The 119,772-nt window shown below is 41.7% G+C and overlaps 1 protein-coding gene across 1 annotated transcript; it reads right to left on the reverse strand.

The window, feature by feature from the left end:
• Nucleotides 1-5,748: 5,748 nt before the first annotated feature.
• rxfp2l (relaxin family peptide receptor 2, like) lies at nt 5,749-100,561 on the reverse strand. The gene is made up of 18 exons (XM_073057891.1): nt 100,452-100,561; nt 62,402-62,548; nt 60,448-60,528; nt 59,726-59,831; nt 51,624-51,695; nt 45,833-45,904; nt 44,479-44,550; nt 43,053-43,124; nt 41,761-41,829; nt 35,946-36,017; nt 33,795-33,866; nt 31,554-31,625; nt 30,331-30,402; nt 25,565-25,636; nt 18,303-18,532; nt 14,793-15,203; nt 13,487-13,702; nt 5,749-10,281 (listed from the first exon to the last, which is right to left on the reverse strand). The coding sequence occupies exons 1-18, from the start codon at nt 100,495-100,497 to the stop codon at nt 10,103-10,105; spliced, it is 2,133 nt and encodes a 710-aa protein (XP_072913992.1). The 5' UTR covers nt 100,498-100,561; the 3' UTR covers nt 5,749-10,102.
• Between the last annotated feature and the right edge of the window lie 19,211 nt (nt 100,562-119,772).

A 119,772-nucleotide genomic window follows, 5' to 3' on the forward strand; every position in this document is an offset into this window, starting at 1 on the left:
GTGTAAAAGAATGAGGGGGATCTCACTTAAACCTATGGAATATTGAAAGGTTTGGATAGAGTGGATTGGGGAGGATGTTTCCTATAGTGGCTGATTCTAAGACTAGATGACACAGCCACAGAATGGAGGTGAGGAACTTCTTAAACCAGAGGGTAGGGAATTTGTGGAATTCATTGCCACAGACAGCTGTGTAGACCAAGTCACTGACTATATTTAAAGTGGAGGATGATAGGCTCTTGACTAGTCAGGGTGTCAAATGTTGCAGGGTGAAGGCCAGAGAATGGGATTGAGAGGGATAATAAATCAGTCATGATGGAATGGTGGAGCGGACTCAGTAGGCCAATAGCCCAAATCTGCTCCCATGTCTTATGGTCTTGGTTAAAGCTGCTGTCTTGAAGTGAGAAGCAAGATAACTAGTGAAAAAGACAATAGCAATGAGATAGTCAGATAGGAGGCAATCATCAAAAAGAATTCAGTCTGGAGAAGTGTAAAGTAATGCATTGGGAAGAACAAGCATAACAAGGCACACAATAAATGGAAGAGGACTGAGACATGCAAAGTAACAGACGGAGCTTGGAGTGTATTTTCACCACTTCCTGAAGGTTGCTAGGCAGATACAACTCTATAAAAACAGACAGGTCATTTTACTTTACTGGCCAAGCACAAAATTTAAGAACATAAAAATCACACTGGTAATGTATAGAATTCTAACCCGACCACAGCACAGCATTGCCTCAGGATTTGATAAGGAAGAGAATTCAGGGGAAATTCGTGACCATGTTGCAAGGGCTGGGGAAGTGTTCTTTTGAGTAAATCAAGTAAATAAATAAATATGGATTATAAAGGTAATCTCACTAACTGTGGCCATGAAGTTATTACATCGTTGTTAAAAACCCAGTTCATTTGTGTGGTTCAAGAACACAGCTCAGCACCACCTTTGTATGGGTAATGATAGACAGGCAAATAAATGCTGGCTCAATCTGCAAAGCCCACATCTCTTGAGTGAATAAATGAAACATAGTTTGGGTGGACTCATGTTGTTCTCTTCAAAACCTGTTACAACTCATCTTGTCAGTATTATTTTTTTATTTGTCTTCTTTTGCAAACGTCTTGCTTGCCAATCTTGTTTATGTATAGTTTTAAAGTAAATTCTATTGTTTTTCTTTATTTTCCTGTAAATGTCTGCAAAAAATGAATGTCTCGGTATTATATGGTAGCATACACTCAGTGGCCACTTTATTCGGTACAGGAGTGGAACTTGGTGTGGTCTTTGCTGCTGTAGCTCATCCACATCATGGTTCAATGTTCAGAGATGCTCTTCTGCACACCACTGTTGTTTGAGTTATTGTCACCTTCCTGTCAGCTTGAACCAGTCTGGTTATTATCCTCTGACTATTCTCATTAACAAAGCTTTTTCACCCATGTAACTGCGACTCATTGGATGTTTTTATTTGTTTCCATTCTCTGTAAACTCTAGAGACTTTTGTGGATGAAAATCCCAGATCAGCAGTTTCTGAGATACTCAAACCACTGGCACCAACAATCATTCCACAGTTAAAAGAACATATTTCTCCCCCATTCTGATATTTGGTCTGAACAACAACTGAACCTCTTGGCCATGTCTGTCACCACAGTTCGGATAAGGCCTAAGTGAGAGACACTGAAGCAGGTCGATAGTTCACAGACTTTAATACAAACAGTGTTAAAGGGAAAATAGAACAATAAACGCTAGGCCAAACAGGGCCGTTAACTAAAACTCTCAAAGGAAAACAAAGCCTACACTGCGGATGAAAAGAACATCAAAATATTAAACAAATACCGCTAGTCTTCAGAGCCAGTCGATTTGAAAGTCCAGTATCTCAGAGATGGCCGAATACAAAACAGCAGCAAAGCATTGCTATGCTCTGTCCAACTCTCAACAAGTATGGAGTTAAATACTATCACAATTAAATAATAATTACCTGACACGTACAAATTCACGAGCGCAATTGCCGTATCTACTGCGCTGCTGAATCCGTGGGTGTGACCGTGTCTGTATGCTTTTATGCGTTGAATTGCTGCCATATGATTGCCCGATTACATATTTGCTTTAATGAACAGGCCCTAATTAAGGGTCTCAGCCCAAAACGTCAACTGTTCATTCCCATCCATAGATGCTGCCTGACCTGCTGAGCACCTCCAGCTCATTGTGTGAATTGCTGTAGATTTCCAGCTTCTGCAACACCTCTTGTGTCCACAGTGTACACTTCATTAGCAACCATTCCTGTATCTAACAAAGCAGCCACTGAGTGTATATGTACTTCAATAATAGATTTGACTTTGAAGGGAGATTTATTAGCTGTATTAAATCATGAGGCAATTATGTAAACAGATGAAGAACAATGCAGACACTCTCTACGTTTAGATAATACTGTATTGTGTTGTGAAATGTAGCGTTGGCTCTTTTCAGCATCTGGTAACCAGGTTAAATGTCGTCCTGTAGCTCAGTTGATAAATGCATTGTCTGATAAGATTTTACCATGTGCAGATCAGGAGCCTGCCAGGTTTGATTTAGGATCTTGCTGTCAGCAATAGTCATGGTACCACAATCAGCTTGAACTAGAAAAGGATAATTCCATTGCTTACAAATTAAGTGAACTTTGCCATTTGCATTCCATTCCTCCCAACAACATAGGTGGCTTTCCTATTGTGATCACTGGACCGGAAGAACAGTCACAGAGCCACGTTCACGGTCAGTTGCAAGTAGAAAAGCATCACAACATTAAGTAAGTGGGACTAACTGCTGACTATAATAAGCAACGTTGTGCTGACCTTTTAGAATCTGTATATTAATACATTGTTGAACAAAATGAAGCACAATTTTGTTTTATCTGTGTAATTAGCTCTTGTAATCCACAGATTCGATTCCAACCACAGTGATGAATTTTATTCTTAATTGTTCAAATTGCAATTAGGTGTCATGAAAACTGATTGTGCTTCTTTCAGTGTCAGCCCTTGTAAATACACAAAGTTCCAGTTCAAACTGTATCCTCCTGTCTGGTGCTACATCATACACATATCAAGTCACTGTTCACATACTGTATGTACTGGATGAAAAGAACATCTTGTTGTTGGCACCACATGAATCCTGCACTTGGCAGCACAAATACAATGAGTAAGCAACAACAGTACGTACAACCCCGCCATTTCCTGGAATATAACTCACAAATCATCGAATACAACTTAGTCATTGTCACATTTTACAGTGATTTTTAAAAACCATAAGACATAGGAGCAGAATTAGGCCATTCAGCCCATCGAGTATAGTGCATGTACATCTTATACCTATTAATATGATATCACAGAGAATAATTATAAATGATTGGTTAATTAAACTATCTGGTACAAGTGCAAAAGTAGGATCATAGATTAAAAGGAACAATTCACTCCCAACTAGTATAAGTGTCAAAGGTTCTACCTACACAACACACATCAAGTAAAAAAGTCTACTTTTATCTAGTAACGTACAATTCAAGTGCGACTCAATATTACACCACACAATTGTAAGGGGGAAATTCACTTGTGTTTGTAAGTTTCTCAATGTGAGAACCTGTCATATTCACCATTTACAAAGGAATGTCCTCTATCACAGGATGCTCTACAAGTCATCTGCATCTCACCGCCATTTCATCAATATCTCTTCCACACATGGCTGAGCTGAAATGTTAACAGCAGAGGAATTCGCAGGACAAACTGCTATTTTTGAAGTTGTATTTGTGTATCATCAGAGAAATGCACATTTTAACAAATGCATGCAAACCCACATCTGTTAAAAAAAAGTCATTCACTTCTTCCAAAATATTAAGCATATATACAAGGAACGTCCACGATGGCACTGGGTAGACAATGCAAGTGTGTGTGACATATTACTTATTACACTGAGTGTGAAATTGCTATGTTTGGAAACTATCACATCAAAAAATGTTTTCACTCTATTGTTAACATTCAAGATTATTTTATGGTTGGTTTCACTTACAAAAGCAGAGATTTCTTAGTCTCTGTGTCAACATGGATTGATTTGGGGTGAAAAACAGTGGCACAGTTGTGTATGATGATTGTTGAGGGACACCAAGCAATACCATTGCATTGGTGGAGAAGGGCCGCCAATTAATAAATAGAGGGTGGCTCTCCTCCTTTGTGGATACACCAACAGATTAAATAACAACAACACAAACAAAATGCTGGTAGAACACAGCAGGCCAGGCAGCATTGATAGGGAGAAACGCTGTCGACGTTTCGGGCCGAGACCCTTTGTCAGGACTAACTGAAAGGAAAGATAGTAAGAGATTTGAAAGTAGTGGGGGGAGGGGGAAATGCAAAATGGTAGGAGAAGACCGGAGGGGGTGGGATGAAGCTAAGAGCTGGAAAGGTGATTGGCGAAAGTGATACAGAGCTGGAGAAGGGAAAGGATCATGGGACGGGAGGCCTCAGGAGAAAGAAAGGGGGGGGGGGAAGCACCAGAGGGAGATGGAGAACAGGCAAACAACTAAATATGTCAGGGATGGGGTAAGAAGTGGAGGAGGGGCATTAATGGAAGTTAGAGAAGTCAATGTTCATGCCATCAGGTTGGAGGCTACCCAGCCGGTATATAAGGTGTTGTTCCTCATTCACTCAATGCACTCTAAATTGGTGCTATTTACATCATAACTTGTTAGGCAATATGCTAGTAGATCTCCTTCAACAGATGTCCACTAACTTACAAGGAGTGCAATTATTAGGAGAAGAGTTAACAGAAATATCTGTGTAACGCAGTGATTGTTTGTCATCAGTCGCTTTACTAAGTACAGGAATGCAATCCAGTGTGGTCTTCTGCTGCTGTAGCCTATCCACTTCAAGGTTTGACATGCTGTGTGTTCAGAGATGCTCTTCTGCACTGTGCTGTTGAAACGTGTGGTTATTTGAGTCACTGTTGCCTTCCTGTCAGTTTGAAACAGTCTGGCCATTGTCCTATGACTTCTCTCATTAATGAAGCATTTTCACCCACACAACTGCCGTTTATTGGATGTTTTTAGGTTGTGGTCTCTGTTAACACTGGAGACTGTTGTGCTTGAAAATCAGCAGTTTCTGAGATACTCAAACCATCCTGTCTGGCACCAACAATCATTCCACGGTCAAAGTCACTTGCATCACATTTCTTCCCCATTCTGATGTCTGGTTTGAACAACAACTGGGTCTCTTGACCATACTTTTATTCATTAAGTTGCTGCCACATGATGGGCTGATTAGGTATTTACGTTAATGAGCAGGTGTACCTTAGAAAGTGGACACTGAGTGTATATCCCACATTTTGCGAAGGAATGTGGTGCTAATGCTCTCACAAGTAATGTTGTCAGATGTGACTCTATAACACAGTGATGCTTCTGTTGAGAGGTGTGACGGTAATACTCATTCAATGTTATAATGACATTACAGTGTTATAGTTGAATGCTCCTCTTGTGGGACGTGGGAAGTCAGGGAGACCTCCAGTGTCCTTGATGACTACACGTGCAAAAGGTGCATCCAGTTGCAGCTTCTAACAAACCACATTAAGGAGTTGGAGCTGGAACTACCATAGATTCCGGACTACAGAGCGCACCTGATTAAAAGCCGCTGGCTCTAATTTTAGAAAGAAAATCAATTTTTTACTTGTACAGGCCGCACCGGATTTTCGGCCGCAGGTGTCCCACGTTGTAATATGAGATATTTACACAGAAAGATATTACACGTGAGGATTTTTTAACTTTTAATTAAATCCATATGGTAACATAAACAAATACATATTGCAAATGCTTTTTTTCGAACCGTGCCTGTAACGCGGCTACTTTTAAATATACGTTGCGTATACTTTTTTTACTGAACAACATTCCAATATCTCCTAACGACTGGTAAAAAATATATATACTGCAGCCTACCAGGAAAAGTTATTGATCGCCTTTAACTTAAAAGCAGCGTTCGCTCAGATCTAATGCCGCTCGCGTAATGTGCTCGCCCCCTCCTTCCCGTTTATCGCAAACTGGCATTTTTCCCACAAGACGCGGCGAAACCGGGTGTGATGTCATAGCATCCCGCGATGTAGTACAGAAAACAAATATAGTTAAAACACTTCTAACTTTAACTAGAAAATGAATTACTAAGCGAAAATATTATAAACTAAATAACTGCCATAAAGGCAGCACAATGCTTTTCTTCGAGTGTTTTCCATGTTGATGAGGGTGAGTACAAATGACTGATTTACAATAATTTAATTGTGAAAGTGCGCTTGATTTATCGTACAATTTCATTGGACCTCTGTGAACTACTCATCAATTTTATTGGTCTACTGTTACGAGGCAAAATGTTTTTGGCGGCATGAAAAAAATCATGCATTAGCCGCACCGTAGTAAAGGCCGCAGTGTTCAAAGCTGTTCAAAATGTGGGAAAAAAGTAGCGGCTTATAATCCGACATCTACGGTAGATGAACTCCGGATCATTCAGGAGGCTGAAGGGGTGATAGAGTGGATATATAGAGAGGTGCAAGACACAGGAAACTGGGTGACAGTCAGGAAGGGCAAAGGGGTTCAACAGCCAGTGCAGAGTACACCTTTGGCCATCAACAACAGGTATATCACTTTGGATACTGTCGGGGGGTTGGGGGAGGTGGAATGACCTAACAGAGAAAAGTCACAGCGGTCGGGCCCTGGCACTGAGTCTAGCTCTGTGACTCAGAAAGGAAATGGGGAGAACAGGTGAGCTGTAGTGATAGGGATTCATCAGTTAGGGGAACAGGAAGGAGGTTCTGTGGACAAGAACGAGATTCCCAGATGGTATGTTCCTCCTGAGTGCCAGGAGTCCTCAGCATTCTTAAGTGGGAGGGTGAACAGCCAGAAGTTGTGGTCCATGTAGGAAAAGTGATGTGGTTCTGCAAAGTGAGTTCAGGGAGTTGGGTGCTAAGTTAAAGGGCAGGATCTCCAGGGTTGTGGATCTCAGGATTGTTACCCATGTCACGTGCTGGTGAGGCTGGAAATGGGAAGATTTTACATTTTATCACATGGCTAAGTAGTTGGTGTAGCAGTGAGGGCATTAGACTTTTGGATCATTGTGCTTTCTTCCAGGGAAGGTGAGGCCTGTACAGAAGAGATGGTTTGCACCTGAACAGGAAGGGGACTAATATCCTAGCAGGAAGGTTTGCTACTGCTGCATAGTGGGGGGGGGGGGGGGGTTAAACTAGTGTTGCAGGGGCATGGGAATCAGAGTGCCAGAACAGTTAGTAGAGAGATGGTGGAGGCAGATGTTGGTAAGACCTCAGACAACGTCAGGAATCAAAAGGTTTATCGTGTCCTGAGCTGCGTATACTTCAATGCAAGAAATGTCGTAGGAAAGGCAGATGGGAATCAACACATAGGATTATGATATTATAGCAGGAGGGGCAGGACTGGCAGCTGAATATTCTGGGGTTCCGTTGTTTTAGATATGACAGTGTGGAGGGATTAAAGAGGGAGGGGTGGTGTTATTAGAGAAAATGCTCAGTCAGAATAGACTGAAGAACTCATCTAGATGAGTGGAACTGAGGAATAAGAAAGGTATGACCATGTTAATGGGGCTATATTACAGACCACCCAATAGTTTGCGGGATTTAGAGGAACAAATTTGTAGAGATCACAGACACAAGGTTGTTATACTAGTTGATTTTAATTTATTGCATATTGACTGGGAGTCCCATACAGCAAAAGGACTGGATGGGATTGACTTTATCAAATCTGTTCAGGAAAGTTTCCTAATCAGTACGTAGAAGTCCCAATGAGAGAGTTTGTGATATTTGATCTCCATTTAGGGAATGAGACAGGGCAGGTGACGGAAGTTTGTGTAGGGGAACGCTTTGCATCCAGTGATCACAATACCATTAGTTTCATAGTAAGTATGCAAAAAGATAGGTCGAGTTTGTGGTTTGAGATCTTAAACTGGAGAAAGGCCAATTCTGATGGTATCAGAAAGGATCTGGCAAATGTGGATTGGGACAGGCTGCTTTCTGACAAAGGTGTACTTGGTAAGTGGAAGGCTTTCAAAAGTGAAATACTGAGAGTACAAATCTTGTATATTCCTGTCAGAATAAAAGGTAAAGATAACAGCTTTAGGGAACCTCAGTTTTTAAGAGATATTGAGGTCCTGGTATAGGCAGGTTGGAACAAATGAGGTGCTTGTGGACAGAAATCAGGAGAGCTAAAAGAAGGCATGATGTTGCCCGAGCAGACAAGGTGAAGGGAATCCTAAGATGTGTTAAATGCAAAAGGATTGCAAGGGACAAAATCAGTACTCTGGAAGATCAGAATGGTAATTCATGTGTGGAACCAAAAGAGATGGGGAGATCTTAAATATTTTTTGCATCTCTGTTTACTCAAGAGATGGACACAGATTCGATAGAAATGAAGCAAAGCGGTGTCGACTTCATGGACCCTATACAGATTACAAGGGAGGAGGTGTTTGCTGTCTTAAGGCATATTAGAGTGGATAGATCCCCAGGGCTTGACAAGGTGTTCCTTTGACCCTGTGGGAGGCAAGTGCTGTAATTATGGAGGCCCTAGCAGAGATATTTAAATCATCCTTAGCAACAGATAAGGTACCAAAGGATTGGAGGATAGCTAATGGTGTTTCACTGTTTAAGAAAGACTCTAAAATTCAGTCAGGAAACTACAGGCCAGTGAGCCTGATGTCAGTAGTGGGAACGTTATTGGAAGGTATTCTAAGGGACGGGATATGTGAGTAGTTGGATAGACGTGGACTGATTAAGGATAGTCAGCATGGCTTCATGCGTGGTAGGTCATGTCTAACTAAACATCAGTTTTTCAAGGAAGTTGCCAGGAAAATTGATGAAGATAAGGCAGTAGATGTTGTCTACATGAACCTTAGCAAGACATTTGTCAACGTCCCACATGGGAAGTTTATCAAGAAGGTTCAGTTGCATGACATTTAAGATAAGGTAGTAAACTGGACTAGACATTGGCTTTGTGGGAGAAGCCAGAGAGTGGTAATAGTTGGTTGCCTCTCTGACTGGAGCCCTGTGATTAGTGGAGTGCCCCAGGGATTGGTACTGGGTCTGGTGTTGCTTGTCATCTATATCATTGATCTGGATAATAGTGTGGCTAACTGGATCAGCAAATTTGCAGATGACACCAAGATTGTGGGTGTAGTGGACAGTGAGGAAGACCATCAGAGCTTGCGGTGAGATCTGGACCAGCTGGAAAAAGAGGTTGAAAAATGGCAGATGGAAATTAATGCAGACAAGTCTGAGATGTTGTGCTTCAGTAGGACCAACCAGGTCGGTCTTACACAGTGAGGACTGCTGCAGAGCAAAGGGATCTGGGAACATAGGTACATAACTCATTGAAAGTGGCATCAGGGGACTTGTAAGTGAAGCCAAAGTATTGAGTACACGAGATGAGATGTTATGTTAAGGTTCTATAAGACACTGGTGAGGCCTAATTTGAAGCATTGTCTGCAGTTTTGGTCACCTACCTACAGGACAGAAGTAAGTAAGGTTGAAAGAGTGCAAAGGAAATTTACAAGGATACTGTCAGGACTGGAGGATCTGAGTTATAGGGAAAGATTAAATAGGTAAGCACTTTATTCCTTGGAACATAGAAGATAGAGGGGAGATTTGATAGAAATATACAAAATTATGAGGGATATAGATAGGGTAAATACAAGCAGGCTTTTTCCACTGAGGTTGGGTGGGACAACAACGGGAGGTCATGGCTTAAGGGTGAAAGCTAAAAAGTTTAAGGGGAACATGAGGGGAAACTTCTTCACTCAGAGGGTCTTCAGATTATGGAACGAGCTGCTAATGCAAGTGGTGCATGCAAGCTTGATTTCAATGTTTAAGGGAAGTTTAGATACAGTAGGTACATGGATCATAAGGGTATGGAGGGCTACGGTCCTGGTGCAGATTGATGGGAGTAGCCAATTTAAATGGTTCGGCATGGACTAAATGGGCTGAAGGGCCTGTTTTTGTGCTGTACTCTTCTATGACTCTGTTGACTTTGTCAGGAACCACTCATCTAGGGAAGTAAGGTAGTTGCTCTCCTTTGAGTGTCGCTGTCAGAATTGATTGCTATACGTTGCTCGATTGTGTGCTGCTTGTGAGGCTCTTTGTTGGCCCAAGAAAATCCTGGCTCTGCAAACACTGCTTTAGCTTTTCCTGAAAGGACGCAGTTGTAATTGTGTAGAGGATTGGATTCAGGGCACTGTTTATTGGCAGGATGAAGATTACAATCCAGGATGTTACATTACCTGTTTAAAAAAAGTATTAATAAAGAATAAGTGTACATTTCTTTTTAAGAACAAATTCATAGAGCATAATAGATTCTTAACTCCCAAGGCCAGCTATGAAAAGAGGAGAATTATGCATAGCGCTGCAAATCTCATCCCATAAAAACCCAATGCTACAGAAACGCCAACAGAAGCTCCAAAAAACGCATCCCTGGGAGGGGAAGGATCTTCACCTACAAGACATATGTAATTGTGTGGTGAAAGCCCACTAGTCTGTGGACACCATAGAGCCGATCAGTCATGTATCATTTAGGGCTAATACAAGACTCGTCCAGGACAGAGACTCTGGCGAGTTGCTATCGGCTGTCTATGCTCCTGTAGGGATGATGGGCTTAACTAAGTCACTCATAGGATTTCAGATAATTTGAATTTAGAGTTGATTTGCAGCTAGGAATCTAATCAGAACATGACATTAATTGGCGCACTTATTCTGCAATAGCTTAAACCCATTGTTCAGATTATCTGTACTGACATACTCCTTCCACAAAATTACTTTTTAATGAATCATATCGATTATTTAATGCTGTGATTTTATTCAGTTCTTGGGCTCACATTAATTATCCATGTGGACAGTAACAACTATTGCCACTCTGTGAGTGAATGGCAGCATGCATATAGTTATTTAAAAACTATAGTTTTTTTGCCTATTTTTGCATACTTGTTCTAGTTGATTTATCTGCCTTTTGATTAAACTGTTTATGGATTTTTAACCAGAAGAAAAATTGCTATCTAACTTAATTCCAGCAAAGTAGAGCATTTAGAACAGCAAGGGGCAGGATGTTAGCGTAGCAGTTAGTGTAACAATATTACAGTGGCAGCAACAAGAGTTCAATTCCTGCCGCTCCCTGTAAGCAGTTTGTACATTCTCCCCGTGACCATGTGAGTTTCTTCTGGGGGCCTCAGTTTCCTCTCACATTCCAAAGACGTATGGGCTAGTTAGTAGGTTAATTGGTTACATGGGTGTAATTGGGTGCCGTGGGCTCATTGGCCAGAAGGGCCTGTTACCATACTGTGTTTCTAAATAAAATAAACATTGAACAATACAGCATGGTACAGGCCCTTTGGCCCTCAGTGTTGTGCCGACTCTTTAACCTACTCTTAAGATCAACCTAACCCTTCCCTCCCACATATCCCTCCATTTTTCTTTCATCTGTGTACCATTTAGGTGAATATAAATATCACTAGAAAAATATTTAGTGGCTCTAACCTTCTAGTTTTGCACACTTGACTCCCAAGCAGACAGACTAAGGCCCTCCCATCTGTCCCAGCTAAGTGCCAATGTCAGAACACTGTACTATGCCATACCTTTCCAAACTGCCCATCTAATGGCTGACTGAGCCTACCATAGGAACAGATGGCTGGAGAGTCTCTTTGGCTCACTGGTCAGAAGAAGCTCCTCCAATCGTGGTTATGTGATGATTATTATATGCAGAGCTTATTTGATTAGGGAAATACTGTATATCAGGTTTGTTCCTCCACACTGCACCATAAAATTATCTATTCTATTTGAATTCAGTAAATCAAATCATAATGATGGCTCTGCATGTCTGTCCACTGCGAGGTGAAGCAGCAAACCAGTGATATCTCCTCACTCAGAAAGAAGACATAAGCATGCTTAGATTGTAGTTGGAGAGGTTAGCTTTATTTGTCACATGTATGTCGAAACAGCAAAACATACAGTGAAATGCGTTGTTTGCATCCATGATCAACACAGTCCATAGATTGTGCTGGGGGCAGCCCGCAAATTTCGCCACGCTTATGGCGCCAACATAGCTTGCCCACAACTTACTTACCCCAACCCGTACATCTTTGACATACGGGAGGAAACTGCGGCGCCCTGAGGAAACCCATGCAGTCACAGGGAGAACTCTTTACAAACAGCGGCAGGATTTGAACACCTAGAAGTTGGTATAATGCTTTATAATGCCGCGCTACCATGCTGCCAATACTTAGATTGCAGTTATATATCAAGTAGATTTTCAATGCATCCAAACATAACATTCAGATTCCTTAGCATTACTATTTTGCAGAACCTCATGTGGGATAACCATATCTCCTTCATTAACCAAGAGGCTCAGCAGAGAATGTACTTCTTGCAGCAGTTGATAAAATGCCATCTTCCCTAGAACATACTGTTGCAATTCTACACTGCCACAATAGAGAGCATCCTCACATCAGCTATTACCACCTGGTTTGGTTCAGCATCCTCTCACAATATACGAAAACTACAGCGAACCGTCAGGTCAGCAGGAAAGGTCATTGGCTGCAGTCTACCATCTCTGCAGGGTTTGTATGTATCCAAGACAAAGAAGTGGGCGGGAAAAATCATTGCAGCAACTACCCAACAGCAATCTCTCTTCTGGAAAGTGCTACGGAGCTATTAAAACAAACGTTTCACGCCATCTTAAAAAATTCTTCCCCCAGGCAGTTCATCTGATCAACCATTCTAGTTGCTCCCCACACCCCTCTATCTATTATGTAAGTCACTGCACTGCACTATAAACACTTTAAACTACTTTTTACAATGCTGGTTACATTGTAAATGCATGCTGGTATTTATTCCATACCCATACATTAACCTCTAAGTGTTTTATACAAAATAGAACATAGAACACACAACAGTTCAGCACATGAACATATGCCCTTCAATCCACAATGTTGTTCCAAACCAATTAAATTAGTAATCAAATAGCCATCCAAACTAACCCCTTCTGCCTACACCATGTCCACATCCTCCCATTTCCCTCACATTCATGTGCCCATCTAAATGTCTCTTAAAAGTCTCTAATGTATCTGCCTCTACCCCCTGCCCAGGAAACACATTCCAGGCACCCACCACTCTCTGTGTAAAAGACTTGCCTTTCACATCTCCTTTGAAACTACCCCCTCTCACCTTAAATGCATGCCCTCTGGTATTAGACATTACAAACCTGGGAAATAATTCTTTATTCTTATAATTCTTGAATCCTTTTCTTTTGTTTCATGTCGCACCAACAGATCACAATTAGTTCCTAATACATATAAATGTATATGGTAAATAAAGTTGTTCCTTGAGAAGGAAATGCAACCTTTAAACCCACAGGCAAGGGCAATATAGTGACTGGCAGTTGCGGCAACAATCAAATTGCTGGTAGCTGCACAAATTGACCCAATTTTGATTTCTTACCTGCTATTTCAACTCTGAGCAGAGATAGTAGCTTCAATATAAATATGGGGATCCAACACAGGAAATTAGTGAACACGATGAAGAAAAAGCGTTTTGCAATCGTCACCTCTCTGGAAAAAAGGCTCCTCTCTGCTGACTGTGCTCCCGTTTTATGGATTGAATAAAACATGCTGGTGTAGGAGAAGACTATGATGATGAAAGCGAGCAAGTTCAAGCCTACAATAGAAAAAAGGCATATGAGAGATAGGCGTTACACTTTTGCAAGATTAAGGTCCTTTGCTAAACTTCCCTTTGACAATAAAGACTCTTGGTAAGACACTAGAAAATATGGACCACTTCTTATTTCCTAGGAACCACCTCTTCAGAATCATAGTACCTTTATTACAACATGCCTTTCCACCTGTTTTCATCTCATCAACAAAACTGGGAACATAAAATGTCATTTCCCCCAAGTCATTAATGTAAAAAGTAAATAATTAAAGGCCTCCAACTGATATGTGAGTAGTCCACCAATTAAATTGTTCAAGTCTGGGAAGAGAGCCGTTTATTCCAACGCTATGCTTTCAATCCATGCTAAAACACCCCTCTAATACTTTGGACCCTGAATTTTTTGTACCAGAGTCTTCCCTGGCACCTTGTCAAATACACTACATCTGCAGGCTCCTCACAATCAACTCTCCCTGTCAAACCTCAAAGAACATAAAACATAGAACACTACAGCACAGTACAAGCCCGTCAGCCCACCTTTTAACTTATTCTAAGATCAATCAAACCCTACCCTCCTACATGGTGCTCCATTTTTCTTCAATGCATGTGCACATCTAAGAGTCTCTGAATGTCCCTAATAGATCTGCCTCTTCCACCCTGGGAGCACATTCTATGCACCCACCACTCTCTGTTAAAAAAAAGACCTACCTCTGACATTCCCCCCCCCACCAATACTTTACTTCAATCATCTTAAAATTCTGCCCCCGTAAGTAACTCAAATAACCACACGTTACAAAAAGTGATGTGCAGAAGAGCACAACACATTGAACCTTGAAGTTGATGGGCTACAGGAACAGAAGACCACAACATACACTCAATAGACACTTTATTAGGTACAGAAGGTATCTAATAAAGTGGTCACTGAGCATATTTTTGTGGGAGATTACGATGAACAATAATTCTTGACACAGATAATGCTTTAGCATACTAGGAGTTGAACATAATATTTGTTTTGAATAATACACATTTTCTCACTCAGGGGAAAGTATCCACTTCCTAAAAATCCATATCAAAACAATTGAAAACAAAATTGCATTACCCAGAAATATCCCAGTAGAATACCCTCTTGCTCCAAGACTCTCAAATTGATCAGGATAAAGAGGGAAGCAAACTCCATTCTTTCCATAGTAATTGCCAAAGAAGGATATGTTCCACAGGGGTATTACTGCCAGGATGAATCCCGTAATCCAGATGAATATCAACATGGATAAAGTCTGCCGCTTGCCTGGGCTGTAATTGTTGAATGGGAAGACTATGCATATGTATTTCTCTAGAGTCATGTACGTTAGTAGCATGACAGAGACCTCAGTGGAAAGCAAGGCCAGGGCGCCGATGAGCTGACAATTCGTGCTTTCCATCCATTTTTGGGCATGCCTGTTATATTCCCCATGGTACTTAATGTCAAAAGCACCAACGAGGAAGAGGTAGACTCCCATCAGACAATCAGCACCTGAGAAAGTAACACAGAAATAAATTAAGTAACTGCTCTTGCATAAATGATGTATGTTTAAATAATCTCAAAAACTCCTATGAGTTTTGCAACGAAGATGATTGCATTCAAATGGGATAGGACATTTTTGTTATCAAGAAATTCTGCCGATGCTGGAAATCCAGAGTAACATATACAAAATGCTGGAAGAACTCAGCAGGTCAAGCAGCATTTGTGGCAAGGAATAGAGAGTCAACATTTCATCAGGACTGGCTAGCTGACTCTTTATTCCTTTAGAATGCTGCCTGACCTGCTGAGTCCCTCTAGCATTTTGCATGTTACTCCACATTCTTGTCCTTTATTTGATTAAATTTGAATAAGATTGTATATTGATCTCTTGTAGAACCTCCCTGCATCTCATGTGTTAATGCCATGGAAGCAACAATGGTGAGGTCCAGCAGATGCATTGCATCAACACACCTCAAGCCCCAAACCTACCCTCTGTCATTCCCTCTCACCCATTGACATGGACTGGTGATACATCATCCATTTAGCTCATGCTGATTTCTGACTAGTCATAACCCTTTGCCCACAGATCAGATGAATCAACATAAAATGCTGTCTGTAATTGTAGAGGGGAGGAGAGATGGATGGAAGTTGGGGATAGAATTGATAGTTGGGAGGGTGGTGGGAGTTAGTTGTCTGGGGAGGGGGCATTGGTAGAGGACCCATTGATCTGCTCTCCCAGCCAAGTCTTTTCCATCTACTGACCTGTCCAACCATCCCTCCCCAGAAACCTGACCATTATCTTCTTTTCAGCTCTCAAATCCTTTGTCACCTATCAATCTGAACCACAGTGATAACTTCCATACTACCAGCCCCCTTCATTCCCTTTAATCATGCAGCCAACCCCAGACAGAACTCCTCTGCTACCCTTCAACCCCACTCTCTGGCTGTGACTGGCACAATTCCTTTTCTGATCTCAGCATTGTACCTTTAACAACCAGTTGATCCTGACTTCTCTTCTAATGCCCCCAGATATCTAACTCCATCCCACCACTCCTGCCATCTCCCAGCCAGCTCTCTTTGCCTCTTCAATTATAGACTCCTGACTGCCCAACACAACCAAAAGCAGACAATCTGCTTAAAGACCAGAGGCTATAAATCGAAAGGCAATGAAATATTGTCTCTGTTGAGCTTTAGATCACTTGTAGCTACTATGGCTCAATAAGCTGGCACAATTAAAAAAATAATCAGTTTTTTATGTTTTGGTTGAGAGATGAGCATTACTCTAGTCCTCCCCCACTCTTTGAATAAAGTTGTGGAATTATAAACACAAGAGATTCTGCAGATGTTGAAAACCCAGAGCAACACATACAAAATGTTGGAGGAACTCAGTGGGCCAGGCAGCATCTATGGAGGGGAATAAATGGTCGATATTTTGGGTTGAGACCCTTCATCAGGACTGAAAAGTAGAGGGGAAGAAGTGAGAATGAGAATGTGGGGGGAGGGGAAGGATAACAAGCTAGAAGATGATTGGTGAAGCCAGGTGGGAGGGGGAGGGGAATGGCGTAAGAAGCTAGGGGGTGATAGGTGGAAAAGATGAAGGGTTGGAGAAGAAGGAATTTGATAGGATATGAGAGTAGATCATGGGAGAAAGGGTAGGAGAAGGGGCACTGGGGGAGGTGATAGGTGGGTGAGAAGAGAAGAGGAAAATTGGGCAGAATGGGGCACTGAAAAGGGTTAACAACTATCAGACGTTCAAGCTATCAGGTCGGAGGCTACCCAGATGGAATACAAAGTGTTGCCCCTCCACCCTGAGAGTCTCTTCGTGGTGGCAGCAGAGGAGTTGATGGACAGACATGCCTGAATGAATGGGAATGGGGATTACAATTAAAAAAGACCTTAAGAGATTAGAGCAGAATTAGGCCATTTAATCCATCGAGTCTGCTCCGCTATTTCATCATGGCTGAACTATTTTGTAAGCTCAGCCCCAATCTCCTATCTTCTCCCCGTACCCCTTCATGCCCTGGCCAATCATGAATCTTAACATCTCTAAACTCAAAATTTAGCATTCAGTACTCCATTGAGTAGGCCTTCTTTTAAGTAGTTTTATCAATGACTCCAGGTTCTAGATAACCTTTATCAATCCCACTTCCTCCCCAACACATAACTAGCCCTAAAAATTGCAGGCTACTATTTCCAAGACTCCTGACAGTACTAACTGCTTAACTGAAGCTATTAACATCCCTGACACCAACCTTGCACCCCGCCACCCCCCCAATCCTGTATGCCACCACCAATCCTCCAATTCCATGTGATCCTCTAACTACACTTCCTCCTTATTCAGTATCTTATCTGACTTCTTGCACTGGCTGCGGCACAGTTGGTGGCAGCACAGTAGAGTAAGCGGTTAGTGTAATGCTTTACAGTACTAGCAACCCGGGTTCAATTCTTGCCACTGTCCACGTTCTCCCAATGACTGAGTGAGTTTCCTTTGGGTGCTCCAGTTTCCTCCCACATTCCAAAGACATTTGTGTTAGGGTAAGCACGCAATGGTGACACTTGCGGGCTGCCCCCAGTACATCCTCGGACTGCAATGGTTGTTGACACAAACAATGTAATTCACTCTATGTTTCGGTATTTTGATGTACATCTGACAAATAAAGCTCACCTTTATCTTTAATCTCTTTAAATTTAAGGCTTTGCTTTTTTTGCCATCACCAATGATGTCCTGCATCATGAATGTGATAACATGTTGGGGTTCTTGATAGAAAACTGATGCACCCACGTCCTACCACCTCCATCCATTAGCCCACACGGTGTTTTCCAAGAACAATGGAATCTCTGAGCCAATATTTCTTTGGAATTCACATAATCACTTGCAACCTTGGATCTCTTGCATGCTGTATTTCCAACATAGTTTGTTATTGCTTATTGAATCTTAGTGGCATTAAACTACTAATTTTATATTGGCTTTATATTAGAATATATTTACTTATACTTATTAATTATTTCACACAGTCAGGCAGTTTCCAGCTACGTGTGTTGTGCCATTCCAATCACATTGAAATGGTTTATTGTTGTCATTTATAGAACATGTCGATTGGCAGCACTTACAGCAGAGTGACTTAATAGAAAGGGCGTGCACTCTGTTTTCTGTTTTCATGAACGACCTCATGCAGATAACAAAGAGATTCCCAAGGCAAATCATGAATGCCACAAACCACACAAAGATTCGTAGAACAGCGCTGGCTAACAGGTTTTCAAAGGATGAGATTCCATCTGTGTTTGGTTTGCAGCTCCGTACGTGTGGAGAATATTTGCAATATTCAAACTTCTTAAAGTATCTAGCAAAGTTTAAAACGAAGAATTAGAACATTTGTGGTATGATGCAAATGCTTCGTATATTCTCCTTTTGCATAAAAAGTTCAAAGTTCAAAATAAATCTATTATCAAAATACATATTTGTCACCATATACTATACCAAGACTCATTTTCTTGGGGGCAATTTACAGTAGCTACTGAGAAACACAAAAGAATCAATGAAAAACCACACATAAAGACTGACAAACAACTAATGTGCAAAAGAAGGCAAATTGTGCAAGTACAAAAACTAAATAATTAATAAGTAAATGAGGTGTGCTATAAGATCTGGGCCAAGAATAATGTATTCAAACTTTATTAAATCAGACTGTGGAACTTGTTAGAACTTATTTTACACTGAACTTCAGAAAAGGTTATGGTCAAGATGAGCTCATGATGATGCCTACTCCAGACATGAAGACTGCTAAGACTCATTTTTCTTGCTTCTAAAAATATAATGATGATTTGGGTTATTTACTAGAAAGCATTAGCACTGTTAAAGTGCTAAAAGTTAGAAGAATGGAAGAGAAGAAATATTCTTAAAATGCTGGAACCCAATAATAATGGATTAAATTTGTAATGACAACCTGTTGCAAACCTCAGTTAGGACAATTTCTGCAATTTAGCACACTTTAAGTAAGGTATTAATTTATTCTGTGGATTTTACACAATTTTCTCCTTTAAAACATTTTATTTGAAATTTATTTCATATTTCATTGATTTGTTCTTTGCTTCTGTTATATGACATTGTAACTAAACTAACTAGTTCTGATGCTATCAGCTCTGAGAGCATATTATATCTCAAACCCTGCTGGAGCATATGGGACTGCACTTCTCTTAATTTTGTGGTCTGGCAACACGTATTCCCCATCTCTAATTTTGAATGCAGGGATGAGCCACCTTCTTGATCCGATACAGACTGCATAAAGAAACATAGAAAACCTACAGCACAATACAGGTCCTTTGGCCTACAGTTGTGCCGAACACATCGTACCTTAGAAATTACTAGGCTTACCTATAGCCCTCTATTTTTCTAAGCTCCATGTACCTATCCAAAAGTCTCTTAAAAGACCCTATCGTATCCGCCTCAATCACCATTGCCGGCAGCCCATTCCACGCACTCACCACTCTCTGAGTAAAAAACGTACCCCTGCCATCTCCTCTGTACCTACTCCCCAGCACCGTAAACCTGTGTCTTCTTGTGGCACCCACTTCAGCCCTGGGAAAAAGCCTCTGACTATCCACACGATCAATGCCTCTCATCATCTTGTACACCTCTATCAGGTCACCTCTCATCCTCCTTCGCTCCAAGAAGAAAAGGCTGAGTTCACTCAACCTGTTCTCATAAGGCATGCTCCCCAATCCAGGCAACATCCTTATAAATCTCCTCTGCACCCTTTCTATGGCTTCCATATCCTTCCTGTAGTGAGGCGACCAGAACTGAGCACAGTACTCCAAGTGGGGTCTGACCAGGGTCCTATATAGCTGCAACGTTACCTCTCGGCTCCTAAATTAAATTCCACGATTGATGAAGGCCAATACACCATACGCCTTCTTAACCACAGAGTCAACCTGCGCAGCTGCTTTAAGCATCCTATGGACTCGAACCCCAAGATCTCTCTGATCCTCCACACTGCCAAGAGTCTTACCATTATTACTATATTCTGCCATCATATTTGACCTACCAAAATGAACCACTTCACACTTATCTGGAATGAACTCCATCTGCCACTTCTCAGCCTAGTTTTGTATCCTATCAATGTCCCTGCCTCTCAGGATCTTCTCCATCAACTTCCCAACCACTGAGGTAAGACTCACTGGTCAATAATTTCTTGGGCTATCTCTACTCCCTTTCATGAATAAAAGAACAACATCCGCAACCCTCTAATCCTCGGGAACCTCTCCCGTCCCCATTGATGATGCAACGATCATTGCCAGAGGCTCAGCAATCTCCTCCCTTGCCTCCCACTGTAGCCTGGGGTACATTTTGTACGGTCCTGGCAACTTATCCAACTTGATGCTTTCCAAAAGCTCCAGCACATCCATCTTCTTTCTTAATATCTACATGCTCAAGCTTTTCAGTCTGCTGCAAGTCATCACTACAATCACCAAGATCCTTTTCCATAGTGAATACTGAAGTAAAGTATTCATTAAGTACCTCTGCTATTTCCTTCGGTTCCATACACACTTTCCCACTGTCACATTTGATAGGTCCAATTCTTTCAAGTCTTATCCTCTTGTTCTTCACATACATGTAGAATGCCTTGGAGTTTTCCTTAATTCTGCCCGCCAAGGCCTTCTCATTGCCCCTTCTGGCTCTCCTAATTTCCTTCTTAAGCTTCTTCCTTGTAGCCTTATAATCTCTAGATCTCTAACATTTCCTAGCTCTCTGAACCTTTTGTAAGCTTTTCTTTTCTTGACTAAACTTATTACAGCCTTTGTACACTATGGTTCCTGTACCCTACCATAACTTACCTGTCTCATTGGAACGTACCTATACAGAGCTCTATACAAATATCCCCTGAATATTTGCCACATTTCTTCCTGAGAACATCTGTTTCCAATTTAAGCCTCCAATTTCCTGCCTGATAGCCTAATAATTTCCCTTACTCCAATTAAGCGCTTTTCTAACTTGTCTGTTCCTATCTCTCTCCAATACTATTGTAAAGGAGATAGAATTATGATCATTATCTCCAAAATGCTCTCCCACTGAGAGATCTAACACCTGACCAGGTTCATTTCCCAATACCAGATCAAGAACAGCTTCTCCTCTTGTAGGCTTATCTACATACTGTGTCAAGAAACCTTCCTGAACACACCTAACAAACTCTACCCCATCTAAACCCCCTGCTCTAGGGAAATGCCAGTCAATATTTGGGAAATTAAAATCTCCCATCACGACAACTCTGTTATTATTACACCTTTCCAGGATCTGTTTCCCTATCTGCTCTTCGATATCCCGTTACTATTAGGCGTCCTATAAAAAACACCCAGTAAAGTTATTGACCCCTTCCTGTACCTAACCTCCACCCACAGAGACTTCGTAGACAATCCCTCCATGGCGTCCACCTTTTCTGCAGCTGTGAAACTATCTCTGATCAACAGTGCCATACCCCCACCTCTTTTGCCTCCCTCCCTGTTCTTTCTGAAACATCTAAAGCCCAGCACGTGAAGTAACCAATCCTGTCCCTGAGCCATCCAAGTCTCTGTAATGGCCACCACATCATATCTCCAAGTAGTGATCCATGCTCTAAGCTCACCCACTTTGTTCACAACACTCCTTGCGTTAAAATAGACACATCTCAAGCCTTCGGTCTGAGCGTATCCTTTCTCTATCACCGGCCTCAGGAGAAAGAAAGGGGGGGGGGAGCACCAGAGGGAGATGGAGAACAGGCAGAGTGATGGGCAGAGAGAGAGAAAAAAGACAAACAACTAAATATGTCAGGGATGGGGTAAGAAGGGGAGGAGGGGCATTAACGGAAGTTAGAGAAGTCAATGTTCATGCCATCAGGTTGGAGGCTACCCAGCTGGTATATAAGGTGTTGTTCCTCCAACCTGAGTGTGGATTCATCTTGACAGTAGAGGAGGCCATGGATTGACATATCAGAATGGGAATGGGATGTGGAATTAAAATGTGTGGCCACTGGGAGATCCTGCTTTCTCTGGCGGACCGAGCGTAGGTATTCAGCGAAACAGTCTCCCAGTCTGCATTGGGTCTCACCAATATATAAAAGGCCACACCGGGAGCACCGGACACAGTATACCACACCAGCCGACTCACAGGTGAAGTGTCGCCTCACCTGGAAGGACTGTCTGGGGCCTGAATGGTGGTGAGGGAGGAAGTGTAAGGGCAGGTGTAGCACTTGTTTCGCTTACAAGGATAGGTGCCAGGAGGGAGATCGGTGGGAAGGGATGTGCTTGGTAGTGGGATCCCGTTGGAAATCAGCACATCTTTCCCTCCCCCCCCCACTTCTGCTTTCCGCAGGGATCGTTCCCTACGTGACTCCCTTGTCCACTTGTCCCCCCCCATAGGCACATCGATTCCAACAACTTCCCATCCACTGATGCCAGGCTAACAGGTCTATAGTTTACTTTCTGCTATCTCCCACCCTTCTTAAATAGTGGCGTAACATTTGCAATTTCCAGTCATCCGGTAAAATGCCAAAATCGATTGATTCTTTAAAGATCATTGTTAATGGCTCTGCAATCTCTCCAGCCACTTCCTTCAGAACTCGAGGATGCATTCCATCAGGTCCAGGAGATTTATCCACCCTCATTAAGCTTCCTGAGCACCTTTTCAGCCATAATTTTCATTGCATATACTTCACTTCTCTGACTCTCCTGAATGTCCAGTATACTGCAGATGCCTTCCACTGTGAAGACTGATGCAAAATACGCATTCAGTTCCTCTGCCATCTCTGTGTCTCCCATTTCAATATCTCCAGCGTCATTTTCTATTGGTCCTTTATCTACCCTCGACTCTCTTTTACCCTTTATATACTTAAAGCTTTCAGTATCTTCTTTGATATTAGTCACTAGCTTCCTTTCATAATTCATGTTTTCCTTCCTAATGACCTTCTTAGTTTCCTTCTGCAAGTTTTTAAAAGCTTCCCAGTCCTCTATCTTCCCACTAGCTTTGGCTTCCTTGTATGCCCTCTCTTTTGCTTTTACTTTGGCTCTGACTTCACTTGTCAGCAACAGTAGTGTCCTTCTTCCATTCAAAAATTTCTTCTTATTTGGAATGTATTTGTCTTACACTTCCCTTATTTTTCACAGAAACTCCAGCCATTGCTTCTCTGCTGTCCTTCCTGCTAGTGTCCCTTTCCAGTCAACATTGGCCAGTTCCCCTCTCATGCCATTGTAATTTCCTTTATTTCACTGAAATACTGACACATTGGATCTTAGTTTCTCCTTCTCAGTTTTCAAAGTGAATTTGATCATATTGTGATCACTGTTCCTAAGAGTTCCTTAACCTTAAGCTCCCTTATCACCGCTGGATCATTGCACAACACCCAATCCAGCACAGCTGATCCCCTAGTGGCCTCAACAACCACTGTTCTAAAAAGCCATCCCTTAGACATCCTACTCTCTTGAGGTCCCATACTGGCCTGGTCAATAGTGAGTTAGAAATGAAATGGAAGGGCAGCATGGTAGCTTAGCAGTTAGCATAATGCTATTACAGTGCCAGGGACCCGGGTTCAATTCCACACCTTTTTATAAGGAGTTTGTACATTCTCCCCAAAACTGCATCCGCTTCCTTCGGCTGCTCTGGTTTCCTCCCACGTTCCAAAGACGCACGGGTTAGGGTTAGTAAGTTGGGGGCATGCTATGTTGGCACTAGAAGTGAAGTGACACTCATGGGCTGACCTCAGTATATCCTTGGACTGTGTTGGTTGTTGATGCAAATGATGAATTTTACTGTATGTTTCAATGTTCAGATAGACACGTGACAAATAAAGTTAATAAAAATAATGAATGACTATTCTTTCCTATTCATAGAATAGCCCATTTCTACTCCTGTACCTTATGGTCTTAAACTTCATTGTAATTGCAATAAAATGGAAACTGCTGGAAATGCTTAGAAGAAAGTTCACTAAGCTCAAATATTAACTTAGTTTTACTGTCCATAAATGATGCCTAATCTGCTGAGTGTACAGTATCTAATTCCTTTAAATTTTATTTCACTATCTTAGCAGTCTCAGTGCTTAACTGATTTGGAGTAGGAAATTAGTTTCATCTATTGTGCCTTTAAGGGAGTGCATTTATCAGTTTTAAAAACCAAAATTGGATTACAGAACAGACATTAATAAAATATGTCAGTGGCAGAACAATAAAAGAACACAGAGAAAGCGATGCTTGCTTTAGAATCAGAGGCTGGACAAGGTGAACAGCAAAGACATACAGTTCAAACATTAGCTTAGTTACTCTATAATAACATGTACACTCACACAAGCCAAATGCTAAACGCTGATGGATTGTCCCCTGGATAGATTTATGAGCTGGGTTAATGACTAACAGGGCATGTTATACATTTGCAACAGTGATATTTTCATTTAAATAATCCAAAATGTTCAAAAGGAAAGCAAACCTCACTGACGTGTGTTCAGATGATTGCTTCAGCCATAAATATTACACATTCCCAAGACAGACCAGCTTATTTATAACTATGCCCCATCTGGGAGCTAATAGGCACATCTTTTTCAAAGAGTTAGATATACCATATTATGGATCTCTGTGGAAGTGACTGGGTAGTTCCTTAAGGTACACAATTACCTTTAGGAAACATATAGCCTAAAGATTATTAAACCAAATTAAGGTATCTGCTGAGTTGATAGTTTTTGTACTTAAATACTTCATGGAAAGAAATGACTGAGGAAAACTATTCTGTATGAGAATATTCCCTGAAATAGATGCCAATTAATTCAATTATTTCTGAGGGAGTAACTAGGGGACATTGATTAGGGGTCAAGGAAAATGACCTAAAGCAATACAGCATGGATAAAAGCCCTAAGGTCCAATGAGTCCATGCTGACCAGCCAGTACTAATTTCCTGCATTTGGCCCATATCTCTCTGAGCTCCATCCCTCCATTTACCAATGCAGATGCTTCTTCAAAGATCCTATTGTACCTGTCTCAGTCACTTCCTCTGGCAGCTCGTTCCATATACTCACCAGCCTATGCTATTTTATCTATCCATTTAGAAAAAAATATTTTGAAAGAAAGGACATGAAGAGTACAAATACCTGTTGTGGACCATTTAGGCTGAAAGGCTTGTTTCAAAGTTCTCATTCTAATATGCATTCTTAAGACTCTTGAACTTACCAAGTTTAGTGTTACACGGCAGAACCAAAATTTACAAATTGAATTTATACAAGTTATCAGACATGCAAAATAGATTAATAAACTCCAATTGATTAGCAGTAGCATCTGTGACATGTTTTACCAGAGCTACTAAACACTGTTCCTTATTTGTGTTATCTCTCCAGAACTATTTCTATTGCAGAGTCGTTACATACATGTAAGAGAGCTCCTTCAAGTTCACAAACATTCGGGTCTCAATATTCAAAATGTTGATACCATCCAGTACTCTGAAAAATAAAAAGCATGGAACTGTTGATCGTAAAATCTGACATAGATCTTCAAAAGCTTTGATGATTCTCTGTTCCATGATATAACTTAATGTGGATAACAGAAGCATAGTGGTTAGCGTAACACCATTACATGACCAACAACTCGGGTTCAGTTCTGCTGCAATGTGTAATGAGTTTGTACGTTGTCCCTGTGACCATGTGGGTTTCCTCCTGATGATCTGGCTTCCTCCCACATTCCAAAGATGTATGGGTTGGTAGGTTAATTGGTCACATGAGTGTAATTTGGCAGTATGGGCTCATAGAGCCGGAAGGGCCAGTTACCGTATTTTATCTCTGAATAAAATAAACAGTCATGAGGATGGGAGTGAGTGAAGTGCATTAAAAACTTTGAAATGAAATGGTTTAATAAGCTGGAATTACAGAATATATACACAAAGGTTAACATGAAAGTCAATAGAGCAACTCAATATTTGATTAACTAAGATGACAAAACCTATTCTCAGTGGTTAGTCCTGTGGTTCCCAGTTAGTGGTCAGTAATTAATGTCCGTACTGCTGCCCTAAATAATATACCATAATTATTCATTTAGAATTATTTTTTGAAACTTACGATGCAGAACTAGAATTCATTGCTTATTTTGATGTCAAGCATGCAGGGGTAGGCACCTCCCAGTCTCCACCCAGCTAACAGGAGTCACTTGCCACGAGTTTCCCATTCATTACCTGCAGCCTATTTAAACCCAGCTCTCATTCAATCCTTGTTCACTCATGCAAACAAACCAGCCTCAACCAGTTTCTCCTCGTCTTCAGTTACATAGAACAGCACAGTACAGGCCCTTTGGCCCACAATGTTGTGCCGACCCTTAAACCCTGCCTCCCATATAACCCACCACCTTAAATTCCTCCATATACCTGTCTAGAAGTCTCTTAAATTTCACTAGTGTATCTGCCTCCACCACTGACTCAGGCAGTGCATTCCACGCACCAACCACTCTCTGAGTAAAAAACCTTCCTCTAATATCCCCCTTGAACTTCCCGCCCCTTACCTTAAAACCATGTCCTCTTGTATTGAGCAGTGCTGCCCTGGGGAAGAGGCACTGGCTATCCACTCTATCTATTCCTCTTAATATCTTGTATACTGCTTTCATGTCTCCTCTCATCCTCCTTCTCTCCAAAGAGTAAAGCCCTAGCTCCCTTAATCTCTAATCATAATGTATACTCTCTAAACCAGGCAGAATCCTGGTAAATCTCCTCTGTACCCTTTCCAGTGCTTCCACATCCTTCCTATAGTGAGGTGACCAGAACTGGACACAGTACTCCAAGTGTGGCCTAAACAGAATTTTATAGAGCTACATCATTACCCCACGACGCATAAACTCTATCCCTCGACTTATGAAACCTAACACTCCATGAGCTTTCTTAACTACCCTATCTACCTGTGAGGCAACTTTCAGAGATCTGTGGACATGTACCCCCAGATCCCTCTGCTCCTCCACACTACCAAGAATCCTGCCATTTACTTTGTACCCTGCCTTGGAGTTTGTCCTTCCAAAGTGTACCACCTCACACTTCTCTGGGTTGAACTCCATCTGCCACTTCTCAGACCACTTCTGCATCCTATCAATGTCTCTCTGCAATCTTCGACAATCCTCAACACTATCCACAACACCACCAACCTTTGTGTCGTCTGCAAACTTGCCAATCCACCCTTCTACCCCCTTGTTGCTTTGCCTTGTTCTCATTTTGTGTCCCCTTGTTATTTTGCATTTTATTAGTATCATTTACTGCTAAATCATCTCCACTGTCCTGACTTTGCATCATCTCCTCTAAATTTCCCAACATTTGAACAAGTTGAGGTAAAAATAGCTTAAAAGGTAAAAGGGAAGGTAGGAGGGGAGCTGTTGTTGACTCTTTCAGACAGAGGTATATCAGCCCCAATAATCTCCTTCTGTGCTGTGAAGTTCGATGGTCCAAAATTCCTTCTCAGTTTTCAGATGATGTTTAACTTTAAGAAGTCCATTTGATTTTTTTGGAGAAAGAGGCGATGAGGAAATGCCATGCATTTTATTTATATGGACTGACAGATGGCATTTGATCAGATTCCATACAAAAGGCTATTAAATGGAACATAAATATAATCGAGAAAATCAACTAAATAGAGTTATACAGCAAAGAAACAGACCCTTTGGTCCAACTGGTCCATACCAACCAAAATTCCCATCTAAACTAGTCCTATTTGCCCACCTTTGATCCATAATCCCTCTACACCTTTCCTATCTAAGTACCTGCTGTAGTGACTTTTAAATGTTGTTCATATCCCTGCCTCATCCACTTCCTCTGGCAGCTCACACTAGGTGATAAAGTTCCCGCTCAGGTTTCTATTAATTCTTCACATTCTCACCTTAAGCCTATGCCCTCTAGTTCTTGATTCTCCAACCCTGAGAAAAAGGCTGTGTGCATTGACCCTATCTTAGTCCCTTATGATTTTGTACACCTCTGTAAGATCACTCTCATTCCTCAGTGTCCCAATCAAAAAAAGTCCTAGCTCGCTCAGTTTCTCTCCATAATTCAGTCCCTTGAGTCCTGGCAACATTCTTATAAATCTCTTCTGCACTCTTTTCAGCTTGGTGACAGCCTTCCTATAACAGGGTGACCAAAATTGAACACAATATTGCAAATGCAATCTCATCAAGATTCAAGATGGTTTAATGTCATTTCCTATGCATAAGTGTAAAGGAGCACAAAATAATTGTTACTCTGGATCCGATGCAACACAGAAATAAACACAACAAGATAAGGAACATAATAATAAAAATACAATAAATATAAATACTTAAGTAGCTTATATACATTCATAGATTGATTGTATGTCCATAAAATGATGCTGGGCACAGGAGTGTCTGTACATAAGGTGACTCTGACTGGAAATGATAAAATAGTGGTGGTGTGGGATGTGGAGGGGCGGGTTAGTGGGTAAAGGTGTTGATCAGCCTTGCTGCTTGGTGAAAGTAACTGTTTTTGTGTCTGATAGTCCTGGCATGAACACTACATAACCTCCTCCCTGAAGGGAGTGGGACAAACAGTCCATGAACAGGGTGAGTGTGATCCTTCAAGATGTTACTGGCTTTTTTCCAGCGCCTTTCTGTGTATATGTCCTTGATGGTGGGTAGTTGCACTGGGCAGTGTTAACTACCCATTGTTGAGCCCTCCTGTCTGTCTCAGTGCAGTTTCCATACCATGCAGTGATACAGAAGTTAGGATACCCTTTACCGCACATCTGTGAAAGGATGTGAGTATAGATATGCAGAGATCATCTCTTCATCCTCCTCAGAAGGTAGAGACATTGGGGATTGTGTAGGATCTGTTCTGGAACCATGAGAGTTTGTGGGAGATGTGCACTCCCAAGAGTTTGGAACTGCTCGCAGTCTCCACTGCTGCGTCACTGATGTAAAGAGGGGTGTGAGTGGTATGAGTTCTCCTGAAGTCGATAACCATCTCCTTTGTCTTGTTGACATTGAGGATCGGGCCTCAAGCACTTCCTCCTCCTCTGTAGGCCATCTCATCATTGTTGGTGATGAGCCCTGCCCTATTGTGCCATCGGTGAACTTGACAATGTGATTACTCAGGTGTTTGGCCATGCAGTCATGTGTGTGCAGAGTGTACAGCAATGGGCTGGGGAGCACCTGTATTGAGGGTGATGGGGAAGGAGGAGCGGTTGTGTAACTTGACTATCTGAGGTCTGTTCATTAGGAAGTCCGGTACCAGTTGCACTGTGTTGTATGTAGACTGAGGAGTTGTGTACAAAGTTATGTACAAAGGCAACATAATATTCTAACTTCTATACTCAGTCAAAAGCCATTTTCATCACTTTGTCTACCTGAATCGCCACTCTCAGCAAACTAGGTCCTTTCATTCTACAACATTCCTCAGGGTCCTACCATTCACTGTGAAAGTCCTCCAAAACGGAAACACCTCACACGTACCCAACTTGTCATTCCTTGACCAATTTAACCAGTAATTAAGATCCCTTTGTAATTCCTGACAATCATCCTCACTGTCTACAACACCACCTATTTTATTATCTTCTGTGAATTTACTAATCTTGCCTTGTGTATTCTCATCCAAATCCTTGACAGAGCTGACAAATAGCAAATATCCTAGCATCAGCCATTGGGGAACACCAATAATCACAGGCCTTCAGTCTGAAAGACAACCTTCCACCATCATTCTTTGCTTTCTGCCATGAAGCCAATTATGTATCCACCAAACTGCCTGCTTTCACTATTACCCCAGGTAAGTCATTTCAGGTAGTTGTGAAATCTCTTTGGATTCTCCTTAATCTTCTCTGACTAACATATCACATGACCCATTTTCATCTTCTGATTCCTTTTTAAGCCACCGCATAAGAAGAGGGAAGAATTAATTACAGTTGCCACAAGAGAAACATGCGATTTGTTAAAGAGAGTTCATTGCACCTAATTACAGACCACTCACAAGTGGAAAAAGGCTGAGATAAAATCCAACAATACTTATTTATAAACTTGAAGTTCTGACCTCGTTCAGCACCTTTAACGAGTAGGTAATTTTAGCTGCCAGCGGTGAGTTTGGTTTTGGTTGACTACAATGAAAAGAAGACTGAAAGTCTAGAAAACACACATATTTTACCAACAAGGAAAATAAAACTATACTTACAGTGACCTGAGAGATATAAGGTCATCAAACTGATCCACATGAAAATAGTTTATAGGATTATTTGATAAATTCCTGGAAAACACCAGAAAAGATTTGCTAGTTTGCATCAAGTATACAAAGTTTCCAAAATTGTTCTGTAAGTATTTAGCCTTAAAGTTCCAGCAAGTTTCCATTCTATAAACATTTCATTTCATCCTTATTTTTCATTCTGCTAGTATTTTCTTTCATTTTCGCAAATAGCTCTAAGGGTGTAGGCTGCCTTTAGTGACAAGATATTTAGTGTGTTTTTTTCACAGCTGCAACCCATCTTTTCCTTGTCAAGCATCCAATCAGTTAAGAAAGTTTGCATGGGCTCATCCCAACAGTGCTCTTTGATCAAACAGCTTCATACCAAATGGTTTCAACATGAATAATCCACCAGGGCATTAAATGCTGGCCTTGCTGCAGAGTCCTGAATTGTTGGAGGAGCAACATCTCATATCCTGTCTGGGTAGCCTCCAACCTGATGGCATGAACATCAATATCTCTAACAACTGGTAATTCCTCCCCCTCCCCTTCTCTCTTTTTCCATTCCCCATTCTAGCTCCCTTCTTATGCCTTTTCTTCTCCTCACCTGCCCATTAGCTCCCTCAGGTGCTCATCCTCCTTCCATTTTCCTCATGGACCACTCTCTTCTCCCATCAGATTCCTTCTTCTTCATCCCTTTACCTCTTCCACCTATTACTTCCCAGCATCCCACTCCTTCATTCCCCCCCTGCCACCCATGCATCTTCTCCCTCACCTGTCACCTGCCAGTTTGTACTCCTTCCCCTCCCCACAGCTTCTTATTCTGCCTTCTTCCCCCTTCCCTTCCAGTGATAATGAAGGGTCTTGCCTGAAAAATTGACTGTTTATTCCTCTCCGTAGATACTGCCTGATCTGCTGAGTTCCTCCAGCATCTGGTGTGTGTTGCTCTTGCATCTTCAGAATCTCTTGTTACCCTTTCCTTTCACTATACTTCTATTTTATTTTACCTTTTCAATAAGTCTCATAACGTAGGCATCATTATCAAGGTAAAACTCCAAAAATATAGATTACTTAATGAAATAACCAGCCTGTGAATGAAGAGGCTTGATAGGCCAAATGGCCTATCCTTGGTTCAAGCTATCTCACCTCTTTAAGAATGGAAAAGGTCAAAATCTGTCTAAATTTTAGAAAAGGAATTGAGAAATCTGGTAGCTTACATCTGTTTCAGGTTTTTAAGGCCTCTGAACGCTGAACGCGGCAACTCTTTAATCAGATTTGAAGACAGGTCACTTGAAAACAGAAAAGACAATTCTTGTAAATAATTAGGTTTTGTGCTAAATACATGGACACTGAAATGTATGAGATTGCTTCTGCAGTGAAGCAGAATGTTAGCATAAAACTGGAAACCATAAGTATTGGTTCCCTCCCTCACTGGGACACTTGCTTTGAACACCCAGTCAGAGGTGTCCTCAGAGGAGTTACCCATAGCAACAGGTTGAAGAAGCATGCTCTCTTCTTGCTGCTGCCAGTGGGAAAGAGGCAGAGGAGCCTTATGTCCCACATCACCAGGTTCAGGAACTATTATTACCCTTCAACCATCAGGCTCCTGAACCAGCGTGGTTAACTTCACTCGCCTCAACAATAAACTTTGATAATAAATTTACTTTAAACTTCGAAATTACTTTGAACTTTGAAACACACACACACACACACACACACACACACACACACACACACACACACACACACACACACACACACACACACACACACACACACACACACACACACACACACACACACACACACACACACACACACACACACACACACACACACACAGTTACCAATAGGAGACTGAAGTATCAGAGAAATTATCAGGCAATAACCTGAAGTCAGGACGTAGTGCAAGAACCTAAGAAGACTAAACAGTGGAGGGAAGTGAAATTATTACATTGGCATAGCATTGACATAAATCTCAAAAAATTCACGTGAGAAGATTGGATTAAGGATCTCGGCCCAAAATGTCAACGCATATTCCCTCCACAGATGTTGCTGACGTGCTGAGCCGAGTGTGTTGCTCACTATTTCTAGCATCTGCAGAATCCCTTGTGTCTACGGGAGAACAGTTGCTCTTATACCCACTTCCTTATGCACCTAAGACTAAGTATAGACTTTGGAACTGTTGTTTTTATGTACTAATTAAAAAAATAGAAATGAAGTATTTGACTGCTGTCCATTGCTTCTATCATTTGGAACACCAACCATTTCTTCAGAATCATGTTTAATATCACTGGCTTGTGTCATGAACTTTATTGTTTTGTGCCAACAGTACATTGTGATACGTAATAATAAAAACTATATATTACAATAAGAGATATATAATAAAAAATTAAATTAAGAAAGTAGAGCAAAAAGAGAGCAAAAAAAAGTGAAATAATGTTCATGTCCATTCAGAAACCTGATGGCGGAAGGGAAGAAGCTGTCCCTGAAACGTTGAGTGTGTGTCTATACTCATGGATCTCCTCCTCGATGGTAGCGGTGTGAAGAGGGCATGTCCTGAGTCCTTAAAGATGGAAGGACCCTAGTTGAGGCATCGCCTATTGAAGGTGTTCTTGATGCTGGGGAGGCTAATGCCCATGATGAAGCTGGCTGCAGTTTTCTGCAGCTTTTCTTGATCCTGTGCAGTGGCCCCTCCAGTTAAAATGTTCTCCACGTTACATCTGTAGAAATTTGCGAGAATCTTTGGTAACATACCAAGTCCCCTCAAATTCCCAATGCTGCCATGCTTTCTTTGCAATTGCATCAATACGTTGGACCCAGGATAGATCTTCAGAGATATTGACACCAGGAAACTAACTTTACAAAACAACCAAAGTTTAGAAACCAAATTCATGTCTAAACTTCACACCTATTTTTATTCTGCATTTCCGTTTATTTAGGCACTACTTGAAATGGTATGAAGGAATGGTATTTGTTATAAATACAAGAGATTGGGTGATGGTTGGGCTGAGTTGATTTTCAATCTTGGCAATCCATTTGCAAACGTTTTGTCACCATGCGAGGTTACACAACCAATCAACTGATTGATAAGTGCATAACAGCCAAGCATTTGGAGGACAAACCACAAGTGAATAGCGCACTGTTGATGTCTCCTTATATGGTTATGAAACATTTGAAAATGGATTGCCAAGGTTGGAGAATCACTCAACCCAACCACAAGAGATTCTGCAGATGCTAGGAATCCAGAGTAACGCACACGCAAAATGCTAGAGGAACTCCACAGATCAGGCAGCATCTATGGAGACGAATAAACAGTCGACATTTCAGGCCGAAACACTTCATCAGGGCTCCATCAAAACAATTATTTAATTTTATTTGAGTACATGTAAATTGTTAAAATGAAAGAAAAAGCTTGAGAAACTATACTAAACATGTTCGAAGAAAAAGGTTCTTACAGATTTTTCATTCCTGTAGATTCTGTGAACAGATCTGCATTCACATGTCTGATTTCATTGTTGTGGAGAATCCTTTAGAACAAAAAGGTTAATCATACAGACACTCACTTAAGCTGTCATTTTAAATTAAAATATATGCCTAGGATTTCTATTGCCTACCACTGGGACTCAACAGCACTCTTTGCAAATGGGCTTCCTCACCAACAGACCGCTATCAGTAAGGATCAAATCTCAGTTGTTAAAGATCGGCAGTAACACTTCCACCACAATGATCCCCAACTCTGGTGCCCCACAAGGCTGTGTGCCCCTATTCAACTCATGACTATATGGCCGGATTCTGCTCTAACTCCATCCACAAATTTGTAGTTGACACCACCACAGAGGGCTGAATTGAAAAGAACCATCAGTTGGAATACAGGAAGGAAATGGAGAGCCTCGTGGCATGGTCTCACGACAACCACCTTTCCCTCAATATCAGCAAAACAAAAGTGCTGGACAATGACTACAGGAAGGTGAGCAGAGTCCACCTCAATGGCGTTGACGTTCAGACAGTTGAAAGCCTCAAATTCCTAGGTGCGCACAATTGAAAGCACCTATCTGGATGCATCTCAGCTGAATATGGAAACTACTCCACCCATGACCGCAAAAATCAGCACACAACAGAAACAAAGGTCCTCCCCACAGACCCTGTCTATACTTCATGCTGTATCTGTGGTGCACCATCAATAACTCTCTCTGAGACGTAAAGGCGAGATATCGGCTTTTATTGACTGGAAGAAGGAACAAGCAGTGATTGACCACCATACTACATCCTGGAGACTGAGAGGCTGGGCTCAGACTTCAATCGCCTTTATACCGGGGTCTGTAGGAGGAGCCACAGGAGCAGTCAGGAGGGGGCGTGTCCAGACAGGTATATGTAGTTCACCACAATCTGTAAAGCAGCTAACATAATCAGAGACCCCACACACCCCAGACATTCTCTCTTCTCTGCCATTGGACAGTAAAAAAAGCCTGAAACCACGTAAGCATGTACCACCATCATCAAGGGCAGCTTCAATGCTGCTGTATTAAGACTAATGAATATTCCTCTAGTACGATAAGCTGTCTCTTGACCAAACAATCTACCTTGTTATGACTCTACGTCATTGTCTTATTGCACTGCATTTTCTCTGTAACAATTTATTCTTTAACACCATACACTAAAAGCTGGAGGATTTCAGCAGGTCAGACAGCATACATGAAAAGGAACAGACAGTTGACCTTTCAGGCCAAGACTCTTCTTCAGGATTGGAAAGGAAGAGGGAAGCATCAGAATTAAAAGGTGGGGGAGGGGAAGGAGGATAGCAAGAAGGTGGTAGGTGAAGCCAGATGGGTAGGAAAGATAAAGGGCTGGAGAGGAAGGTCTCTGATAGAAGGGGAAAATGGATCATAGGAGAAAGGGAAGGAGGAGGGGCCCGGGGGGGGGGGAGATGAGAAAAGATTCAAGTTCCCGGGAAGAATACGTGGCTGTGGTAGCAAGTCTGGGTGAGTACATGGTTGAAGAGGCAGAGCAGAGAGACAGTCTCATTGAACTCCCATCAAAGAGAAGATTCAAACACTATCTCATTGCAATGAGATGATGAAAAGATCTGAATGGATGGCATGCAATACCTGGGAACATGTGACAGTAATAAACCGATTTACCAGCTGGTCTGGTGGAATATCAAGAATTTCTTTAGGGCTACGCAACAGAGTTGCAAGGAAAAGGATGAGAGGAAAGGGCGTGGAAGAACCAGCTATGGTCTTTTTGCCCCTTTTTTTGGAGAGGTCCCTTTAAGAGCCAATTTTCAGCTCCAAGGTGAAGTGGAAGGTGTAAACTGTGTCCAGCAGAGCATCAAAATTGAGGTAAATTCCTTTACATAACTCAGGATTATGATCTGCCTCTATGATTTTAGGCACTGTTTGGAATGCCTCTTAAAGTAGTTTCTTCTTGCTTCTAGTTCAAGCACATTTTGCTCATTTCCTGGTTCAGAGATGGGGCAATGATAGGGATGGAGAACTAAAGGCTACATAAGGAGCCCAAGACGCATTCCAACCTGAAAACAGGAAATAAATCGCGCCCCCTCCACTCCCCACGGTTGAACATGGGTCTATGAACACAGACATACTCACAGAACTGTTATTTCGAGGCATGTTTGAAGTGTTGCTTTTTCAATCGAGGTAATGTGATTTCCTTCCAGATCCCTGTTTTGAATGAAGCAAAGTATGAAGGTTAGTAGGTATATAGTACAAAAAAATGCCTGCCAACCAAACTTCTTTTATCCTACTTCATTCCCCCTTGTCATTTTTTGATTTGCTTTCCTTCATCTCGTAAAAGCATGAGGACATTCTGTCTATTGAAGGCCTGTGAACCTGGATACTTTGAATATGTTGTACTAAGGTGTAGAGTAGTTATTTTTCATGCATTCTTGCAAGGCTGGAAGTGGGCTGTTATGGATGTGAGGATGGGCAGTTCTCAGAAATACATAAACATTTTAATTTGTTATCATGGTTTACAACTATATTGCATTGAAAGAGGAAATAAAATGTGGTCATATGATAACATTTAATATATAATCGGACTACAATCATATTTTTCCTGCATTGGGCATGTGTTTTATCTCAAAAGATTGAGTAAGGGGCCAGTGCCAGCTTCTCAAGGTCAACATGAAGGTGTAGCAGTTAGTGTAACACTTTACAGAACCAGGGATCATTGATCAGGGTTCAATTCCCACCGGTGTCCGTAAGGAGTTTGTACATTCTCCCTGCAAACACGTGAGTTTCCTTCAGGTACTCCAGTTCCCTTCCACATTCTAGAAGATGTATGGTTTAGGGTTATTAAGTTATGGGCAAGATATGGGAAGCATTGCGACACTTGAGCATCTCACAAACTTCTGATCTCCTGGGATTTTCATGCACAACGGTCTTTAGAGTTTACAGAAATTGGTGCAATTAACAAAAATTATCCAGTGAGTGGCAGTTCTGTGGGTGAAAATGCCTTGTTAATGAGAGGCCAGAGGAGAATGGCCAGACAGGTTCAAGCTAATAGGAAGGCGATAGTAACTCAAGTAATCATGCATTACTACAGTGGTGCGCAGAAGAGCATCTCTGAGTGCACAGCACATTGAACCTTAAAGAGGATGGGAAGCAGCAGCAGAAGACCATGAACATACAGAAAAACACTCAGTGGCCACGTTACTAGGTACCGCCTGCACCTAATAAAGTGAGCCTGAGTATATGTCATAATATTCGTCGTTTTGCGGGAGCAGTACAGTGCAATATATAAAGTACTATAAATTACAATGAGAATTGTATTTTTAAAAATCAAGTAATGCAAGAAGAGAGCAAAAAGATGGTTGGGACTAAAATACTGCCCTAAGGAATTCTTGCTGTGATAGCTTGGGGCTAAGGATATTAACCTCTAATGACCTCAGCTACCTATCTTTCCACTGATAGCAGTATAGTTATTCCCCTCGCCACTCACGAACGTTAATTTTACTTAGGCTCGTTTGTAGGTCAAATTTCCTTGTCATCGTGGGCAGTCACCCTTACCAAAGGAGTTCAGCTTCAGATCGAGGTTTGGATCAGGACTACGATGACATGTTGTGATGAATTCTCTAAATGACATCCAAACAATTGTCGATAAATTGGTGTGAAGGCTTGTTGCTGCTTGCTTGCCAAATAAAAGAGCTGGAGCTACCAAAGAAACTTATTTTTCTGCAGGCTGTCAACTCCCAAATAACATTGATATCTGGTTCAGCAATAAATCAAAAATTATACGCGGTACGCTTAAAGGTAGACAAACCTTCATGTATCCTAAGGAAGTTGGTAAATGATTGCTCCTTGATATCCATCTAGAAAAGATCTGCTTTTCTGACCATTGTCAATAGACTAATGGGGTTAGTTAGTGGGGTTGGATTTGTCCTATTTTTTTTGGATTGGACAATTCTGGGCAATTTTCCATATCAGGTAACGATACGGCTGCACTGGATAAATCTGGCTCGAGGTGGAGCTAGTTCTAGACATTTCTCTGTTTGTTACAATGGGATGTTTCCTGATCCAATAAGCCTTTACTGAATTTATTGTCCTCAGCCATTTCTTGATTTCTCTGTGAAGGCAGAACTTCACCCTCACTGAGGTGGTAAGGTGGTCACTCTTACAAAGACTTCCATGGACGGATATATCCTTAGCATCCATAAATGGTGAAGATAAGGATTTCAGTCTCTCCCTTATAATCCTCTCAGCACTGGCTGCAGGCCAATGGTAGCCATTACCTCCTAGACTGAGGAGAAAATCCTGATTGTTCAAGAGATAAGGGAAACAAGTGGAGGTGTTTTAGAAGATATTTGTATTACCAGAGAGGAGATATTTTCAGTCTTACAGCATGTTAAGGTGGATAAATCCTCAGGGCCTGACAGACTGCATCCTCAGATTTTGTGGGAGGCTTAAGAAGAAATTGTGGAGGCTCTTGCAGAGATATTTGCTTCATTATTAGCTGTTGGTAAAATGCCTGAAGACTGGAAGGTGGCTAATGTTGGTTTGTTTAAAAAGAGGAGTGGGACAAACCAGAGTGGTTAGTCAGGCTGGAGTGGATTCTGAGGGACAGGATCTACCAGCATTTGGGTAAACGTAGACTGATTTGGAGGAGTCAGCATGGCTTTGTGCATGGCAATTTATGCTAAAACTAATCTTTTAGAGTTTTTGGAATAGGGAAACAAGAGATTAAATGAGGGTAGGGATGTGGATGTTGTCTATTTGGACTTTAGCAAAGTTTTTGACAAGGTTCTATATGACAGGCTGGTCTGGAAGGTTAGGTCCCCTGGAATCAAAGGAGAGATGTTTAGGTGGATTCAAGATTTCCCTGGAGGTCGGAAGTACAGGGTGGTGGACCTCCAGGATTCTGATCTCAGGTTTGCTACCCATACCACGTGCTAGTGAAGCCAGAACTAGGAAGATTATACAGTTTAATACACGGCTAAGGAGTTGGTGTAGGAGGGAGGGCATAAGATTTTTAGACCATAGATTTTTAGACTTCCAGGGAAGGTGGGACCTGTACAGAATGGAAGGTTTGCACCTGAACTGGAGGGGGATCTAATATCCTAGTGGGAAGGTATGTTAATGCTGCACGGTGGGGTTTAAACTCGAGTTGCAGGGGAATGGGAACCAGAGTGCCAGAACAGTTAGTGGAGAGGCTGCGAAGGCAGATGTTGGTAAGAGCTCAGACAGAGTTAGGAATCAAAAGGTTGAACATGGTGCAAGTAGTGTCCTGAGCCGCCCATATTTCAATTCAAGAAGTATCATAGGAAAGAACAGTGGTGAAGGTGAGGTAGCCAGTTTACAAACAGAGGTGACGTGTCGTGAGGAGAGACTGTTGATAGGGTAAAATTGCTGTCAACAGGATGAGTTGGAATGTAGAAGGTGAACAAAATCGAAAAGGGTGAATACAGAACTGAAGTTGTTATATTTGAATGTGTGCAGTATACGGAATAAGGTAGATGAACTTGCAGCACAGTTGCAGATTGGCAGGTATGATGTTGTGGGCATCACTGAACCATGACTGAAAGAAGATTACAGCTGGGAGCTTGATGTCTAAGGATACACATTGTATCAAAAGGACAGGAAGGAAAGCAGAGGGGCGGTGTTGCTCTGTTGGTAAAAAATGAAATCAAATAATTAAAAAAAGGTGACATTCGGTCGGAAGGTGTTGATTCACTGTGGATAGAGCAATGTTACAATAGTTATGGGGGACTTCAGTATGCAGGTAGATTGGGGGAAATTAGTTTGATGCTGAATTCCAGGAGTGGGAATTTCCAGAATGCCTACAAGATGGCTTTTTAGAGCAGCTTGTGGTTAAGCCCACCAGGGGATCAGCTATTCTGGATTGGATGTTGTGCAATGAACCAAAATTGAATAGAGAACTTAAAGTAAAAGAGCCCTTAGGGAAAGTGATCCTAATATGATTGAATTTACCCTGCAATTTGAGGAGAAGCTAAAGTCAGATGTATCAGTATTACAGTGGGGTAAAGGGAATTACAGAGGCATGAGAGAGGAGCTGCCCAGAATTGATAGGAAAAAAAACACTGGCAGGGATGACAGCAGAGCAGCAATGGCTGGAACTTCTGGAAGCAATTCAGAAGGTGCAGGATATATACATCATGAAGAGGAAGATGACACAACTGTGGTTAACAAGAGAAATCAAAGCCAACATAAAAGCCAAAGGGGGCATATAATAGAGAAAAAATAGTGGTCAGTTCGAGCATTGGGAAGCATTTAAAAACCAACAGAAGGCAATTAAAAAAGTTATTAAGAAGGAAAAGACTGGATATGAAGGTTAGCTAGCCAATAGCATTAAAGAGAATAGCAAAAGTTTCTTCAGATACATAAAGTGTAAAAGAGGTGAGAGTGGATATTGGACCACTGGAAACTAATCCTGGAGAGGTAGTAATGGGGGACAAGGACACTGCGGACGAACTGAATAGTATTTTGCATCAGTCATCACTGCAGAAGTCCCTAGTGATGGAAGTTCCAGATGTCAGGGGGCATGAAGTGTGTGAAATTCCATAACTAGAGAGAAGGTTGTTGGGAAACTGAAAGGTCTGAAGGTAGATAAGCCACCTGGATCAGATGGTGTACATACCAGGATTCTGAAAGAGGTGGCTGAAGAGATTGTGGAGGCATTAGTAATGATCTTTCAAGAATCACTGGATTCTAGAATGGTTCTGGATGAGGTCTCAGAGTACTTGGAGGCACATGATAAAATAGGCCGTAGTCAGCATGGTTTTCTTAAGGGAAAATCTGGTCTGACAAATCTGTTGGAATTCTTTGAAGAAATAACAAGCAGGATAGACAAAGGAGAATCGCTTGATGATGTGTACTTGGATTTTCAGAAAGCCTTTGACAAGGCGCCGCACACAAAGCTGCTTGTCAAGGTACAAGTCCATGGTAGTACAGGAAAGATTCTAGCATGGATAAAGCAGTGGCTGATTGGCAGGGAGCAAAGAGTGGGAATAAAGGGAGCCTTTTCTGGCTGGCTGCTGATGACTAGTGGTGTTCTACAAAGGTCTGTATTGAGACCAATTCTTTTTATGATATACGTCAATGATTTTGATAATGGAATTGATGGCTTTGTTGCAAAGTTTGCAGATGACATGAAGATAGGTGGAGGGGCAAGTAATTTTGAGGAAGTAGAGATTATGCAGAAGGACTTAGATTTGGAGAATGGGCAAAGAATACAATGTCAGGAAGTGTATGGTCATGCATTTTGGTAGAAGAAATGAAAGTGTTGACTATTTTCTAAATGGAGTGAAATTAGAAAAATCTGAGTTGCCGAGATGCTTGGGAGTCCTTGTGCAGGATTCCTTGAAGGTTAATTTGCAGATTGTGTCTGAAATGAGGAAGGCAAACGTGATGTTAGCATTCATCTCAAGTGTACTAGAATATAAAAGCAAGGCTATAATGTTAAGACTTTATAAAGCATTGGCGAGGCCACACTTGGGAGCATTGTGAGCAGTTTTGAGCCCAGGTTTAGTTTGAGAAGAAGAAATTTTAAAAGGGACCTGAGGGGTAACTTTTCCTTCCAGCAGATGGTGAGTATATGGAATGAGCTACCGAAGGAAGTGGTTGAGGCGAGTATAACGCTATCTTTAAGAAGCACTTGGGTAGGTACATGGAGGGTAGGGTTCAGAGGGATAGACAGATTGCAGGAAATTGGGGTTTGTTGGGTGGGCATGGTGAATGGTATGGACTGGTTAGACCTAAGGGCCTGAGTCTGTGCTGTGTTACTCTATCACTTGTTCAGCTGAGTCAATGGGGTTGCTATCGTGTATGACGATGTACACTGACGCTCCCCATCCAGAGTACATGATCTACCCCATCCGCTACCTGTATGTGTATTGGTTTGCTTTCTGCCAGTGTTTCATTGCACACAGCCATGCTGTTTCATACTTACAACCAATTCAGGCTTGGGAGCACTGCACAAATTTTGGGAATACGATCCAATGAATTATTTAACATATGTCTGAAAAGAAAGAAAAAAAGATTTTTTTCTTAGAGTTATGTACTCTGCAGAACTGAAATCTAATTCCAGTTCTTGATGGAGTGGGCAGTCTAGTGGTGAATACAATTGATTAAATATGATTTGACCATCCATTTTTCTAATTTCCAGTAATTTTTCTCTCCCCCTTCTTCTCTCTTTTTCCATTCTGGTTTTCCTTTTACTCGTTCACTTCTCCTCACCTACCCATCACCTCCTTCTTGTGACCCTCCTTTTCTCCTTTCTCCCGTAGTCCACTCTCCTCTCCTATCAAATTCCTTCTTCTTTAGCCCTTTTACGTCTTCCAACCATCACCTCCCGGCTTCTCATTTGTCCCCCCCCTCCTCCTCACATGATCTCACCAATCACCTGCCAGCTTGTACTCCTTGCCCTCCCCCCACCTTCCTGTGGTGGTTTCTTCTCCTTTGCTTCCTTGTCCTGATGAAGGGTCTCAGCCCGAAATGTCATCTGTTTATTTCTTTCCATTGATGCTGCCAGACCAGCTGAGTTCCTCCAGCACTTTGTGTGTGTCACTCTAGATCTGCAGCATCTGTGGAACCTCTTGTGTTTATGATTAAACTTGCTTCTGCGTGCTTTTGGTTTAAAAAGTCTTGTACCATGACGTTGTGGAAGTGTGAGTTGATAACCACATGCCAATGTGACCAACCTGGTCCTAGGAAGCTTGTCACTTACCTGAATGAGCTGCAACTCTCATACTTCCTTTCCCTTTAATATGGCAGCTAATTGGAGGGGCGGGCAAAGGAAAATGCTTTTCTAGCACCGCCTTTGGACTGGAAAGAACCTATTAACCTGCATGTCTTTGGACTATGGGTGGAAACCAGAGAACCCAGAGGAAACCCACATGGTCACAAGGAGAATGTACAAACTCCTTACAGACAGCAGTGGGAATTGAACCAGAGTCAGTGGTGTTGTGCTAGCCACTGCATTACAGTGCTGCCACCAATGTTTTTCCAATGAAGACTGCTGTTTCCAGAACTCATTTCAGCAAAATTGTTATTGCCTGAGATTATTAAATAAATCCATGTACAATAAAAAATTGAAAGCTACGTAATTTACAAAGATCCTCTTTATTCTGGACAATCGAGCGGCAACAATTCTCTTGTTATTGAATGCGTTACACAATGCTATATTGATTTCTCACTAGTAAAACATTTCAATAAGAAAAGGATCACCCTTCAGTTACGTACAGGAACACGAGAGATGTCAGGCCGACAAAAGACTTCACATTGACACTTCGTAACATGTTATTGTCCAAGACCCTGTAACAGACAGAGAATCTGGATAACACTTAGAACTCTAGAAACATTCCTCAATCTTTACAAATGTACCATTCTGGCGCACACTATGCACAAAACTGTAATTGGAAATTGGCCGCCACGGTGGCGTAGTAGTTAGAACGTTGGAGTTCGGAGTTCAATTCTGACATAATCTGTAAGGCCTCCCGATGGAACTGGGCTTTTTCCAGTTGCTCCAGTTTCCCCCCTCAGTCCAAAGAGATACCGGTTAGTAGGTTAATTTGTTATCGTAAATTATCCCTTGATTATGTTAGGGTTAATCGAGGGGCTTGTCAGGGGCTGTTGGACAGTTTGACTCAAAGGGCCGAAAGGGTCTATTCCACGTTGTATCTCTCAGTAACTAAAAACATTTCCAAAATGAAGTGGCTGTAAGAGGAAAAAAATTGGTGGTTCAGAAGTTAAAAAATAAATATAATGCATATTTAGTATTACTATTATTTTTGAATTAATTTATGCTTTTTGGAATTTTGTTTCGTAACATCTTAGTTTGAAGACTTATGTTACATAGACTGCTGGAAGGATACTGCATTCAAATCTTGATAACTAAGCGACTGGCTGTGCATCTGTATGTCTGGTATATCCTAAGTGGAATACACATACCTTTCACCTGAAGCTAGGTATAATCGTGTTGGGGATCAGAGCAAATCTACAGGATGAAGTATACTTGCCTGGAATCGGAAACTTACAGTCCTGGTTAATATATTCAATCAATATGTATATGTCAGACTGGTTGGAAAGAAATATCTGGAGTATCATGATTGTTAGCCAGCATAATCAAAGTCACTACCCACCCCAGACATTTTCTCTTTTCTCCTCTGCCATCAGGCAGCTCTGTTCATGTACTGGTTCATGTCTTTAATTTCCTTTATTGTTTTTCCTTTTGACAAAATGAAAATGCAGAACATGACTGGGTCTCCTGCAAGTCTCTGCTCTTTTTTAACATAAGCTCCCCAGAGAAATTGTTCAGAAATCTCAAATTGGACATTTGCTTGCCTGAATAGCAAGTATGAGTGATGAGAACATTTAGAAATACTGGGAAGACAGGAAATATCTATCATGCATTGGAGGACAAATGACCTAAATGAAAATTTATTTCACATTTCATTCCCCCGTGCATTTAGTGGATTCACATTTTGTGAATATTTCTCACTTTGAAAGCATCTGCATGTACGAGCAAGTTAGCATTTCATATTTACATGTTCCTCTATGGTCAGGTCTACTGCAGTTTAATGCTGGAAGATCTGCAGTGAGAGATAAGATAGTAGAACTATATTAGGAAAAGGATTTGATGGAACATGAAAGGACTGTTTCGACTTACAGCCACTCAAGTCGATAGAGGTCTTGGAATACTCCAGGTTCCAGGTTAGTAATGCGATTGTGACTCAGAAATCTGCAGAAAAAGGAATAAGGGTTGATACTTATATACCAAAGACTGAAAGAGGCTTCACACAAAATTCTTCCAAAGTATAATTAATGTAGTTAAAAAGTGAAATACTGTAGTCTATTCACATTTAGCCTTATCTCACCAATAGCAAGCTGTTTTGCAGATGTTTACTTATTAGGGGCCAATGGTTGTCTAGGATCCCAGGAGAACTTTGTGCTTATCTTGAAGTATGGGAATTGTGGAGTGTCTCATTTGGAAATGAGCAAACTTAATTGTCTATCACCCCCTCAGTCAAAGGGCCTTCCTGGAACTGATGGCTTTGTGGCAGGAATTTGCAGGCATCAGGAATTCTGGGTTCAGTTGGCCTCAAGGCCCATTCCTCATGGAATGTTTAGATAGATAAGGGACTTCATCCCATTAAATCAAAGTTTGAAAAAAAAATCACAGCTTGCGATACTGGTCAGTGTAACTGTTTGTTTACTGGGATTGGATTAGGATCTGAATCGTCATTTTCCTTAAAGTTTTATTTTCTTAAAGCTTGCGTATGTGTGTGTATAATCACCTGTTTGTAAATGTTCAGTGGATTTTTAGTAATTTGTAGTATAGCAGTACAGAGATACAGCGATACAGGGATACTAATCTGTACATCTTTGAAACATGGGAAGAAAGCTGAGCGCCACACAGTCACAAGGAGAATGTGCAAATTCCACACAGATAGTGGCAAGAATTGAACCTGAGTCACTGGCATTATAATAATGTGCTAACGATTGGGCTACCTTACCATCCTAAATTTTGTAGTTTCTTTGTCTGTATGCTGTATGACTTCATAAATCAAAGCATCTCATTGGCTGTTCTTATCAAGGAATTTCCTTATCCATCTCGTCTGAGCCAGTTAGAAATAAATTTCTGGAGAATTGAATCTTGTGGAATAATATATACTCTGATAAAATCTCAAGCAAAATGCTGGAGAAATTCAGCATGTCAGGCAGCATCTCTGGAGAGGAATAAAGAGAAAATGTTTTGGGCCAAGACACTTCATTAGTTCTGATGAAGGGTCTCGGCTTGAAACATTGTCTCTTTATTCATCTCCATAGATGCTGCCTGACCTTGTTGAATTCCTCCAGCATTTTGTCAGTGTTACTCTGGATTTCCAGCATCTGCAGAATCTCTTGTGTAAATAAAAGCATAATGTCCAGTTATTATATACCAGTGATAATGACGATTTTCACTGAATAGTATAGGATGGAGTGAAATCACTAAGTAAGCTTTCAACCCTTTAAATACTCACAGTTTTCTCAGTTTGGAAAGTCCTGAAAAGGCTTTGCTGGATATGGAACTAATTGAATTAAATTGCAACATCCTGCGGAATGAAAGACAGAAATCTACTTCAAAAATAAGACAAAAAAGACTGACACCATTCCATGCACCCACCACTCTCTGTGTGAAAAACTTACCTTTAACATCCCCCTTGTACCTACTTCTGAGTACCTTAAAACTATGCCTCCTCCCCATGTGTTAGCCATTTCAACCCTGGGAAAAAGCCTCTGGCTATCCACACGATCAATGCCTCTCATCACCATCAGGTTACCTCACATCCTCCGTTGCTCCAAGGAGAAAAGGCCAAGTTCACTCAACCTATTCTCATAAGGCACGCTTGCCAATCCAGGCAACATCCTTGTAAATCTCCTCTGCACTCTCTCTATAGCATCCACATCCTTCCTGTAATGAGGTGAACAGAACTCACAGCTCTTGAACAGTTGATGACGGCCAACACACCATACACCTTCTTAACAACACTGTCAATCTGCGCAGCAGCTTTGAGTGTCCTATGGACATGAACCCCAAGATCTCGCTGATCCTCCACACTGCTAAGAGTCTTCCCATTAATATTATATTCTGACTTCAGATTTGACCTACCAGAATGAACCTCTTTACACTTATCTGACCACTTCTCAGCCCAGTTCTGCATCCTATCGATGTCCCGCTGTGACTTCTGACAACCTTCCAGAGTTCAAAATTCAGTTCTGGCGTCCTCTTTAAGGAGTCTCTGTAGAATGGGTGAGTTTTCCCAGGAAGCTCTGGTTTCCTCCCACAATCCAAAGACCTACCAGATAGGTTAAATGGTCATTGTAAATTGCCCCGTGATTAGGTTAGCGCTAAATCAGTGTGGTTGGGGGTTGCCAGGGCGGCACAGCTGAAAGGGCTGGAAGGGCCTATTCTTCACTGAATCTCTAAATAAATGAATAAACAATCACACTTCAAATACTTCCAAGGTATTTGTTAAAGTAGATTAACTGAATAAAAGCAGTTTTCCTGGAAACAGCGCAAACTTTTGGAAATGGCCAGTATTCATTCTTACATTATTGTATTGATCTTTTTATTCCAGTAAGGATTTCAAGTTAGTACCCCAATCGCAGTCTGCAATGTCAGAGCAACAAATGGAGTATACCCTCTGACAATTGCATAGGTGTTAGACATGCCTTTAAATCCTATCAAGGAAGGTCTAATTTTATGGTCAATTTATTTGGCTGAATCTGCATGACAACAATCAGCTTCGCATTGTTATGGCACTGTTTGATTTACACATTTCAACAGACAAAAAAATGCATGCACTCTTTGTAATGTACTTTATATATCAGATTCCTGAAACTCTGAGAGCCAGCAGCACATGGCATGGTCAGCATTGGTCTGGCCATTGTTCTGGATGGTGCTACCATTGTGGTCTGTACTTTGGTGGAATTAGTGCTGGCAAAAGGACCTTGCTAACTCTTCTGCAGAACCACCAAAAATGCAGCATTTTCCAATGGGAGGCAGACAAGGCTTCACTGATGTTAAAAAACTGGAGGTTTGTTTTAAGGATATGGATGATACGGATTGGGGTGGGGGACAGACCTGGATTGTATTTTAAATCAATTAAATAAAGATGAAATTTTAATTATAAACTAACCCAATTGTATTTTGCCCAATTGCACCAGAATATGTGCATCCTGGATCACCGTCTACAGCCACTTGAGGACCCACCAATAGACAACCCCTTAGGAGAAGATCACACTCATTTTTGTTGATCACACTACAACTATTGCATGTACTTGCTATAATTATCTAATTTCACTTCTTTAAATCTTTACCTTAACACCATCCATACTTAAACTAATGGAATAGATACTGTGCTCAGTCATTAATAAATATCAGAATTAGAAACAGCCAGGTACAACTTATAGAAGGCAATCTCAAGAGCAAAAGAACAATTCCGATTGTGGTTAGAAGATGAATCAGATACACATCAACTCTGGCAGGGTTTTCAAAATGAAGCCTAGCATCATGAATCCTTCACTCCCAGATGAGCTCAACATCATTTATGCAGTTTTCGAAGGGGAGAATAAAAATATATACTTAAGAACTTTTTAAAAGCTATTATTAATGCTTTTTGAGAGGGTGATTTTAGATGTATATCATATTTTTACTGAGTTAAGTATTGTATGTAATTAGTTTTGCTACAATAAGTGTATGGGACATTGGAAAAAATGTTGAATTTCCCCATGGGGATGAATAAAGTATCTATCTATCTATCTATCTATCTATCTATCTATAGCTATGAGGATCCCTGCAGCATCTGGTGACCCTTTGATCTTGGTCTCAAAGGCTGATGTCAGAACGTCTTTCAAGAGGGTGAACCCTCGCAAGCTGACAGGCCTTGATGATGTATCTGGTAGGACTATGAAACCTATGTCAACCAACTGGCAGGAGTGTTCAAAGAAATTTTTAATCTCTCATTGCTACAGTCAGAAGTCCCCACCTGCTTTAAAAAGGCAACAACCATACCAATGCCCAAGAAGAGCAGGGTGAGCTGCCTTAGCAAATATCATCCAGTAGCACTCACATCTTCATAATGCTGCATCTGCAAAGCAAACAGCATTAGGAAGGACCCCACGCACCCCTCATACGAACTCTTCTCCCTCCTGCCATCTGGCAAAAGGCACCGAAGCATTCGGGCTCTCACGACCAGACTGTGCAACAGTTTCTTCCCCCAAGCCATCAGAATCCTCAATACCCAGAGTCTGGACTGACACCAACTTACTGCCCTCTACTGTGCCTATTGTCTTGTTTATTATTTATTGTAATGCCTGCACTGTTTTGTGCACTTTATGCTGTCCTGGGTAGGTCTGTAGTCTAGCGTAGTTTTTTGTGTTGCTTTACATAGTTCAGTGTAGTTTTTTGTATTGTTTCATGTAGCACCATGGTCCTGAAAAATGCTGTCTCATTTTTACTGTGTACTGTACCAGCAGTTATGGTCGAAATGACTTGACTTGACTATGGAGATAAAGTGCTTTGAGAGGTTGGTTATGGCAAGAATCAACCCCTGTCTAAGCAAGCACCTATACCCACTGCAATTTGCCTATTGGTCTACAGTGGATACGATCTCATTGGCTTTTCCCACAGCCTCTGATCACCTGGACAATACTAATACTTACATCAGAATGTTGTCCATTGACTACAGCTCAATGATTTAACACAATCATTACTACAGTTCTGATCAAAAAGATCCAAACCTGGGCTTTTGTACCTCCCTCTGCAACTGGATCCTCAACTTCCTCACCGGAAGACCACAGTCTGTGCAGATCAGAAATATCAGCTCCACCTCACTAATATCAACACTGGCACACCTCAAGAGTGTGTGCTAAGCTCACTGCTATTTCTCTCACTACACCCATGACCAGACACAGCTCAAATGCCATCCGTAAAGATGCTGATGACACAACTATTGTTAGCAGAATTTCAGATGTTAATGAGGAGGTGTACAGGGGTGAGATAGATCAGCTGGTTGAGTTGTGTCACAGCAACAACCTTGTACTCAACATCAGTGAGACCAAAGAATTGATTGTGGACTTTACCAATTAATTATTGTAAGGGTAAGACAAGGGTGCACAACACCAATCCTCATCAAGGGATCAGTAGTGAAAAGAGTGAGCAATTTCAGGTTCCTGGGTGTCAACCTCACTGAGGATTTATCCTAGGCTGGCATATTGATGACACGGCAGCAGCTACATTTCATTGGGAGATTGAGGAGAGATTTGGTATGTCACTAAAGACATTCACAAATTTCTACAGATGTACCATGGAGAACATTCTAATTTGTTCAATCACCATCTAGTATGGGGGGGGGGCACTACACAGGATTGAAATGAGCTACAGGAAGTTGTGAACTCAGTCAGCTCCCTCATGGACACCAACATCACACATCTACAAGGAGTGATGCCTCAAAAAGACAGCATCCATCATTAAGGACCCCTATCAGCCCTCTTCTCATTGCTACCATCAGGGAGGAGGTCTGGAAAAGCTTCTCCCCCTCTGCCATCAGATTTTCTGAATGAACATCAAACCCATGAACACCTCCTCACTACTTTTCTCCTCTTTTTGCACAAGTTATTTAATTTAGAGGCTTTTTCCCAGGGCTGAAATGGTTGCCACAAGAGGACACAGGTTTAAGGTGCTGGGGAGTAGGTACAGAGGAGATGTCAGGGGTAAGTTCTTTACTCAGAGAGTGGTGACTGTGTGGAATGGGCTGCCGGCAATGGTGGTGGAGGTGGATATGATAGGGTCTTTTAAGAGACTTTTGAATAGGTACATGGAGCTTAGAAAAATAGAAGACTATGGGTAAGCCTAGTAATTTCTAAGGTAGGGACATGTTCGGCAGAACTTTGTGGGTTGAAGGGCCTGTTTGTGCTGTAGGTTTTCTATGTTTCTTTGCTTCGATATACACTTTACTGTAATTTACTGTTTATCATTATGTATTGTAATGTACTGTTGCTGCATAACAAGAAATTTTACTACATATGCTGGTGATATTAAACCTGATTCTGATTATCATGGACATACATCATGAAATTTGTTGCTTTACAGTAACAGTACAGCTCAAAAAATAAAAGTATTACTATAAGTTACAATAAGAAATACAGTGCTGTGCCCAAGTCTTAGATACATATACAGTATATAGCTAGGGTGCTTAAGGCTTTTGCATGGTACTGTATTTGTCAACATGGAGCAGAGAGTGACTTTGTAAATCTGGTGAGAGCAAAGGATGTTGGAAATGGTGAAGATGGAGCACTGCGGGAGGGGTGTGGGACAGGTGGCAGAGAAGGAGTGCCAGGGGCAGGGGGTGGCGCAGGTGCAGACACACCCAGCCATGAGACACCAGGTAAGATCATCTGATTCCAAACAATTGGCTTATTGGTCATTACAGAATGTCTCTCTGGTGCTTCCCGCTCCCTCCCCTCTCCCTTCCCCTTTTCACAGCCGTGATTTCCCCTCTTCCTTCCCCTTTTCCACTCAGTCTATAATAGAAACCTATTTCAGCAATACAGTGCAATACATAAAATCACTATATATATATATATGTATGTGTGTGTGCATATATACACACACACATACAGTATATATGCCTGAGTCTTTTGCATAGTACTATAAAAAAAAGTGAAAAAAGAGATTAAAATAGTGAGATAGTGTTCATGGACCATTCAGAAATCTGATGATGGAGGGGAAGAAGCTGTTCCTAAGATGTTAAGGGCATGTCTACCCTCTTCTGTATCATCTCCCTGGTGGCAGTAATGAGACGAGGGCATTATCTTGGATGGTGAGGGTCTCCAATGAATCACAAAACTTATTATTATTGTACCTTGAAAAGTGCTTTTAAATATATTGAAGAATTTCTGTAAAGTTGGATTTCTGTAAATCAGAGAGACCTGTACTATTTTAAAATGAGACAACTGACTTATATTTCCCACTTATATTTTTGTGGTAAACTACGTATACCTGTCTGGACATGCCCCTCTGCTGACTGCTCCTGTGGCTCCTCCCACAGACCCCTGTATAAAGGAGATAGGGGCACTGCTCCTCCCTCAGTCTTCGACATGGTCATGCTGTTTTTCACTGTTAATAAAAGCCTATCGTTCACTTCCAGTCTCCTAGAGTTATTGATGGTGCGTCAATTTTCAACGTATGAATCTTGATAATAATCTTTGCTGATTATCTTTTTTATTCCAATGGCTAATTAATGTATTCTTTGTTCTTGAAATACTCACAGTATATCCAGTTCTTGATATCTGATGAACATTTCATCTGTGAGAGTTGTGAAGTTGTTATAATTTAGATCTCTAGATGAAGAAAGAGATATAAAAATGCATTCTGAACACATTTTCCATTGTATTTACCACAACATTTAGAACAACAGCGAGCTCTTATCTAATGCAAATGTTCCAAATTATTCCTGTTTTACTGGATTGAGCATCTGCATCAGTATAAACGTTTCAACAGAAGAAGAAACAACTGGCTCATGATAATAATAATAATAATAATAATAATGATAGCTTTTTTGTAGAGCACTTTAATACAAATTATGTAGTTCAAAGTGGAAACATGAAAAGACAAAATAATAACACACACAAAATGCTGGTGGAACACAACAGGCCAGGCAGCATCTATAGGGAGAAGCACTATCGACGTTTCGGGCCAAGACCCTTCGTCAGGACTAACCGAAAGGAAAGATAGTAAGAGATTTGAAAGTAGTGGGGGGAGGGGGAAATACGAAATGATAGGAGAAGACCGGAGGGGGTGGGATGAAGCTAAGAGCTGGAAAGGTGATTGGCGAAAGTGATACAGAGCTGGAGAAGGGAAAGGATCATGTGACGGGAAGCCTCAGGAGAAAGAAAGGAGGAGGGGAGGGGAGCACCAGAGGGAGATGGAGAACAGGCAAACAACTAAATATGTCAGGGATGGGGTAAGGGGAGGAGGGGCATTAACGGAAGTTAGAGAAGTCAGTGTTCATGCCATCAGGTTGGAGGCTACCCAGCCGGTATATATATAATGTTAGTTAAAGCAAGGTTAAATAAATAGGTTTTGATATCAACTGTTGCTGGCTTTCCACATGCTGAAGTCCAATTCTCTCAATCTTTCCTTGTGCCTGTTGAGACTTTTCATTCTTTCTGTCACAGCAATCAATTGACTTTTCATATAACAACAATTTCCTCTGCTGTTCATTGGCTTTTAGATATCATTAAATTGAATGCAGAGATTGTTTCAACAATGTCGCATTTCCTCCCCCTTATTCATATTCCTTACTATTTTTAAATACTAATTGATGGTATGTTCTTTGATGACCTGAAGATATGCTGCAATGACAAATGAGGGTTGGAATGATTGGCTTCTGACAATCCAACACTGTTGTTCTTGTGTAAAGACTGCCTCCCACCCCAACCAGTGGACAGCTCCCTCTAAGGCAAGACAGCGGCTATACTTTATTAGGAGTTTGAAGAGATTTGGCGTATCAACAAATACACTCAAAAACTTCTGTAGTTGTACAGTGGAGAGCATTCTGACAGGCTGCATCACTGTCTGGTATGGAGGGGCTACTGGGCAGGACCGAAAGAAGCTGCAGAGGGTTGTAAATCTAGTCAGCTCCATCTTGGACACTAGCCTACAAAGTACCCAGGACATCGTAAGGAAGCGGTGTCTCAGAAAGGCAGCGTCCATTATTAAGGACCTCCAGCACCCAGGGCATGCCCTTTTCTCACTGTTACCATCAGGTAGGAGGTACAGAAGCCTGAAGGCACAGTCAGTGATTCAGGAACAGCTTCTTCCCCTCTGCCGTCCGATTCCTAATCTGCCATCCGATTCCTAAATGGACATTGAAGCTTTGGACACAACCTGATTTTTTTTTAAATATACGGTATTTCTGTTTTTGCTCATTTAAAAAAAAATCTAGTCAATATACATAATTGATTTACTTGTTTATTTATTATGTTTTATTTTATTTATTATTATTTTTTCTCTCTCTGCTAGATTATGTGTTGCATTGAACTGCTGCTGCTAAGTTAACGAATTTCATGTCACATGCCAGTGATAATAAACCTGATTCTGATTCTGAATTTCTGCGACTTCAATTTGGTTAGCACTGCTTGATGTCATAATTAAATGCAATAGTGTTGCAAAGAACAGTTCCTCTCATCTCACTTCTGTATTTAAGCTTTTTTTCTACACATTAAAATGTATTTAAATCTTACATACATCCAACAAGGTCAGGGAGTAAAAATCTTTGCGTTGTCACTCTGTTGCAATGTACAGATGTGTATTTAAAAGTCTAATGTCTTGTAGAAAGAATCCGCCCCGTAGCCTGTTGGTCCTGGCTTTAACGCTGCAGCACCGTTTGCCCAACAAAAGCAGCTGAAACGGTTTATGGTTGGGGTGACTGGTGTCCTGATGATTTGCCCAGCCTTCTTTCTGCACCTGGTACTATAAATGTCCTCAATGGAGTGAACTGAGACTGTGATGAGGGAACATCTGGACTAAGACTTAAAGGTATAAAGACATCAGAAACAGAAGCAGGAGGGAGCATTTGGACCATCTTGCCTTCTCCACCATTCAATAGAACGTGGTGGACAATGGGGAGAGTCCAGAGTATGTTCTCTAGAATGATCCCGGGATTAATATATGAGGACTGTTTTGTTTTTAATAGCTCTGGCCTTGTACTCGCTGGAATTTTGAAGAATGAGGGAAGATCTCATTGAAACCTATCGAATATTGAAAGGCCTAGATTGAGTAGGCGTGCAGAGGGTGTTTCCTATGATAGGAGAGTCCAGGACCAGAGGCCACAATCTCAGAATAGAAATATATAGAACAGAGATGAGGTGGAATTTCTTTAGCTAGACAGTGGTGAATCTGTGGAATTCATTGCCACAGATGGCTGTGGAGGCCAAGTGACTGGGTATACTTAAAGTGGAGGTTGATCGGTTCTTGATTAGTAAGTGTGTCAAAGATTATGCGGAGAAGACAGCAGAATGGGATTGAGGAAGATAATAAATCAGCCATGATGGAATGGTGGAGAAGACTGGATGGGCAAGTAGGCTAATTCTGCCATGTTTTATGGTCTAATGGACATCATTACCACTTTTTGAACTAACCTCAGATTCAGAATGTTCCAGCTTTGATTGTTCTCTTGTAGGAATGTGCTAAAGTATTTCTGAACCACCTCCTTTATAAGGATTCCTCCTCCCTCTCCTACATTTCAATTCCTCCATTATGGCAGTTCTTCACTTCAACACCCCAATCCAGTTCATACCACAGTTTGCAGACATTGGCACCACTGGCACTAGTCCATTTAGGTGTGTTTGTTCTAGGCTTTTCTTTCACTCTCCAAAGCTCACCATGGATTCAACAGTGGCTGGATGGGAGATGCCAGAGAGTAGTGGTGGATAACTGTTTGTCAGGTTGGAGGCTGGTGATCTATACTGGGTCCAATGTTGTTTGTCATATACATTAATGATCTGGATGATGGGGTGGTAAATTGGATTAGTAAGTATGCAGATGATACTAAGATAGATGGCATTGTGGATAATGAAGTAGGTTTTCAAAGCTTGCAGAGAGATTTAGGCCAGTTAGAAGAGTGGGCTAAAAGATGGCAGATGGAGTTTAATGCTGATAAGTATGAGGTGCTACATTTTGGTAGCACTAATCAAAATAGGACATACATGGTAAATGGTAGGGCATTGGGGAATGCAGTAGAACAGAGTGATCTAGGAATAATGGTGTATAGTTCCCTGAAGGTGGAATCTCATGTGGATAGGGTGGTGAAGAAAGCTTTTGGTATGCTGGCCTTTATAAATCACAGCATTGAATATAGAAGTTGGGATGTAATGTTAAAACTGTACAAGGCATTGGTGAGGCCAAATTTGGAGTATTGTGTACAGCTCTGGCCACTGAATTATAGGAAAAATGTCAACAAATTAGAGAGAGTACAGAGGAGATTTACTAGAATGTGACCTGGGTTTCAGCACCTAAGTTACAGAGAAAGGTTGAACAAGTTAGGTCTTTATTCTTTGGAGCGTAGAAGGTTGAGGGGGAACTTGATAGAGGTATTTAAAATTATGTGGGGGATAGATAGAGTTGACGTGGATAGGCTTTTCCCATTAAAAATAGGAGAGATTCAAACAAGAGGACATGAGTTGAGAGTTATGGGGCAAAAGTTTAAGGGTAACACGAGGGGGAACTTCGTTACTCAGGGAGTGGTAGCTGTGTGGAACGAGCTTCCAGTAGAAGTGGTAGAGGCAGGTTCGATTTTGTCATTTAAAAAAAATTGTATAGGTATGTGGACAGGAAAGGAATGGAGGGTTATGGGGCTGAGTGCAGGTAGGTGGGACTAGGTGAGAGTAAGCGTTCGGCACGGACTAGAAGGGCCAAGATGGCCTGTTTCCATGCTGTAATTGTTATATGGTTATAAGCTGAACTTCTTCTATTAGATACTCTCTTGCTATAAATTTCAACACCTGAGAGATGTCTTTGCTTCGGACCACATCCGTCAATCTCAACCTGGTTGAGTGGGGAAACATTAAGTAAACTCTTCTGATCGGAATTTGGAAATTCCTCCTTTTTATGCCCTTGATTACTGACCCATTTGAATTTGGAGTAGCTAAAATCTTGCATTATCACTTCCCTCGGGTTCTTGCATTTCTCAGTAGCAACTTTGCCCCCACTTGCTCCTCTATTTCCTCACCAATATTTGGTGGTGTTCACAGTAACATGATCACACCTTTACCATTATTCAACATCATCCAATGTTGAGGGCACTCTTCAACACTAATATCTTCCAGAATCAAATGCCACCTCTATTTTGTTATATACCTTTGAAAAATATCTAGCAGCCAGGAAGAATAAGCATAATCTTTTTCTTGGAGCAAAATCTGTTACTAATCTACATCATGCCTCTGTTATTTATCCCTATTGTATACAAAATTTATTTATTGATTGAGATTCAGCACGGAATAGGCCCTCCTGGGCCTTTGAGCTATTCCACTCAGCAACTCCGCCGATTCAATCCGAGCCTAATCTTGGGACAATTTACAAAGAGCAATTTTAATCAACCAACCTGTATGCCTTTGGATTGTGGGAGAAAACAGGAGCACCCAAAGGAAACCCATGTGGTTATGGGGAGAACATACAAACTCCTTACAGGCAGCAGTGGGAGGTAAACCCGTGTTATGAAAACCATTACACTACTATACCAGGGGTACTACTGAGAGGTATAGATTGGGTTAATGCAAGCAGGTTTTTTCCATTAAGGCTGGGTAAAACTAGGTCTGTGGGCCATAGACTAAAAGAGAAAGGTGAAATATTTAAGGGGGACCTGAGGGGGAAGCTTCACTCTGAGTGTGGTGCAAGTGTGGAATGAGCTGCCAGAGGAAGTGGTTGACATGAGTTTGATTTCAACATTGAAGAGGTTTGGATAAGTACATAGATGGGAGGGGTATAAGGGGTATGGTGCAAGTGAGGTGATGGGACGAGGCAGAATAATAGTTTGTTTTGGCAGTAGATGGGCCAATGGGCTTGTTTCTGTGGTGTAGTGCAATGTGGCTCTAAATTTCTATCTTGTTTTTTGCATTACCAACCTTATAAGCCCCATATTATGCATTTACACAGATGCATTGCAAAGTTAACCTTTGTATTTTGAATGCTCCTCCCCTTACCAAATTCTATTTTAATGTTAACTCTTCCAATCAGTGTACCTTGAATTATGTATTTTGATGCTCAAACCACAATAAGTTAGTTTAAACACAAAAGATTCTGTACTGGAAATCGAGGGCTGTGGTGAACTACATATACCTGTCTGGACACGCCCCCCCTACTAACTGCTCCTGTGGCTCCTCCCACGGACCCCGGTATAAAGGCAATTGGAGACACAGCCCCGGTCTCAGTCTCCAGGATGCAGTGTGGTGGTCAATTGCTGCTTGTTCTTTCTTCCAGCCAATAAAAGCCTACCTTAACCCACGTCTCCAAGAGTTATTGATGGTGCATCAATTTTATTGGCTGGAAGTTTTAAAACATGGAAAGCATTTTACATCCGGAAAAATTAGACATTGATCCTCAAGACTCAGAAGCAGCTCTTGCCTTTGAACTCTGGCTTGCATGCTTCCAATCATACTTGGAACAGATTCCAGTGACTGAGCCTGCCACAATGTACAAAATACTACTATCTAGAGTAAGTCGGAAAGTATTCTCCCTTACCTTACGCTCGGCACAACGCTGACGCTGTCCAGCCACGCGATCCCCCACTGGTTCCGTGGACACTGCAGACCCCGCCACCTGCTGCTGCCAGTCGCGAGTCCACGAACTCCCCGAAACCGACCGCAATGTCTACTTTCTCAACATTATCGACGAGTACTAGCGGTTCCCCTTTGCCATCCCCTGCCCCGACACCACTGCCACGTCCGTCATAAAAGCCCTGCGCCAGCTCTTCACTCTGTTCGGATATCCCTGCTATATCCACAGTGATAGAGGGTCCTCCTTTATGAGTGACGAGCTGCGCCAGTACCTGCTGGTTAGGGGCATTGCTACTAGTAGGACCACAAGCTATAATCCCTGGGGAAATGGACAGGTGGAGAGGGAGAATGCCACAGTGTGGAAGGCCACACTTTTAGCCCTTAAGTCAAAGGGATTGCCGGTCTCTCGATGGCAGGAGGTCCTCCCCGAGGCACTCCACTCTATCCGCTCCCTGTTATGTACGTCCACCAATGCCACCCCTCATGAGCATCTGTTCTCTTTTCCCAGGAAGTCTGCCACTGGGACCACCCTACCAGTTTGGCTGACATCCCCAGGGCCAGTGCTGCTCCGGAAACATGTGAGGAGCAATAAATACTCCCCGCTGGTCGAGAGGGTTCACCTTCTACATGCGAACCCCCAGTATGCCTACGTGGCCTTACCTGATGAGCGGGAGGACACGGTCTCCGTCCGCAACCTGGCGCCCGCAGGAGCAGCAGACCACTACCCCGAACACTCCACGGTAACTATGAACCCTGTACCCGAGGTGACACCGTGCACACCGAGCCCTACACAGACTCCTCATGACACTCCTATACCGGGTGTCTCGCACGCGCATATACCAGGCACCTTGCACACGCATGAGGGATCACTGATGCCTAGTGGGCTGACACCTCCAGTTAGGCTGGAACCAACACAACCACCGTCTCCGGTGCAATCACCACCAGCGGCACCTGTGCAATCACCACCACCAGCATCTGTGCAATCACCACCTCCGGCACCTGTGCAATCACCACCACCGGCACCTGTGCAATCACCACCACCGTCTCCGGTGCAATCACCACCAGCGGCACCTGTGCAATCACCACCACCGGCACCTGTGCAATCTCCACCACCGTCTCTGGTGCAATCACCACCAGCGGCACCTGTGCAATCACCACCACCGGCACCTGTGCAATCACCACCACCGTCTCCGGTGCAATCACCACCACCGGCACCTGTGCAATCACCACCGGCACCTGTGCAATCACAGCCGGTGCTACGTAGATCGCAGCGACAGATTCGACCACCTGATAGACTTAACCTGTAAATATACTTGTAAGAAACTTCGCCCCATGGGGACGTTCTTTTAAAAACAAAGGGGGGGGGGTGAATGTGGCGAGCTACATATACCTGTCTGGACGCAACCCCCCCCCCCCCCCCCGCGCTGACAGCTCCTGTGGCTCCTCCCACGGACCCTGGTATAAAGGCGATTGGAGACACAGCCCCGGCCTCAGTCTCCAGGATGCAGTGTGGTGGTCAATTGCTGCTTGTTCTTTCTTCCAGCCAATCTCGCCTCACGTCTCCAAGAGTTATTGATGGTGCATCATGGGCAACACATACAAAATAATGGAGGAACTCAGCAAGTCATCCTGCATTTATGGAGGGGAATAAATAGTCACATTTTCAGGCAAAGACCCTTCATCTGGACTTGGAAAGGAAGGAGGAAGAAGCCAGAAAAAGAAGATAGAGGTAGGGGAAGGAGTGAAGGCTGGCAGGTGATAGGTAAAACCAGATGAGGGGGAAGATGAGTGGGTGGGGGAGGAGGATGAAGTAAGAAGCTGGGTGCTAATAGGTGGAAAAGGTAATGGGCTGAAGAAGAAGTAATTTGATAGGAGAGGAGAGTGGACAATGGGAGAAAGAGAAGGAGGAGGTGATGGGCAAGTGAGGAGAAGGGAAGGGGTGAGGGGGAACCAGAATGGGGAAAGGAAAAAGAGAGAAGGGGGAGGGACAGCCCTTCCCAAGTGTTGGACTATGAAAAGTAAAGATAAAGTGAAAAATAAATTTACAGGTAGCTCTGCCATCCAACATGTTTTTTGACTGCTATGAAGTTACTTACAGTATAAGCACATTGGACGCGACCCATGGAACAGTGCGAAGGCCTGCAGCTTCACAACTGACTGTCCAGCCTTTACATATGCACCCTTCTGGATATATCTCAAGTGCTGCAAGGAAGGATAAGATAGTAATTGAACCAATTATATGCAAAGGAATGGAAATAACGAGGAGAATTGAGGAGAATTAATACATAAAGCAAGATACAATGGTAGAAATGGAACACATCTTTTGATTGAGGGGAGATTTGACGGAGGTATTCAAAACCATGAGGTGGTATCGATAGGGTAAATGCAAGCAGGCTTTTTCCACTGATGTTGGGTAAGACTAGAACTAGAGGTCATAGGTTAAGGGTGAAAGGTGAAGTGTTTAGGGGGATATAAGGGTGAACTTCTTCACTTAGAGGGTGGCGAGAGTGTGGAATGAGCTGACAATAGAAGTGATGAGTGTGGTTTCAAATTCAATATTGAAGAGAAATTTAAATAGGTTTATGGATGAGAGGGGTTTGGGGGCTATAAAAGAGTCTGGATGCAGGTCAATGGGACTAGGCAGAATAATAGTTTGGCATAGACTAGCTGGTCTGAAGGGCCTGTGACTCTGCTGTAGTGTTCTATGAGTCTGTGAATCATTAAGCCCGAATTTTAAATACACACGTATTTCAAAATGTAGGTGCTCCTGAATTTCTAGATTATTGATTGTTACTCTCCATATAAAGTGCTTACTCACAGCAATTGATCAGTTTATCGTCATCAATAATAAGTTGCTTCATGTACCAGTCCATAATCTGGGGCCAGCCACTCAAGTTTTCTGCATGGGAAAGAAATAAGTAAATGAGAAATGGGGGAGATGATCTCAAGGCTTCACTCTGACGATGAACTCAAGAATCACTGTCAATATGGACATATCCAAAACTGAATATAGTTGTATGTAACACACACAAACACTGGAGGAACTCAGCAGGTCAGGCAGCATCTATGGAAAAGAATAAACACTCTCAGGATGGAGGAGCAACACCTTATGTTCTGTCCAACCTTATGGCATGAATATTGATTTCTCCTTCCAGTGAACAAATCCCCCACCCTCAATTCTCCATTCTCACTATTTACTTCTTCTCACCTGCCTAATACTCCTCTCCGGCCCCCCTATGGGTCCACTCTGCCCTCCTAACAGATTCATTCTTCTCCAGCCCTTGACCTTTCCCACCCACCTGGCTTCACCTACCACCTTCCAGTTAGCCTCTCTCCCCTCCCCCTATCATCTAATTCAGGCATCTCCCCCCTTCCCCCTCAGTCCTGAAGAAGTATCTCGGTCCAAACTCTTTTCCATACATGCTGCCTGACCTGCTGAGCTCCTCCAGCGTTGTGTGTGTGTGTGTGTGTGTGTGTGTGTGTGTGTGTGTGTGTGTGTGTGTGTGTGTGTGTGTGTGTGTGTGTGTGTGTGTGTGTGTGTGTGTGTGTGTGTGTGTGTGTGTGTGTGTTGCTTTGCACTTCCAGCACCTGCAGACTCTCTATGTTAGTCATTGTACACCTGTTCAAGGTGAAGGGGGTGGCGAGGAAATCTCATAAATTTAGCCACACTAGTTGCTGATATATTGAGGGCAGTAGTTTCATTTCACTGTGGATTTTTCAGAATAGACATTTATCATAGAAACACAGAAACATAGAAAACCTACAGCACCATACAGGCCCTTCGGCCCACAAAGCTGTGCTGAAGATGTCCTTACCTTAGAACTACCTACGCTTACCCATAGCCCTCTATTTTTCTAAGCTCCATGTATTCATCCAGGAGTCTCTTAAAGGACTCTATCATTTCTGCCTCCACCACCGTCGCCGGCAGCCCATTCCATGCACTCACCACTCCCTGCCTAAAAAACTTAACCCTGTCATCTCCTCTGTACCTACTTCCAAGCACCTTAAAACTGTGCCCTCTCGTGCTAGCCATTTCAGCCCTGGGAAAAAGCCTCTGACTATCCACATGATCAATGCCTCTCATCATCTTATACAGCTCTATCAGGTCACATCTCATCCCCCATCGTTCCAAGGAGAAAAGGCCGAGTTCATTCAACCTTTTCTCTTAAGGCATGCTCCCCAGTCCGGGCAACATCCTTGTAAATCTCCTCTGCACATCCTTCCTGTAGTGAGGTGACCAGAACTGAGCACAGTACTCCAAGTGGGGTCTGACCAGAGACCTATATACCTCTCAGCTCCTAAACTCAATCCCACGATTGATGGAGGTCAATCGAATTGGTCCTGGAATTACGGGTGGCAGAATATCATTGTGGGGGCAGCATAGTGGCATAATGGTGAGTGCAATGCTTTACAGATGTAAGAATGGAGTTCAATTCCTGCCACAGATTAAAGAGCTTGTATCTTCTCTCCATGACTGCATAGGTTTCTTCTGGGAGCTCCAGTTTAATCCCACATTTCAAAGACATATGTTTAGGAAGTTGTGGGCACACTATGTTAGCACCTGAAAGGTGGTTACACTTGCAAGCTGCTCCAGCATTTCCCTAACTCAAGTCATGCATTTCACTGTATGTTTTGATGTTTCGATGTAAATGTGATAAATAAAGCTAATCTTAAATCTCAAATTCGCTAGCTTGATTACGTGGTTTCTGACATATGGCTTAGGTACGAGTCATGCAATCCCCAGAATCAGCCTTGCCCCGCACTACTCTTACCACAGTCGTCTTCGTCTGCTCCATTTTCACACTCTTTGATCCCATTGCACTGAAAAGTTTGCGGCAGACACATACTGAAATTGCCACATGGAAAGTATCCAGTAGGACAGAATGTGGTTTGATCTTCTGTGTGAATTACATTGCAACCTTCAACAAAAATAACATTTGACAATTGAAAAGGAAATTCTCCAATTTCTGCTGAATCCCAGAATTAGATTCATTAGTGACTGTGCAAATGTTTCTGAGCTTTATCATAATATGCCCCATCTTTTTTTTAAATTAGTTTTTTAATGCATTTTCTACAACACTACAGATAAGAAAAAACCCCAAACCAAAATAAAAAAATTAATACAGTGCAAAAGTAAACATACAATAATAATATAATACAAAAAATATAATTGAGAAAGCACCCAAATTGAAGTCATGTAAAGTTAGTATCCTCCCCAAGCCCCACAACAACAAAAACTCCAGACCAACCACAACACAATATAGAGAACATAAATCAGGACATTCAAACCCCCAAAACTGTAAATACACTTGAAAACAGAAGATAATAATGCCTACTACCAAAAAAAAGAGCTGAAAGTAAGGGACTGAAAAAAAAACCTTAATTAAAAGGAAGGTTATGAAAGTACTCAATAAAAGGTCCCCAGACCTTATGAAACTTTATATCCGAATTAAGAATTGAATAATGAATTTTTTCAAGGTCTAAACAGGACATTATATCATTAAGCCATTGAGCATGCGTGGGCGGGGCAACATCTCTCCATCTAAGGAGGATTAAACGTCTAGCCAGGAGAGAAGCAAAAGATAATATTCGACACTTAGTCAAACTCAAACGTATATCTGTCTCACCCAAAAAACCAAACAGAGCAATTAAAGGGTTAGGTTCTAAGTGGTGATTCAGAATACAGGATAAAGTTATAAAAACATCTTTCCAAAATTTCTCCAAGCTAGGACAGGACCAGTACATATGAATAACAGAAGCCTCGCCCCTTTTGCATTTATCACAAAGAGGATTAATATTAGGGTAAAATCGAGATAATTTAGATTTAGACATATGGGCTCTATGAACAATCTTAAACTGTAAAAGGCAATGGCGAGCACAAAGAGAGGTTGAATTACCAGTAACCGATTTGAGAATCAAGTCCCAAATCTCATCAGATAAAGAGACATTTAAATCATGCTCCCAAGCCATTCTAATTTTATCCACAGGGGCACGCCGTAAGAATGCTAATTTATCACAAATAAATAATATTAAACCTTTACCCAGTGGATTAATAGAAATAAATAAATCCATAACATTTTTCTCGGGCATTTCGGGGAAGTTAGGAATTAAAGGATTAATAAAGTGTCTAATTTGGAGATATCTAAAAAAATGGGCATTAGGCAGATTGAACTTAGCAGAGAGCTGTTGAAAAGATGTGAAGTGATTATCGATAAAAAGATCTTCAAAATGTCTAATGCCCTTCCTATACCAATCATAAAATGTTGAATCATACATAGTAGGTAAAAAAAGGTGATTATGTAAGATAGGACTAGAAAGGGAAAAACCATAAAAACCATAAAATTTCCTAAACTGAGCCCATATTCGCAAAGTGTGTCTAACAAGAGGATTAACAATTAATCTGGACAAACTACTAGGGAGTGCAGAGCCAAGAAGTGCAGAAACAGATAAATCTTTAGTGGAACTCAACTCCATTGCCACCCAATTAGGGCACTCGGGTTGGCTATGAAAAAAAGACCAAAAGGTAGTATAACGTATGTTAGCTGCCCAATAATATAAACGAAAATTAGGTAAGGCCATGCCACCCTCTTTTTTAGATTTTTGAAGATAAACTTTATTAATTCTAGAATGCTTATTCTTCCACAGATATGACAAAATAATAGAGTCTAAGGAATCAAAAAAGGTTTTACAAATAAAAATTGGGATTGATTGAAATAAATATAAAAATTTAGGGAGAACATACATTTTAACAACATTAATACGACCTACCAAGGACATAGATAAAGGTGACCATTGTGACAGACTCTGTTTTGTAGTATATAAAAGATTGGCAAAATTTTCACGAAAAAGATCTTTAAACTTCCTTGTAACTGTAAACCCAAGATAAGTAAATTGATTATGAACTACTTTAAAAGGGAGGTCACGAAATGCTAATTCTTGTGCTTCTTTATTAATTGGGAAAAGTTCACTCTTATGTAAATTAAGTTTATAGCCAGAAAACTGGCTAAACTGATCAAGAAGTGAAAACATTGGTAAGGATGTGGACGGATTTGAAAGAAAAAGTAATAAATCATCAACATAAAGAGAAACTTTATGCTCGACACCCCCCCCCCCCCTCCAGATCCTGGTCAGTTCAGGACAGCTTTGGAATGCTATTGCCAGAGGTTCTATAACCAAATCAAAAAGAAAGGGACTTAAAGGGCATCCTTGACGGGTGCCACGTTTGAGGTTAAATAACTGGGATTGCTGAAAATTAGGCAAAACAGAGGCAGTAGGACACAGACACAGCAATTTGATCCAAGAGATAAAACTTTGACCAAAGTCAAGTTTTTCTAGAACTGCAAAGAGGTAGTTCCACTCTATACGATCAAATGCTTTCTCTGCATCAAGAGAAAGAACGCATTCAGGAATCCCAGTTGAAGGTGAATATAAAATGTTAAATAAACGCCAAATGTTAAAAAAAGGAAGACAGTTTTTAATAAAACCAGTTTGATCATCAGAAATAATAGAGGGAATAACAGTTTCTAATCTATGAGCCAAAACTTTGGCCAAGATTTTAACATCAACATTAAGCAAAGAAATCGGCCTGTACAAGGAACACTCTGTTGGGTCTTTACTCTTTTTAAATAAAAGAATAATAGATGCCTCATTAAAAGAGGGTGGCAATTTACCATAATTAAACGAGTCAGATAGTACTGAGAGTAACTGAGGAGAAAGAAGTGAAGAGAATGATTTATAAAATTCTACGGGGAACCCATGAGGTCCAGGAGATTTTCCTGAAGACAATGCAGAAATTGCAAAAGATACTTCTTCTGATGATATAGGCTCATTAAGTTTGGCTTTAAAATCAGATGAAAGTGAAGGAATATTCAGATTATTTAAGAAAAGATCAACAGAAATATTCTCATTCAGAGATTCAGAGGAATAAAGCCGAGAGTAAAAATTTTTAAATACGTCATTGATTTCTAAGTGATCCGATGTAAAATCCCCATTTTCCTTCCGGATCTTTGTAATATGTTGTTTAGCTTTAGAACGCCTCAGCTGATTAACTAGAAATTTACCAGATTTGTCACCATGAATATAAAAGCGACTCTTACTTTCAAGAAGTTGGTGTTCAACAGGTTGAGTAGACAGAAGATTAAATTTAGTTTGAAGTTCTACACGCTTCTTGTATAATTCAGGATTCTTAGTTTGAGCATACAATTGATCTAATTCTTTAATCTGATTAATTAGGTCTAATCGATATATACGGGACTTTCTATTAAGATTTGCTGTATAGGAGATTATTTGACCCCTCAAATATGCTTTCATGGCATCCCAGGCAATCTGGGATGACATTTCAGATGATGTATTGCTGTTAAAATAAAAAGTTATCTGATCCTTAATAAATTTTAGAAAATCATCATCCGATAATAAAGTCGAGTCAAGATGCCAGTATTTATTCCTCTGAGGGAGACCAGGAAAGTTTAAAGACAAAGTAATTGGGGCATGATCAGAAATCAGTATACTCTGATAATCACAAGAATAGACAAATGGAATAAGTTGATTATCAAGTAAAAAATAGTCAATTCTAGTAAAGGTATGGTGAACATATGAAAAAAGAGAATAATCTCTCTCAGTACGATGAAGGAAACGCCATATATCTGAGATACCATAATTAGAAAGAAAAGAGTGAATAGCTAAAGCAGATTTAGTAGGTGATCTAGTAACAGAGGACGATCGATCCAAATTGGGATCTAACCAACAATTAAAATCGCCACCCAGTATAAGAGAATATGAATTTAAATCTGGTAGTGAGGAGAAAAAACGTTCAAAAAAATTAACATCATCAAAATTGGGAGCATACAGGTTTGCTAGTACAACTTTAGTATTATATAATTTACCAGAAACAATAATAAAATGGCCATTTGTATCAGATATCTTATTATGGAGTCGAAAAGGAATATTTGAATTAATAAGGATGGAAACCCCCCCCCTAGCTTTGGCGGCAAAGGATGAATGAAAATGCTGACCCACCCACTTTGACAAAAGCCGAGAATTATCAAAACTACGAATATGAGTTTCTTGAAGGAAAGCAATGTCAGCTTTGAGTTGTTTAATATGAGAGAAGACCTTCCTTCTTTTAACAGGATGATTCAATCCCTTTACATTCCAGCTCACAAATTTAAGTGTATTAACCATTATCAATTGTTAGTGCATAGAAGGTAGCAGGCATATAAAAAATCAAACAGTACAATAACAGTCTGGGAGCAAAAATGTAAACATAGATCAGTAGAATCAAAACAGAGACATGTCCTGAATAACAAGGGAAAACAAAAGAAACAGTGAGTAGTGTTGGAACTGGAGAACCCACCCCACCCTTACAACCCAAAACTAGACGGCTACCCGAAAAAGCAGCTAGCTCTACAAAAAAAATTAACCCAAAAATGACTTCCAGTTCCGTATTGTTAACAAAAGTTCCGTATAAATAATATAGCAAATAATAGCTAATTTATGCACTAGAGAGCAGAATTACAAATAGGAACAACTTCAACAGAAAAGGTATAAAACTTAATACAAAAAAAATCAGAAAAGAAAACTAAAACTAACCTACCCGCGAGAAACTATGAAAGATTGAAAGAAAAAAAATTTTTTAAAGGGGGGAAAAGGGGGAAATTATAAATTTAAAGAGAGTACTTATCAGCTGTTTACAGAAAAAAAGCAAATCTTATACTATAAATCAACCAACAGGGAGGCCTTCAATAAAAAATTCTAAGCCTCCAAAACAAATTAAGATCAATTGTAGTTCTCTATAGATAAAGTCATACAGAAGTAAAATAGATTACACAGGTAAAATCTAAAAGTCCGCAGGGAAACATTAAACTTAAATCAACTATTTAGGAAAAACGCACTGAGTCCAGGGAGAGATTAACTAGAGCCCTTAGAGCAGGGGTGTCAAACTCATTTTAGGTCACGGGCCGGATTGAGCAAAATGCAGCTTCATGCGGGCCGGATCAGTCGGACGCGTGCGAACGCAGCTTTCGTTGCCTCCGTTTTTTCAGCCTGCTCTCATGTGTCTCAGTCTCTGCTATAACTACAAAGTGTTTCACTTTACAAATTCCGTTTCTTATGAAGAAGACTGCTGAGCAAGACTGCCGAATAAACACTAAAAACCCTGAAAACCTGGTACCTGAATAAACTCAGCATTAGCCATATCATACACCATAGGCGCTTCGATTACTGGGGCCAGCTTTAATAGTAATTAGATATTATCTCGCGGGCCAAAGATAATTCCACCGCGGGCCGGATTTGGCCCGCGGGCCTTGGGTTTGACATATATGCCTTAGAGTCTCAATAGTTAATGTCTGAATTATTCAAGTAAAGTCTGAGTTTGGAAAAAAGAACTTTACTTCAAAAAGTACTTATCAGCCATTTTAGAAAGTCAGACCGGTTCCGAAGAAGACAAGATGGCTGGAAGATTTCCAACAGACAACTCAGCCTCCTTCACTGATTTAAACCACTTATATTCTTCAGTAGTAAGCGTAATTCGAAGATCAGCTGTATTTCGAAGAGAAGGTCTGAATCCACGATCAAAAAGCACTTTCATTACACCTTTAAACTCAGCACGCACCTTCAGAATCTGGGGGGGCATAATCTTCCACAAAACGAATGACCGTATTTTGAAAAGCAAAAGTACCTCTGCGGCGTGCCTCCATAATCAAACGGCCCCATCTTCAATAACTGGCCACACTATTCTAACTATTATACTCACCAATATTATACTTTCCTAGTACTGTAAGTTTTTAAAAATGTACATTTTCTATCAATATGAATTACTTTTAAATGTCTCTGATCATCAGAAGGTTTTAAAAATAGTTCAAACAGATAGTGAGTAGTCAAAACCCATTTGGGGAATTCTGGGAGCACTACCTCAGGATCTGCTGTCTGAGGCCTGGTCACTACTCATGGCTGACGCCTGCTCGCAGAACAGGCACAGCAGACGAGTCTCCAATTGGGATCCGAATCACGGATCTGATAAAATAACTCTACATGCGGAAAGCAATTGCTGACAGAAGTTTAGGGTGGGCCTTTACTACAATGACATGAAATGTTCCATTCAATAGGGCCTCCTCTACAACGATCCATCCAGGTTTTCCAAGTGGCCATCCAATTCAATTCTACTTCCCATCCCCATTTACATGTCAATCCATGGAATCCTCTGCTGCCAAAATGAGGCCACTCTCAGGTTGGAGGAGCAACACCTCATATTCCATCCGGGTAGCTTCCAAACTGATGGCATGAACATCAATTTCAATCTCTTCCTCCTTTTCTCTTTTGACATTCCCCATTCTGTTCCATGTCTTATCCCTTCTCTTCTCCTCTCCTTCCCTTCACCTCCCTTTGGTGCCTCTCATTTCCCAGCTTCTCACTTCAGCCCACCCACCTTCCCCCTCACCTGGCTTCACCTGTCACCTGCCAGCTTGTATTCCTTCCCACCTCCTTATTCTGGCTTCTTCCCCCTTCCTTTCCATCCCAATGAAGGGTCTCAGCCCAAAACATCGACTGTTCATTCCTCTCCATAGATGCTGCCTGACTTGTAGAGTTGCTCCAGCATATTGAGTTTGTTACTCTAGATCTCCAGCATCCTCAGAATCTCCTATGTTTGTTAAATAATCTATGATTCCTTGGCCTTGTTCTGTTTCCCTTTCTTATATAGATTCACATCAGTTATCCAGCACTATTCCTGACATAACATATGTGATAATGCTCTGTTAGATCAGCTCCAACTTATTTTAATATGCTTGAACTCAAACTATCTGGATCAAACTATTCCAAATTTGATTTATTACCCCCCTTCACTGAAACACTGTTCTGTCATAAATTGTCAGGAAAGATGAAATTCATTTGTTAGGGAAGTGATGGGTTTAATAAAGGAATATGTCAAAAAGGCAGTGTCCACATTTTAAGAAAGGAAACTCAAGTTTAAGAAATCTATTGGAGTTCTGTGAGAGTGGAACCACATTTAGAAACCCATAAGATGTCATGCATCTGGATCACCGTAAGATGCCACATAAAAGGTTATTGCACAGAGTATGGGATTGAGGGAAACTTATGAACGTTCAAAAAAGAGAGACCAGAAGTAAATGGCCATTTTCAGTTACGAAACTTGCATGTGGAGTGGTCTCTCAGTGATTTGCGCTCTGCCCTCACTATTCTCTACCTGAGAATAAAGGTCCATAATTCATTCAAAGTGGCATCACAAGTAGATAGGGTCGTAAAGAGAGCTTCAAGGGTTCATTTATTATCAAAGTATACAACTCTGAAATGGTTTAATTCTCCGGGCAGCCATGAAGCCAAGAAAGAAAAGAAAGGCAGCACGATCATCAACCCTCAAATTCTACCTCCCAAAAAAATACAACAAAACCGGAACAGACACATCAACCCCCAAATTTCCCTTCCTGCACAAAAAAAACAAATAAAATGGATCAGGCACATTGACCCCCAAATAACCGTCGCCACAAAAAAAAAAAGAAACCAAAAAAGATCAGGTGAAAGAACATCAAATATAAAAACTACAAGACTGAAAAGTCCAAGTCCACATCCAAAACGCAGAAAAAGTCTTTGCAACACTCTCTGGGTGCAGCAGCAACATTCTCCCGTCTCTGGTACCGAGGAACTGATCGAAAAGGCAAGCAGCCGCTGCCCTTGCTCTGCATTCACTTCGATGCTTCAGTCACCTTTGTCGCTTTAATCGGCGAACAATGGACGCAATAATTGGCAAAATGGATCCAAACATCGGCTTGCGACCCGTCCAGCAGCGTGCCCACTATGAGGTTGGCGCACGCTGCCTGTCCTCTCAGAGGCTGCGGAGTGCTGGAACACCCAAATGATCTCCAAATTTCTGCATTTGCCTTGAGGTTTCAGTCACCCTCGTCACTTTAATCAAACAACGGAAGCCATAATCGGCAAAATAAAGTCAAACGTTGGCTCACGCACCATCCCACGGGCTTCTCACCACAAGGTTCACACCACCTCTGCCTCCCGGAATGCTCTCAGAGACAGCAAACAATCTCCAAACAGCAAAAAACAGGCTCCAACAGTTCCAGAATCACACTCAAGACGAAAAACAAATTATAAAAAGACGTAAAAGAAGTGAAAAAGATGGTTTCGTGATCTATCCAGAAGATGTTGATGAAAGGAACATTGTATGCAGGCACCATCTTGACCAGAAGCTTTTGGCCTATTGGCCTTTATAAATCAAAGTACTGAGTACAGGAGATGGGATGTTATATTGAGGTTGTATAAGACATTGGTGAGGCTTAACTTGGAGTACGGTGTGCATCTTTGGTCACCTACCTACAGGAAAGATGAAAGCGTACAGAGAAATCTTACAAGGATGTCGCCAGGACTAGAGGACTTGAGTTACAAGGAAAGACTGATTAGGTTAGGACTTTATTCCTTTGAACTTAGAAGATTAAGGGGAGATTTGATAGAGGCATACAAAATGATGAGGGGTATAGTTTGGATAGGTACATGGATGGGAGGGGTATGGTCCCTGTGAAGGTCAATGGGAGTAGGTAGTTTAAATGGTTTGGCACAAACTAGATGTGCCAAGGGGCCTGTTTCTGTTCTGTGCTTGTCTATGACTGTATGACTCCATTCACACTTGTGTATTAATGTCTCAAACACTTAAGTTTGCTAACAATGTAAATGTCATTGGGGAAATTCATTTTGAGAAGGTAAGGATTTTGTGAAGTGATCTGGACAGGTTAAGAGAATGAGAGATATATCAGTGGGAATAGAATATGGGGTAATGTGGTTATCTACCTTGGGCAGGGGAACAGAAAAGCAGGGCACTATTTAAATAATGTAAGAATAATAGTCTTTTATTTCCTTATTGTCCAAGAATCTATCTCTGCCCTAGATAGACTCAACGTACACAGTTCTCCAAGGTAGAAAGTTACAAAGCTTCGCAATCCTTAAAGGAAAGCAATTCCTTTTCATCTTCTTCTGCAAATTACTGAATCCTAAAGAGCTGATGCTTGACGTCCAGGGATTAAATATGATTTCTACAGCCAGAACACCACAAGGCATAGGACCAGAATTAGGCCCTATGGTCTTACGGCTATAAAGTTTATTTTTTTCTGTGTAATTTGAAGACTAAATGAGGTTTTCAAGATATTAAAGAGGAAGTGATGAAGTAGAGCAAAAAACTACTTCTTATCATAAAACCTAGAATTGGCAGTATTGTCCACAATCTGTGAGGACTGAAGTTAGATGGTTATCCGGAAGAGGTAGTATAAATTTGGAGTTCTTTCCAAAGCAATACTAGATACTGGGACAATTTTTGTAAATCAAAGAAATCAAGCGATGTGGGTCAGAAATAGCAACATGATAGGTCATTAGGTAGCTAGGTGTGGCTTCCTGTATATCGGGAGACAGAGTCATCAGGCACCTTTGCTCTGCTACAAAAAGCAGGGACTCCCAGTATCCACCCATTGCAATGCTGCCTCCACTCTGATGGCCTTCTCGACTACCACAATGAGGCCACTCTCAGGTTGGAGGAGCAACACCCCATATTCCACCTTGGAAGCCTCCAACCTGATGGCATGAACATTGATTTCTCGAACTTCCAGTAATCCCACCCACCCCCCCCCCCTCTCCTGTACCATGTCCCATTCCTATTTCCCTCTCTCACCTTATCACCTCACTCTGTTGCTTCTCCCCCTTCCCTTTCTTCTGTGGTCTTCTGTCCTTTTCTATCTGATTCCCATTTCTCCAGCCCTTTATCTCTTTCACCAATCAACTTCCCAGCTCTTTACTTCATGCTTTCCTGCTCTCCTGTTTTCACCCATCACCCACTACCTTGTATTTCAACCTCCCCTCCCCTCCCCAAGCTTCTTGCTCTGACCTCTCCCCTTCCTTTCTAGGGTCTCGGCCCAAAACGTCAACTGTTTACTCCTTTCCATAGACGCTGCCTGGCCTGTTGAGTCCCTGCAGCATTTTGTGTGTGTTGTGTAGGTAGCTAGGTCACTGATCAGCTACCATCTCAGTGAAAGGTAGAATAAACAACTTGCTCCTGTTCAAATCTTCTTGAGTTCCTACTGCAGCCACAGAAACAGCAATACACAATGTCCAGCTAGAACAGGGGAGGTAATTTTAAGTTGAAAGCAGAAATTCTTTCTGGTTGAATAGACCAAACTCCTGCATTCCCTTCACACAATGTACAGTACAATGTGAAATACAATGACAGCTTCTGATAACAGAGATGGTGCCAATGGGAGAGAGCAGTACATTCACAACACGTTCCTTCCTGAAAAGAATAACATGAAAACTTATCACTCCTTTCAAAAGAGTGGAATGCACATTATGTACATGGAGACCCTTTGGGGAAACAGTTGAAGGTACGTGGTCTAGTTTAGTGACTACGTTGTGAGCAGCAGTTACTCTCAAGCAGCATTGAGCTGATTGACTAGTTATGGGTTCTGGAAGCTTTGTTTAAAGATTAAATATTTTCCAGTACATTTGACCAACTAATATATGTCCTTCCAAAACCAAATCCTCTCCCATCAGATTTCTGAATGGTCCATCAACCCACGAACACTACTGTCTATCTTCCGATGAAGGGTCTCAGCTTGAAACATCGACTCTTTGTTCCTGTCCACAGATGCTGCCTGACCTGCTGAGTTCCTCCAGCATTGTGTGTGTGTCACTACACATAAACTAAGACTGACAAACAACCAACATGCCAAAGAAGACAAACTGTGCGAATAAAAAATAATACTGAGAAAATGAGTTGTAAGGAGCCCTTGACAGTGAGTCTGTAGGTCGTAGAATCAGTCTCAGAGTGAACTTATCCACAGCCGGTTCAGGGGACTGATCATTGTAAGGTGTTCATAGTAAGTGCAAAATTTGTGAAGGATGCATGTTTCATCATTCAAAGTATCAGACTGGATAAATGGAAGAGTTTATGTCTGTATAAAGAGCATTAGGAACAATGTTATTCAAATTTATTTTTTCTTGAAATTTATGGAACTTAACATGTTTAAACTTGACCTAGAAGAGTTAATTCGAGCCTCCCCCTGTAAGTAACAAAAAAAATGCAATGCACAGTCCCAGACTTCATTGAACATCAGCCTCCAAGAGAATTTTCAGGAACTTCAGATTAATCAAGACCTAAAGGATCCCAACAGTGAAATTCTCTTAAAGTAAAAAGCATTGTGATTCCTTCATGTGTGTGAAATATCATCACTCTACCAGACTAATCATTTCATACCATATTCCTTTGATGTGACTTACCCAAACGGGAACAATTGGGAAAGCCAACAGCACAGCACAGAACAGTACACAATGATTGGTGAACGTGACCTGGTGCAACCAAATTACTGGTTTAGTTGTGTGCTAAAAATAAAGCATACTTGGCAAGTCTAAAAGCAAGGCATAAGCATTGGTGCAAACTGCTTTGTCGTTGTAAGAAAGCGAAAATAGATTAGCCACAACCAGGATTCAAATGGTCATAAATATGAAGGGGGTATTCAAAATATGTTTTTTTTCTAGAGTAACACAAACAAAATGCCCTGTATATCAACAGCATTTTCTGTGTGTTACTCCGGATTTTCAACATCTACACAATCTCCTGTGTTTATGGCATTTTCAATTCGAGCCGTGCTTTTAATGCTAATAAAACACTCTGGAATGTTCTCATAAATAAACCTAAAGATTGATCAGAAAACCTGTAATTTTCTATCGAATATAATTCTGTTATAACTTGCTTACTTAAAGTTCAAAGTAAATTTATTCTCATATATCCTGAGATCCAGACACTACCTGCTCCTGTAGCTTCACGTGACCCTGATTGGGGCGGGGGGGGGGGGGGGTGCTAAGTAGGCACTACACACCTTGCCCTAGGATGACCTGCAGGTGAGCGAAGGGAACAAGTGCCTTACACCTCCTTTGGGAGAAACCTATCACCACCCCGCCACCCCAAAAGTAATATTATCGCAAATCGTACAATATAATCATATCAGTGCAATTGGTCATTGTGATCCACTAGACAGGAAAGTAACTTGAGATTAAAGAAACAAAGGGAGACTAGTTTTATTTGTCACATTGAAATATCAAAACATACAGTGAAATGTGTTGCTTTAAATGTCAAATCAGTGAGAATTGTGCTGAACAGTCTGCAAGGGTCACCACATTTCCGACACCAATATAGCATGCCCACAACTCACTAACTAACTGTATGTCTTTGTACTACAGGAGGAAACCAGAAATCCAGTGGAAACCCATGCAGTCACGGAGAGAACATACGAGCTCCTAAGGGCACTGGCAGGAATTTAAACCCTGATCACTGGTGCTGTAAAGCACTGTCCTAACCTTTACTCTACCATGCCACCCCTTGAGTTGAGCACTCCAAAATTAAGAAGAAAAATTAAAGACAATATAAATAAAAGCAGTCATAAGCAGATGGATGGATAATTGTGTCAATTGACTGAGAATAAACCATTATTAAATAACAGGTTGGAAAGCTGAAATGATAAGAGATTGGAAAAGGAAACGTATCTGGTGAAGTTGGAAACAAATAATGTGAGATAGAAACATTACAAGAGATTGAAGTTTTGAGATTTTAAACAGTTAAGGGATTGGATCTGCAGTTTTACTGGGCATCAATTACACAATTTGCAGCACATTAACGACATTGTGGTAATACTGTATTGCGAAATTAAATAGATTCAGAAAAACTTCCAGCTCCAAATTAATTTCAAGTCATAGGAACAACAGAACTGTATTCTGTCACAACCTGTAACACATGTATAAAATCAGTAATGCATAATTTGTAATATAAAACATCAAAAAAAACCCACACACACAAAATGCTGGTGGAACACAGCAGGCCAGGCAGCATCTATAGGGAGAAGCGCTGTCGACGTTTCGGGCCGAGACCCTTCGTCAGGATCAAAAAAACCTTTCCTTTGCATAAAGTGCGAGGAGCCTTTTCAGGATCAATGCCTAAAGGCTTAGATAAGTCTGGAGTCATAGAACATTATAGCACAGAACTATTTTTCTGTCTAGTCCCATCGACCTGCACCTGGATCAGACATCTGTACCCCTCTCATCCATGTACCTATTCAAACTTCTCTTCAGTGTTGAAATCAAACCTGCATCCACCACTTCCATTGGCAGCTCGTTCCACACTCACACCACCATATGGGTCAAATGCAGGGATTTGGGACTAGCGGCGGGGGCCACTTGAAAAGCATGGAATTGTTGGGCCTGAGGGCCTGGGGCCATGCTACATTGCTCTGTGACTCGAAGACTGGCTCAGAAGACTAATACTGACTAAACAGCTCAAAGGATACAGCTGCCAGAATGGGTAGGGCAGCCAGTGACAGAATAAGTGTGATGGGAGAATCCACATGACTCTGCCCTCACTGATCTACCTGTCTGAGACACCATACTGACTGCCCGTTACACCGTTGGCATTTAGGGAAACAATGAAGGTCCTCCATCCCTGGCGGTGTTCAGGGCTTAATTCATTGCGTCAGTAGCCTCCTCGTGGTTTTCACTACTGTCAGTCATGCAAGTCCCAGGTGGAGACTCAGGAATACCGTCACACTCAGATGTAAAAGGATTCTTCATTGCTGTTTCTGTAACAATTTTATTTTACCAGTCAGGGTTGTGAGCCCTGAACTGAACCCTCTAACCTGGAGGACCAGTAGACCACTCTTAGTCTGGCCTCTACCCTTTGACCAGTTTGGCACAGGTGACCCTACCAAAAGTTAAAGCATAAACCCTGACTCCAGCCAAGTCACTGAGGCATGCAAGCCTCCAAACCATGACAAGGTTATACTGTTCCAAAAATATAAGGAAGTGCACAATCCCTGTGAAGACAAACTTCTTTATTTACATCAAGGCATGTTGTATTGTTCTATGAACATGCTATATTGGATAGTTTAAGAAATGGTCAAAGCTGCACTCCAATAGTGATATAGGACATCACTATGTCAGATAATGTGGGCGATCATGGTCCTTATGGCTGTGATTGTTCTTGGAAAACTTTTCTACAGAAGTGGTTTGCCATTGCCTTCTTTTGGGCAGTGTCTTTACAGGACCAGTGACCCCAGCCATTATCAATACTCTTCAGAGATTGTCTGCCTGGCATCAGTGTATAGGACATCAGAAGCAGCACTCAATCTGTAACGTAATGACCCAACATATCTGTCATTTTGCCACTGTCATCCGGTCAGAAAGGATGTGCTGGCATTGGAGAGAGGTCAGAGGAGGTGCACAGGAAAGATCCTGGGAATGAAAGGGTTAACATATGAGGAGCATTTAAAAGCTCTGGGCCTTACTTGCTGCAGTTTAGAAAACTAGAGGGTGGTGGGGGGGATCTCACTGAAACCTACTGAATATTGAAAGGCGTAGATAGAGTGAATATTGAGAGATTGTTTCTGATAGTGGAGGGGTCTAGGATCAGAGGACATAGGCCCAGAATACAAAGACGTTGCTTTAGAACAGAGAATAGGAAGAGTTTCTTTAACTAGAAGATAGTCAATCGTACAGCTGTGGAGGCCAAGTCTTTGGGTACATTTAAAGTGGAGGTTGATAGGTAGGGGCATCAAAGGTTACGGGGAGAAGGCAGGAGAATAAGGTTGAACAGAGAACATAGAAAATCTACAGCACATTACAGGCCCTTTGGCCCACAATACTCTCTCCGGTACTGTTCACCCTGTACACATCAGACTTCCAATATAACTCGGAGTCCTGCCATGTGCAGAAGTTCGCTGATGACACGGCCATAGTGGGGTGTGTCAGGAATGGACAGGAGGAGGAGTATAGGAAACTGATACAGGACTTTGTGATATGGTGCAACTCAAACTACCTGCGTCTCAATATCACCAAGACCAAGGAGATGGTGGTGGACTTTAGGAGATCTAGGCCTCATATGGAGCCAGTGATCATTAATGGAGAATGTGTGGAGCAGGTTAAGACCTACAAGTATCTGGGAGTACAGTTAGACAAGAAGCTAGACTGGACTGCCAACACAGATGCCTTGTGCAGGAAGGCACAGAGTCGACTGTACTTCCTTAGAAGGTTGGCGTCATTCAATGTCTGTAGTGAGATGCTGAAGATGTTCTATAGGTCAGTTGTGGAGAGCGCCCTCTTCTTTGTGGTGGCGTGTTGGGGAGGAAGCATTAAGAAGAGGGACGCCTCACGTCTTAATAAGCTGGTAAGGAAGGCGGGCTCTGTCGTGGGCAAAGTACTGGAGAGTTTAACATCGGTAGCTGAGCGAAGGGCGCTGAGTAGGCTACGGTCAATTATGGAAAACTCTGAACATCCTCTACATAGCACCATCCAGAGACAGAGAAGCAGTTTCAGCGACAGGTTACTATCGATGCAATGCTCCTCAGACAGGATGAAGAGGTCAATACTCCCCAATGCCATTAGGCTTTACAATTCAACCGCCAGGACTTAAGAATTTTTTAAAAGCTATTATTAATGCTTTTTGAGATAGTGATTTAGATGCATATCATATTTTTCACTGAGTTAAGTATTGTATGTAATTAGTTTTGCTACAACAAGTGTATGGGACATTGGAAAAAAAAGTTGAATTTCCCCATGGGGATGAATAAAGTATCTATCTATCTATCTATCAATGTTGTGCTGACCTTCTAACTTACTCTAGGAGTTGCCTAGAATTTCCCTACCGCACAGCCCTCTTTTTTTTCTCAGCTCCATGTACCTATCTAAGGGTCTCTTAAAAGACCCTATTATATCTGTTTCCACCACATTCACTGACAGCGAATGTCAGTGCACCCACCACTCTCTGTGTGGAAAAACTTACCCCTGACATCCCCCTTGTACCTACTTCCAAGCACCTTAAAACTATGCCCCCTCATGTTAACCCTGATGTGTTAGAGAGGGAAAATAAGTCAGCCATAATCAAATGTCAGAGCAGACTCGATGGGCTGAATGGCCTATTTCTGCTTCTATGTCTTATGGACACTGTTTCAATGAGGAGTGTGTGGAAAATCTCCTCAGAAACATGATGGGGCATAGCTAAAGCTGAGATGCTTTTCCAGTGAACCTGTAACATATTCTGTGTACCGTATACTAGTCAATGATAGAGCTCCTTGCTCTCACAACTAACAGAACATAATGAAGTTCTGCAGACCTGAAGTTCTTGTCCAAACAAGAACGGTGATGAACTCTGACTTAACGCGAAAAGGAAAACAGAAGAATTGTTCACTCAAGTGAATTCATTAATTGGAAGAGTCTAGAACTAGAGGTCATGGGTTAAGGGTGAAAGGTTAAATATTTAAGTGGAACCTGAGAGAGAATTTCTTCACTCAGAGGGTTGTGCCAGCAGAAGTGGTGGATGTGGGTTCGATTTCAACATTTAAGAGTAATTTGGATAAGTACATGGATACAAGGCATATGGGGGGGGGGCAATGGTTCAGTTGTGGGTCGATAGAACTAGGCAGAATAGCAGTTCAGCATAGACTAGATGGGCTAAGGGGTCTGATTATGTGCTCTAGTGTTCTATGATTCTATTAAGAATACTTACAGATAGGAGCTGAGATTAAAATCCATGATAGATAGAAAGTATTACACTACTTGCCAATCTCAACAAAGATCAAAGATTTAAAGGCTTATTAAATAAATCAGCTAAATCAGCAGTCAAATTGCTATGTTAGTTGACCAACTATGGTCATCTACTAAACGCACTCAGGTTACTCCAAAATAATTCCAAACCCTTGACCCTTCCTGCCATTATGAACAGACGCTGCAGCCTATGGGAACACCACCATCACTAGTTTCCTCTCCCAGTCACACACCATCCTGATGTGAAAACTCATCGGCTGAGGACCCAACAATGTCTGAGAATTTGTACTAACACGTGACATTGCTGTATTAAATACTCTGTCAAAAGCATGGGGCTACACAGAGCGGAGGAGCAAAAGGTTGACTTTGACTAGTTCAATGAATCTCAGAGTAGTACATGGTGACACTTGGAGTAATTTGATAATAAATTTAACTAGTACTATGAATGGAGATAATGAAAAGTTCAGTCCTTTAAACACATCCAGGCCTGCTCTTTCATTGTTTATTTTTCAGGAAGTGGATGCCGCAGACAAGGAGACCATTTAATGCCCATCCCTTTTTGTTCTTAGGAGGGTTCTAGGAAGACACATTCCTGAACCACTGCCATCCTTTTGGTGTGGTTACTCTCAGAATACAGGTTAATGGGAGCTTTTATAAAATATTTATATTTTTGTAATTGGAGGTATAGCAGAGTAACAGGTCCTTCTGGCCCAACAAGCCCAATTACACCCATGTGACCAATTAATCTACTAACCCCGGTACACATTTGCAATGTGGGAGGAAACCCACTCTGTCATGGGGAGAACATACAAACTCCTTACACAGAGTGGCAGAAGTTGTCAAAGTTTTAAATGTCATGCCAAATCTTCACAAGCTCTAAGGAAGTACAGAGGCTTTCTTTATAATTGCACTTATGTAGCCATTGCTTTCACTTGTGTTAGACCTCCTTGATACTCAGTCAAATATACCCTTGATGCCAAATATAAGCACTCTTGCCCTACCTCTAGAGTTCACCTGCTGAAGAGTTTTGGCCCAAAATGTCGACTGTACTTTTTTCCATAGATGCTGCCTGGCCTGCTGAGGTCCTCCAGCATTTTGTGTGTGTTGCTCGGACTTTCAGCATCTATAGACCTTCTCTCATCTAGAATTCACCTGTTTGGTTGTACCATGCAAGTGATCAGTTCTGGAGTGGTTAGGTATTGTTGAACACGTTATTGATGAGTGAATGCCACTTGGTAGAGCCGTCAACAACATGTTCCATTTGTAGCTGATTCAACTGAGATTGACTGTGCAGTAATAAGCAGGATTAATATTGTCTTGCTTTCACAAACAAGAGAAAATCTGCAGATGCTGGAGATCTGATCAACATAGAATGCTGGAGGAACTCAGCAGGTCAAGCAGCATCTAGGAAAAGAGTACACAGTCGACATTTTGGGTCGAAACATCGACTGTACTCTTTTCCTAGATACCACCTGGCCTGCTGAGTTCCTCTAGCATTTTGCGTGTGTTGCTTTGCCTTGCTTTTGTTTTTTTTCCTGATCTATCCAATCAGCTTTCTAAATACATGTGCAACCATGTGACAATACCTGTGGATAGTGAAGGTCTGAAGACAGAACCAATGGAAGTGGCTGGTTAATCCACTGAAATGTTTCATCTCCCAGATGTGGAATCATTTACAATGATTTCACCACCGTGCACAAAATGAAATTTTCATTCAATTTATATATTTATTTAGAGCTCTAGTATGGATAAGGCCCTTCTGGCCCAGCAACCCATCGATTTAATCCTAGCCTAATCATGGGACAATTTTACATGGCCGATTAACCTAGTAACACGTACGTCTTTGGACTGTGGGAGTAAACCAAAGCACCTGGAAGAAATTCACATGTACATGAGAAGGAATGTACAAACTTGCTTACAGAGAATGCTGGAATTGAACTCCAAACTCCGAGCGATTGGTTTTGTAGTGAGAAGAACATCTTAGTGTTTGCATGATCAAGATGATCTGTGTAAACACTTCGCCCTACCAGTTGCTTGGGTTTTTGCAAATAGTTGTGGCTAATTCTGAAAGCAATGTGGTATCGTTAACTCTGTTTCTACCCCTTCTCTTCTCCTCACCTGCCCATCACCTCTTTTTGGTGCTGCTCCTCTTTCCCTTTCTCCAATGGTCCAATCTCCTCTCCTATCAGATTCCTTCTTCTTCAGCACTTTTCCTTTTCCACCTATCACCTCCCAGCTTCTCGCTTCATCCCCCCCCCCCACCCACCCATCTTCTCCCTTACTTGATTTCACCTATCACCCCAACCCCCCCCCCCCCCATCTTCTTATTCTGGCTTCTTCCTCCTTCCTCTCCAGTCCAAGTGTCTACTTATTGTGAACGCCTGCAAGAAAATGAATCTCAAGGTTGTATATGGTGACAACATATATGTACATTGACAATAAATTCAGTTTGAACTTTGTTGTGGTTTGGTATAATCTTCAAAAAGCACAGGAAAGTCTTAGTCAGTGACTGTTACAGGGACACCAATGAACAGGACCTATTGCATTTGGAGCACAAAGTAATTCTCTACACTCACGATGCACTAAGACATTCTGACAAGAATTGTGGTCAACCATCTCAACTGAAGAGTCTTATTTTAATGGGTCACCCGGAGGACCTCAGTGTATTGCTGAATACAGCCTAGATTTGTTGTCTCCGATCACTGGAGTGAGACTTCGAGCCAGAACTCCTGATATAGAGTTGACACCACAAGATGCCAGATAAAGTAAGGAGAACGAATGACTGCGTTTATTTCCACAACGAAAATCCACAAGTATTTTTTTCCAATCTGTGAAATAAAACACAGTAGGTATTGCACAGGAACAAGCCCTTTGCCCCATGATTTCTGTGCTGAACATGGTGCCAATTTTGAATTAAATGCCTTTTCCCTGCACATTCATGTGTCCATTGAAAAGCCTCGAGAATTGCCACTATCACATCTGCTTCTCCCACTACCCCGGCATTCCATTTCAGACACATACCCTGTGTAATAAATCTTACCCTGTGCATTTCCTTTAAACCTTGCTCCTCTCACATTAAATGCATGTTCTCTAGTATTTGACATAATTAATAATGTTTCCCATAAATTAGCCTTTGCCTTATCTTTTGGAACTTGAGTAAAGTGATTAATTCTTAACCTCCAACAGCACATTAAAAACTCAAGTCACAGTGAATTGGCATGAAGCTAACTTTATATCACTGACAGCACTGACAGCTCACGGATGTCTTTTATTCTACACTATGCCTATTTATAGTGAGCACAGATTCAGCAGGTCATCTAAAGCTTTGACAAACTTTTACAGATGCACAGTGGGGAGTATCCTGACTGTTTGCTTCACAGCCTGGTATGGAAACACCAATGCCCATGAATGGAAGAGCCTACAAAAAGTAGTAGATCCAGCCCAGTCCACCCCAGCAAAAGCCCTGCCCACCGATGAGAACATCTACAAGCAGCTACAAGAAAGCAGCATCTATCATCCAGGACCACTCCCCCCCCCACCCCCCCAATATCCAGGCTTTGCTCTCTTCTTGCTGTTGCCCTCAGGAAGGAGGTACAGGAGTTTTAGGTGCCACACCACTGAGAACAGTTATTACCCTTCAACCATCAGGCTCCTGAATCAGTGGTTATCTTCACTCACTTCGATAATTATTCCACAACTTAAGGGGTTACTTTCAAGGCCTCTACAACTCACATTCTCATAGTACTATAAAACTGTGTATTAGTTCCTAATAATTATCAACAGAGGAATTCATCCAGTGTATAATGTGTGTTCTTTTGATTGTAAATGAACAAAATTAGCACAGACATCCAGTGCAGATAATGTAATGCCTGCATACAATGCTTTCAATGACAACAGCCTCCAAATTGTCATTTTCATTGTAACATTCAAGATGATTGTCGATACCTTCAAACTCTTTGTAATTCTTCCCCTGTTGAGGTAGCAAAAATTTCATTTTCACTCATGGCTGTTTCCAGCATCTCCCAGCCTGAATGCTTGATACCATGGTGACCAAAACAGTTCTGAATTGGCTTACTGCCTATTTATTGCCAACTATCAGTGACAATAATCACTGTATCTTGAATACAAGCACATACACTGAGGCTATTAGAAGACTGTTTGTTCTAAGTATTATATGGTGTCTAATGACCCCACTAGTGCACACAACTGATGCTAGTTAGAAACTGTCTGACAAAAATCTCCTGTTGCAATTAAGTGCACAATGTCCCACATAAATGAAGGAATCCCTGCTATTATCTCAATTAGTTTATGTTCTTTAAGAACCGTCCCAATTAAACGATGGTCCGGAATCCACTGTACTATATGGCAATATGTTCATACCTTGATAATAAATTTACTTTGAACTCTGCCACCCGTCAGTAATAACTCAGTCTCATTTATACAAATCCATGGTTTAAAACTCACTGGACAGATTTTTAAAAAAATCAAACTTATTTATAAAGAAAATAAAGCAGAATTACTATTGAAATAAAAGCAGGAATTACTGGAAATACTCAGCCCAGGAGGCCTCTGTGAAAAAAGAGGAATGGAGTTAATATCTGAAGTTGAAAGTCCTCCTCAGCACTACGGAACCTTGTCTGTATAAGGGCCAATTTATTAACGCTGAATGGCTGTAGTTAAATATTAACACTTTTGTAATATGAAGATTCTGTATTTGAACTACTTTCGTTTGTTCTGTTAAATTACCGAAGGCTCTGTGATTAATTTTTATTTGCTTATTTCGACATATGGCATGGAACAGTCCTCAAACACGAGAAAATCTGCAGATGCTGGAAATTCAAACAACAACACACACAAAATGCTGGTGGAACACAGCAGGCCAGGCAGCATCTATAGGAAGAAGTACGGTCGATGTTTCAGGCCGAGACCCTTCGTCAGGACCAATGGAAAAAAGAGACAGTAAGAGATTTGAAAGTGGGAGGGGGAGGGGGAGACCCAAAATGATAGGAGAAGACAGGAGGGGGAGGGGTGAAGCTAAGAGCTGGGAAGTTGATTGGCAAAAGGGACACAGAGCTGGAGAAGGGGGAGTATCATAGGATGGACGGTCTTGGAAGAAAGAAAGGGCGAGGGCAGCACCAGAGGAAGATGGAGAACAGGCAAAGAGTGATAGTGAGAGGAAAAGAGAGAAAAAAAATTAATAGAAAATTAAAAATTAGGGATGGGGTAAGAAGGGGAGGAGGGGCATTAACGGAAGTTAGAGAAATCAATGTTCATGCCATCAGGTTGGAGGTTACCCAGACGGAATATAAGGTATTGTTCCTCCAACTGAGTGTGGCTTCATCTCAACAGTAGAGGAGGCCATGGATAGACATATCGAAATGGGAATGGGACATGGAATTAAAATGTGTGGCCACTGGGAGATCCTGCTTTCTCTGGCGGATGGAGCGTAGGTGTTCAGTGAAACGGTCTCCCAGTTTATTAACAACCTAGATGTGGGGATGGATGTAGGTTGGCAAGTTTGCAGACAACACAAAGGCTGGTGGTGTTGTGGATAGTGTTGAGGATTGTCGAAGATTGTAGAGACACATTGATAGGATGCAGAAGTGGGCTGAGAAGTGGCAGATGGAGTTCAACCCAGAGAAGTGTGAGGTGGTACACTTTGAAAGGACAAACTCCAAGGCAGAGTACAAAGTAAATGGCAGGATACTTGGTAGTGTGGAGGAGCAGAGGGATCTGGGGGTACATGTCCACAGATCCCTGAAAGTTGCCTCACAGGTACATAGGGTAGTTAAGAAAGCTTATGGGGTGTTAGCTTTCATAAGTCGAGGGATAGAGTTTAAGAGTCGTGGGGTAATGATGCAGCTCTGTAAAACTCTGGTTAGGCCACACTTGGAGTACTGTGTCCAGTTCTGATCATGATGCACCATCAATAACTCACGCCGAGACTTAGGTAGTGAGATATCGGCTTTTATTGACTGAAGAACAACACTACATCCTGGGGAAAATGAGGGAGAGCAGCAGGCCACAGTCGCCTTTATACAGGGGTCTGTGGGAGGAGCCACAGGGGTAGTCAGCAGGGTCTTGGGAGGAGCCACAGGAGCAGTCAGACAGGTATATCTAGTTCACCACAGATCACCTCACTATAGGAAGGATGTGGAAGCATTGGAAAGGGTACAGAAGAGATTTACCAGGATACTGCCTGGTTTAGAGAGTATGCATTATGATCAGAGATTAAGGGAGCTAGGGCTTTACCCTTTGGAGAGAAGGAGGATGAGAGGAGACATGATAGAGGTATACAAGATATTAAGAGGAATAGAAAGAGTGGACAGCCAGTGCCTCTTCCCCAGGGCACCACTGCTCAGTACAAGAGGACATAGTTTTAAGGTAAGGGGTGGGAAGTTCAAGGGGGATATTAGAGGAAGGTTTTTTACTCAGAGAGTGGTTGGTGCGTGGAATGCACTGCCTGAGTCAGTGGTGGAGGTAGATACACTAGTGAAATTTCAGAGACTACTAGACAAGTATATGGAGGAATTTAAGGAGGGGGGTTGTATGGGAGGCAGGGTTTAAGGGTCGGCACAACATTGTGGGCCGAAGGGCCTGCACTGTGCTGTACTATTCTATGTTCTATGTGTTCCAGTTTCCTCCCACAGTCCAAAGACATGCCAGTTGGTAGGTTTGTAAATTGTAAGGTCATTAGAAATTAGAAGGTCATTGTAAATTGTCCTGTGATTGGACTAGGGTTAAATCGGGGGATTGCAGGGTGGTGTGGCTCGAAGGACTGGAAAGGCCTAGTCTGCACAGTAGATAGATAGAATAAAGAATTAAAGATTAGCAGCTCTGGCCTGGAGAAGGAATCAGGGCTGGTGATGGATACTCTTCTTTCGTTAGTGCCGTGGAATCTTTTAAATGCCACCCAAGAGATCCGAGCCTTGGTTTAACATCTCGTCTGAAGCCTGGAACCTGGCTTCAATGCAGCACCCTGTACAACACTGGAGCACAAAGCTGGAGAACTGTTAACCAGCCATTGATTCATGGTCAATTGTACCATGGCAGAGACACAGCTCCACAATATTTATCGCAGTGAGAAACATGTGGAGCCACAATCCTATGCGATTTGGGTAAAAGGCCCAGGATCTTCAGTAGATTTCAACTTCTATCTCATCAACAGTTTCTAAAATATTTCTCATATTAGATTCATTGTTTTCATCTGAATCTGAAATTTGCTCTGTGTAATATCATCTTGTGATTAATGAGGTGCTTCAGCAGAATAATCTCTTCAAAACAGTGCACAATAACATTGGCTAGAAAAATAATGGCCTATTTTCTTGCTATGGAACTGATGCAACTTAAAACACATGGTCGACAAACAGCCCATTGAGCCCTGCTATCTTCTGTAGGTTGTATAATTCCCACCTCTGCCTGTAAGGAGTTTGTACATTCTCCCCATAGCCATGTAGGTTTCCTCCCACAGTCCAAAGACCAGTTGGTAGGTTAATTGGTCACTGTAAATTCTCCTGTGATTAGGCTAACATTAAATTGGGGGGATTGCTGGGCAGCACAGCTCGAACGGCAGAAGGGCCTGTTCTGCACTATATCTCAATAAATGAGTAATTCAAGATGCAAGATTCAATATTGTTTAATGTCCTTTCCAGTACACAAGTGTAAAGGAGAACAAAATAATTGTTACTCTGGATCCAATGAGGTGCACAATAAACACAGTAAGATAAAGAACACAATAATAAAATCATGATAAATATAACTATGTAAGACAGTTTATATAGATAGATTGATAGTGGATGGAGGTGTTGATTAGCTTTACTCCCTGATCAGCAAAATCTACTATTCCGTTCTCCAGTATGTACACGTCCAAATTGCCCTTAAAAGGCATATCTGTTATTCATCTTTTGTAAGCTCACTGACTAGATGTCAGTGTTGTTGGCAAGCTAGCATTTATGTTCAAATGTTTCTTGTCGGGTGACTCGATATTTTCCATGGGTTGTTAATTGCTGTTAATCTGGAATCACATCTTGGCCAGAATTCTTGCCTGACATTATGAAGCTGTTGGCTTTTTTCAATAACCTACCAGTATGAATATCATTACTCAAACTAGTTTTAAAAAATATATATATCTGTTTAAATATAGAATGCTTAATTGTTATTTCTTTTGCAGTTTAGCAATTTATACCCGCTAAGTACTTAAATACATGTAACTGTTCAGTATGTTTCCTAGTGGCCACAGTATGTTTATGCAGTTATTCAGTGTGTCCCCTAGTGGTTATAATTCTTTGCAAGTCCTGGAAGTGTCTCTAGTGCTGCATTATTTCAATAGGGCTATCTGATTGGTTGACTCTTATCTGTGAATTTGAATGGGTATTAAAAACTACCATCTTTGCTTCTTCTCCTCCTGCTGCTAGCCTCTACTCCTGTTAGTGTCCATTTTCAATTTTCTTTGTTCTATCAATGTTTAATAAAACGGCTGTGAGTTTTGTGCCTCTTTCCTGATTGCTGTGGTGTGATCCAAACAGATATTACCCTAGTCCAGTACATAACTATTCAGCTACCGGAAACCAATACATTCATCTCAATATATTCATCTCACCTTCTGCCTGGGGTAAGGTAAAATGCCTCATTGCCAGACCTCACCAACTGGCACCAAGGCCTAGTCTGGCTGGCGGTGAGAGGGGCCCTCCCAGTCAGATCCCTCCTGTACTCCTGGAACGTCGACTCCACATCCCGCTGCCAATGGGAGGACTGCGGTGGGGCGGAATCAGTAACCCACCTCTTTTCACACTGTGGGTTCGCGGAGAAGGTGTGGAGGAGGATGAAAGGGCTAGTGTCACACTTCATCCCCGGCAGCTGTGTAACAGAGAACTCTCTGATCTACGGGCTGTTCCCGGGGACGCACACGGAGACAAACATCTGGTGCTGCTGGCAGATTATCAACCCGGTGAAAGATGCTCTTCGGCCGACCAGAAACTTGATGGTCTACCAGCACAAGGAGATGTCCGTGGGAGAATGCTGCCGACTGGCACATTCCCAGCTGCAGGAGTATGTGCTGAGGGATGCACTCAAACTCGGTGCAGCCTCCACAAGGGCCCGGTGGGGAAGGACCATGGTTTAGGGTTCTTCTCCCATGGGAGTGGGAGGGGTTGGGTGGCAGGAAGTATACCCCTCAACTATGGTGGTACAATATAAACCAGCAGAGCGCCACCTGAGTGGCTGAAATCTTTAAACTGCACAGAATGTAATGGTAATGTCTGTCAAGAATTTAGAGTTATTGAATGATTTTTGTAAATAATTTTATTGTGAATAGAGTATATTTTGATAATTTTTTAAAAAAAACTACTTCCAGGGGTAACAGGTTTTGACATTGTGATCACTTGATGAATAAGAAAGATTCTCCTGAATTTCTGTTGGTTTATTTGTAACAATATGATGATCATGGCCTCTTGTTCAGGATTCAAATTTTTCTAGTTTCCTATCAAACCTCTTCATAATTTTACAAACACCTTCATAATTTTAAAGTTCGACTATTCATTCTTTTTCTAATTCTTTACAAGCCCTTGGCTGACTATTTATACTACACTTTCTCTAGGGTCTCCACATCCCGTTTGCAGAATGAGGAGCTGAAATACAATGTGGCCTAGCAAGTACTCAAAAACACAAGAGATTCTGCAGATGCTGGAAATCCAGAGCAACATACAAACAATTCTGAAGAAACTCAGCAGGTCAGGCAGCATCTAAGGAGAAGAATAAGCTGTTAATATTTTGTGCAGAGACCCTTCATCAGGACTTGTGAAGGGTTCCGGCTCGAAATGTCAACAGTTTATTCCTCTCTGTAGATGCTGCCTGACCTGCTGAGTTCCTCCAGCATTTTGTATGTCTAACTAGGCTTCAGCTTAAACTTGACAAGGCTTCGCTTTTCAATTCAATCGCTTTCAAATGGGCTTTGATGTATTGTTATCTTCCAATGGCATGGAAATCCTGATGTTAAAGTTTCAGTGATGCATTTGCACTCTTAGAATCCTATGGGCTTTTACACCATTTAGACCCTTATTTATGTAGGAAATGCAAAGTAATCTAAATTTGTATTAAACAAATATTCTAATCAATATGAGACCAGGATAGAAAATACTGATCCATATTTTTGGTACCAGCAACAATTCATTTAGTTGCTTCATTGACACAGGGTCACCATGTTTGGAAGTGAAAGTTTTTCTGTTGCTTATGGTATGAAGAGACCGGTTCCAGACTTTTGTTCTAATTGCGTGCTATCAGACTGCATCTTCTTGGCTTCTATGTGGAAATTTAGAAGCCTGACATGCTTTCTTTGTTCTGTGACTATCAAACAAAAGAAACAGTCTGTTATATGCTTTTGCTGACTCAAAGAGAAAACAAGTGAATAACATGATCCATTTAGCTTGCCCACAAAGCTTATCTACAGACCAGCATTCAAGTACAGCGCAGAAACTGGACAGTTGACACAAGGTTCACAACTGTCCCACTGCTCTCATTTGAAAATGCCATGAGCTTGCATTTCAAAAGAGTAACTGGGGTAATTCTTGGAAGAAAAGAGATTTGTCTGCACTGTAAAGATCATAAGACCATAAGACAGAATTAGGCCATTTGGCACGTTTGAGTCTGCTCTGACATTCCATCATGGCTAATTTATTACCCCTCTCAACCCCATTCTCCTGCCTTCTCCTCACAACTTTTGACGACCTGACTAATCATAAACCTGTCTACCCCTGCTTTAAAAATAACCAATGGCTTGGCCTCCACAGCTGTCTAAGGCAATCAATTCCAAAGATTCCCACCATCTGGCTAAGTAAATTCCTCCTCAACTCGGTTCTAAATGGATGTCCCTGTATTCTGAGGCAGTGCCCTTTAGACATGGACTTACCCGCTATAGGAAATATCCTCTCCAATTCCATTCTGTCCATTCTGAATATTCAAGAGGTTTCAATGAAGGGGGGTGAATTATTCATGAATTATGTTCACTCATATTTGGAATGAACAGAGTAAGTTGATGAAATATATCCCCCATTATACAACTCATGGACTGGTGATTGTAAACTGTAACCTTTGAGCTTAAGATACAATGTGAATTTGAGGAAAAACCTTTAAAACGTGGAGACTAGGTACAGGCTCAAAGCCAACTTCTATCCCACTATCATATGAGTATTGAACAGTCTCTCCGTTTAGAAAACGTAGCTCTTGATCAGGAGCAGCCAGCCGATGGTTAATCTGTTTTGAAGGAAGAGTTATCCTCTCACGAGTACAGATGCCATTTGAACCCTGACCTCCCTTACGCAGCTCTCATTAATAAATTCTTCCTTCCTCACATTAGAAACAGATTAAAGAACGTTGAGCTGTCACTTTGGAATTATACTTATGGTTACAAAACTTTCAAAAAGATATGATAAATTGCTCCGAGCTCACTGTGAAGGAACAACCCTTTGACCAGTGGGATTTTTGGAGCACAGAGGAGCTAGGAGCTTTGGAGAGGGGTCAAGCAAAATGAAACTGAGGCTAGAATTAAAGAAGTCATCATCTTCTTAATTGGTTGAGTTTCTCAAGTGACTACATGTTTTTATTTCTGCAAATGTTGATTCATGCTAAGTTATTTGGACGTCAATCACCAGATGAAGCAATGATGTTTTTCGTGGTGTCCCTAGACTGGGAGAATGGAGAAAATTTGTCATTCCTTATCATTGACTAGAGACCTTTATTTAGGGCAATAGTTTCTAACTATAAAGGTTCTCATATATTTTAAACAATCGAAGTACTATAGAAAGCATGTCAAATATTAGTGTTTTAGAAGTTGCTTTCATTCATGAAGATATGTGTGGATTGGTGGTTCACAATTATTTAATTTAGTTGCTGCTTGTTGAATCTGATGATTTTGCAATCCGAAAGTTCTTCGGAAGTCAAGAATTAGGCATAAAATTTATTGCTGAGAAATTTTTATTGTGTTACCAGAGCGAAGAATGAACAAAGAAAGAGGCTAAATAGTTCAATACGAGAAATCAGTAATAAGAACATTGCAAAATCCTGATCTTCCCTTTGTAAAAGTGTATATCAGGGGTCTGTTAGTGAGCTAAAAGTAGAGGAAGGAAAGTTTGAAAAAGCTGGAATGTCAACTGTTTATTTTCCTCCATAGATGCCACCTGACCTGCTGAGCTCCATCAACAGTTTATGTGTTGCTCTGGAAGTGGGTTGGCTTGTTAAGTTAAGATAGATCCTTTAAGCTTAACTCAGAATCCTAAAGTGACAGACGATGCAATAGCCACAGCTTTACATACCGTCGTTACACATCTGGAGAAGAAGGATGCTTATGTGAGAATGCTGTTCTTGGACTACAGTTCAGCATTCATCACCATAATTCCATCCAGGCTCAACAGGAAGCTCAGAGACCTCGGCCTAGACCCTGCCTTGTGCAGCTGGATCCTGGACTTCCTGTCAGATCGCCGGCAGGTGGTAAGATTGGGCTCCCTCACCTCCACCCCTCTGGCTCTCAAAACAGGAGTCCCTCAGGGCTGTGTACTAAGTCCCCTCCTTTACTCCCTGTATACCCATGACTGTGTTGTCACCCACAGTTTCGATCGCTCATTAAATTTGCCGACAACACGACATTGATTGGCCTTATCTCAAACAATAATGAGGTGTCCTACAGGGAAGAAGTCATCTCTCTGACACAGTGGTGTCAAGAAAACAACCTCTCCCTCAATGTCACAAAAACAAAGGAGCTGGTTGTGGTGTGGACTACAGGAGGAATGGAGATGGGCTAACCTCTGTTGACATCAATGGACCTGGGGTTGAGAGGGTGAACAGCTTTAAGTTCCTCGGCATCCACATCACTGAGGACCTCACGGGATCTGTACGCACCAGCTGTGCGGTGAAAAAGGCACAACAGCGCCTCTTTCACCTCAGACGGTTGAGGAAGTTTGGTATGGGCCCCCAAATCCTAAGAACTTTCTACAGGGTCACAACTGAGAGCATCCTGACTGGCTGCATCACTGCCTGATATGGGAATAATACTTCCCTCAATCGCAGGACTCTGCAGAGAGTGGTGTGGACAGCCCAGCACATCTGTAGTTGTGAACTTTCCATGATTCAGGACATTTACAAGGACAGGTGTGTAAAAAGGGCCTGTAGGATAATTGGGGACCCAAGTCACCCCTACCATAATCTATTCCAGCTGCTGCCATCTGGGAAATGGTACCGCAGCATAAAAGCCAGGGCCAACAGGCTCTGGGACAGCTTCTTCCACCAGGTAATCAAACTGTTGAACTCACGCTGATTTGAGTGTATTCTATGTTACATTGACTGTTCTATTAATTAAAAATTATTATAAATTACTATGATTGCACATTGCACATTTAGACTGAGACATAACGTAAAGATTTTTGCTCCTCATGTATGTGAAGGATGTAAGAAATAAAGTCAATTCAATTCAATAAAGGAATCAGGCTGAATCAAAAAATCCAATGTACCTTTTACAAATGAAAAATCTCCATTTTGTACCCAGATGGAAAGCCTGGATTGTAGAAGAGACCTACACCTTGAATAAAAGTGCACATTCTGACTTGGTCACATACAAATGGAGATAACTATTACTTCTCAGTTTTCAAAACTTGTTCTCCATCCAATATATTATGAGAAACTCTTTCGCTATACAATGATGGGTGGTGGCAAGTTGAGGGGGAGGCAGTGAGGCTTCAAATGGATAGATGTGGCTTAGTGTGTGGGTGAAGACAGGACAGATGGAATAAACATATTTGGCTACTTTATTAGGTACACCCATACACCTGTTCACTAATACAAATATCTAATCAGCCAATCATGTGGCAACAATTCAATGCATAAAAGCATACAGGCACGGTCAAGAGGTTCAGTTGTTGTTCAGACCAAACATCAGAATAGGACAGAAATGTGACTTAAGTGACTTTGACCATGGTGCCAGATGGGGTGATTTGAGAAACTGCCGATCTCCTGGGATTTTTACAACAGTCTCTAGAGTTTACAGGAAATGGTGCAAAGCACCAAAAAACATGAGTCGTACTTCTGTGGATAAATCACCTTGTTAATGAGAGAGGTTAGAGGAGAATGCCAGACTGGTTCAAACTGGCAGGAAGGCGACAGTAACTCAAATGGCCATGTGTTACAACAGGGGTGTACTTCGAACCTTTATATAGATGGGCTACAGCAGCAGCAGACCACGTCAAGTTCTACTGCTGCAGCCACTTTCTTAGGTACAGGAGTGTACCTAATAATGTTATACACTGAGTGTATAATGTGGAAACGTATAGAGAAGACGTAGGCAGTGAGAAAAACAAAGTCTACCTTTTGTACTTACTCTGGGACAGAAGGAGGCCATTCAGGCCATCAGGCTAGCAGCAGAGCAATCCCGTTAATCTCATTCCCCACATTCTATTTCCGTGCAGCTCTGCAGCTTATTCTCCCTCAGACGTCCTCAATCTCCACCTTGTTTTTTTTTTTGTTTTGCTCTTTTCTTACACCAAGGTGTAATTTGCAGTAGCCTTGATTCACCAGTGCATGTAGAGGATGCGAAAGAATAGCCGAACATCCAGTGGAGACCCACAGTTATGGAGTGAATGTGTAAACTCCACACAAACAGCACCCAAAGGCAGGGACAAACCCAGGTTGCTGGTTTGTGGAGCTGACCGATATCGCCATTAAATGGCATTAATTTCACCGTACCTGCGCATATGACCTTCTAGCTTACTGTATCTGTGCAAATGAAAAAAAGACTTGGCATGTCACCAAAGACTGTTGAAAATTTCTCCAGGTACACCAAGAAGAGCATTCTAACTGATTGCATCACCGTCTGGTATGGAAGGGCCACTGCACGGCACTGGGAAAAGTTGCAGAAAGTTGCAAACTCACCCAGCTCCATCACCGGCACAAGCCTCCCCTGCATCGAGGGCACTTTCAAAGGCAATGCCTCAAAGAAGGCACCATCCATCACTAAGGACACCCATCGTCCAAGACCAGCACTTTTCTCATTGCTAATATCGAGGAGGTGGTGCAGGAACCTGAAGACACCCACTCAGCATTACAGGAACAGCTTCTTCCTCTCTGCCATCAGATTTTGAAACGGACAATGAACCCATGTACGCTACCCTTTGTTTAATCTTTTGTTGCACTGCTTATTTAATTTAGTTTTGCACAGTACTGTACATTTGTTAAAATAGGATGGTATTTGGAAAACAGAGTTAAGAGATCTTAGCTTTGTATTAAGTGTTATTTGGTAATGTGAAAGACTTCATATGAAGTACAGTGCAAATGTTTTGACACCCGTGCTATATATATATATATATGTACCTAAGACTTTTGCACAGTACAGTATGCAATTTTCTTATTGTAATTTATAGTTTTTATTGTATATTGCAATGCACTGCTGCTGCAAAACAACATATTTCATGACTTATGCCTGCGAAATTAAATCTGTTTCTGATTTTGACTTCACTATATCTGTACGTAAGACACTATCTCACTGTACTTGTGCACGGAACATTCTAACTCACTGTACCCGCGCATATAATGCTCTACCTTAGTGTACCTGCGCATATGACAACTAATTCTTCATCTTACCGTTGTGTCGGTCAGTAAAGCAGAGTATTTTTCTTAAGTGATGAGACATGGAGAAGTGTGCCACTCAGTGATACCTGGGTGTCCTGGTACATGAATCACTTATCGTTAAATTGCAAATTTTATTTGAAAGGAAAATACTAGGCTGTCATGTATTGCAGAAGGATTTGAGTATAAAAGTGAAGTGTGTACAAGACTCCAGTGAGTTTGGATCTAGAATATTGTGTACAGGTTTGGTCTTCTTAGCTATGGAAGTGTTTCCCTGTAACAGACAATGCAACAAAGGTTCATCAAATTGATTTTGGGAGTGAAGTGATTGCTTCAATAAGGAGAGATGAAGCAGGCTGGGCCAATATTCTCTTGGGTTTAGAAGAGTGGGAAGGGAGATCACTGCAAGATACATTCGGTCCCTGGCAGAATAGTTATAGGGGTTACAGACTTCAAACGCTATATAACTTAGAGATTAGACAAAAGTAGCTTTATACGTCATGTGTACTGCATATCAAAACATACAGTGAAATCCGACATTTGTGCCAAATCAAATTAGTGAGGTTTGTATTGGGCAGACCATAAGTGTTGCCATGTTTTCGACACCAGTGTAGCGCGCCCACAACTAACCAACCCTAACCGTGCATCTTTGGAAGGTGGGAGGAAACCCACAGGGCTACGGGGAGAATGTACAAACTCCTACAGACAGTGGCAGGAATCCAAACCCGACTGATTTTACAGCTGGTTGCTGTTAAGTGTGGCATTGCCCATGACGACACCTTGCCGTCCAGTGCTGCACCTGTGCATTTTAAGGACGAAAAGAACATTTCTTCACGTGGAGGGTGGTGAATTTTGAAATCCTTTTGAAAGCCAAGAAGGCTAATGAGTAAATTCTGGACAGAGACAGGAAAATGTTTGTATGTGAAGGGTGGATTTAGCGCAGGAAAATGAGCATCAGGTCAGTTACAAACTTATTACATAATAGAGCAGGAACAAGAAATGAGTATTCCGGTTTCCTTCGTGGGGTGCCATGGTAACATAGCAGTTAGCGTAATGCTATTGCAGCTCAGGGCGTCGGAGTTCGGCGTCCAATTCCAGCATCGTGTGCAAGCAAGCGTAACACGCTCTAAGGTGAAGGCTAATGTAATGCCTTCTATGTAATGTTCCACTGTTAAGGTAATGGTTTTTCTGTAGCAGCCATGTTTGGGTTATAGCTAGGGAAACGGGACTTTGAAATGTATGATATCCAATGGGAGAAATGTTGTTCTTTCTCATGTGTCTGGGAGCCGGGTTTTTTGTGGTCTTTAATTGGGAAGTGATGGAGAGGGAAGATGTGAATGGAGAGAGCCAGGAGTGGACTGAGGAGCAAGGGTCCAACAGTCAGCGACGCTCGAAGGAGGTCAATGGTTGTTGAATAGCCGTATCAGTGAGCTCCAACAATGCGCAATAGACTTTTTCCTTTTACTTTTTACTTTCTTTACTAACCCTCTATCTAAATTAAGATTTACAAAGTTCGATCATTTAATTGCACATGGTGTACTGTCTGATACTTTGCGGTGCGGATTTGTAACTGGGCAACACATCACGCAGCATCCACACAAACGAGATTTGTCAGTTTGGCCGGGTCAGAAGTTGTTTTCCCCTAGACAAACACGAGCTGGCCGAGCCCGAGGGTTACACAAGTTTGTACATTCCTTCACAGTGTGCGTGCGGGTTTCCTCCAGGTTCTCCGGATTCCTCCCACAGTACAGAGACCTAGAAGCTAGCAGGTTAATTGGCCATTGGAAGTTGTCCTGTGATTAGGCTAGGGTTAAATCGGAGGGTTGCTGGGTGTCCTGGCTCAAAGTGCTAGAAGGGCTTATCCACTCTGTTTCTCTAAATAACTAGAATAAATAAGAAATAAGAAGGTTGATGAGTTCAGGCACCAGTAAATTAAGTACAAAGAAAAAGTGTTTGTATATGAAGGAACTAATATAACTACACTCAACATCACTTGCCCTATCATTGAAATGTTCCCACATCCAATGATCTCACTTTCAAGAACTCTTTATCTCACATTCTGGTTATTTGTTGCTATTTATTTATATCTGCATTTGCACAGTTTGTTGCCTTCTGCACACTGGTTGATCCTGTTATAGATACTAATCCATAGATCTGCTGAGTATGCCCACAAGAAAATGAATCATAGTGCTGTACATAGTGACATACTGTATACATAGTTTGATATTATAATTTACTTTGAACATTGAAAATTAAAGGATATAGATTTAGTGCAGGAAAATGAGCATAAAGTCAGTTACAATCTTATTACATGGTAGTACAGGAACAAGAAAGGAGTACTCCAGTTTCTACATCCTATGTTTTTTATGTATACGTTCTCATTCCTCACTGGACACAGTTTACTGAGAGGTCTGGAAGATGATTCAAAGCCTACTTGGTACCATTTTGCCACTGTTTGCCACATGATAAAGTTGAAAAGTGATTCGTTACTCTGTCCAGAATAAGTGAGACCATTAAGATCTTTTAAAGTTGATTATCCCATTAATGACGCCACTGTATCTGTGTTTCCAAGGCTCCAGCTGAGGCTGCATATATTCAGTGTGCTTCAGTTCTTTCCATCCCAGGAACATCCCAATTAGTGAAAAACTTGCACCCAAGGACATTGGGCATTTTTAACAGCCAGTCCAGGATGAGTGAAACCATTAAAATCTTTTAATGCATAGATTACAAAGTGAACACAAAGAAACATTGACTGCCTTTTGCCCTCCACAGGTGCTGCCTGGCCTGCTGAGTTTCTCCAGCATCTTAGATATTGCAAGGAGCTTTCTTTTATAATTGGAGCCCTTTCCTTTATAATTATAAGCCCACCTGCCTTCATCTATCACCTTCTAGCTACCCTCCTTCCCCTCCACCCCACCTTTTTATTCTGGTGACTTCCCCCTTCCTTTCCAGTCCTCAAGAAGGGTCTCAGCCCGAAATATTGACTGTTTATTCATTTCCGTAGATGCTGTCTGACCTACAGAGGTCTTCCAGCAATTTGTGTGCATTACAAAGAAAATCCATGTAGAATGAATATTTAATAAGAAGTAACAAAGGATAATAACATTTTATAAAGATTGGGCCATTTTATAAAGATACTAGATCAGCCATAGACTTAATACAAAGCTGGGTCAACCTAGGTCCCAGGTTAAGTTTCCATAGCAGTAAGTTTATGCATATTTCTCTGTGGAATAGGAAGAAACTTTAGGTTGATAATAATAAACTGTAATGTCATAAATATTGGATTGTGTAACTTTGCACTTAATGCAAAGGTTATTGTACAGACATGGCAAGTGATTAATTAGCCAAAGGCAACATTAGCTGTTATTTCAGAGTGAAGAGAGTATAAGAGTAAGGAGATATTTCTGTAACTGTACAGGGCATTAGGATGAATACACCAGAATCAGATTTAATCACCAGCATACGTCATGAAATTTGTCGTCTTTGTAGCACCAGTACAATGCAATACATAATAATTTTAAAAAAGTGAATTACAGTAAGTCTAGTTAAATAAGTAGCGCAAAAGTAGAAATAGAAAAGTAGTGAGGCAGTGTTCATGGGTCCAATATCCATTCAGAAATCGGATGGCAGAGAGGAAGAAGCTGCTCCTGAAGACGTGTGTACAGTTTTGGCCACATTATTTAAGAATTACCTCTAATTACCTTAGGGTGGCGGGGTGAAGATATATCTCTACCAAAGAAGGTTTAAGGTGTTTCTTCCCTCCACTAGCCTGCAGGTCACCCTTGGGCAAAGTGCCTCCTGATCGGGGTCATGTGAAACCATGGGAGCAGGTGGTGGATGGCCATATGAACAACCAGTCCATATCTCAAGTAAGAAGCACTGTCGACATTCCGGGCCGAGATCCTTCGTCAGGACTCCTGACGAAGGGTCTCGGCCCGAAACGTCGACAGTGCTTCTCCCTATAGATGCTGCCTGGCCTGCTGCGTTCCACCAGCATTTTGTGTGTGTTGCTTGAATTTCCAGCATCTGCAGATTTCCTCGTGTTTGCCATATCTCAAGTACTGGTTCTGTGACCACTGACTCCAGGCAGACAATCTCTGAAGAGTATTGATAATGGCTGGGGTCACCCATCTTGTAAAGACACTTTCCAGAAGAAGGCAATGGCAAACTAATTCCATAGATAAATTTGCCAAGAATATTCAGGGTCATCGGAAAAGCTATGACCCCCCCGCCCCCCACATCATGCTGCATGGCGCATAACGAACAAACTTAATTACCTTGAAAGTAAACTGGCAAAGGATCATTAGATTAATTCCTGAGTTAAGAATGTTTCCACCAAAGAAAGAATCAGAATCAGAATCAGGTTTAATATCACCGGCATGTGTCGGGAAATTTGTTAACTTAGTGGTAGCAGAACAATGCAATACATGACAATATAGAAAAAATAAATCAATTACAGTATATATATAATATATATATTAAATAGTTAAATTAAAAATACTGCAAAAACAGAAATAATAAAAAAGTGAGGTAGTGTTCATGGGGCCAATGTCCATTTAGGAATCAGATGGCAGAAGGGAAAAAAGCTGTTTCTGAATCTCTGAGTGTGTGTCTTCAGGCTCTATACGTTCTTCCTGACGGTAACAATGACAACAGGGTATGTCTTGGGTGAGGTAGGTCCTTAAAAACGGACCTAGATTTTCTAGAGTTATGAGAGACTATCTCGTTGAACATATATAACTCTGAGATCATTTGACAGAATAGCTACTGCAAGAAGACACAAGAGACTGTTGAGGTTGGAATCTGGAGCGACACAGGATGCTAGAAGAGCTCTGGGTGAGGAAAGATCTGCGCAGGGAAACCGACAGATGACATCTTGGGTCTAGAGCCTTTTTCAAGTCTAAATGAAGGGTCTTGACCCAAAACATTGACTGTCCATTGCTCAGCATCTTAGATATTGCAAGAGGCTTTCTTTTATTTGAAGGATTTAGAACTACAGGGTGCAATTTCAGGATATAGAACTGCATTTAAGACTGAGAGGAAATGTCATTCTCCAGGGATTATTTTGCCTTCCTCTGTTTTTATCTGTTTTACAAAAATTAAGTTCAATTTTGCAATCCTCATATATCAGTGGCTTTAAATCTTAATGCAAGGCTAGAACAGTTAAACGTTTAGTGCAATGGCAGTTGCAAAAAAGATTCACCTTTTCTTTCTTTCTGACAGACCAGACATAAGCATTTGGAATTATTATTCACTACATAAAATTATCTAAATACTGGAGGAACTCAGCGTGCCAGGCAGCATCTATAGAAATGAATAATCAGTCGATGTTATCGGCTGAGATCTTTTATCAGGACTGGAAAGGAAGGCGAGGAAGAAAGGGGGATAAAATATCTTGTATTCGTTTTAAGTAAGTTGAGTTTACGTTCTGGGGGAACTTACTTCAAACGAAAAGAGGATAATTTTCATATTCATATATGAAAATATATGCTTAGTTAACCCAGTAACTAAGCACACATACACTAAATCCAGTAACAAAGAGATTGCTTTCCCTCGAAATAAAATTTAAATATCAGATTTTCATGTTTAAACTTCCTTATTTAAAAATTGAAAACAAAATAGAGGGAGACTCACCGGCAATGGTGATGAGAAGGATGAATGAGATAAGAAGAAATGTCATTCTTAATGCGGAGATTCCCTCTCCAACATCTGTGGTGCTGTCTGGAGTTTACCTTGCGTGTGGGTGCATATCGGATTCTCTGGTGACCAGTCTCCGCCCCGCTTCCAGGAGTGACCCGTCTCGACCAACCCATTCCCAGCCCGACCTCACTATTACAACGCAGCAAATGTTCGCCGAGAGCCACACCATCTGACTCTGTCCTTATCCTCCGGAGTTCAGTGTTTGCAACATCTATACAGCGCTCTACTTCAAGCCCACAGATTTCAATATGAAATTCCGTACTACATCAGTTTATATACACGTTTATCTCAGAAATCGGACATTTAACATTTCTGATAGAAAATCGAAAGCGAAACAGAAAATTATGCCTCGGTCCCGAGGGTTACCCGATTCTGTTCTTACAGTGCAGGAGGCAAGATTTGTATTTCACCTCATTACTATCGTCAGAGAGGAGGTACAGGAGACTGAAGACACACACTCAACTTTTTAGGAATAGCTTCTTCCCCTCTTCCATCAGATTCCCGAACAGACAATGAACCAACCCATTAACACTACCTCGTTACCATATATTTTAGCTCCCTTTTTGCACCATGCATTTAATTTATTTTTAATATATACTGTACATACATTTTTGTTGTAATTTATAGTTTTTTTTTGTATCGCATGTATGTGTTGTCCAAGGAAGTGTAGCAACTCTAGTTAAAGGTTTATGTCCATTCCAGGACAGCTCGTTCGCCTTTGGTCCCCACCGGACACTCAACTCACATCCAACCCCGGTAAACCGCTCCGACAAGAGGGTTGAACCAGGTGAGGGTAGCCGACGCTCTCATACCCCACTGAGATAGGGACATGTGGGCCCGTGAGATCCAAGGGCCAGGACGGTGGTTCTGCTACGCTTGGTGGAGAGCGAAGCGCATGACAAGGCACAGAAGTCTTCCTGGTCATCCACTGCGACCAAGGCAGACCCCAGTTTGTGACGCTCGTTCGTGCCACTGGACCCGCACTTCTGGGGTTGCGAGAGTGGAACTGCCCCAGCGTGACAGCTTTTCCACTTTAAAAACTCTCCCACACAGGTTTCCGATGGGCACGATGGACAACCGCCGTCTGCTGCGTAAAACAGCCAGATTTCACTACGTATGTCGGCGCTATTAAACCTGACTCTGCAGGGTCTGAGTAAAGAATTCGAGTGCCAATTAAACCTGGAATCCGGAGAGTTGCGTCCAGTTGAGGTTTCACACCAGATTAAAGTACTGTCGCTTTTGGAGATTTAAAACAACTACACCACATGCAAGAAATCAGACCAGACAGCGTCTGTGGAGGAAGAAACAGCGCTGACTTGACGAGCGCTCTCCGTGGACATCAGCGTAGTTCCTACATTACCACTGCTCAGACCCGAGCGGATTCACACGGCAGCGCGATGGACCGAGTACAAATATACCGGAGAACATCCGGGATGAGAAGGGCACAGAGACCCGATCAGTGTGTGTTGTTGGGTTAGACTGGTGAATTGTTACTTCCTTTGCAGTTTAACAATTAATTGCTCGCTTGTATTTTATATAACCACTGATATACTAGTTCGTTTCCTGACGGTCACAGTATATAGTGCTTATGCAGTTGTTCAGTGGTTCCAATTGTGGTTACATTTGTATGATTTTAGAAAGTTCTGGAAGCGTCTCTGGCCTTGCATTATTTCAATAGGGGCTATCTGATGGGTTGACTCTTATCTACGAATTTGTAAGGACTATTTCTTATCTATGGGCTATAAAAAGAGCTGATCACGTGGTGCTGCCATCTTTGCTTTTACTCTCCCTTCCACCACTATCCTCTGCTCCCGTTACTGTTTCATTTTCAATTTTCTTTGTTCTATTAATGCTTAATTAATAGAATAATAGAATTAATTAATTAATAGAATAGGAATGGCTGAGGGGCAAACCCAAGTGCAGGACACAGGCATGGGGACTTGAGATGGAGACAGACTAGGACATGGACTGGACTAGAACATGAAGCCTTGACTGGGAACTTGGACTGGACTTGACTCGGAGCCTGGAACTTGGACTGGACTTGACTCGGAGCCTGGAACTTGGACTGGACTTGACTTGGAGCCTGGAACTTGGACTGGATTTGACTCGGAGCCTGGAACTTGGACAGGACTTGACTTGGAGCCTGGAACTTGGACTGGATTTGACTCGGAGCCTGGAACTTGGACTGGATTTGACTCGGAGCCTGGAACTTGGACAGGACTTGACTTGGAGCCTGGAACTTGGACTGGATTTGACTCGGAGCCTGGAACTTGGACAGGACTTGACTCGGAGCCTGGAACTTGGACAGGACTTGACTCGGAGCCTGGAACTTGGACTGGATTTGACTCGGAGCCTGGAACTTGGACTGGATTTGACTCGGAGCCTGGAACTTGGACTGGACTTGACTCGGAGCCTGGAACTTGGACAGGACTTGACTCGGAGCCTGGAACTTGGACTGGATTTGACTCGGAGCCTGGAACTTGGACTGGATTTGACTCGGAGCCTGGAACTTGGACTGGACTTGACTCGGAGCCTGGAACTTGGACAGGACTTGACTCGGAGCCTGGAACTTGGACAGGACTTGACTTGGAGCCTGGAACTTGGACAGGACTTGGAATTGGCCTTGGACTTGGACATTGAATGACAAAACAATAATCCATTCAAGTAGCAGCAAACGGCCTGCCTACTGAACTGGATACGAGATGACAAAATGACAGTCCATTCGAGTAGTGACTCAGAGAAGCGGCAATCAGCCAACAAATCTCAGCTGGCCGTGGAAACGGCAGAATTCGTACCTTTGGCTCGGAGCGGCAGCACACAGCCAGCAACTCAGCTGGACATGGAAACGACTGAATGGGGACCCGAATCGGGCACAACTGCACTTGCTCAGGTGACAGTCCAGCACTGAGTAGCTGGAAATCGGAGCAATTGTACTGCAGGTGCCTTATGATGAGAATCAGGTGCCTTAATCAAGGCACCCAATGGAACACGGGGAAAAGGAAATAACTGGAGTGAGGAGTCCATGGACCGGACTGTGACATTAATAAAACAGGCATGAGGCAACAAGTTTTGTGCCTCTGTACTGACTTCTGAAAACAGAATCCAACAGAAATAAAACATTGCTGGAGCTGGGAATCTCAAATATATTAGAAAAACACTCAGTTAAGGTTTCACGTCAGTGGCTTTTCATCTGACCTGGTCGTGTAAATTTGTGTTGAGGGAGCCAATATAGACCTCAAGAGATTTTTCAGAAAGTCTCCAGGTCTGATTTATCCAATCAGAATTCAGTGCAGAAAGAAAGGGGGAGACGCCAAATAGCCTCTGGTCTATCACCGTCATTGTTCCACGTCTCCATCGATCTACTATATGGGCAATGACCTCTACAGTTCAGTTGGTACTCAGCCTCCTCCTCTTCCTGTCACTTCCAGCACAAGAGTTGTGAGAGCACTTCAATGTATGATTTATCAAACAAGGGAAAATGTACAGTATTGTCCAAAAGTCTCAGGCACTCTAGATTTTTATATGGTTTCAGATTTGTATGTCATGCACAGAACCCTGACCTCAGCATCATCGAGGCTGTCCGGGGTTACCAGGTGCAACAGAAGCAAGTGAGACCAGCCAAAGTCTGCCTAAAATCTGGATGGGGGGCAGTGGAATGGGGATTGTCAGAGTTAGTATTTTTACACAGAGAGTGGTTGGTGTATGGAATGCCTGCCAGGGGTGGTGGTAGAGGCAGGTATATGAGGGGCACATGGATAATTGAAAAATGGAGGGCTATGTAGGAGGGAAGGCTAGGTTAAATGCAATATTGTGGGCCAAGGGGCTTTACTGTGCTCTAATGCTCTATGTTCTAAATCCCACATACACTATTGTGCAAATGTCTGAGGCACATGAAAAAACTTAATGTAAAGTGAAGATGCTTTCAAAAATAATGAAATGTAAAATTTCTAAACATCAAAAAATGAAAATAATTCCAAATCACAGACAGCTGGCAAGCATTTTACAGAACTTCAGGCATTGTTTATATGTGAGAGCAAAAACAGGTCTAACTTTATCCATTATCCATAAACCAGGTCCAAAATACATATCTCTAATTAACGATAAGGAATTGCAACCTTCCTTCATCCTTCCAATCTAGGGTCACTAAGAATAACCATACTACTCTATCTGGCAGTTAGTACGAATTCCAAAACCCTTGCCTGAATCAATCATTATGTTTGTGACCCTTTCTCACTGTCTGACCAGGTACATTGTGGATGGTGTATTCAATCATTAATAGATTAATACATTAATTTAATGATTAATGTATTAATTAATAAATTCTTCCATCATTACAGTAGAAATAGAGTGAAGAATGCTTGGCTGTCACTTTGGAATTATATTTATAGTTATAAAACTTTCATAAAGATATGATAACTTGCTCCTAGCTCACTGTGGAGGAACAACCCTTTAACCAGTGGATTTTTGGAGCACAGAGGAGCTAGGAGTTATAAGGGGATCAAGCAAAATGAAAATGAGGCCAGAATTAAAGAAGTCATCATCTTCTTAATTGGTTGAGTTTCTCAAGTGACTACATGTTTTTATATCTGCAAATACTGATTCATGCTAAGTTATTTGAAGGTCAATTGCCAGATGAAGCAATGATGTTTTTCTTGGTGTCCCTAGACTGGGAGAATGGAGAAAATTTGTCATTCCTTATCATTAACTAGAGACCTTTATTTAGGGCTATAGTTTCTAATTATAAAGACCATAAGACGTAAGACCAGGATGAGGCCATTCAGCCATTGAGTCTGTTCTGTAATTCCATCATGGCTGATCCTGGATCCCACTCAACCCCATACACCTGCCTTCTCGCCATATCCTTTGATGCCCCGACCGATCAGGAAACTATCAACTTCCACCTTAAGTATCAGAATCAGATTCAGAATCAGTTTTATTATCATCGGCATGTGTTATGAAATTTGTTAACTTAGCAGCAGCAGTTCAATGCAATACTTAATATAGGAGAAAAGAAGTAAAAATAAATAAATGAGTAAATCAATTATAGTATGTATATTGAGTAGATTAAAAATCATGCAAAAAAGAAAAAATAAATATGAAAAAGTACACCCCCGTACTTGGCCTCCACCGCAGTCTGTGACAGAGCATTCCAAAGATACACTACTCTCTGGCTAAAAAAATTCCTCCTTAACTCTATTCTAAAAGTTGCCCCTCATTTCTGAGGCTGCACCCTCTAGTTCTGGATACCTCCGCCATAGGAACATCCTCTCCATGTCCACCTTATCTATTTCTTTCAACATTTGGTAGGTTTCAATGAGATACCCACACATTCTTCTAAATTCCAGTGAGTACCAGCTCAAATGCTCCTCATATGTTAACCACTTCATTCCCAGAATCATCCTTGTGAACCTCCTCTGGACTCTCTCCAGTGACAACACATCCTTTCTGAGATACGGGGCTCAAAACTGTTGACAATACTCCAAGTGCACCAGGACTAGTGTCTTATAAAGCCTCAGCATTATCTCTTTGCTTTTATATTCTATTCCACAGACTCAAACTATAAATTAATCTTCTGGGAGTTTTGCACGAGGACTCAAATGTTTGAACTTCCTTCCCATTTAGATAATAGTCTGGACTTTTGTTCCTTTTACCAAAATACATCATCATACATTTCCCAACACTGTATTCCATCTGCTACATTTTGCCCATTCTTCTAATTTGTCTAACTCCTGCTGCAATCGCATCACTTTCTCAGCACTACCTACTCCTCCACCAATCTTCATATCATCAACAAACTTTGCCACAAAGCCATCAATTCCATTATCCAAATTACTGACAAACAATATGAAAAGTAGCGGTCCCAATACTGACCCCTGAGGAACACCATTAGTCACTGGTAGCCAACCAGAAAAGGCCCCCTTTATTCCCACTCACCGCCTCCTGCCTGTCAGCCATTCCACTATCCATGTCAATATATTTCCTGTAATGCCATAGGATTTTATCTTGTTAAGCAGCTTCATGTGTGGCACCTTATCAACTATCTTCTGAATATCCAAGTAAATGACATCCACTGCCTCCCCTTTGTCCACCTTGCTTGTTACTTCCTCGAAGAACTGTAACAGATCTGTCAGGCAAGATTTCCCTATACAGAAACCATGCTGACTTTGATTTATTTTATCACTGGTCTCCAATTATATAACCATATAACAATCACAGCACGGAAACAGGCCATTCCGGCCCTCCTAGTCCGTGCCGAACTCTTAATCTCACCTAGTCCCAAGTACCCGCACTCAGCCCATAACCCTCCACTCCTTTCCTGTCCATATACCTATCCAATTTTACCTTAAATGACACAACTGAACTGGCCTCTACTACTTCTACAGGAAGCTCATTCCACACAGCTATCACTCTCTGAGTAAAGAAATACCCCCTCGTGTTTCCCTTAAACTTTTGCCCCCAACTCTTAAATCATGTCCTCTCGTTTGAATCTCCCCTACTCTCAATGGAAACAGCCTATTCACGTCAACTCTATCTATCCCTCTCAAAATTTTAAATACCTCGATCAAATCCCCCCTCAACCTTCTACGCTCCAATGAATAGAGACCTAACTTGTTCAACCTTTCTCTGTAACTTAAGTGCTGAAACCCAGGTAACATCCTAGTAAATCGTCTCTGCACTCTCTCTAATTTATTGATATCTTTCCTATAATTCGGTGACCAGAACTGTCACCCAAATCCTCATCCTTAATAATAGACCCAACACTTTCCCAAGCACTGAGGTTAGGGTAACTGGCCTATAATTTCCTTTCTTTTGCATTCCTCCCTTCTTAAAGAGTGGAGTGACATTTGCAATGTTCCAGTCCTCAGGGACCATGCCAGAATCAAGTGATTCTTGAAAAATCATGACCAAATCATCCATTGTCTCTTCAGCGACCTCTCTCAGGTCTCTGGGAGATAGTCCATCTGGTCCAGGTGACTTATCCACCTGAAGACCTTTCAGTTTGCCTAGCACTTTCTCCTTTGTAATAGCAATGACACTCACTCCTGCTCCCAGACACTCATAGACCTCTGGCACACTGCTAGTGTTTTCCACAGTGAAGACTGATGCAAAGTACCCATTAAGTTCATCTGCCATTTCTTTGTCTCCCATTAATACCTCACCAGCTTCATTTTCCAGTAATCCAATATCAACTCTCACCTCCCATTTACTCTTTATATAACTGAAAAACTTTTAGTATCCTGCTTTATATTATTGGCTTGTCTGCCCTCATATTTCATCTTTTCCCTTCTTATTAGCTTTTTTAGTTGCCTTTTGTTGGATTTTAAAAGCTTCGCAATCTAACTTCCTACTCACTTTTCTTGCCTTTTATGTCCTTTACTTGGCTTTTATGCAGTTCTTAACTTCCCTTGTCAACCATGGCTGCCTACCCTTGCCATTTGAGAACTTCTTCTGTGGGACGTATCAATCTGTGCCTTGTGAACTATTCCCAGAAACTTCAGCCATCTCTGCTTGGTTATCATCCCTGCCAGTATCTCCCTCCAATCCACTTGGGCAAGCTCCTCTCTCATGCCTCTGTAATTCCCTTTATTCCATTGCGATACTGAAACATGTGACTTATGCTTCTCCCTCTCAAGTGGCAGAATGAATTCAATCATATTATGATCACTGCCTCCTAAGGGCTCCTTTACATTAAGCTCCCTAATAAGACCGTTATTACACTACACCTAATGTAGGATAACCTTTCCCTGAGTAGGCGCAAGCAAAGCTGCTCAAAAAAGCCATCTCGTAGACATTCGACAAACTCCCTCTCTTGTCATCTGACACCAACCTGGTTTTCCCAATCCCCTTGAATATTGAAGTCCCCCATTATAACTGAGTCATTACCCTTATTACATGCCTTTTCCACCTCCTTTTGCAAACTCAAAACCACAACTTGCCTACTATTTGGAGGCCTATATACTGTATGATTCCTATTTTTTTTTACCCTTACAGTTTCTTAACTCCATCCACAAAGATTCAACATTCTCTGACCCTATGTCACCTCTTTCTAAAGATGAAATTCCATCTCTTACCAACAGAGCCACAGAAGTTAACCAACTGAAGTTAACTCCTAACTATGGCCTTCTTTCAGCCTTTACTCAGTGATGCCCACAATGTCATACCGACCAATCTCTAATTGCGCCATGCGTTCGTCCGCCTTATTCTGAATGCCATGTGCATTTAAATATAGCACCTTCAGTCCTGCATTCTTCACCCTTTTGAATTTTGCCTCTATGATGCAATTTAACGTTCCGCATTTGTACCCAGTCATTGGCTTGTCCTTCCCTACATCCCTGTTACATCCATCATCTATTTGTAAATCTGCTGTTTCATCTTCAGTTCTATCATCCTGTTTCCCATCTCTTTGCCATATTAGTTTAAACCACTCCCAAAAGCTCTAGCAAACTTGCCCGCAAGAATATTGGTTCCCCTCGGATTCAAGTGCAACCCATCCCTTTTGAACAGGTTACACCTGCCCCAGTAGAGGTCCCAATTATCCAGAAATCTGAATCCCTGCCCCCTGCTGCAATTCTTCATCCAGGGAATTATTCTTCACCTCATTCTATTCTTATCCTCACTGTTGCACGGCACAGGCAGAAATCCCGAGATTACTACCTTTGAGGCCCTGCTTCTCAGCTTCCTTCCTAACTCCCGTATTCCTTTTTCTGGACCTTCTCCCTTTTTCTACCTATGTTGTTGGTACCAATATGTACGACGACTTCTGGCTTGTCACCCTCCCTTTTCAGAATATTGTGGACGCATTCAGAAATATTGTGGACCCTGGCACCTGGTAGGCAAACTACCATCCGTGTTTTCTTTTTGTGTCCACAGAATCGCCTATCTGTCCCCCTGACTATAGAGACCCCAATTACTTCTGCCATCCTTTTCCATTCCCTACCCTTCTGAGCCACAGGACCAGACTCAGTGTCAGAGGCACGGCCACTGTTGCTTCCCCCAGCCATGTACCACCCCCAACAGTACTCAAAATGGAGTACTTACTGTTGAGGAGGACGGAACAGGGGTGCTCTTTACTATCTGATGTTCTCCCTTCCCTCTCCTGACAGTCACCCATTTATCTGTCTCCTGTAGCCTTGGGGTGACTACCTCCCTGTAACTCCTGTCTATCACTACCTCACTTTCTCCGACAAGCTGAAAGTCATCGAGCAGTATCTCCAGTTCCCTAACTCAGTCTCTAAGGAGTTAAATAAGAAATAAGGAATGAACTTACCTACTAACCTTGCCTCTGTTTGTTCTTGCTGAAGCCTTGTTGAGCCAGAACCTTTCTACTCTTACTTGGGCTACTCCAATAATGACTGCTCTGCTAGACTACATCTTTTATAAAGTCTCTCAGTTATATAAAATAATTCAAGTACTATGGAAAGCATATCAAATGCAGGAAGTCATTCCTGCCTATGGCCATCAAACTTTACAACTCCTCCCTTGGAGTGTCAGACACCCTGAGCCAATAGGCTGGTCCTGGACTTACTTCCACTTGGCATGATTAACTTATTATTATTTAATTATTTATGGTTTTATATTGCTATATTTCTTCACTATTCTTGGTTGGTGCCGCTGTAACGAAACCCAATTTCCCTCGGGATCAATAAAGTATGTCTGTTTGTCTGTCTGTAATGAATTACCACTCAGAGAGTGGTAGCTGTATGGAACGAGCTTCCAGTAGAAATGGTAGAGGCAGGTTCGGTATTGTCATTTAAGGTAAAATTGGATAGGTATATGGACAGGAAAGGAATGGAGGGTTATGGGCTGAGTGCAGGTCGGTGGGACTAGGTGAGTGTAAGCGTCGGCACGGACTAGAAGGGCTGAGATGGCCTGTTTCCGTGCTGTAATTGTTATATGGTTATAATTACATGTAGATACGCATAGAAGAGTTAAGCTACAAGAAAAATAACAATTATACATCCCAATCCAACATGCTGCCTACTGTGGATAAGAATTCTGATGAGGTTGTGAATCCTCACCTGTAATATGTACCAGTTCAGAGTTACTTTGGTTAGAAGCAGATCAATAGCAAAGTAGTGGCATTAACATTGGCAAGCTGGAACTCAACTGGTAACAATGAGCTTATTTATACTGGTAAATGCTGGCAAGGAGAAAGTGAGTCAAAAATGAGGAACTGCAGTTGCTGGAAGTAGAAATAAAACAGAAAATGACAAAAAATAGCAAAATTGTAAACACAGTTTATTTCTTCACAGATGCTGCCTGACTTGCTCAGTCGTTCCAGCATTTTCTATTTTTATGGGAGTAAGCATGAGTGTACAGTTTCCAAGCTGTATGGGCAGTGCAGTCATCACATTATATGTCCTCTTGTCTCCTGGGTGCTTTCATGTGCAGTGTACATTTTATCTTTTCCTCACATTTCTACATTAATTTAGAGGATCTGTCCTGCCACCAGCATGAAAATGTCACTACAAAGAAGGCACGGCAGCACCTCTACTTTCTTCTAAGTTTGCACAGATTCAACATGTCATCAAAAACATTGACAATTTCTATAGATGCGCAGTGGAGCGTATGTACCCTGACTGGTTGCATCAAAGCCTGGTATGGAAACACCAATGTTCAATCATGGAAAAGCCTACAAAAAGTATTAGATATAGCTCAGACCAATATGGGGAAAGCCCTCTTCGACACCGAGCACATCTACAAAGAGCTCTGCCCCAAGAAAGCTTAATGTATCATCAAGGACCCCCATCATCCAGGCTACGCTCTCTTCTTACTGCTGCCATCAGGAAGGAGGTACAGGAGTCTCAGTTCCCACACCACCAGGTTCAAGGACAGTTATTACCCTTCAACCATCAGGTTCCTGAACTAGTGTGGATAACTTCACTCACCTTGACACTGATCTGATTCCATAACCTATGGGCTCGTTTTCAACGACTCTACAACTCATGTTCCCCAGTATTTATTTACTTATTGATTGATTAATCATTGTTATTATATTTTCACATTTGCACAGCTTTGCCTTTTGCATATCTGTTATTTGTCAATATCAGTGTGTAGTTTGTCACAGATTCTACTGTATTTCATTGTTTTACTTTGAATGCCTGCAAGAAAATGAATCCCAGGGTTGTATATAGTGACATACCTTGATAATAATTTTACTTTGAACTTTTCGACCTTTGAACATTTCTACCGATTACAAAAAAACTTTCACTAAAAAGGTCTTTCAGCCTGTAAAGAATAATACAATAAACCCTACTAGCCTCACTACGCCACACCCCTGGAATATTTTCCCCCCAAGTATATATTCATTTGTTATAGAAAAGGGATGATGTTAACATTGGTGTGAAAGAAATAGGATTTGTTGGGCAGAGGACCAATAACAGTGGTAGGGCTAGCACATGAACCAATTAATGGTATGAGGAAGATAAAGGAAGAAAAATGCAAAAGAGTTAAGCAAATGAGTGAAAAAAAAACTGAATAATCATGGAGGATTTCAAACAGCCAGGAATTAACTGGCCTGAAGTAGGGTAAGGAGATAAGAGATGGAATTCCTTTAAAGACTACTTTATAGCCCAGTATGTAGGAGGCTAACAAGGGAGGATAAGCTACTGGTTATGAAAATTGTGAATGAACCAGAGCAGAGAAAGGGATTGGGGAAATCATGGGAGAGAGCAGCATGGGCAGTCTGCTTAGTGTTAATGGTAGGAAGGAAAATCTGTGAATCCTGCAAAGGAAGAAAACCAAAAAATCTGAAGAAGCTAAAAATGTGATGAGTAGACTCTCTTGTGTTTGTAGTATATACCAGCTCAGAATCTCCTCCTATAGCAGCATGAGGGTGGAAGTAATCATGAGGAGAGGAAGGAAGTTTAAAAAACTTGAGCAACCAATAATCTGCTGGAAGAACTCAGCAGTATCGATGGGAGGAAAGGAGTTGTGACATTTTGGGTCGAAACCCTGCATTGTTAAAGAACCTGAGCCTGGGGGATGGGATCTTGATGGAACTTTGCAAAAAGGTGAGAGGGTGTAGCTAGATGGAGGAAATATTAATTAATTAATTTTTTCTATTAATAATGCAACGCGGAGAAGGCCCTTTGAGCCAAGCTGCCCCAGAAACCCCACAACCCCAATTAAACCTAACTTAATCACAGGACAATTTACAATGACCTATTAAACTACCTGGTTCATCTTTGGACTGTGGGAGGAAACAAGAGTATTAGTGAAAAATCCCACAGGGAGGATGTACAGAGGTTCCTTACAGAATGGCGCTGGAAACAACTTCAGAACACCCTGAGCTGTAATAGCGTCGCACTAACTGCTACACCACCGTGGCACCCATATTAAGAGCAATACTTTGAACTGGGAGTTTAGGCAAGTGGATAAAAAGGAGAGAGACATTATTGGTTGAGAGAAAGGGAAAAAAGGTGGTTTGGGGAATTAGTCATAAAGTTATAGAGCATTACAACACAGAAACAGGTCCTTCAGCCCATCTAGTCCACGCTAAACTATTATACCTAGTCCCATTGACTTACCTATAGCCCTCCATACCCCTCCCATCCACATACCTATCCAAATTTCTCTTTAAAATTTTGTTTTGTTCATCAATTCTGCTGGCAGCTTGTTCCACACTCTCACCACCCTCTGAGTGAAGAAGTTCCCCCTCATGTTCCACTTAAACATTTCACCTTTTACCCTTAACTTAGTTCTAGTCTCACCCTACCTCAGCGGAAAATGCCTGTTTACATTTAACCTATCTATACCCCTCATAACTGAGTAAAGGGAATGTGAGCTTGAGTTGAGAGCATTAGAGGGACAAAATATTGCCAACTTGTACTGGGGAAAGAAGATTCTTTGATCAAACATTTTGCAAGAGTGAGGATACAGACAACATGATTTTGAATGAGAGGCAAATTACAACATTCTCCCGTGACTTCATGGGTTTCCTCCGAGTGCTCCGGTTTCCTCCCACAGTCCGTTTGTCTGATTAATTGGTCATCGTAAATTGACCTGTGATTAATGTTAAATTTGGGGTTGCTGGGTGGCATGGCTCAAAGGGCTGTATCTCAATCGATCGATAGATAGATAAACAAATAGATAATGTGGAAAGCTTGGCAGAAGAGAGAAAAGCATGAAAGTGGAGTTAACAAAATAAAGATAATAAAGATTAGCTTTATTTGTTGCACATGCATCAAAGCATCGTTGGTCGTTAGTGTCAATGGCCAACACGGTTGGAAGATGTGCCAGGGTGGCATCCCGCCAGTGTCGCCTTGCTTGTGACACCAACATAGCACGCCTGTGCTTACTCAATGCTAACTTGTACATCTCTGGAATGCGGGAGAAAACAGGGGCATCCGGAGAAAACTCATGCCATCATGAGGGGAACATACAAACTCCTTACAGACAGCAGCGGGAATAGAACCCGGGTCACTGGCACGCAAAGTGCTACGCTAACTGCTACACTACCATGCGGTAGGTGGCTGCAGCTGAATATTTCTTGAAAAATAACACTTAAATGAATTTGCCCTCTTGGTTGCAATATAAGTGAACCCTTCTAAAAGTGATTTATTTAGTGATACACTGCAGACTAGGCCCTTCTTGCCCTTCGAGCCAAGCCTCCCTTAGGCAACTCTGATTAACCCTCACTTAATCATGCTTCAATTTACAGTGACAATTTAACCTACCTGGTACGTCTTTGGACTGTGGGAAGAAACTGGAGCTTCTGGGGAAAACCAACGTATTACACAGGGAGGTTGTACAGACTCCTCAGAGAACAGCACCAGAATTGAACTCCGAACTCTTAACTCTGGAACGCCCTGAGCTGTAGTAGCATCATGCTAACTGCTATGCTACTGTGGCAACCACTTTGGGATGACAAACCAAGGTAGGATTTACACGGTGAGCGGTAGGGCACTGAGGAGTATGTTCAAACAGAGGAATCTGGGAATACAGATCCATAATTCCATGAAAGTGGCGTCACAGGTAGATAGGGTCATAAAGAGAGATTTTGGCACTTTGGCCTTCGTAAATCAAAGTATTGAGTACAGGAGTAGGAATGTTATGTTGAAGTTGTATAAGACATTGTTGTTCAACTGTTAAGCCAAGTCCGACTCTTCGTGACCTCATGGACCATGGGGTCCACAGGGTTTTCATGGCAAGATACAGAAGTAGATTACCAGGCCTTTCTTCCGCACAGATACTGCTGCTGCCCAGGTTGGGACCCAGCTGGATTTGAATTTTAATAAATTTTTAATAACATAGTAAGCCATCACTTCTGCTTGACAATTCTGGCTCTAAAAAAGTAATTTTATATATGTGGATTGTAATTTCCTCAGATATAATTTCAAAATATAACAGATATTACAATAATTATTTATTGCTCGCTGTGAAATTTCAGCCTCTAAAATGATGAGTTTTTGCCATGCTTTATCTTGTGCTAAGTCCTAACTTTTAAAGAACTTGTTAGACATTGTGCTTTTTACTTCCTTTCTTGTTGTCCGTGAGAATGCCTCAATACGATTGATTGTTCAGTAAGTTTGTGGTACTTGGAAGCTGGATGGCCATGAGTAACACACACGAGAGACAAAGGGGTGAGTAACACACACGAGAGACAAAGGGGTGAGTAACACACACGAGAGACAAAGGGGTGAGGAACCAATGTTCTGCTGTTTATTTCACTTATAAGTCATCTACCCAGAATGTCCTCTCACAATATGTTCAGTACTTCAGTTAACACACAAGGGAAGCTTGACAGCAACCCATAAGGATCAAAATATGCATCAAAACAGACAACTTCAATATTTCTGGACACCAGGGATTTCCCTGAACTCTTCAAAAGAGCAGATGTTGGAAATGAGGACATGATAATCAATGGATCTTTGTAGGCAGCTTTCTTCAAGGACATTTCTTCACCACGAACCACAAAATCCAAATTAGTGTGTACAGAGCACTTCAAATGTCACAAGCTGACTTAAATGCAAGTACAGTTAATTTATGGCTGATTATTATTATTTTCTCTATCAAAATGAAACTTTGCCAGATCACTGTGACATTTCCATATTTATTCAAGGAGCTGAATTATTTTTCTTCATATATCAAATGGTGTTGCTGATATGATTTAAAATCATTTCCATCTCAGGACTCGGAGGATTTGTTTTGGGGGATGGAGGGGAAGGCGACTGCTAATGTACCAGAATGCATTCTCTATTATTTCTATAATTTAGCGTCTATTTAGTGTTCTGATCTGAGTTGTCTTTCGCCAATATAGCTCTTATTTCATGATTAAACATTCATCCAAACTCCAGTGTACACTCTCAAAATATTAATTTGGGTTTTCCCCCACACAACTTATCCCTGTTTTACCTCTAATGTAAACAAAAGAGATTCTGCAGATGCTGGAAATCCAGAGCAACACACACACACACACACACACAGAGACAGAGTCAGGCAGCATCTATGGAGAGGAATAAAAATTCAACATAGGTGCTGCTTGATCTGCTGCATACCTCACAGCATTTTGTGTGTGTTACGCTGTTCTACCTCGAAGGCCATTCCCAGAGGAAAACTATGTTGAAATTGCAGAAATTAGTTTCTTGTTAAGACCAAACAATCATCAGGGATAGGAGATTTCTATCCCTTAGTCAAGACTTGTGTCAAAATCCAGCCCAAAAGATAAAAGGGTTCAATGAAGGGAATCCTTGGATTGGTCCAAAAATCGCTGGTCTCCATAAAGCTAAGAAGCTCCCTAGGGTAGATTACTAACTTACATTGAGCTAGAACCTATTTTTGATTAACAGAAATAGAATCAATCAAATATTTAAAATGGACAATTGTTATAGCCTAGTTGATAGCTTTCCAAACTCGATGCTCTTCAATTGATTAAACAACAATGTGCTTTTTACTTCCTAATTTGTTGTCTGTGAATTATTCAATGCGACTGGTTGCTCAGTGAGTTTGCTGACTTCACTGTTGCAGGACACCAGGGGATTCCATGAAACTCCTCACAGAAGCATATATTAGAAATTAGGAAATCAAAGTTGTGTGTGCGTTGCTTTGGATTTCCAGCACCTGCAGATTCTCTTGTGTTTGTGAAATCAAAGCTACTACTGTTATCATATTGGAAGGTGCTTCTCCTGTAGTATTGCATTTATATCATTCATTTACCAATATGTGATTTGTTTTGGCAGCTGTCCCAGTCTTTTTAAACAGATCCACAGGTTAGGGTCCTAAGTTGAGGGATCTCATAGAATCATAGACCTCCATACCCTTCCCATCTGTGGACCAATCCAAATTTCTCTTAAATGTTGAACTCCAACCTGCATCCACCATTTCTGCTGGCAGCTCGTTCCGCACTTTCACCACCCTGAGTGAAGAAGTTCCTGCTCATATTCCCTTTAAACCTTTCACCCTTAACCCATTACCTCTAGTTCTGCTCTCACCAAACCTTAGTGGAAAACCCTGTCTAACATCATCATCATCATTGTGTGCCGTGTTGGATGACATGGGCCATCGTGGTCTTGATCATAATTGTTGTTGGCAAATTTTTCTACAGAAGTGGTTTGCCATTGCCTTCTTCAGGGCAGTGTCTTTACAAATCGGGTCACCGAGCCATTAATAACTAGGAGTTGTAATGTGTACCTGCTGCTCATAAGACCATCCACCACCTGCTCCCGTGGTGTCACGTGACCCTGATCAGGGGTTGAACAGGTGTGTCACCTTGCCCAAGGATGATCTGCAGGCTAGTGCCTCTATCACGGATGCTGGTATTTTATAACCCAGAGACTCACTTTGAAGGGCTCGTACAACTCATATTCTCAGTATTTTTATTTCACAGCTTGTCTCCTTTTGCACATTAGTTGCAGCCTGTCTATGTATAGTTTTTTTTTGTAAAATTCTATGTATGTTTTCCTCTATATGCCTGCAAGAAAATGAATCCCAAGATGGTACAGTATGTGGTAATATATACTTACGTTGAGCATTATCGAGCTGTCCTCCACTCCGGTTGTGAGTTTCCTGGCACTCTTTTTAATTCCACTTCCCATTCCCATTCCAACATGTTGGTCCAGGGCCTTCACTACTGCCGTGATGAAGCCACTCTCAGATTAGAGCAGCAACACTTCATATTCTGTCTGGGCAGCCACCAACCTGACGGCATGATAAATGATTTCTCAAACTTCTAGTAATTTCTGCCCCCTCCTCTTTCTCCTCATCTGCCCATCACCTCCTTCTGCTGCCCCTCTTACTTCCCTTCCTCCAATGATTCACTTCCCTCTCCTGTCAGATTTCTGCTTCTTCAGCCCTTCAGTCCTTTCACCTATCATCTCCCTGCTTCTCACTTTATTCCCCTTCCCCCACCACCCACCTTCCCCTCATCTGGTTTCACCTACCACCTGCCAGTTTGTAATCCAACCCCTCCACACCCACACCCCGCATCTTCTTATTCTAGCTTCTTCCCCTTTCCTTTCCAGTCCTGAAGATGGGTCTCTGCTTAAAATGTTTACTATTTATTCCTCCCATAGAAACTGCCTGGCTTGTTGAATTAGACCATAAGATATAGGAGCAGAAGTAGGCCATTTGGCCCATCAAGTCTGTTCTGCTATTTCATCATGGCTGATCCATTTCTCCCTCAGTTCAATCTCCTGCCTTCTCTCCATAACCTTTCATGTCCTGACTAATCAAGAATCTATCAACCTCTGCCTTAAATATGCCCAAAGACGGCCTCCACAGCCGAATTCCACAGATAAACCACTCCCTAGCTAGAGAAATTCCTAGTCATCTCTGTTGTAAATGGACATCCCTCTAATCTGAGGCTGTGCCCTCTGGTTGTAGATTCCCTTAAGATCTTGGGGTCTCAAGTGAATGATAGGCAATTTAGTACTAATATGAATTAAACAATTTATACTATTCATCTTGTATGGGATTTGCAAGGCTTCTGACCACAAGACCCTACCAATGTGTTAGGAGAATTCAGGGTGACTTGGATAGGCTGGGTGACTGGGCAGATACTTGGCAGATGGTGTTTAATGTGAATAAGTGTGAGGTTATCCACTTTGGGAGTAAGAACAGGAAGGCAGATTATTATCTGAACGGTGTAGAGTTGGGTAAGGGAGAAATACAAAGAGATCTAGGAGTCCTTGTTCATCAGTCACTGAAGGTGAATGAGCAAGTGCAGCAGGCAGTGAGGAAGGTTAATGGAATGTTGGCCTTTATTACAAGGGGAATTGAGTACAAGAGCAAGGAAGTCCTCTTGCATTTGTACAGAGCCCTGGTGAGACCACACCTGGAGTACTGTGTACAGTTTTGGTCTCCAGGGTTAAGGAAGGACATCCTGGCTGTAGAGGAAGTGCAGCGTAGATTCACGAGGTTAATTCCTGGGATGTCTGGACTGTCTTACGCAGAGAGGTTAGAGAGACTGGGCTTGTACACGCTGGAATTAAGGAGATTGAGAGGGGATCTGATTGAAACATATAAGATTATTAAGGGATTGGACAAGATAGAGGCTTTAAATATGTTCCAGATGCTGGGAGAGTCCAGTACCAGAGGGCATGGTTTGAGAATAAGGGGTAGGTCATTTAGGACAGAGTTAAGGAAAAACATCTTCTCCCAGAGAGTTATGGGGGTCTGGAATGCACTGCCTCGGAAGGTAGTGGAGGCCAATTCTCTGGATGCTTTCAAGAAGGAGCTAGATAGGTATCTTATGGATGGAGGAATCAGGGGATATGGGGACAAGGCAGGAACCGGGTATTGATAGTAATTGATCAGCCATGATCTCAAAATGGCAGTGCAGGCTCGAAGGGCCGAATGGTCTACTTCTGCACCTATTGTCTATAATCACAAACAAGAGAAAATCTACAGATGCTGAAAACGTTTCTCTGACATTAAATTTGACCTTTGAACCTTTGAAATCCAAGCAACACATACACAATGCTGGAGGAGCTCAGCAGGCTAGACAGCATCTATGGAAAAGAGTACAGTTGATGTTCTGGGCTGAAACCCTTCAGCAGGACTGGAGAAAAAAGCTGCGGAGTAGATTTAAAAGGTGGGGGGGGAGGACTGAGCACCGGTGTTCGGCGAAACAGTCTCCCAGTCTGCGGTGGGTCTCCCCAATGTATAAATGGCCACATTGGGAGCACCGGATACAGTCTTGTTTGCAGAATTCTTCCGTTTGCAGAATGGCGCAGACTGGGAGACCGTTTCGCCAAACACCGGCGCTCAGCCCTCCAGCAGTGGCGGGATCTCTCTGTGGCCACACACTTCAATT

The sequence above is a fragment of the Hemitrygon akajei genome, chromosome 10 (genome assembly GCF_048418815.1).
Source record: "Hemitrygon akajei chromosome 10, sHemAka1.3, whole genome shotgun sequence".
In the NCBI taxonomy this organism is placed as follows: domain Eukaryota; kingdom Metazoa; phylum Chordata; class Chondrichthyes; order Myliobatiformes; family Dasyatidae; genus Hemitrygon; species Hemitrygon akajei.

Excerpts from the sequence above, each read along its gene's own strand:
- rxfp2l (XM_073057891.1), bottom strand. The coding sequence starts at position 100,497 with ATGACATTTCTTCTTATCTCATTCATCCTTCTCATCACCATTGCCG. Across the intron at positions 33,867-35,945 it reads TGCCTCGAAATAACAGTTCT|GATTCTCCACAACAATGAAA; the intron begins GTGAGTATGTCT and ends TTTGTTCTAAAG. Across the intron at positions 18,533-25,564 it reads TTGAAGGAGCTCTCTTACAT|ATACTTTAAGAAGTTTGAAT; the intron begins GTATGTAACGAC and ends AAACTTTGCTAG.